Source organism: Anguilla rostrata, chromosome 7, assembly GCF_018555375.3.
Source record: "Anguilla rostrata isolate EN2019 chromosome 7, ASM1855537v3, whole genome shotgun sequence".
Lineage (NCBI taxonomy): Eukaryota > Metazoa > Chordata > Actinopteri > Anguilliformes > Anguillidae > Anguilla > Anguilla rostrata.
This window is the reverse complement of record NC_057939.1, coordinates 38256985-38401163: the sequence shown is the minus strand read 5'-3', so window position 1 is coordinate 38401163 and position 144179 is coordinate 38256985. Positions and strand designations below refer to the sequence as shown.

Below are 144179 nucleotides of genomic sequence, written 5' to 3'. Positions count from 1 at the left end.
TACCACAGAAAGGCCTGGCCTGCTCTTAATTGGATTTACATGACGTTAAATAGGGGGGGAAAAAGCATGACAGGCTAGGCTCCATGGCCACAGAGACGTACCCTCGTGAGTTTCATATTTCTCTCGGTTTATCTTGCGCTAAAGAAAAGCTAACAGAGGAACGTAGTGGGCAGGTGGGGGGCGGCGCTCTCTGAAAACGAGCTTCCTTTTCTCTGCTAATCCTCCTGCTTTCAAGAGACGGCGGCATCGGAGGCTTTCTCCTCGTTCTCTTTGCCAATTAAGATGGAGGAAGGAACCAGGCGCCTCCTCGGCCCGTTGCTTAATTGAGACACCACAGTCGGAAACTCTGGAGTGATTTACTCCAATTCTTTGTCTCTGACTCTGACGACTACAGGTGTGAAGGTTGACGGGGGTGGGGGGGGGGTGGGGGGTTTAGACTGATCGAGCTGTAGCAGGGCACGGAAGCTCTGATTCTTTCTGAGGAAAGCAAAGCTGTGAAAATCATTGCGTCTGTTCGTCTCTGGCAGTTTATTTTTACATTTTCACCTCCGTTCCCTGCACTTACTTTCAATCTGCCTGGCATCAGACTCTTACCCATGCACACTCACTGGGACAAAAATAAAGCTGCCTTGCCCTCATACTAAGTTTGGCCGTCAATATCAATATCTGACACCAGAAAAACACTAGCACTATATTTCATAGGTGGAGGCATGCAATGCTTTTGACAGTGTCATGCCTATTGACAACAGTGTCTCTTCAACTGTAATCAAACTCCTGTGAAACAACAGTCTGGTTATCAGCAGTGTTTACAAGCAGTCACATAACATTGTTGGTAACATACTGAAAGTACACTTAACCAGAAAAAAATGGCTACTCTGTTAGTGGGCCAAGAGAGGGCACCGTTCCTCTTGAAGAACATAAAGAAACCAGCTAGGATGCAGTGCTATAGGAGTTTTGTCATTTGGATGTGAAGAGAAGTGAAGTCTTGTCATTGGGTTTTAAAAAATTCCATTGTACTTTCTATTGTAGTGAATAGCTGGTTACTATGATGTCATATTTTTAGAGTCTTACATCTTAATCAGCACTGCAGTTGATTGGCTAATCCCACCAAAGCAGATAGTAGCTGGTTCTCTGCCATTGTGGCCACTCTTTATCAGGACTGGCTCCTGAGTTATAAATTAAACAGGGAAGACACAAACCCAGGACAAAATTCACTGCTTTTTGACGGGAACTTCTTTGTTTGCCTTTATTGCGCATTAGTCTCAAGTCCTATGTTATTTACAAATACAGGTTAATTTGCCTCCGCATGTTTAAAGACATAGCGATGATCAATATGATTTTTTCGTACGATACTTTCCTGGTGATGTGAAAAAAAACAGGACATCACCGTATGAGATGCAACAAAGAAAAGGGAAATAATAATGTTTATGGGCACAGAATATTCATATGACTGGCTCGCTTGTCAAGAGAGGAAAATGAAGACGCACTGGCTGAGAGGAACGGGCAGCTTAGATCATGAGCCAGGCCAGTGCAAACGAGACCCGAGTCTCAGGCTCACCTTTTCGGTTAGGTTTGCAAATCGCTAGGAACAATTACGGTGCCTCGGGTTCAGAAGCATCCGTTGTCGCTCCGAATTCCGAAGGCATTTCATCACAAGAGGCTAATTGTTGCCGAAGATTGAGCAACAGAGGCAATGCAGCGGCGTGATAAGTATTGAAGTGTGCACCGCCCGGGCGCACGTAATCTATTGTTTATGAAAGGCTTTTTATTAATCATGGTGCCGAGAGCGCAGCGCTCCGAATTTGCATGCGAACAGAGAGCGGGGGGGGGGAGGAGGTGTACTGGATCCGCTCCAGAATGCCTTGAAGGAAGAGAGGAGTGCTGGACTGGAACAAACCGGTCTATCACCAAGAGGGACTCTCTGCTCGCGCAGCGCGGAAAACACAAAGCAGTGCGCCAGGCTGAGGAGACCGCGCAATACCCCAGCATGCTGTTCATGTGTGACAGCTTTGGACAAAAGACCAAACTTTAATTGTAAAACGGAGCCCATTTCACAAAACACTACAGGGGACTACAAGGGACACGCAATAAAAAATAACATCATATTTTTGAAAATATTTTCACTGTAGCATGATTTTGTCATTCAAAATAATTCTACTATTTTTCTGCCGGGTCTCAGAACGACTTCAAGTATGTAATGATGTATAGTATGTACTGTCTGTAATTTAAAAATATTTTTTTACAGATGTAAAAAGCAAATGTGTTTTGAAAGGTGCAATATCAATCTTAAGATTACACGCCCTTTTGTTTCCCATTTTCTTTAATTATGAGTTTTCATCTCTTGTTGCAAAATTCAATTCAGGACAATTTGGTTTCAAGCATGCACTCTCTTCAGAAACACGTACTTCCCGATCCCTGCTTCCGTTCGCTTCACAGTCCGCCAACGGAGCTGTGCGGCTGCTGTGCTGGAGGAATGCAAAACCGATGCAGGCAGTCTGCAGCTTTAGCATGCAGATCACATGAAACCAAATTAAGCACTGAGGCAAAGGAAACCCTGCCAACTGTAACCTTCCCTCCCTGGGCAATGTGCTGGCTAATTATGTGTTGCCTGACAGAACCAATAGAGTGTATCATTGCAGTAAGAACAGATTCCTCATTTTGATGCATCACTTGTGAGGTCTTTACACCTCATTGTCGCTTAATGTGACTTGATTCACAAATTTACTGGTTGTGATAAAAGTGAAACTATGTCATTTGATGCATTGAAACTGTGTATTCACAAACTGTATTTGACAGTTTTTCAGGAAATGTTTACAGTAAACCAGAAAAATTGTGTTTGTGTGCCAAGAGGGGGCACCCTTTTCCTTGAAGAAAATGAAGAAAGTAGTGTCCCCTTTGGAGCAATAGGGACAGAGCTGTAGTTGTCTTAGATGTGATGTGAAGCCCTGACACAGTTTTTTTTTGTTTGTTTTGTTTTTGTTAAATCCCATGGTATATTCTAGTGTAGTTTATGGCAGGTTACTTGTCTTGCCCTGTAACCAGCCCTTCAGTTAACTGGCTAGTCCAACCATAGGTGTTAATGTCTAGTGGCCTGGCATAGCAGTCGCCCTCTTATACATTATTAGGAACTGTGTAAAATGATGAGTGTTCTGAATCCATCAGTCTGAAACATCTTCCATTGTCCTGACATGTCACATAGGCTTTTCAGAGAATCAGACCACTTTATAAAATATCCTAGCTAATATTGAGAACTAACATGTGGAGCAATACATGCAGTATAACTGTTTCTTTATATTTAATCCACATAATTTAGAAACTTTTTCCAGACCATATTTAGGGTCCAGTGGTGCGGTAGAGATATTCAGCATTTTGACAATTTGGAGTACTGATTGAGTATGGCTATCCAAGAAGAGGGCCTACTGACTGAATCAGTGTCTGCTATGTGCGTGTGTGGTTGTTGGGCAGTCAGAGATTAGGAGTAGGAGGGTTTGAGCTGGGTGAGGAAAAGTCATCAGGGTCCTTCGGTAACGGACGTTCTCTTAAATCACAGAGGCGACCAGCTCAGCTCATGCTTACTTTTCAAATTGTGTGAATCCACGCCTGCCTTTATCCCACCCACCACAGGAGCAGAGGGGGAGAGGGGGGGAGGGTCCAGTTTGAATCTATGAACTGCCACAGGTCATTAGAGACTGGGTTTTCCATACATACCAGACATGTGAGCCTCGAGAGATCGGGTCAAATCAGGGAGCAGGTTGGGGCTGTGGGGGTGGGGTTATACTAGTGCTGGTTGGGGGGCTGGGGTCACAGGTTCTTCGGGGGTAGTGTGATCATTACCCCCTTGTCCACACCCCCCCCCCCACCCAGGACTTCCTTCATCACAGGGAAGTCAGAAAGGAAACTCTCCTTGACCCCTGACCTCTGACCCTGTTGACTCTTGACCATGATGACTCAAGATACCACGATGGATCATGGGGCACAGAGAAAGACTTGCAGCCTGTACATTAACGATGCAGAGTGAGTACAAAACACTACCCACTTAGTCCACGGAGAATAGGTAAACAGGTAGTTGAACAGTTACCCATAAGTGGTCTGACCATTTTGTACATTTTGATTCTCCCAAAGGAGCAAGATTTCAGATTATGCTCTGTCATTAAAAAAATCAGAGGAGCAGTGGTACAAAGAGCATATTGCAGCTCTTCTGGTTTGGTCACCAAATGTTCACTCGTCTTAACTGTGTCTATAGCTACCGCCTATAATGCCCATGGGACCAAAGATGGAAAAGCTCCACAAATTCACGACAGGCATAGAAACAGTCACCCTGGACCCTCCAGAGGTCGAGGAAACTCTATCCTTCTTGAATTATACAGTTGGGCTCTCTTTTCTCACAACATTTTTCACACAGAGGGTGGCAGAGAAAAAAATCATGGAACATTTATGGAGCTAAAACAACATCCTGAAGCAGGAGGTAATGGGGTCCTCAGTCAGAGGGGGTAGGTGTCTAGGGAGTGCCTGTCAAAAGTCTATTATTAAGATCAGGCACATGAGGGATGGAATAAAATAGCCCTTCTGTAAGATTAATGGTGGGCCTTGATCTAGGGGTACCCTGAAATGCCAGCGTTCGGATTGTTAATCTCATATTGCGTTCTTATTTCAAAATAATGTATATTTAGATTTTAAGTCAAGTGAACTTTGACAGTCAGAACAGGACAAAGCATTTTAACATGAACTTGGAATGTTACAGATTCCATTTTCAGCAGTAGGATATAACTTATGTTTTCTCATATAAAGAATGATTTTGATGGATTTCAAATTTGGGACAAAATTGTATATATATTCTCCATGCCAAGGTGAGTGAGAATTATTAGTCTCAATTTTCCACTATCCACCAGGTGTTCTTTCTTTAATATGGCATCCACAAACACTGGCAAATTTCACACACACAAAAAAATGTAAAAATGAATTTAAAAAAGTAATTGCATCAATGCCTTCCAAACCACACCAATTCTGCTGTAGTAGACTTTTTATTTTGCTGTGATGGCCCAGCTTTCTGATTTATGCCCCCTCAGAGTACAGATTCAATCAGAGACCAAACAACAAAAATGCTCTAAAATGACTTGTGCCAGTCTGGTGTAAAAGGACAATGCTTAACTCGCAGCGATTACAAACAATAGGTCTCCAGTACACTTTGCTCTGGGACGTGCAAGATACTAAATTAATGTTTAATTGTGAAAAAAACTAAAATAAATACTTTTTTAATGAGGTGACTAAAAAACATTATGCTTTCTCAGTCAACCGTGACACGTACACTTATGAATACAGTACAGACTGGACAGTAATCCAAAGACACACTGGCTCACTTTCCCTTACCCATTTGTCATAGCTGGCAGGCATATATAACAGTATAGTCACATTTATTAATGACAGTTAGCTAGCAGTTGCTAATAAATAAGAAAAGGCTCATTACACCAGTAAGCGTGCACTGGTATGAACACCCCTGGCGAAAATGAATGATTCATTTGTTCTTTTTATGAAGTTAAGGTGTGACTGATGTTTTAATTGATTCCCTTGATTCTGTTGACCTACATAAAGGAACAATTTTGTCCCGTAATGAGAGGTGCTTTCCTGGCTTTGTAATCTGACATGCCTGGCAAACCGAAACCAGCGAAAGACGGTAGCTAGGCTAAAGGGTTTTCAGAACTCCTCCACAAACTTCACTCGGCTGAGTTACCGATCGGCGGCTTGAGCTTGGAAAGCGCGTCGCATAACGCCATCTGCTTCATAGCGGGAATTACGGCGCGCCGCGCGAGTACGAGCCGAGATCCCAAAGCTTACCGCCGTTATGGTCCACCTTTATTTTGACAGTCCTTTATGGTCCCATCTCTTCGCTCACAGGAGGAATCCTGCCCTTGTTCAGAGGGAGCCATAATCACTGATGTCTAATTAAGCAATATTTTGTCTCTTTCGAATGGTGGGCGGATCAACTCCACTTAGCCCACACGCAGAGCTGTTAGAAGGGGTTAATCTATACAAATGCTGCCACAGATATTGCTTACACAGGAAGTTAATAAGACTAACATACAGCATTATTAGCCCGGCTCTATTGCATTTCCCCATAATAATCTGCTGCCTGTCAATCACTGGCACAATTAAATTGTTTAATGAATAAATTTGCATTGTTAATGGCGGGGCCAGGGGAAACATCTGGCTGCAGCAGTTTTAATGGCATCCCTTGCATCAGACGCCCATATGGAACGCTAAAAGAAATGCTGTTTCGATGCTAACTAAATGAAAAGTATCACTCAAACTAATTTGGGCTGTTTGACAGAGAGGAAATCACTTAGTCAGAGGGAATCTGGCACATCACAAGCACTGCTCCTAATTGCGATTGGAGGAAACGATTCCCTCCCCCCCCCAGTCCTCGGCAAAGTGCCGCCTCCTCTCGAACAACTTGCTCATAACAGTTTTTTCGACGCTGCATTTCAATACTGCAAAGGCACAAGGAAATTTCTAGACAGCTCCAAATGAAATGCAAATTGGCCTGCCAGCAAGATCACATCTGTCGGAAGTGTATTTTGTACTCTTAACGCAACTGTTTCTACAATTAAAAATGAGCAATCACAACTAGCATCGCTTATTACTCCTGTATTGGTGTTTGCTTGCCAAAGTATACTTCTCTAGTCGGGACTCTGAAGGCACAGATATAATCATTTGTCAAATACAATGGGGAAAATTAGACAATAGTGCTGGCTTTAGACAGAAAAACACAAAACAAATGGCCTGCTGTAACAAAATCCATTTAGCCCTGTGTGAGGACTAAATGCTGAATATTTTAGAATTGGTTCACATACTACAGAGATGATCTAATAAACAAGCTGTGTGAGGACTAAATGCTGAATATTTTAGAATTGGTTCACATACTACAGAGATGATCTAATAAGCAAGCTGTTTAGTATGTATGTAAAAACATAAATAAATATAATAAGTAAATGTGCATGAACTCTGAAATGGACAAATTTCATCTACAGTGCCCGTCCCATAAGCTAGTTTGGGCCATGACTACTGAAAATAAGAGCATAAATATCTTCTCCTGCCACCGCACCATTCAACCTCTTCAGCAGCTGCACTTCAGCAGAGGTGAGATCCAGGGTCAAGGCTATGGGCTCGCTTCATCCCTGGGGTCCTGAGACAAGGAACAGGGCTGTCCCTTGAGGTGCCTAGAGGGGAAAATGCAGGGGGAAAAACAAACAGTGAATGAGGCTCTCATTACGAGGCAGCTTCATGCGAGTGATTAAGAGCAGTTCTTGGAAAAGACAGAACAGCGAGTCCAGTCCCAGAAGGCCTTCATATAGAACTGTGTGTGTGTGTGTGTGTGCGCATGCATATGTGTGTGTGTGTGTGTCTGTGTGTGTGTGTATGTAAGCTGGTGCCAGCTAATAGCATTTACCAACTCATTGTATGATGGCTTGGGAATATGTACATTGGTTAGAGCTCCAGACCTGAATGTTACTTGTTAACCACAGCAACTCTGCTAAAAAGCAAATAAATCTAACCATTTAAATGAGTGAGGAAATGTGTGTGATGTAAGACTGTTAGTGCTGTAACTCACCTCAGATGAGGGATATTTATAAAGCTAATGATAATAATAATAATAGTCATAATAATAATAATAATGTCACACAATGATGGAGATACGGAAATTCTGGGTGTGCATCATTGGTTGCCGCATGGAGAGAGAGAGCACACCCACACCAACACAAAATCAAATAAACAGACGCCCTCATGGGTTCCGAGCAAAAACAATAAAATAAAACAACAAACTAAAATAGCAAAGACAATAGAAAGCAAAACAGAGCAACAACTTTTCAGCTAGGTGCTAGTAGGTGGCCAACTTTTTTCAAGCTACATTGGTTTTCAACGGCCATTTCCTTTCTTGTCTTTCTGTGCTGACTAACAAAACTCAACAACGTGCTCTCTCGGTGTGTAGTCCCAGTCTCAGTGTAAGCTGAATTGGCCTTTGGTGTGAGTGTTCAGTCCGCCAGAGAAGCGTATTGGTCTCAGCAAGGCCGCCTGGTAGAGAGAGCATACGTACTTTGGTTGCGTTAATTAATGTGTGCTTGTTCCTCTCCACATTTCAGGGCCAAGACTGGGAGCTCACACCAAGAGAGCATTTATTCTGTCCTTTTTGTTTTGTTTGTCTGAAAGTAAACCACCACTAAAAACTGGAGGAGCTGTTCAGGTAAAAAGCCGGCCTGCTACAAGCGGCAAGCTAAAATTCTGTTTTCTTTCTTTTGTTTTTGTTATTTTAGTTTATAGTTTTTGTCCGGAACCTGTTAGCGGGATGTGTCCATTTATTACATTTTCGTGTTGGTGTGGGTGTGCTCTCTCTCGCTCTCTCCATGCGGCAACCGACGGTCCACTCCCGGAACTGCTGCATCTCCATCCCAGGGGTGGTATGCCGGCGAGTGACAAATAATAATATGGTGGAGACAGTGACTGGAGAACTGCAGAGGATGGAGTGGAGGTTGCCAGATGACACCCAGTGGGCCAGGAGCCTCATTTAAGATGTTATTATTGTGTGTAGTGTGTACTTGTTTGGAGAATCTGGTATGCTCTGTGTGGCCAATGGACCTCATTTCTGAGGACTTGTTTTATATCTGTACTCAAAGCCTCATTGTTCCCTCACACTGTTGGTGGGATGGGGTGTGGACGCAGGGCAGGGGCTGGAGGGCTGGTCCAGCAACGTGCTCTGTGCCTTTTGGGTTTTACGGTAGACACACCCGGCACGTCCGGAAACGAGTTCAGAGAGGACGCAGTCTCCTAGTCCCAGAGCTCTATGAATGGGAGTTACTCATCAAATGTGGAGCATTGTTACTGTTTCTAGCATCAGGATAGCTTTCAAATAAATTTCCGCACAATATCTGTTTGCTGTTGTGGGAAGTGCAGGGTTGGCAAATGTTCTTGTTATTACTGGTACAGTGTACAGAAATACACAGATTTATCTAACTGAATAGCCCTGTTCAGATAGCTCAAGATTCCCAATTTCCGTACAGCTATAACACATTTTTTTCCCTCATTTTCTCTTTCAGTTTGAATGCTCAACTGATCAAAAAAATCAATCAGTCAGTCATTGCTATTGCAAGGACAGTTAGCGGAAACCTTCCTGTCCAGGATCCAGCCTTCTTGGGCAACTTTGAGGCCAATTTGTCATTGTGGAAGATTCTGTTATGGTCAGGATCATGGAGATCACTGAGCTAAAGGCTAATTCTTTAGGCATTACACCAACCGTTTTTAAAGAAAGGGCTAAATTCACAATCTTTACTGTGTTCGGCCGAAATGCATTGCCGCTTTGTCCTAATCGTACCATGTACAGTACTAATGAACATCCAGCCCGCAAGTGCTAAGCAGTTTTAAAGGTAAGCCATATTTTCTTGCAGAACAGTGCTCCTATTTGAAAAAAAAAAACAGTTCTTTTCAAACCCCTTCAGATACAAAAAGCATGAAACAAGATACCAGGAGAATTTCTCCTCATTTTCAAAAGTAGCTTATAAAGCATAGTTGGTAAATTTTCTCTCTGAACGAGCTGGAATTTTTCCTGTGAGGAGTCTTACAATCACTCCGCACTTATTGCTTTGAACATATTGCTCTGTACCAATATATTTTGCATTATACCCATTGGCCACAGTGTACGGTTCATGCTTTGATGGATATAATGAACCTTTTTCGTAATTTTGTGCCTGCCATTAACACACCATGTTCAGAGTAAAGGTTAGTATAATCGATGATTAGTAATATTGCTTTATAAAGTCATATATAGCCAAATCAATATGTGATTATTTCAATTTAAGTCATTTTTGTGTCAGTGTTTTCCAGTCTATATTTCTGTTGCTCATTGTACTCATATGGATGCACTTATGTCCTCTTAGAAAGTAGGGGTGTGCAGAGACGTCATTATTTGTACCTGTATCTGTATAGAAGACCGGAAGTGGGCGTGGTTTATACAGGAAGTCACGTTAAATCGGGCAAACGTTGTATAATCTAACCTAATATTCATTGTCAATGCAGTTGTTGTGCCTTCAAAGCATCAAATTGATTCAATATTGGCATATAAATAATAATGAAATATATTTTCACATCCTCATACTGTACTTTTCATCACTCTCCTTTTAATTTTTTTTTTATTTTTAGCTAAACTAAGTTTTAGGAACTGTCTGAACGCCCCCCCCCCCCCCCCTTAACTGGGGAGACACTGAACAATCAGAAACTGAAAAAAAAAAAAATATATATATATATATAAATCGAAAGATTCTGTTTTGCATTGGACATAGAAACTATTTACAATAAAGATATATAGAAAAATGTCCTTCAGTTGAAGGGAATAATCTTAAATTCCAATGATGCTGCGTTCACGTTTCATGTGTTCACGTTACTGCAGTTTGCTAGGGAAACGTGAATTACTACTTTACAATAGTTATTACATAACAGTAATACATCAACTTTTTTTGCCTGTTTTATTTTATTTTATTTTTTCCCCCTACTGAACTAAGTTTGGATAGACTGCAAACCATCTGATGTCCTCATCTTTTCCCTTGGTGGCAACTGTTAGCCTACCATGAAAATCTTGACTGGATTTTAAATGGAGGAAATTAACACATACAGCTAAAACTACAGGTTCTAAACTTCATTTTGGTGTATAGGTTGCGGGGGTTTGAAAGAACTCCAGCTGGCACACCAGGCTTTTGTCTCGCTAGCTCCCGCACCTGACGTCTCCTCCCTGTGTGATAGCCGGGAATGGTCAGTTCTGTTATGTTTCTGTTTTTCTGTCATCTTTTAGTTAACTATCTGCTTTTCTCCTGCACGATCTTTGTTTCGGTTTTTGTGCAGGCGTGGTTTTTCCTGTAACTCTCTCTCCCCTCAGCTGATCACTCTCACCTGTTCTGGCCGCATTCTCACACAAGTTCTCAGCCCGCTGCCTGCTGTGCACTGCCTCGGTGGGGGGGCGACTACAGAATATAGCGATCACTTTTCAATAATGTGTAGTAAATGGGACGACTAGTTATGAAATCAAAGTCCTATGTTGCAAACAGAATTGGCATTTTTTATCTTGTGGCCATCCACAATGATACGAGTCGATTTGAAGAAACATAATGGCTGACACACAGAACTTATTTATTAAACGGTTTGCAGCGCAGTGGCTCAAAGTTTGTTGGTGTGAGTGCCGGAGTTCCACATACAGCTAGCAGCCGTGCGTAACCCCGTCCCCACTCTCTCTGTGTCTCTCTCTCTCTGCCCATGTAATGTTAGGTAGAGGCTATGAGAACTCGACATGGAGCTGACTTTTTTTTTTTCCCCGAATCCGAATAATAATGAGCAACTTCGGGTAGAAGAAATATCTGTTTCCATTGCAGTACTCGTGCTTTCCCGAATACAGTATTCAGATTCGGATACATCCCTATTAGAAAGTGGACCTGGTAGAGTACTTGCTAAATGAATACAGCGTGACAGCCTGAACCATCGGCCATTTGATAGAACGTTAAGATTTTCTTAACAGTTCATCATTTTAAAAGTTGTGTAAGTTGCTCTGGATAAGAGCGTCTGCTAAATGCCTGTAATGTAATGTCATTTCCGTTTTAACATCTCCATTTCGGAAAATACCATTTTGTGTACATGTGTAGCTGCTCGTGAGGACATGGACTGCTCAGAGGATGCGATTACCTTGGTTTCGGGCCTACATGACTTTTTCATGGGCGTCATGGTGATCTGACATTAATGGGCGTGACTATGTTCAGGCCTATTAAGACATAGCCTAACATACAGTATAACCAAGGGGAGAAAAGCTAGCTTTTCAAACAACAAGTTCTGCTCTTTCTGAAACAGATGTAGAGCGTGCGCCGACGCTGGGAGTGGCCGGAACGTCCTTGTTTTCTTAGCATCCTCTGGTGGGAATAAACAGATTCTGGCCGCCGGCCAGTCGGGCCCACGCATCCGTCCCTCCGAGCCAGGACATCACAGGCCCCGCATTGCGAAACAGGCCAGAGCAGAGGAGGCCCAGCCCCTCCGTGGATGCGTAGGTGTGGGGTGGGGCGCTCCAGCTTCATCCTAGGGTGGGAAGACCAGGGCGAAATAGGGGAAGCCAAAGGAAGTACGATGAAAAAAATAAAATCGCAATGGTCACAATCAGCATGTATCACTTTGTGTACATAATTGAACATTTTGTATTGTAAATTGGTAAGAAATGCCTAGTTTAAACATGGTTTACTATACATTACAACTTCCTGTACATTTTTACCTATTTTCTGCTTCTTCTAAAATTATTTTGATTATAAAGTTTTACTAGCAAATGCATCAGGAATAGATCATTTTGTTTTCAGGATATATTGCACCATGTGTGCACAGTAAGTATACACTCAGGCTTAAATGAGTGTGTGGGCGTGAGACTCACTGTAGGTAAGACTAGGTTCTAGGTTCTTAATTGTAAATTATATTGCTAGTACTATTTATCATGGTATCACAGGGATCTTTGTCTATGCTGCTTCTTTATGACAGTGCAATTGCATGATGAATCACAGCATTGTGAAACTGGCACACTTACACTTCAAGCCCAAGAGAGACATACTTAGTGAGTAGGAGTTTACTCTTGAACTGCTATTGACTAATCTTTATAGATACAAGATTCTTCCTTCAAAAGGCACTTATCCTAGATCAGCCTGCACAACTATCATCCTACTCAACCTCAGTCTTATCCACTAGACATCATGTGTACAGAACTGACTCTTAAAGAAACTACACATACTTATTATGTATAGAAAGTCATCCTTTTACCATCAATATCAAACATAACTTGCTGTGACACACTATCACCTGCTTGTCATTTAATTCATAATGAAAGTGTGTATTTGTGGTATCTGTTAGTATTTTTATATGCAGATCATTCTGTGTTTGTCTTCGGAGCATATTTGTGGTGATCTTTCACCACATGCCGGTGCACCATCAGGTAGAGCTAAAGTCCACTAAGAATATGTCTTTTGATCCATAAACCCAGAGTAAGGTTTTGGTTGGACACATTGACCACTGAAATAGCATCGTTGTGAGGGCTGTCCACAGTGCTTAATGCATGTCCATTGTCATTGATTTTCAGATACTTCTTTTTGCATACAGTGTACATTTTATGTTAAATTACATATGCAAATATTAAATCAAGATGTTAAAGTCTCAATTTGATTTGACTTCAGAGTTTAAGTTTGATTTTAAGCTTGATATGTCAGATATTAATGAAACTTTGTTTAGCTGCAGTACACTACCCAGTTATATGGTTATAAAAGCAGAAAACCATGCATACTACGAAGGCGGGAAAGAAAAGACAGCCATCCTCCATCATGCACTCTCTCTCTTTCTCTCTCTCTCTCTCTCTCTTTCTCTCTTTCTCCCACAATAAAACCGAGGAGGCCTAGTTCTCACTCCATTAATGCATTGCAGCGTGGTTCGCCGGGCTGGTAATCTGTTTGCACATTTGCGGCGCTAACAATGTGTTGACAACACGCTGACATCACACAGATGTCGGACACATCTGCCTCCTCCGCCCCATGAATATTAATCAGAGCCAAGCGGAGCTGCTCTTTTCGCTCCTGTCTATTTTTTTTTTTCTTTTTAATTCCTTTTTTTGCCATTAAAGTGCAATGGTGCGAGCTTAATAAATACTCCTGGCTTCCGTGCACCTCCTTGGTCACTTCATAAACAAATAATAATGCTTCATAAACAAATAATAATGATAATGTTCAATACAAATCCATTGAAAATTTCACTCATTTATCCATCCTTAAATAACGTGTATTCATCTTTCTTTCTCCCCAATTGGGAGTATAATTGTGAATGTTGGCCACACTGCAATGCACTCTATTCACTCTGGAGGGCCCACACTAGCAAGTGTGTTCTTTATGGGGCTGAAGACAGGTTCAGTCTGAAATTCACTATTTAAGTGCACAAGGACAGCACAAGTGTTTCAAGCAGATTGCAGGTGCCGGATTAGCAAAATGAGTTGCTAGTGAGCAATGGAGGAACGTCCTTGCCCACTGGGTGATGCTACAGCACGTAATACCCAACAATACTGGCCTCTTGGTGACAGAGAGGTTAAATCTCAATGAGATCTCTGTTTCAATTAAAGATTAGCAAACCAAAATCCAGCCATGGTGGGCACTGGCATGGGCCATAGATTACATTAATGCATTTATGGTTGGGGTTTTGCACTACCTATTTCTAATTCTATAAATGTGTACTTAAGTTTAACTATTGTACATATTTTTTGTCTCTATGTCCAGCCAGTTCCATAAAGCAGCATTTTGGATACTTGCATCGTCAGTTTCACAGCATCCAGCTGATTCAGATTTAACCACAATGATTTTACATCATGCTGTTACACGCATTACATTGCAACAACCCAAGCCATACAAAGTTGGCATTTTAAGAATGCATAAACAAGAATACAGCACAATTTTAGAAAAGGAAAACTTTAGGTCATGATTTATTTTAAGGACCTGTTAATGTTTGATTGAAATCTGTTGATTAAAAAATCTGTTGCTAGTCCTTAATGAATGATTTATTAAACAATTTAGAGAACAGAGCAGGTAACAAATGTATTATTAAATATAGTTTAGGTTTTGAAATTACATAGAAGTATTTTTAAATAATTGCTTTTTGCTCAGGTTTGTTGTTTTGTTTCAACATTGATAGTTACAGCTGGACACAGTCTAATAAAGTACCAGCAGCCAAAATGTTACTTTTTATTAAAAGATTTAATCAAATATTTTTGGGTGGAATAATTGGAATAATTGATTTCAAACATCAATGTTTCATGATTTTACATTTAAATTATTGTTATAGATCCATGCAAGTACTTTTTCAAACATGGTATATTTCAACAGACCAAGAAATTGATAACTGATTTAAGTTTATTTTGGATCTAATAATGCAATAATTGTCAAAATAATCCACTGCCCCTATGAACGTTTATTACCAGGGCTTCTTTTGCATTCACTGCTGTAAAGCACCATTTCAGTATCTGGGGGATATGTGATTCTAAAATTAAAATTCTTAGAATGACTGAATTAGTGTTGGAATGTTCATATGTCATCAAGTTGAATAAATTGTATGGAGTGATTGTATGGAGTGGCATTTATGTTTGTGTTTCTGAAGTTTTTTTTTCTTCTTCATTATTTCATATTCTTTTAGATGATTGTCTGTGACTGCACCAGCACCAACAGTGGGCAGAAGTCCTCTAGGCTGGTGTATATTTTGCCTCTGCATGGCTCACCTCATTGTGCAATAGAGCTTTCTTTGGGCGATGAGTCAAACGCAGCCAGCCTGTAGCAGTTCCAGATCACCTTGTGTCTGTCAGTGCAGTGGTCTGAGGACTCAGCGGCTAACTGCAGAGTGACAAACGCATCGGCGCGGTGAACGCACTCCGGGGGATGAGCGAGCTGCTCTGTGCCGTCTCACGTCGGCAGAGCGTACTGCGGTGATGCGACAACAGTGTAAACATAATTGTGCTTTCCCAAATTAAGGAGAAAAGAAATGCACTTTGGTTACAAAATGCTGTTGTAAAAAAAATTCTGTTAAAATAAGATCTGCTGCTGTTTTCTCCCTGAAACATAAGCTAAAACTTGGTGGTATGATTCTGAGGTAGCCGATTGTAACTACCGTTAGCATTCCCAATGTGGTCATCTGTGCTTTGGAGAAATCTGTTGGAACGTTCAAAGAATATGGATTTCTTCACGTTTGTTTTACCTGTGCTTTTCAGGCCTGCTTATATTTGTTTTTAATTTCAATTATTTATTTTGGTTTTCGAAACTGCAGCGTGAGATGCAACTAGATGCAATCTCAGCCTAAGGACAAGACCTGAAATGCTGAGGCTTCGTTACTGCATGATGAAAGATTCAGTGCTCAAATGTGGGAGCTGCTTTGAAACACTGTAATAACTGCGCTGAAAAATGTTTTTAAAGCTTCAACCCCATAAAATTTGTTTGACAAAACTGTCACCGAAAATGCGCCTTTCATTCACTGGTTCTGAATCATGTCAAAACAAATGTCTGTGTAGTTACGTGCTAGTATTTCAAATATAATGCCTACATAAAAACAATTTCTTTCTTGTAAATACTGAAGGCATTGCCTTCATATCTTAGAATAAGTTACACAAATTGTAATTCAGTCTTAAAACCGCAGCTAAATTTGTAAAAGTTTAGCCTTTGTTTTAGATTACTATTTGCAATGATAATGTATTGAGCATCTTTTATTATAACTATATCATGGTTTTTGTTTGAGCATCACATCTTGTGGACTATTACAACTTTCCTGTTTCTCATGACATCGCCCTTACCTCCCGCATAGCATGACATCACGGAGTATGATGGCATAGTTACATATCATAACAGTGCTAACAGTGCCCAGATGTTGCATCTCTCTCAGGTTGTGCTTTATTTTCACTGCGGTTCAGTAAGGGAATGAATCTCTCAAAGGCAGTGCAGCAATAATATCTGTCAGGGAAGAAGACATCGTAGCTTACTCCAGGTATTTTTGCCTAGTTCTTCTGTCTGTTATTTTTTCCATAATTAATGGTGTACTCATTTTCTATGTGCTGTATATAAGCAGTGACTGGTGCTTAAATGGTTGAGAGGTGGTTCATGAAATACTCCTGGTGTCTTTCAACTGGTTAATTATTCATGCCAAAAACAACCAATGCTTTGTGACCAACCTTGGGAGACCTGCTCTACGGAAATGGAATTTGCAGTTGAATGGTTTTATTTGGTAACCTCTTTGTTGATAACCTGATGGTTATATCTTTGTGTTATTAAATGAAGTCTGAATGCTGTCAAGACTGTTGCCACAGCTAATGTAATCAGAAAAAAATCAAAAGGGTTTCCATAACAATTGAATGATTACCCTCTTTGGAATTCTCAAACTGGAAAATATCCTCACTCTGACAACAAGAAATCTTTTATTTTATTGCCCTACGTGCATTTTCCGGGACTGAAAACGTTCCTCTTACTGAAAGGTTCCAGTTACGAATGAAAGAATTATTAAATGTATATGGAAGAAATGACAATGCGCTCCAGACAGACAAAAATATTGACATCATACATTCTAATTTCCTCCTAATACTCTTTTTTCCTTGGCATAAATATATTGATATATTGATGTAAGGGTTATTCTAATGACACCTCTCTTTAAAAGAAACAGACATGAAATATAAAAAAAAAAACACTTCACTCAACTTACTAGCTACTTGCAACAAGCTAGTTAGCCAATAGTTAAAAACAAGGTAATTATCTTGTACATATCTGCATGACTCTGAGCACTGAAAACGTGTACACCACTAATCCATCACAGAGATAAAGGGACGATTCTGACTGCATAGCTGTAATGGAAATGTAGGACCATTCTATTTTAATGTTCTGTGGTATTAAATGCTGACTTCCTTGTTCTTACATCTAATAAAGTAAAAATAACATATGAAGTCCCTGCCAGGCAGAAAAATTGGAAGTCTTGCAGCAACCTTGGATCACCCAGCAATTGACTGGATATAATTGCCTTAAGAAAGGTTAATGAGCTCATCTGAGTCGGCAACCACCGGGAGCGTTACCAAAGCTGTGTGGTTCTACGAGGTGGTGACATAACCTCATCTTGTTAGCAATTAGCCAATTTGATCAAGGCTGTGATAATATGGGGTTAAACATTCACTGCAATCGGCAGTGTGTCTGAGCGAAGAGGTGTCATCTCTTATTGAAGGTGGGGAAGGGGGGCAGTTGGGGGTGGGGGGGGGGGGCAGGGGTGCTGGACCAAGCGAGAAACACCTGAAACTTTCTCCCTGCTACACTGTCAGAACCAGCATCAGGTCCAACCTCATTGCTTGCCAAAGTCTTCTCTACTATGCCAGGAATCCAACCACTCTGAAGCCAATTGAAAAAACCAAGTGGCTTCAGAGTGGTTCTCTGACCAATCCAGAGAACCACTCTGCTTCTTGCATTTCCAGCATGGATGCATTTTTAAAAACAATTGAAAATATTATTATTATGAGGGTGAACTTTGCTTTCGGGAGCAAAAATGAATCTTTGAATTAATCACTTACTGTGGGAACAAGCAGGTATCAGTAGTAGCAGATCTTGTGTTACTAGGCATTTGTTATGGCTTAACAACCATACATTTTCGATTGTGGATATTGTTAAGGAGTATTGTTTATCTGTATAAAACAACAAATAGAACAAAGAGGAACAGTTTCCACTATCTGATATTGATAGAGATACACAGAGATAGATAGATAATGACACAGAGATATAGCTAGAGATACAGAAGTGAAACACACTTACTGGAAGAAATTTAGTCAGCTACAGAAATGAAGAGGGCGATACAAACAGAGAGGCACCCTGATAGATACAGCCAATGGTACAGACAGGGCTGCAGGCTGCTCGTGGTTCCTCGCACAGAGAAAACAGATGCTGGACTTGTTCCTGAGCCCCCCAGTGGACATTCGCTCTCATCACAAAACACACGCTTCTACCCAGCGTGCAAAAACTCACCGCTCTTTCGGGAAATGCCTCGTCAGATGGTAACACATCTCCCACACGTTTTGGTCTGTGGTGATTCCTTTTGTCTCCCGTGATACGGATTTGGAGCACCGGCCTTGCTGTTGAGTGAAGGGAAACAGAAGGTAGGATCTAAACGCAGAGCGGGAATGTAAACAACCTCGTGGATAAATCCACCCTATACAGCGTATCCTCCTCTCGCTCGATCAATCTGCCCTGATCATCCATGCCTGAGGGGCCCCAGTGTTTGAACTCCTTTTCCCATATACACACATTTCTGTCATAGAAAACACACACACACACACACACATACACGTACACACCTAGCATGCACGCACGTATGCGTACACACACATACGCCCACACACAGGCGTACACGCACGCACACGTACGCATACACACGTACACACACACCCATGCACACACGTATGCCCTCACAAACACACAAACAGACATTCACACACGCACAGGCATGCACACATACACACACACACATACACGTACACACCTAGCATGCACGCACGTATGCGTACACACGAATACGCCCACACACACGCGTACACGCACGCACACGTACGCATACACACGTACGCACACACCCATGCACACACGTATGCGCTCACAAACACACAAACAGACATTCACACACACACAGGCATGCACACATACACACACGTATGCACACTCACCCACACAAACGTGCACACAAACAAAGACATACACGTATAACCTACGTAGGCACACAGAAAAACATACACAGATTACACAAATATGCACTGACAAAAAAACACAGACAGGCATACAGAAAGGAACACATTCCCACATTTTAATATAATATAGCAAAGCATGGCATAACCCTCCAATGTATGTATGTATTGAGGGAAATCAGCCATTATCACATTAGCATCCTTTGAAGCATTTCACATTTTAATTAGAATTGCATCAGGATATCTGGGGAGGCCACATTAGTTTGACTTACTGGAGTCAATTCAGCCTAAGATATCCAGTGGAGTCTAGAGAGAAACTTCAGGAATCAATGCATTAACAATTTATAAACATTAAGACAAATGACATGTATGCTGATAAGTGTGTGAATTCCCTTAAACGAGAAACTGATGTGGACATGCACATGGGAAAGTGAGAGAGAGAGAGAGAGAGAGAAATGGACCACTATTGCAAACACAGCTTTGCTGTGGTAGAAATTCATTCATTCATGTATTTATTTCCCACTGCTTTTGTGTATGAAAACTATAGTGTGGCACACTTAGACTAAGGGATGACAGGACAAGAAGGAAGGAAGTTTTTTTTTTGTTTGTTTTTGTTCTTTGTTCCTTTTCACCAATCTGGAATTCATGATGCCAGTTTTATGCCCAATGAATCTGCTCTCTCAGTTAAGGGGGGTACAAAATAGCATGATGTACTACTAGCTGTTTTCACCTGTTTCTAGTCAGGCATGGCTGAAAACTCTAAGCAGCATGCTAACAGAATAGATACGCCATCTGATGGTGTAACGCACGGTAAGAAGAAAGTGCGTAGTGATAGAGGAGAATAGTGAAAATAAAACTTCTCTCTAAATTTGCAGTAGGTATACATATTAGAACTGCTGCTTCTTTTAACACCAGATAACATTCCTGGCCTCATCTAGGTCCCAAATATGTCTAGGTCCCAGAATTCTCCTGGCATAAACAAAATAATAAGAGAGAAATGGAGTTAATAAACCTGAAATGAACAAGGTGCAGGCGTGTAATCACTATACCCACAGCCCAATGTATCAGGCAGCCGAGCAATAAACTACAAGCAACACACAAGGAACTGTTTCCTAATATTTCTGACTATGTAAGTGTGATGTTAATACACAGGGGATGTGAAATGACATCGGTTTCAGTAGAAAGCTTGTGGAGGGGAACGTGGGCAGCTACACCAGCTGTTCAGAGCAATGCCACACTCCCTGCTGGCTCATTAGGTCACACACACTGCCCCACAAAACAAATCATAAAAATTTTATATATCTTAGTTTTCTTGGCGGGTCACAAAGGTTGCATAAGACAAGGTTGCACAAAGCGCAGCAAACAGGCCGGAAAATATTTGCCTAACTCAAAAATGAATCTGTAGTGAGCAAACAAGTTTGACGATGCAATTATTTGTGTTTTCAACTGAGTTTTGAATTATGCAAATTACTGCCATGAAAACTTAACGTAGATGAGAGACAAACCTGAGAACCATAAGGAGCACAATTTGTCTACCGCGTAGACATATTTGGAAATTCCATTCAACTAAATTCAATGAGTATTTTAAGGAGCCAGAAGTTCAAACTCAGCTTCAGATGGGCCTGTTTATATATGTGTATAAATTATATATACAAAATTACCACTACATTATGGTCAATTGTAAATTGTAACTGGTAATTTCACAGAATAGGTCATTTCACATAGCCTATGTATTACTGATACTAACATTTATGTATCTGTGATTAATTCAAATTTCTGGTAACTAGAGCTTCTTGAAAAAAATGAAATGACAAAATAAAAAGCGCCTGCACTTTTTTGAGATGTGCCTGAGACTGCAAATTAATGTGTGATGGCAAAGTTACATTAATAAATCATATGAAAGACACGCTTCGAGTAAATAAATCATACAAACACGTATAATGCATACATAACGTAAAAGTTGTTTTTCTTAACTTTTCTTTGTCCTTCCTTAACATCTGAAATGTTTGGACCTGAAGGCTCTTCAAATTAAAGAGGGTGTCTTCGGATCTAATAAACCGTGTTTGAGTGGATTTCTCTTTGTTATTAACATGAAATTACCCGTTTTGTCTCCGCTTGCCCTTGTGGGATTGATCTGAAGGAATAAAGGAAAGGAGAAAGGGAAGGGAAGAAAATGCTTGGGGAGGTTTGGGTCCCTAGAGCACGGGAATGAAAAGGAAAACAACAAAACTACGAGGTTTCTGAGCTGGAGTCAAGAGAAGCTGTCGTGCAGACAAAGCACGCAGCAAGCACAATTCCACACTTCCCCGCTTATAATAAAAGGGTATATCACAGAGCCTCAAAGAGGTGTTGGTCAGAAAGGGCCACTGACCTTTGTCCCCGATGGTATCATTGAATTGCATACTTTTGTAAATACTGACCACAAGTATGCTTCCTGTGAAAGTCGTGTTGCAGGACAGCCGGACTGTTTGGCTTTAACCAGGAGGGCTAAACCAACCGTTCATGTATAAGTAGCGGGGTGCTCAGATACTGTTGTCCAAAAATCTTGGAGACTTGACTATGTGTAAATGCTCTGTAATGAATATATAGTTGTTTCCCAAACTGCCTTCATGCAACGTGGATGAGCAGTGACACTCATTGTTGGGAGTACAACATTCTTTGCTCTACAAATCATTTACACGACAAGACTGGGATGCTAAGCCCTTGTCCTTGAGTCTTAAAAATATTTATGATTTTTGAATGTTTCCAACTCCAACACAGTAAAATGACCAGTGTTAATTCAACTCTTACTGTGTTAATTCAACTCTAACAGTGTTAATTTAACTCTGATAACATTTGGTCCCACTGGAATGTTGGACCAAATGTTATTTGTTTAGGGTTAGATTAACACTTGACATTTTACTGTGTAACTGCGCTCTTAACCGTTCAAGGACCAGGGTTGCTTTGTCCCAGTAATACGCCATTGTGTAAGTTTCCCTATCTTTGTACATCACTTTGCAGACCCCTATTTCTCAATTATGATACACATTAGGGTTGGGTTTTGTCTACCAAACGTTGACAGCAGAGATGTCTAATTTTCATATACATGTGTGATAAGAAGTTATCTTACAAGTGTGTGAATTGGTATGGTGAATTGAGATATAGACAAGAATCAAGCTCACTATGGTAAATGTAAACGCACTGTCTTTTTTGGAGCTCTTTCAAATCTCGCATCTCCTGTTGTCTCAGGTAAATGCAGGAATGTTACATTCTTGTGCAGAGCAAGACTTACATATTAAAATCTTATCGTCGTCTTTTGAAAGATATACTCAAGTTTACTCAACAGTATCCCATGATTTTGAATGAACTTTGCAGTTATATAAAGTCCTCCATTGTACATGTAATGGGGTTATTCTTATTGACCACACATTGGCAACTGGGTCAGGGAGAGGAATTATCTCCATTATTTAAGAGTTTCCATCAATTTGGGAGACCAGGTTCCGGTGAAAGGTTTGATCATCCAAAGCCTTCATAGATGACCGGATGCTACAGCCTTAAATTACACAGGTCCAAGGTAGATTTAATCAGATGTAATCTTGAATTTGTTCAAGGCAACAGCTTCCTGTCCTTGTTTCAATAATTGCATATCTCCATTCTGGATACAAAACAGACAAACAGGCTACTGTCTGTAGCCAACAGGCTGGGATTTGACAAGCGCGTAATGAAACCAATGTTTCTGTGGTGGGACTTCTGTTTGTAATTACTGTCGTTACCACTGGTGCCCTGGGGACGATTAACTGTTTGTTCAGAAGACAGGGAGTCAGAGCTGAGCACCTACTGGCTCTTTGTTTGCTTCCGGAGTGACAACTGACAGTTCAGCTTCAACTGTTCTCCCACCGAAGCAGACGTCAGTCTTAAAATACAGTAGAAGGGCTCACGAGTGAAGGAAGCTCTTTATATATAGGCCTTGCAGGTTTAGGCCTAGACTGTCAGGAGCCACCAGTGACCTGGGATCTGAATCACAAAGCTGGATTACTGAGTTGGCTGGATAACTGCACTGAGTAAAACTGGGACCCCTCCCAAATCCGGAACAAACAATGAGCTATTTTGAGTTTTACTCAAGTGCAGTTATCCACCCAATTCAGTAATCCTGCTTTGTGATACAGGCCCCAGGTGTGACGTGATACAGTTGGTCTAAGCTCAAGGTTACTGGCCCAGGATCCTTGGGGTACCAAGTCACCTTCACCTCCCTATAAATTTGTCAAAAGGCAGGTGCCAGTTGTCAGTGAGATACACCTCTGCAACAATCTGCTTTAGCCCTGCTGTTTCAAGGAGTATTAAAGTATAAAAACAAATAAAGGTCAATAGGCAAATTGAACATGTAAGCCTTGCCACCTTATGATGCAGACAGGGGATTACAGAAAATAGTCTACTTTCAGCTGTACCAGCATGCAGTGCCTTCCCTAATGTTTTGGACAAAGATATGTTTTTTCTTGTGGAATTTCTTTAAATTCCACAATTATAAATTTGTATTCAAACAATTAACATGTGGTTAAAGTGCAGCTTTTACTAAATGGTATTTAGTACTATTAATAATGTTTGGGATTATTAATGTTATGTAAATGAAAGTAGTCATGTTTAGTATTTTGTCACATATACTTTTCATCCAGTGACCACTTTGGCCCATAGGCATAACCAGGTGCTGAGCAACTTCTCTAGTGATGCTCTGCCAGGCCTGTACTGCAGCCATCTTCAGCTTTTTTCAGCTGGCTGTTTTAAGTTTTCTTTTCAGCATATGAAACTCATATTATATGTATATTATAGTTGACAAGCTACTAGTTTTGAAATTAAATGAGAAATACATTCAGATTCCCGGTTCTCTGTTACTTATTTCCATTCTGCCTCAGGCCTTCTTTCCCAAAGACAATGCCATTAGAAAAAAAATGTGGAGCAGACCACGTAAAAGCTCAACTGCACAAATAAATTGGTTTTCTAAACAGCCAGTTTCTGTACTGACTTTTTCAAGAACGACCTCGGCTCATGATTCGAGAGAGTGCAGACGAGCGCACGCTCTCTTCTGAAGCATGTGATGTCAAGCACCGGTTCTTATCGCACCACATCTTGCATGTCGGACTCGCGCAGAGATGTGGGGAAGAAAGACGCCTTGCGTGCAGCTTGCAGGCACCTGATCATCCCGTAGGGGTTGCAGGAGGATGACGAGAAGCGGATTTTTTTGTCGACCGAACCTTTGACAACGTCGGGTGCCGCTACTGCCGATCGCGTGTCGCCCTGCAGGTCTACCAGCCACATTCGGCACAGGGACTGTCAAGATTCGATCACCGGACCGAAGGGTTCATCCATGCACTGGAATGAGAATGGTGCCTCAACCAGATGAACCACACAGAACCAGCTAATCAGATTTTCGGAAGGAAAGAGAATACTTTTAATTGTGTGCCAAACTCGTGGGCAATTGGTGGCGGGCCTGTATGTTGCATTCTTGCGCGGTCTATTTATGTCCTCTAGGGAGAGCGAATCTTAAGATTGCAATTCCCAAGAGTTTTTTTAAGTGGGTCTACAGCTCAGACTCAACATCTCCAAATTTAATTACAAAATAAACTGAATATTGAAAAAACAAGGTCAACCAAAACCAAATAAAGATAATTGCTTTTATATTTTCATTTACTTGGAGGGACTTCTTAGAGACGGCACACCATACTGCGCAAAGAATTTCCCTTGAGTGGAAAATCCCCATGCGAAATCCGAAAAAATCCAGAAATATAAAAAGCTTCCCCGTTCACTCCCAGTCTGCCATCAAACAAGATGTGATGCTAAGTCATCTACGGCCAGTTCCCCTCCCCCTAAACTAATAATTTTCCATGACTCTAGTGACTCTATGTCAGAGCTTCACCCAACGTTAGCAAGGGCTCAGTCAGCAGGGATCCGAGTTGCATTGTTCTGCAGCGACCCCCCACTCGATCGTGTGCCTGCAAGTCCGCCTGTTACGCTGCGCACGACGTGTCTTTCTTCCCCGCGTCTCTGTGTGAGATGCACTGTGATGAGAACTGGTGATTGACATCACATGCTTCAGAGGAGAGCACATGCTTGTGCACACTGAATTGAGAACCGAGGTTCCACTTAGGAGCAGATATCCGATTGCCCGTTCCAAATTAGGAGAAAAAAAAGAAAACTAAGAAAAAAGATTGATTTGATTGATTTTTTTCCATGTGTCACACTGCCAATTTTGATGCACTGTTAAAATACAGTCTTCTCTATTTGCATATTTAAGCAAATCAAAATTCCAGGTGTGCACAAAAACTGTTTAATATGCACAGCATTAGATTGGAATTTGAGCTTGAAATATAAATGTTCTTGAAAATGTTAGCAGCAATTTATTAAACCAATTCATTTGTGCAGTTGAATTTTTATGTGGTCAGCATTTTATGTGGTCTTTTTTAGTGGTATTGTCTTTAGGAGAGAAGGCAGGATGGAAATAAGTAACAGGAATCTTAATTTATTTCTTGTTTAATTAGAAAACTGGTAGTTTGTCAATCAGCTTTTTGTGATGTTGAAGGTTTATTAAAATTGTTAAATGTCCAAATATATATATATAGAAATACATCCTAGATGACACTGAATTTATATATGAAATTAGCAATAATATACCAAGTATTACTATTTTGTAATACATAAAATATTTTTACGTATGTTCAGAATGCATTACTCATGATTTATTGTTTATTTCACATGTAGTGACATGAAATCCCTTTTCATCAGGTATCATTCACTTGTTGTTCAATGGTTTAATTACAAATAATAGTTTAAGGATTATCTTATGTACTTTTTTTCATGTTAGATGAAATGGCCAGATTAAATTTGTTTTTATTTCTTATTTGAGATAATGGGAAATCATTTTCTTCTTTAATTTGGAAACATGGTGTTTGTTTGCAGCCAACTGCATTAATGTTGCTATTGCTATGCTTGTAATGCATATAAAGATGTCTGTGTGTGTGCATGCGTGTGCATGTGTGTGTGTACAATACAGAATGTGCATGTACACATATGTACATGCACAGAAAACACATAAACCCTCACACATATTCATACTACAATCACTTAGCAGACACTTAATACACAAATACACAGGCACTTACGCATAAACACTCTGTCACACGCATAAAAACCCTTTAGTGCTGACTTCTCCTCAGGGATATTTTATCGGCCATGTATTATGGCTTGGGAGCCATAATGAAAAACTCAAAAAGATTCAGGTTCTCATTGTTGGAAGGAGCAATACAGAGAAGAGGTGTGAAGGGAAAAACAAGTCATCCAATGAGTCCCAGAGAGTGAAAAAAACACATCTCACAGGCCTTTCCGCAACAGGATTACACTGTCAGTCAAATATATATCTTATCTGATATTCAAATACCAACATCGCTATAGCCGCGCAAATATTCATGAGACAGAGGCTAAATTGTCAGTGTGAATTCAGCAGTGGATGAATCCTGAATACTTAAATACTTAAGAGTGTACATTTGGCATTCCATGATGCTATTAAAAACCGTGGCAGGTATTATTCTAAACACGTAGCCAAACTGCTCAATTCACATAAGTTTTTTTTTTTTTGTTTCATTTTCACTTCATGTATTTTTTTACCAGTACTAGTATTGCAACAAGTTTTGTATCGCAGATATTTTTCTGTGCATTACCTATTTGAATGGTTGTGCTTCATAGTGCATTCTAAAGGTCCCACTACTGGTACAATTATCACATCCCACATGTGACCATAGACAGACATGTGTGTGTCAGTAGTGTTGTGTGTTTAGCGCTGTGACGAAGACTTTTCACAGTTTAACCAGCATGCACTTGGACTGTGAGCTGGACTATCTCCTGACGCAGATGTCCACGGATGTCTTTGCATTCAAGGTGTCTTTGTCACCATTTTGAATGCATTTAAGGTTCTGCAAGTGACAATCAATAGTGCTTTTGGTCTGAAGTCTACAACTATTTCCAATGAAAATCAGGACTCGTCCCCAGCTTATTGTAAAGGTAGAAAATAGATTAACTAAATTATGCAAAATTTTGTAAACACATTTTTTCAAATGTGACTGAATGATTCATTTGGAATATTTTACACCCATATTTTACTATGTTAAAAGTGCAATTTGTTAAATAGCTTAATCACATCCTTTGAGAGCCACCCAAAACATTTTTGTTTTTGCATTAGCATCTTAAAATGTATATCCTCTGAGGTTTAAAGCTGAACAAATGTGGAACTGAACATTCAGTTCCATAATTTTGAAAAGCACCCATAATTAACAAAGAGTGTGCTGATTTTGAATATGTGCCAATGAGCCAGTTTTTAACCAGAAATATCAATAGCATGCCATACCAATGACTACTACTAATGCAGGAGCTCTCCTAACACCATAGCAAAGTGTTTGCAACTTTGAAGCTCTGACTGCAGTCCTGGATAGTTCTTTACTATTTGCATTTATGGTAATACAAAAAAATAAAATAAAATAAAACATTTTAAAAATGAATTAATGCATTAAAAATCTCAAGATGTCAACAAGAATAGTATATTAAATAACTGAAAAGAAATATAGTATTTAAATAATTTTATCTTATATTAACTTAATATTTTCAACTAAATTATTTTGAAAGAAAATGCAACTGGAAGCACATTTTCATGCATTTGTATGAAAAGCATTTGTTTCCATTTTGCTTGTTTACTCGCAAGCTTGTAACCAGAACTTTTTTATTGTGTGAACCACTACAGTTGTATCCTTAAGAAAGTTATTTTTTTTAAAGGCCAAAGATTTGTGAAGTGACAAAACCATTTTAAAATGTTGCAAAGATGAATAGCAGTAGTGTGAACTACCCTGGCTCAGAACGTCTGATGCTGGCACGTATCCCAAGAATCACATATATCCCTTTCATGAAAATGTCTTTCATTATAGGGACATTTTCCTTTCAAAGTCATTTTTATAAAATGTCAGACAACACACTTTCCCAAGTACAATTGAATGTTATCATAGCAAAGGGAATGTTTTAATGTATTTATAGTCAGGTATCCTGCACTGAAATACCTCCATAGAGATGTGCGAGCATACTGAGTGTAGGTCAAAGACCTGTAATCAGTAGTGTTTTTGTGTGAGAGAAATTCATGAAACCTGAGTGAGATATGTGGAGAAAAATACGAAAAAGAATAAACAAAAAAAAAATGGCGGACAAATTCGGGGGGTTTCTAGAAAATTCACCCGAGCCGCCGAGCAGCCTGTCGGAATGCGGAACCGGCGAGCGCCGAGCCCCCAAGAACCGCGAAAAGGGAAAAAAAAAAAAAAAAGAAAAAGTAAAAGTTCCGGCGATTGTATCAATTAATACCAATAAAGACCTTAAGTGACAACACGGAGAGGCATTAGCCGCGACAAAGCAGCGCGGCTTTGTTCCTGCGAGGCGCCAGCTGCCGGCCTGCGGGGCCCGGGGAGGAGAGGCGGGCAGCCGTCGGTTCTGCTCCAGCGCCGCACCAATCTGCGGCGGCCCGCCGGGCCGGAGGGGCGCGCCGGCCCCGCTCCCTCCGCGAGTGCAGTATTAATGAAGCGGCGGCCCGGCCCCCGCTTCCGTATTCATTAGACATCTGGGCCAGCAGATGTGAAGTGCCGCCTCAAGACGAATAAAAAATGACTTCCCATCTGGACTCCCTAAACTGGAAAGACAAGAGCGCCTCTTTTTTCCCCTCCCTCTCCTCTTTTAACGGTGAAGGTGTTTTTGGCTGAGAGGCAGTGCCATCCTGTTGGGGTTTTTTTTTTCTCCCACCCCCCCACCCCCTCCCTTTTTTCTTTTTTTTTCTTTTTTCCCAGGGAACCGTGGAAAGGAGATCTTGCTCGGCCTTTCTTCGGACGTGATCTTTAAAACTGCGCTTGCGACACTCTTTAGTTTTTTTTATTAGTGTCTGCTCCTTTTGGGAAAACGGTTTGTTAGTGAGATTTAGGCGTGCCTACTACTCTTATTTGAGCACAAGGAGGAACATTTACTGTATCTGTCTCATCATTGGAGATCAAAATTCATTTATAGATTCTCTTGGAAGTTTTATGTGAGTGTTTCATAACATTGAAACCCAGGATATGAGTTTGGTGTATGCATTTGTTCCCATTTGAACAAGGCTGGAACAAGGTTTAACATGTACAAATTCTACTGTATGAATTACATACATCTGGATATGAAATTATGACATTTATAATGTCTTACAAACATATAGTTAATTCCAACTCACATCTGCGTTTCTAAGGCAAATTAGCACAAGCCCCTGTAACTCAAGATGCAAAAAGTGCACATTATAAGCTCAGCCCCATGGCTTCATGAGATCAAATAAATGTACAATTTATTTTCTTCTGTTATAATTCAAGACACACGGCAAAAGTAAAATTTGGCCAAGTCTTAAAGTTTCAAATCTCCTCTTTCAAATTGAATTTTAAAGGGCTTAGGAAGAAGAATTTTTTTCTTCCATTTCATCTTGGGTTTAAAAAAAGAATTAGCTTCAATTAAAAGGCTAATTTCTCCTAATCTGCTTTTCCCCATGATTATGACTGCTGAGTCGAAAATGGAGCCACGCAAACGCTGTCCTCGGAACTTGGCACTTGTTCTTGTTGCAATGAAGGTCAGTCGCAAACCGATGTCCCTCTCCAGCTTTGCCCATTTCCGCTTCCAGACCCAATTTTGAGGACCATTACCTGACGACCATTAAAACCACAATCAAAGGACGAGCCCAACTGAAGCCCCACCCCCTCCCCCACTTTCCCTGAAGTCTCGCTCTGTACGTTTCAACAACTTGGGTCAAAGCCTTTTTTTTTCTTTTTTTTTTCATCCCTTGGCCCATTTAATGAAAAGGCAATGTGACTTCCCAATCATGCCATTGTTTAATTGTTTTGTGGTACTTTTGAAGAGGCCCAGAGGTTAGAGACACCTACAAGGACTGTACAATTCTAAGCTAAACTTTTATAGCTGTTGCGCCCTAGGGGCTTCCATTAAAAGCAATATCATAGCCTTTTTAAAAGCAGTTACATACGTCTCGCCATTATTAAACAGGGACGCGTTAAATCCCATTTATAAGGGGACTCATGGGGATGGTTGCCAGGCTCCCCAGAAGAGCTTTTTCTTTTGTCCAGACAAATGCTGTGCAATGTGTCCAATGAAATGGACCCTTTGTATTCTGCTCAGCTGAAGCTTCGCTCCAAGTGACCGAGGAAAGTCATAACTCACGCATTTCTGAGTATTAGGTGCTGCGCGATTTGCCCTCACACAAATCCTGAAAGTTCCTCCTAGAATTGCAGTGGAAGAGAAGATATATATTAGGACCAAGTTAAAATGTGAAGAATAAAATTGATGTCTTGTCTACCAGAGCAAACCTTTTTTTACGGCAGGGACCTATATCATTAAAGTTTGGAAAGCGGTTGGTTGGGGCTAGCAGGTATGAGGTGGTCCGACCGCACTGCCTCTGCAGCCAATTTGTCTCCTTGGGTTCATCTCCCTCCCGCCTCCACCCCTGCCCCAATCCCCCCAAACTCTCCCCCAGCCCCAAACAACCCCCTGCCCCAATCCCCCCAAACTCTCCCCCAGCCCAAACAACCCCCTCCCCCACCCCCCCCCCCCCCCCCCCACCCCCAAACCCGTGCTCCCCTGCTCCCTCTGGCTCCTGGGTGGTAGATGCGTTTCGCCTCCTGATTCCCGCTCGCATCGTCCTCTTTAGATGAAGAGTAATGGCTGTCGCAACTGTGCCTGGCCCTCCGGACACGGGGAGCCAAGATGGAAACATCAGGATTACCTTGCATTCTGGGATGCCGGCACGCCGGAGTACGCCACTAATGGCTTGTGAAAGCTGAGTCAGCGTTCACGGGTGCGTCGCACGGCTCGTGAAATGCTGGCCTCTTCACTTGGCCAATAATTACGGCTGGTTAACAGTTTACTAATGAAAATCACATTGGGTGCAGAAGTAAACATATCGGTATTTAAAGAAGATTTAATGAAAAATGTATATGTGAATTGGAGGTCATTGAATTTGAGTGAATGTGAGAGATCATTGTAAAGGTGACAATGCTATAATTGCAATATAGTACATATTACATAGAAAAATTATAAAAAAATATTCAATACAGATTAAAAATGGCTGCCTATTTGCTGAACTATGTAGGCTCTATATACTTACTACTCAGGTATGCTTACTTCTCAGGTTATCAGGACAGTTAACAAAAATTTTGACTTCATGGTAATGCTTAATTTATATGTGACATTTTCTCTTTGCTGACAAGACTTCACACACTGTTATTTTTCAAATCACCACCTGGTAACGTTCAAATTCTTAACAGTCAAATATTCTTTCATTATGCTTGATGGTTGACTGCTACTTAATGTACATTTGGATTGCGTTCAAAATATCCTTCAGAAAAGTCTAGTACTTTGGTAGGTTTATCCCTTCCACCAGATCTTTCTAGAGACAAAATTTCTCTAAGGTCCACAAACATAAGATAGGCTATACTTGAACTCAATTGAATTATTAATGCCATTTCTTGAATTTCAACAGTTGTGTTTACTCATGTGGGAATCATAGGCCTCAGCTACTGGAAATCTTGCGTTCAAAGGTATATGGAAGACGGAAAATTCCCTGGCTGCTACAGACCTAGTCCTCCAGAAAGTAGCCCAAAAGGGCTGGGTTGGTTCAAGGGGTAGAGGAGAAAGGGTCAAGATTTCCCACAACCTTCATACCAGATAATTGATGAAACTAGAAAAGAAAAATATCAGAATTCTTATAAGTTTTCTTATAACTTCTGAATGAATGTTCTGTTTGACACCGGCATTTCAATTTCTATAGAGGGCAATAAAACCAGTTTGCAACTTGCATGCAACCAATTTTCTTCAACAGGGATCTGTTTCGCTAATATTTTTTGTTTTGATTTCCAGAAAAAACTCAAATTATTTCCAATACTGTTCCTTTCCTGTTTGGTAAAAACGGTAAGATGAACGACAGGTGATTTTCAGAACTGCCTTAGGTGTCCTTCAAGCGAGGCGTCGTTTCGAAAAATAGTTCCCTCTGCCAGCAACATCTGGAAGTTTGGACCATGGCTCGATATAGAGACGAGCTGCGCTTTGAGCAAATGAAAGCTGTCACGCAGTTTTATACCACCGCGCTCTCGTTAAAGACAGAGTCGGCCACGCAGCGGTAATTGTTTTAATTTATTTGTTTATGGGGAAGACAGAGGGGACGGGCACATGGCACTCGGCTTTTTTATTGGGAACATATGGAACGCATTTATCACCATTTGCAGCGATCGGCCTAAATGATTTTATTAACTAATTTGTAACTTTACACTTTTTTAATCAAACACATGCTGTGCGCCGTAATGTTTTGATAATGCTCCCGGGCTTTCGCAAAGTGAACGCCGGCAACCAAAGGGAAATAAAAAAAAGAGAAGAAAGTGAAATAAAATGAAAATGTGGAGAGAGAGAGAGAGAGAGAGAGAGGGAATGAAGGCTGAACCTGAGAGGCATTAACATCAGCTTTTGTGATGTATGGCAGCGATGATGAAGATTAGCACGAAGCGTTACTGAGGGGAGTTAGGACTGGGCCCTGAGGTATTTAGGATGTCAAAGCATGGTATTGTTTACCTAAACTAACTGAAGCAGCAACGGCGTTCTGCAACAGCTAGACGTTTCTGTTACCCCCTAAGCAGCTCAGCTCTACTGGAAAGGACAGAATCCTGCTGAGAGTTAATACTGTAGCGGTAACTGCGTAAACAGCAGAGGTAGAAGTATTTTGGAGGATTCACAGAAGGCACGGCGAACACATTTGGGTGATGTGTGAGTGTTTGAGTGAGTTTTTTTATGAATTTACCCCAGCACTGAACTGGTGTTTGCATTGCTTTCGTTCATTGGATCAGCAAAGAGCTTCGCCTGAATCATTTTGAAAGTTGCTCCCAAATGCTTCGACAATCCAAAACTTTTAAATATTAAAGTGCCAGTGGCCCTGTTGGAGGAGATGGAGTTGATGACTGCGATGGCGAATGTAATGAAAGTTAATGGCAGCCTTAGGGAACACAACAGGTTTGAAAATTGTTATGGAAGGTCTGCCTCAACGTCACTGTGTAGCGTATGCCCGCTCATATGATGCTCATTCATCATATTTGTCACAATTAGCCATTTTAATAACTTTGTCTGTTCAAGTTGAGCAGAGTAATCATATCATTAACGGAGACATTATTAACACGAAGCCTAAACTGTATGTGAGGCACAGTAGGCAAGGACTGAACAGCGCCATCATCTCTTCGAACCTATGGCCTGTGTGTCTGGGTGTATGCGGGGACAATAAGACTTCCCAGGAATCAAACCCCCTTTTTGCTGACTTCTCAGAAGTTGTTTTGTTAACATTGATTGTTTGGTCCAGTCACCAAAGGTTTGTTATGCTTTTGTATTCTCAATGAGATCTTAAAAATGTGTTACTTTTCTTGCTATGCATATACAAAGTAAAAGCAAAAGTATAAATTATGGACAAATATTAACTTGGAAAATATGCAATTATGTCACTCATAACACTCCTCAAAATGCAATGGGTCATGGGATGCCCCCAGAATGAGCTGAAGGTGTTATAAAGATGTGATTGGGCTTTGACCAATCAGGGTGATGTTCACATTTACGTAAGTCTTTGCACCACGTATCAATATTTTCTTTTATGAAATGAAATGAAACAAAGCTTTCTGCACCTTATATTAAATCCCCACATTTTTCTGTTCTTCCTTAAAATTGTAACTTCCAGATGAAATTAGAGGATTTTTCATTGATGTTATATTTAGAATATGCCCTAAAGTCAAGTAGAACTTTATTTGTCCCCAGTGGGGCATTTGGTATGTTGTTATTGTTGTTATTCACAAAGTGAACATTTTTATGGTGAAAAGTCAGTGAAACGCCTTTTCAGGTGAAAACCTACATCTGGTTGAAAAATAGAAGTTTTCTAGTTGACTTGGACATAGCCAGGTTATATTCTGGGTTAATTTAGTCCATTTATGTTAAAACATCTCTCAGCCTAGATTTCCACCCCTCTAGATGCCTGGATTCCTGGATTTTCTCACTGGACAGTGGTCGATCTGTTAATTTAGTTATTTATGTTCAAAAAACTAATATTTGCGAATACAAACTACATTTGCTCAAACAAATTAGTGTGCATCATCAAATTAGCTGTGATTAGTTGTTTGATAATGCTTTGTCTTATGAGCTTTAAATTTAACCATGTGGCATTGGGACACCCCTTGTCCACCGTTCTCATTTTAGTCAATGATAACTTGTGCTCTTATGTGAGTTTGAGAGCAATTGATGCACACACTCCAGTCCATCCCAGACTGATTCAGCATCCCCACAGCCACACCCTGCATAAATTTCAAAACCCCTCCTCAATTTAGCAGCACTTCAATATGAGATTTTTGAGTAATGGTGATGCTATGGGGTGGAGGCTAGAAAACTGATGGAGAGGATGTAGCTGTAACATCCTTAGAAACCCGTCCTGGCGTGTTTCTTTCCCTAGTCAATTCATGGGAGAACAGTGAGATAAGGTATCAACCAGGTCCTGGATTGCAGATCAACAGCAGGGCAAAATTTGTGATTGTGAAATAAAACCTGTGAGAGCAGGGGGGTGATGCAATACGTTCAGCTGGGGCAGTTGGTGTGGAGAAAGTAGGCCATCGGCAAACTTCGTGTTGTTCTTTACTTCTTACCACAGAGTTATTCTGGCCATTTCAAGCCAATTCAGAGTTGCAGTCAGTCAGAGTCGGAAAATCAAGGACCAGAAAATAAAAGTCCTCCCCAGGATTTTGTTTCAATCACCTGGATTTGCTAATCAGCGCAATTCTTCAGCCAGGAGGTAGTGAATAAAATCAGCTGGTCGAGTTCATGGGTGGAAGAAACACATGGCAGGACTTTTACTTTATGACTCCTGGGCTTTCCACCTTAGCACTACTGACCAGCACTACTGACCACTACTGACCAGCCACTGTGTCCTAATCCACCGGTGTGCTTCCAGAGGGCTGTTGAGGACAAACCTCTGCTGTTCTTCATTTGGTGTGATGATTGTTAAATGTGAAAGGGAACATGGTGAATGTTTTTTTAAAATAAAAAGGGAGGGATTGTAATCAGTGATAAACTTAAAAGTCAGAAGGATATGTGCATCATCACTAGAAAAAATATCAGTTGGAAAAGGTTCACTTTCCTGTGTTCACCAACTAATATAATTATACTATTTAAATATATGAATATAATTATATTCAATTAGGTGGAGTACAACATAGTGAAGCAATGAAGTCTTGGCAGTGGGTTTGTAGCAGTGGGACTGTGGGAAATAACAGACCTTTCGCACGAAACAGCAAAACAGTCCTATTACATGCTGTAGCCAGCAACATTCCAAGAGTTCTGATCAAAGCCTTTCCCAGGATTAGAACCTATAACCATCCTCATTTAGATAATGTGCAAGCACCAACAACGTGTCATCCTCGTTGCTCCAACTTCACACTCACGAGAGATTAATTTCCATGTTTATTTTTAGTCTGTTTGATGGAAACAGGGCTGACACATCTATTAATGCAGAGTATAAACCATCAATCAATCACATCACAAAAAAAATTGTATATATATATATATATATATATACACATACTTAAATGCACGCATACATTCATAAAGTGCATAGATGTCTTACTGTAGAGTGACCTGGCATGGTGTAGTTCACCATATTGCTTCACTGTTTACCACAGTAAAGTTTTTCTCGGTCAAACTGCACGCAATGCGGTCCCCGCTGACCCCCAGCCGCCCCCCGTCAGGTCCCCCCCCCGCCCCTCGCCCCCCCCTCCCTCCGCGGCACCTGGACACCCAGTACCGATGAGGGAGCGCACGTGTTAATTAAGGCCCATCTGCAAGGGGACAGCGTCTTCACACCCCCGAGGTCGCTGGGGATGGCCGGCGCGTCAAGGAACAGCAGGATGGAAAAACACGTCCTTCCCTTCCGACGGCTCCTCCCGCATCACGCCCGCCGGCCGCGCTCGCCGAGTTCAAGCTTTTTTTTCGGATTTTTAAAAAAAGTCGATCACAGCCACGAAAGAAAGGACAAGGGCCTATTTCTGTTCTCATTGCCCTCGTTTGGTGTTGATGATTCACGCTGAAAGCCAAATCATTGTGGACTCGATGCCGAGATGAATGTTGAGGGAGTTCGATGAAACAGAAAATAATCATTTATCCAAAAATGTACCCAAAGTGTGGAAAGCAATGAAGACCTTTGTCTTTTTATCCAGTACATTAAGAACTCGGGGGAAAAAAAGACAAGAAAAAGGACTGAGTAGGCAGCGGTGACAAACCTTCTCTTGCATCTCATTGAATATCTTCCAGTCTAGTTTTAGTGAACTCTTTGAGAATATGAATTTCTTACTTGATGTGGAGGAGGCCAAAAATGAAACTCTAAAGAACTCTGCAGTGGTACTACATGCTTCAGTCTTTTTCTTTGACTTGCATCATTCTTTTTTTTTTGTTCCTGGAAAAAGCAGCTGCATCTTCTTATACATGGGAGTTGTATAGCTCTGGGCGCAAGAGGACTTGCGTGGTCCAGGTTGACTGTGTAGCCTCCAGATCCAGTTACATGAAATACTATTGGTCTAGAGCCAAGCTGAAGTCAAACAGTAGGTTTTAGTGGTTTCGTTTAAAAACCACGGGATATTAGAGCTGCTCTGTTAACTCATACAGCATGAATTGCGTTCATTCATGAAGCCACAGCTGTGGGGCATGGGAATAATTTAAGGGTTACATCTATGTTTTATTTTCAATGTCTCCCACACTTGAAAACAGTCAGCCTTTTTCTTTCTAGGGTAATTCAAGACTATTAATTCAATGATAAAGGTTCGTCAAATGCTGTCACTGTACAGTAATTACAGATCCCTTGGAAGTTTGGGAAAACATTTTGCTTAAGGCCAATAAAAACAAGCAAGTGGGACATTGCTTTCAGGAACACGTGATGACCTTTACTGGAAGGCAGCTCATTTTTCTGTTGTTCTCTGACATCTGTTTCATATACGTTTTCCACTGACCTCTTCCGAAAAAAATAGTGAATTAATCGCTTATCGGATGGTAAGACTCAGGAAATCCACAAAGTGGCGCGGTGGCTGCCAGGGCCACAGTCCTGATGGGAGGGGTCACGGGTCGGAGCCCGTGGCAGGTTGTTTCGGCCCAGATGGAATTTTAGAAGCACCTCCTTCTGTTCGTGCTCCACTCCTACACTGCTTAAACTGAAGGGACAGGTACGCCTGGGAATCGCATTACAGTATGAGTCTGTACGTTTACGATTTGTGTGTGTGTGTGTGTGTGTGCGTGTGTGTGTGTGTGTGTGTGTGTGCGTGTGTGCGTGTGTGTGTGTGTGTGTGCGTGTGTGTGTGCATGTGTGTGTGTGTGTGTTTACAGTACATATCTGAATGCATATAAGTTGCTGGTGTATAGTTTTAAGCTCCTAAGAGACAGGCAGTGGTTTTATCATCTGTCATTCATAGAAAATGAATAATCCACAGGATTTGGACATTTGACTGAAAGGTACGGTGTGATCCGATTCTGCAGTTCAGTCCCCAGTTCAGGGAAACAGGGGAAGCGCATTCCAATAGCAGATGGGTAAGAAATCTGTGAATCCTTTTCATTGTTGATCCGTTATTATGTGAGCAGTTAAAACAAGGCACTTTCGGAGATAAACACATTTCTGCGCTTGTTCTGCTAATTTAGATGTCTATCATTCTCGACAGGGAACATGTTTACTTCAATATGCAGATTACTTTTATATTATCTTCTTCTCTCTTGGGACACCGCACATTTCCACAGGGTAGCTGCTGCTTTGCAATAATTTGCTTTGCCGTACAGGAGCCACGAATATTTTTGACATCCTTCCATAAATTAGCATTTTCAATACAATGTTCATCTTTGTTAATACGGAAAACATACAACTTATTTGAATCATTGGGGGGATGACAATGATTCCAAATATGCAATATTATTATTGAAGTGAAAAAATAGACAATGGAAATTTTGACGAACAGTTTTCTGGCTGTAGAAATGAAGATTTTCAAGTATTGCCATACACTTGGTTATCTGTACTAAATCACACAATAGGATAAAAATATAAACCTTTAATATTACAATCTAAATATTACAAAATCAATTACAATGAATCAATCACAATAAAATTAATCAATTACAAAATTAATGATAATGTAATGATACATGTCTACAGAGATTAATGGAAGAATTTTGTAAATCGAATGGAACATGAAAACGGAAATGAATTGTCATGGCCTTGTCTCAGAAGAGGCTGTGGAAGACCATCCAAAGGAGAGTACAGTGGCCACGTGGGAACATCATAACCTGCAGTACCAGACGGGCCAGACTGGAGTTCCAAGCCTGATGCTTCCATGGGCCTGTGAGATTTGGCTTTTGGGACAGCACTGGGGTTAATGAGGGGATGTAACGCTGAGAGCATCATGCTGCCCCCTGGTGGTTTGTCCCAGGCCATGCATCAGGAGGCATTAGTCTAAAATCCAAATGACGCACCAGAGGGAGAGTGGCTGGCCTGATGGCTAGTCATTATTTCCACGGTTTTGTTTGTGGTAAAATGACTTTAAAGGGATATTTCACTTTGGTATAACAGTAATTTGGTGGAGCTTACTTCATTGAATTTGCATAGCGTGAATACTATCAAAATCAGCTGTCACTGTTGATGACATCATCGTTCCTCCCAGTTGACTGATTCCAAATTCGCTGCCGTTCATTCAGGACCTCAATGAAATTCGTAGTTTTAAAGGATAAACTAACTATGGAGGATAAAAGATCGATTAAAGAGAGTAATAACGTCAAACGGTTCCTGTTTTTAGAAAATGCTTGTCCTAACCCCAGACAGTTCAAAAGGAAAAAAAAGCTTGTGGGAATTGTTGGGATCCATCAAGGGACCAGGCAAGCCAATGGGATGAGGTACTTTTCCTCCCGCTGCAGTCTTCCCGCTTGTGTATTTTCAGGAGAAAAACACGTTCGTCCAAGTCTGCCCAGTTTTGGCCCAAAGGCCCTCCCCTCTTTCACATTCCGATCCAGCCTTTTCAAAAATGAAGGATATAGCTGTAGTGTAGAGCTGAGCGCTAGCACTGGGCCTCAGTTCACTCTTCCATGCCGCAAAGTTTGGCTCCCATTCTACCCCCCTCCTCCAAAGCTTCACCTCTCACTAACCTAAAAAAAAAGGCACTACAGAAAACAGGAGGTCGTTCATCTGAAGAGCAGCACCTGGTGTCGGGAGGGGTTACTGTGTTTTCCCGCTCAAACGCTAGCCTCCACCAAACGGAGCGCTTCTTTTCTTCGCCTGCTTTGCTGTTTAATATTTCAGAGGAGGCAACAGGGAATCGGGCTAATTACCTTTGAACGATTCCGGTAACGGGCTGACCTGTGCTTGTAGAAGGGGACATTTCCATGTACCGGTGCTATGCAAATGAGACGGGCTCTCTGCGTTTAGAGGCGTTATTAAAAAGTTATGACCCCCCGGCTAATTATTAGCGAGCAGGGTCCCTGCCGAGGGAGCAGCATGCCATTGTTTTTCCTGTGGTCTTTCCATTAAAGATGGATGTTGAAGTGAGAGGGCAAGGGGTACGAGCAGAGTACAGCTATGAGACAGGGCTCGCGTATTTACCCAGAGAAAATATCATCTCACATTTACATTTTTTTTTTACTGAAGCTGCTGCATTCCAATTCACAGAGAAAGATGGAGAGAGGGAAAGAACGGGAACTGGACTGAAAGAGAAAAAAAGTCTGACAGAGTTAAAGCAAGAGGCTTCAACATCATCAAGGGAAGCATGGAACTGTATCACAAAAGCGGTAACCCGTTGGTTATCATGTAGGCTACATTCAGGCCGTTGAAGTCCGCAGTCTGAACATAACTTTACTCAGTTATTGACACCATTTAGATAAAGATGTGTTGAAATACTATTCATAACATACCATGCATAATGAATCACATTGCCAACTGAATATATATGATGCGATTTTTTTTTGTTTTTGAAAACCATGTGGTATCGAAACACTAGCCAGAGACTGCTCATTGACAGTTACAGATTAAACAGACGGGCTACTAATTTGTGGGATGTGGGAAAACACTCAGTTCCAAATTCACAGGGCCGTTCGCCATTATCGCTATGGTGGTTCATTCAGAAAACACACATTATTTTAGAACAAAGAGCCCTATCCCAAACAATGTGTTGGCTTTCTGTGTAAACTGGAGCACCATCTGTTTGCGTATAATGTCCTTCACCTAAGTACTTTAATTACTGAGCTTCTTTAATTGGCACCCGCATGAAGTAAAGGTGTGACATACAGCCAATCAATGATGTCATTCACACCAAGCATGACAAAACACCACCATGTCACACAGAACTTTTAGAGGTTATATGCACAAGTACATTTTTTCAGCTGACATTAGGAATGATTCTGGCATACATTATAAATGCAAAGAAAAAATCTATCAACAGGCATAGAATTCACAAAACCAAAAAACAGAAATTCAAGAAGTGAATCTGGAAAAATGTAGTGAACATAATATAACTGTCATTTCACACTACTAAAAAGAAATGGAAACATTCTTCTAAAAACAAAAAAGGTATGATGTCCCAGAAGCAAACGGTAGGTTGGGTCATTCTCTGAAAAAACAATCCGCGTGATCTGTGCCTGAAAGAAAGGAACCTGTACTTGTGACGAAAAATAAATAAATATTAGCAGTAATATCAATAATATGAATCCCACTCCACACACCCACTCATGCACGTGCTCCCTCCAGAAGGTCAGGTGTCTCACTTCAACTGGGTTCGGAAGTGAAACATAATCAAAATAATTGAGTGGAAGACCTCGGGTTTGCATCCTTTGTGGAATGCATCGCAAAAATTATTAATACGCTCATTAATAATTAACAGGACATTACCACCATAAAATTCAAGCCCTGGAAATGAGAGAGTGTATTGAATTCACCCCCTCATTTGGAGCCATTTGGCTCATTATTCCTGTGTTGGGGTCTTGACTCACTTGAACTCAGTGTTAAGAAACAAGGGGTTTCTGAGTTGTAAGGAATTAAAATGATGTACGCAATTCTGTCTTCATGTACTCCTGTATTTTTTTTTCAATCCAGAAATGTCCTCTGACATCAGATCAGATCGTCAGCAACACCAACCTTAAATGACCGATAATACTGATTAAAGTTTTTCAAAAATGTCACTTTGAACGTGACTATAAAGAGTAGCTCAGAAATCATAAAGGGTACATACAATGCCCTCAAAAAGTAAGGTAATAGTACAGTGAAATGATTTTTTTCTATGTACTGTACCTAAGGCATTTGGATTTAAGATAAAATACTCAATGCTGTTTCTAAAAATGGTAAAAACACACACATGTAAATATCATGAAATAAAAGCTGATTGTCTGTACTTGTTTCTTATATTCATGTCCTCATATCCAAATTCCTTAAGTAAATAGCATGAATGACTAATTTCACTCTACCACTGCCATACATTTGGAGGGCTCTGTACAGTATTTATCTGTACATCATTCATTATCTGAGGCTTGAGTCCTAAATAGGGGAGGCTACAAACCACAATGTAGTCGTGGTGACATGCTGAAGTAAAGCATGGAGCATGTCACAAAGGCATGACTCTCAATAAGGCACTAGTGCTGCTAGAGTTCTCTGTGTTCCAAAAGAACACGCTTCCTCTTAGCGTCATTAAATGAGGGGAGCAGCCATGTCTGAATTCTCTGGGTTGCTCTTGTGCCTATTCATGTCTCACAAACTGTTTGTGTGGCAATATGCGTGCTACTGCAGTCGTTTTTCAACTGATTAAAGGAATTTTCACATTTCTCCATTGTATACAATAGGATTTCCTTACATATTTTCCCAAACAAAGCATATAGTTTGTATCTGACATGTATCTGTCTCCAGGGAAGGACTGAATCTTCTGGGGTCAGAGTTGTTTCAGACTGGGAATACAAAGGAAATGTAAAGAATTTGTGAGCCTTAATGTACATTGCCCTCATATGTACATTAGCCTTTTGTTGCATATATCAAAAGCATTTGCTCTTTTTTAAAAATGTGGCATCTCCAATTCCAGAATTTGGAATGTCTAATTCGCAAATTATGTACAAGTATTCTCGTATACAGTCCAACTGTACAGTTAACTTCCGTGTGACATGTTAACATTCCCTGCTACGTCTATTGACTTATACTGATGTTCTGTTGAAAGCAGTGGTTATGTGTCAATATATGCAGTGCCTCCAGAACTGGAGTTTCACATGCCTGCTCTACAGTAATGTGCGTGCGTTTGTGCGTAAATGGGTCTGTCCCATTCATGGAGAAGAATTTTCTTTGTTCTTCATGTTGTGTGAAAGTTAAATTATACACACACTGTACACTTTAGTCTGACACACCAGGCCTGCCAGCATTATTACCAATTTCTCAGAAACAGTGATATATGGATGTCAGTCACAGCCCAAAAATAAATACTGTAGCTCTACTTTTTTACATAGCGCTAATTTACTCCTTGATTTGACATCTATATATATATATCACTTTGCTAGCATTATTTAGAACATTACTGTTAATAATGCTGAATTCTACTAGAATGTTTTGGAAAAACTTTATTTAAAAGGTTTACAGGACAATGATGCCTTCTTTTCATGTTTTTCTATTTTTTTCTATTTTTATTTTATTATTTTTTTGCTTTATTCCAGCAGGTATAAAACAGAGAGGGAAAGAGAGGAGGGGCCACAGCTCAACCACGAAAGGGATAGAGCCACTGTTCACACGGGGTGGGGGTCATCCGTGGCTCAAAGAGAGCTTCCTTGCTTGGCCTTGTCGAGGTATGCTGATGAACAGCAATGCATCCCACATGCCGGGAAAGAGTAATGTCATCCTCAGATCAAGCTGTAAGGACACTGGGATTTCCAGCTTTGTTTTATGCCCAGTCTGTTGGCTGACTTCAGAGGTGGGGGAAGGGGGGGGGGGGTATATCTTGTTTGAACCGTCCATCCTGAAATGAATTCCTACCTATTCCACTGTAACTCCGCGTCCAGTCTAACATCTAATGTCTCCAGCTGGGCCACGTGTTGTATATTGTGCGCAGTCGTCTATGCACTGTGCTGTGAACCTGTAATTCTTCAACAACAGTTTCATAAGGTGCTTTAAGACTCACCATACATAATACAAGAAAGGGGATTTTTCCAGACAAAATGTATTTTCCAAAGCCAAAACCACAATAGTAGTTTAAGTACGGTGAAATCAGGGGTGTAGTGCACTCAAAACTTCTGAGGTGGCAAACTCAAACAAACGATGTGGATGGTTTATGTCCACAATTTTTTTTTCTTCAATCATTTGCCTCCCCTATTTCATTGCTAAGAGTGACAGTATTACACTTCCAACAGAAACAACACATAGCCTAAAACACAGTAAATATTTCAGCAACTGATGGTGCTGTAAATCTATCGTGGCAACTGTGATAATATTTGGACAATGAAAATATTTAGTTCACATTAATTAGCAAAGCCACTGGATGAGTAAATGGACCAGTACTATCCATATAATACACCGTGTGTGTGTGTGTGTGTGTGAGAGAGAGATCGAGAGAGATTTATGGTTTTAGGTAAGGGAAGGGTCTTAGGTGCCTACCTTAATATCTGTCTGCATGCCTCCAAAAGGGGTCTCTCATTCTATCTCGATTTACTGACTCAGTCCTCTCTGCCTCAATTGCAACAACCATACGGTCAGAAAAAATCAACAAAAAATACGGGGCTAAGTACAGCATCAGCACACTAGTCTCTCTTCCCTGTCCTGTGACGCTAGCTAACTGGCTACTTAAGATAACTAATATTAGCTGATTAGCAATAAAGCAAAATTGCTAATATCAACTGACAACTGAAGAAGACATAGCTTGAAAATCTTTCATACAACTTTTTGAGCGACTTTTACTTGGCCATTGAACATATCCCAAACCCAAAGTTCAAGCTCTGTTGTGTTGCGGTGTACTTTACTTTATTTTATTGGCATCAAATGATTTTTTTTTTAAGTTCTCATTTTCCATGTTTTCTCCATGACTGGAAAACTAGTCCGGGAATTTCCAGATTTTCCGGGACGTATCTTAACCCCAAGCTGGTAAACCGCCTGGCTGAATGGACGGTAAATGCCACCAGAAAGCTAATTTTACTGACTAGGAAACCAGCCATGGAGCGAACTAGGTACTTTGCGAAGGAAACTGAAACATGATTGAATGTGTTTTTTGTGATTTCTGAGCTCACCAGGGCTCTCTTTCTGATGTTCCAGACAGTTGGTTTTGGTTAGCCTAAGGTTTGGCCTATGTCTCAATATTTTATTCTTTTATTTCTCAGCTTCACAGTGGTTTCCTTGACTTTCTTTGGCACTACTCTGGTCTTCACATTGATAAATGCCAATAACAGACTCCAAAGGCAATAAAAAAGGCTAGAATCAAGACTAGATACTGAATGCTGTCTTATACCTGCACTAAGAACGCAATTAAATACGCCTGACTGATCAGAAACACCTGTGAAGCCATTTTTCCCAAATATTATGGTGCCCTGAAATGGGGGGCTATGTAAAAAAAGTGCTGTTATTTCTATCTGGTGAAAGCCAATTTTAGGGACAAGTGCTGTGTGTGGGTGCAAGTATTTGTTTATGGGGCTTTGTGGGTTTTTGTTATTACTTTGCCTGGGAAGTGTTTGGGTGCCAGATTGGCTTTTTTTCCTTGTTTGGTTGAGAATTATGTTGGTTTGTCATTTTTGGGCAGTAAAAAGGCAGAAAGCCAAACATTTTTGTTGTTTTTCCTGTCTGTTCACCACGTAATCAGTGGCCACCCCCAGCCTCGCATCAAAATAAATATTGTACATACATACATACATACATATATACACTAAAAAGCACCCTCACCCCAACCCTTCATTTATTGCCAGCTGCCTGGACATATTACATCTTCAGAAGTGTGTATAGAAACCTGGAAGGTTTAGGTATTTATATTAATAAACCTGATGTAGTCAGCATTCATTTTGTGCCTGGACCCCAGCTCGCTATCTGTGATGGTACATTATGGCTGGGTCTAGGATTGCGCGTAAAATCAAATAAATCAAATCTCACAGTCCAACTTGATAGGCCCCACAGTGGTAAAAGTGTGCTAATGTTGCCCTGCTGTCCAAATCCTGAGCCAGAATTATGTCATGTTCAGATTCAACGATAATTTCCAGCGTTGCTCTGTGTCCAGCCTGTGGGCCTGTTCACAAAGAACTTTAACAATGACTTCACTAGAACCAAGTGCTGCATATAGTGCATTTATTTTTTCATGCACTGCAAATCCATTGCCATCAGTCTTCCACTACAGCCTCCCACAATGTGTCAAGGCCAACTGTAAATACTGCAAAAAGAGGCACTGTTTCCAGACAAGTGGAGCAAATTAATTTTCTTAAACCAACGACTTCAAGGGTTTCATGGTGGAGGAGTCACCAGTTCATCCTCAGGGGCATTTATGGACGTCTTTGGCAAAAAAGTCAGACGAGACTGGGAGGCGTGCATATAGAGATGGCACAGCCCTCCTAGACTCCTTATCCAGGAGCCTACTTGTTTTCTTTTTGCCTGTTTGTCTTTGGGTTTTGCTACATATCTATATGTGGACGTGTTTTGTGCACACAAAAGAGACGTATTTAGCCCTTATGTACTCAAACAAATGACTGAAAATGGCATCATAAGCTACTTAATATGTCATATATTGCCATAAGTGCCATCATAGTATGTTATGCCATTATTAAGAAATCGACAATACATACTATTTTGCGCCCAATGATGCATATCAGTCACAATATTGATTTTTAGAGGTCACATGTATAGTTGGCCTAAACAGTAATTTGTTTCGTGCCATTCATGCATAATCATTGTGGTTCTTGGAACTATGCATCATAGCCCCTAGTCCATAGCTACTAGTGATGCGATTACTTCATTGAGCAAAAGAACTGGGTTTTGCACAAAGAGCTTATCAATCTATCTGCCACTGCCATTTTTTCTTGCTTTTCCTCCTTTTGCTCTCTGTTTGGAAAGCCCAGTTGTATTCACAGCTCATTGTTGCAGCCAAATTCAGTCCTCCAAAATACACAATCTGCAATCCATCCGTTCAGCTTCCACAAACATGAGTTGCAGGAAGACATTTCATATGCAGCTTCAAGTAAGCAGACTGTGGGTGCCCAGTTGACCAGTAGGGGTCACCGGTGAGTGATGAGACAACTGAATGCCTCCCGGTCAACTGAATGCCTCCCTCCCTTGCTGATCCTATGGCCAATTATTCATGAGCTTATACATTTGAGACCAGACAGTGGGACCCATCCTCACACTTGAGCTGGACTTTAACAGTGCCAAGCAGTCCTGCATCATTGCATATTAACCAGGATATTTCACAGTTTTATATTACGTATCATATGATTTTACAACTGATGGTTTTAGTGCCCTCTTGTGTGCATGGGTGGTATTACTACCATTAGAGTTTAAGATGTGGGACTTTTTGCACAGGGGAGTTCAGAAACTGCACAGCAGGGTATACAGAAAGTTGCCAGTTTGCAACACTTTTTTTAGTATCAGACAATGCCAGCTACAGGCAAAGGTCACAGGAAAGGTCAAGGTCCAACGCAGGGAGACCTGGGAATTCTCTCTCTCCAGGCGAGGCTTTCTCGTGCCAGCCGTGACTTGCGTGCCACGCGCCGCCCTTCCGCCGCAGGGACCGACGTCCCATGCCCCCAGGGCGACCGACAGGAAGCCGTCATGTCACGGCTCCGCGCGCGAGCGACACAGAGCTTTTAGCGCGACAAAGCGGCCGCTTGAAGACAAGCTCGTTGTGTGAAGCTTGTGATTTGCCCCCCCCCCCACCCCCCCCCCTCCCCCCCTGCATTTTCTCTTTAAGGAACATTTCCTCCTTCCTTTTGTTTTGATTCTGTTTTGTTCTGCTCCACTCTCAGGGGGGGGGGGTCCCGCGGAAAAAAACCAAACGAGAACTAAACTCCGCACGGAATCTTACACAACCGTCCGCCCCCGCCTATGCCCCACCACACCCCGCCCCACCATTCCCTACCTCCCTTCCCATAGATTCCTCTGCTTTCTCCATCCCTGTTCTTTCTACCCCCACCCCCCACCCCAAACAACATCCCCCAACCCCCCGACACACACACTCGGCATCTGCTGAGAGAATGAATAAATTAAGGCCTTGGCGGTTCTAGTCCCCTGACTGACAGAAGCCTGTCTTAATTGTAGCTGAAAGCCGGCTTTTCTCTTTGCTAATTAGCAGATTGTGCCATTAAATGATTTAAGAAGTCGGGGCTTATTCAGGGCCTGCCGATCATCTCTTATTTACAGGGAGAGCAGCACTTTGTTGAGAACACTGCGCCCGAGGTAAATTAATTTACTCCAATTAGCAGGCTCTGTCAGCGCACATCACCGTCTCACCCGAGACGGGCTTTTTAAAAAGTAATGGACTTAACTTTGTCCTCCAGTTTCGCGGCATCCCATGCGCACCGGCGGGCAATGGACCGAATGCACCGCCTATGGAAAACAGAATCCCCCCCCCCCCCCTCCCTTTGTCCTTCATGCATTTTCAACGTCCCACGGAAACATTTGGCAGACCCAAATAGTTTCCCCGGAAGCCCACGGCCAGGCATTAAATTCCTCCCCACGTGTCCCGGCACGTCTTTCCTCAGACGGTTCCGGAACAGGACGAGGGACTCGTCGTGAGGCGAGACTTTGATGGGCACCCGCGCCCAAACCCCCAGCGGCTGCTCCGCATGAATCCGTTCACACGCCATATAAGGAGTTCAGGGTCCGAGAGGGTAAAATATCCCCATATTGTTTAAATGTTTTTAATTTTATGCAAAGTATTGATGGAATGCTGATGGAATGACAGAAAAAAAGATGCGATTAAGACGTGCCTATAAAATATTTCTCCGCTAACATACTTAAATGTCATTCAAGAGAATTTAACAATTTACATTTTTCATCTTCCATATATTTGACTCCTTGCACGTGTCTTTTGTCTAGACATACAGTATGTGTACTCTTCAAAGTTTGAGATTCCACATCAGTATGTGATAGCAGAAAAAAATGGAAAGTGTACTTAAAACTCCACGGCAAGTCAGAGAAAGCATTTGGGTGCAGTGAAACACTACCCAGACACTTTCGACACCCTTTGTACTTTTGGCAGCTCGGTCTTTTCCATCGAGCTGACTCTTTCGGGGCTGACGTCTCTCTCTCTCTCTCTCTCTGTAGCCGGAAGGGAGCCTGCGGCATAAACTGCTCTCTCCTGGATTTTAGGTAAAAATTTGCAGCAGCGGCTCATTCCAATAAACAGCTTGCACAACAGCAATGGCAAGCAAGCCCCGCCCTCTTTTATTCCATCTCCATGCTTAAGTCTGCTTTCTTAACTGCGTCTCAGGAAAGAGGGTGGAATCGTCCAGTTACTGATTATGTTGTTAGGAAAGCCTTGAAAATTGTGACGCACTCATCAGAGGACAGAGCAAGAGCTAAGGAACCGTAAATTCTCATCTTGACTTGGACAGCCGTGCACGGTCTCACATCTCAAGATGTGTTGGCAGGAGGGCTATAGCACTTTTGGACACATTAATCTGCTTTTTATCACTTGTTTTTCAGCAGGAATTTTAAGAGGTTGTTGACTTTTCCTCAGTTTTACATCATCAACATCGACTTCCTGACATCCTGGATAGTTATTAGCTCTCTAGCTGAAACAAGCCAGTCCAATGTGAGAGAACAGGTCTAGCATGTGCACCTGACAGAACTACTTTAAATATTGGCAAGGTATTACATGGTTCAGATTTTAATAGTTTAAATAGGGGGCGAGGTGGGGTCTTTCACTGAATGACATTTTTGCATTATAGACTAGGACAAAGGGAACATTACATTACAAGCATTTAGCAAACGCTCTTATCCAGAGCAACTTACATAATTTTTCACATAGCATTTACATTGCATCCATTTATACAGCTGGATATATTCTGAAGCAATGCAGGTTAAGCACCTTGCTCAAGGGTACAGCTGCAGTGTCCTACTCGGGAATCAAACCTGGGACCTTTTAGGTTACAAGACCAGTTCCTTACCCATTATACTACACTGTCACCCCTGCCAGTGTAGTGTATATGGAACAAATCATAGACAGTCAGGTGAGGGAGACAGAGAGATACCTAATGATACCCTGGTCTAAGTGTTTAGCAGTAGTGAAATAGGACAGCTAATGACAGTGGGCGGAGATCATGTGCCTTTTAGATGATGTCAACAAACATGCACAGTTCTGTACTGCAGGTTGTGTTGTTTTTCATGATTCCAGTGCTGTGAATATTTTTTTTTTACGAACACACATCACACACATTATGCATCCTCATGATGCCTGGATAGTGTCTCTGCTTTGCTCTACTCTTGAGAATGGTTTTTGTTGAATAAAAAAAAAATCTGGACATGCTTTTACAGAACATACCAGCTGTACACAGACATAGGTCTTGGCTTCTCATGGTCTTAAACCAATAATAGGAAAGAAAGGGATGGATGTGTACCGAATTTGCATCTGATGACAGGAAATAAATCCTGTTTTTGATTTATCGTGGGCTTTGGCAGTGGAGAATATTGGCAAAGACTGACAAGTTTTTTTTTCCTCGCTAAAGAAAAGAGGCAACAGTGTCTCGGTTTTTCCCTCTGCAAATGCCTGTTGATACATGTGTACGCTATTTGAATAAAACTGAATATTTCAGTTTATGGTGATTACTATTGCTGCTGATTTCAAAGGCGGTGTCGCTCTCTGTACTAGTGTTGCGTGCGCTCTCCAAGGTGCTGAAAGCACATGACCCCTTTACCTGTACTGAAGTGCCATCCAGATGGTCCACCATGGTTCAAGTAGTAAGAATCAAACCAATCTCTTTCGCTGGCAGAATTTTAATTCCTCGCATTAGTAGCTTAATCAGATGGTAATTAACACAATATGTGCAAGTCTGAATCTGCTACCAGGTTCCACAAGATAAATTACATATGAATCAGACCAATGGCTATTTCCTCAAAATGCACTGTTTTCAGTTATCTGTATACAACCCTAGCCAGCTTCCCTAACCTGATTGATTTGTAAAATCTTGACAATTCCAGTGGAGTTACACAAAGAGTAATTCCATGCCATGCCTGTTATGTACGATACCTAGGGTATATCCACACAATGAGTGTATTTAAATATTTTTGAGATGACAAAACATAATACCGTATTTGGTGAAGGGAAACCTTATGGTGAAATGTTTAATGGAGCTGACTGGGGTATTTTAATCACAACTTGACAAAAAGAATCTCAAAATCAAGAGGATCATTTATGTTTCCACTGTTTTATTCTATAATCCTAACAATACAGACTAATGCTGCTAAACATCTGGTTCCCAAAGGTAATTAGATTACCATGTGAAGAAAAACTATATACTAGATGTCACCTGTTGTTTAGTTAGTTGTTTGGATCCATGCATGAATTTTCTAGTTACATCATATCAAATTAGTTATGTGAGAGCAAATAGCTTTGAAATAAACACAAATAATAGTATTGCTCAGTCTTCAAAATGTTTTTTTTCTTCATCAGATAGTGAGTACAATCGCCGTCAACGGTACCAAATTCACTTACTATTTATGCTGGTTATCAACAAGCCAGTTCTAATTTGAGCATTTCCTCTAATAAGGAAGCATGTTTGCTGCACAATCCTAAAAAAGAAAAAAAGAAAAAAAAAAAACAATTATGACTGCATGCTTTCTACATGTGGGAATGTGGCAATACCGTTTATATCAGAATGTCTGGATCAGCAAATCGTGATGTGAACTTGCAGATGGGGGGGAAAACCAAAAACTGTTTCAGAAATAAAGACGGGGCCTGAGAAAATCAATCTTGTGACTGGATTGCGGGCCAAGGTTAATCGGAGGAAATGACACAAGCACAACTTTCCAGCCAGGCTTTCCAGCAGCCCCTCTACATATGGAAATGATATCGCTTTCAGTAACCACATCTTTCTGATAGATATAATGAACTTCAACTGGTAGCAGTACTGTTCAACACTGGCATGCACTGTCCCAACCCCAATGGATCTGAGCCTTCGACAAATCCATCAACTTGTTTGAGAAGAGTGGAGCATCATAATCATCATCATCAAAATCCTAATTTTATTTATTGTTTTATTTATTTTTTCTGTCATTTGAAACACATTAAAATAGTTTAGTTTAGTCTCCCATAGTCTTGGCCCAAGAAATCATGATCCTATTTGTGATGTTATTTGTCTCTCTAGTAACAGACGACAGATGCATTCTTTTTATTTATTTTTTTATTTAACAAATTTCCCTAGAAAAACAACAAACAAACAACAACAAACATTTTGCATATTAAAGACAACAAACATAAACTAGTGCAGAGAAAGTAGCAAAAAGGCCAAGGGGCTCTTGAAATGACTTTCCCTAAAAAATGAACTTATGAAATAAGCAAAACAAATATAGAGAACAGCAAACTAACACAAATAATGAAAAAAATAGAAAATAAATAGGAGTGATATTAAAAAGATATGTAAATGAGGGAGTTGAAAAAGTTGATTGAAGTAAGCGGTTGGAAGGTTATTGTAACAGGAAATGGATTTTGACCAAATAGTCTTGATGGCAACAAGACTATTTTCAGTTTTTTAGGCAATGGGGCAAACAGCACCATTTGTTGAATTTTAAATGGCCATTCATTTTCCTAAAAGGTGAACAATATTACTTTCCATCACAATCAATGTTACACAACGCCAGGTATTCTGAATATCAAAGTAAAGCTAAATCACCCACATCCAGGCAAGGCCACTGTCTTCTCCCCAAATACAAATCCGCTCCGCCAACATAGTTAGATACATTAACACATTTATGAATCAACCAAATTTTGCTTTGCGCATTTCGATTTTTAAAATTTTTGCCATTCCTCAATGAACATTTCCTCCAACTCTGCTAGGTCAGATGGAGAGCATTGGTGGACATCCATTTTCAGGTCATGACACAAATTTTCAGTGAAATTTAAATGTGGACTTTGGCCGGGCCGTTCCAGAATTCTGACCTTGTTTTTAAGCCATTGCTTTGTGGCCTTTGCCATGTGCTTTGAGCCATTGTCCTTTTGCCAAATGCATTTTCACCCTAAATGCAGAGCTCCAGGATTTGCCTGTATTTGGCTCCATCCGTCGGCTTTAATGCAAAAAAGCTTGTCAGCCCCTCCTGCTGAAAAGCAAATCCATAGCGTGATGCTGCCACTACCGTGCTCGACAGTACGGATGGTGTTGCCCAAGTGAAGGGTTGTGTTTGGATTGTGCCAAGCCTAGCGCTTTGCTTTCAGGCCAGAAAGCTCAACATTAGTTTCATCAGACCACAAAATGTTTCTCCACATGGCTTTATGTTGGCTTTTCTTGGAAGGGGATTCTATCTATCCATGCAGAGGCCAAATCTGCAAAGGGCTAAAGAGATTGCTGATCTCTGGACAGTTTCTCCCAATTCAGCCAAAAAAAACTCTGCAAATCTGACAGTGTTGCAACTCAGACTCTTTCAGTCACTTCTTTGACATTTGCCCTTCTCATTGCTCAGCTTGGTAGGATGGCCTGATCTTGGTAGTGTCTGGGTTGTGCTATTGTTTTACATTTTGATAACTAGTGGTGCTCTGAGGAAAGTTCAAAGCTTTGCCATTTTACCTCCTATCAATTTAATCAAGTTCCATGGGCAGTTCCTTGGTCTACATGACATGGTGACCAATATGATCTACTGCTTCAGTTGTGAGACCACACACCATATTTATTCTGCAATCATGCAATTGTATGCAGGTCTATTCAGAATCAACACAAGTGGATCTATATGTTAAGGTGTTATTTTTTTCTGATCCGATTACACCTGACCCAATTTTAGTTGTTAATATAAGGAGTGCGAATACTTATGAACTCTGTCATTTTCAGGATGTCATTTTTGTCATAATTCTGAAGACGTTAAAATACAATTTTGATATTACAGGTGGCTGCTTGAAAATAAGTTGAAAAAAATCTTATTTAAATATATTTTAGTTTGACGTTGCAAAACAGAAAAACAATAATCAAATGGGAATAAAAATTTACGTATACCACATTCTTGGCCACAATGTAAGGACACACTGAGGATGATGCAAGGATTTTTTGAATATAGCACATGGCACACAAGGTTAAAACCTGAATGCAGGTGGTTTTGCATTTATGAACTCTGGCTAAAAATGGTTCTCATTTTAAACTTTCGAAAGAGAAAACTTAATCTTCATATTGCTATTGGAATGATGGCTAGTGCGATTTTATGGCACATGCCCACATGGTAGACAGTGAGTAATGCCACACTTTGATTATGAAATTATGGCCAGATTTGTGGTGCAATACATACGAGTGCAAGCCAAAACAGAATGAAAGATGTGCCATCAATGCCATTTGATTTGTGAAACAGTCTCCTGTTTTTAAGAGCGCATGTTAAATGTGTTGATCTTATTGTGTCAAGTGCATTATAAACTCTTCGAAGGGTCAGTGAGTCACATGGGTGAAAGAGATTTTGCTTAACAACTAAAGGAAGAAATGCTTTTCCATTGACCTTGCACTTATATCTACAGCCAGAATAACTTTCCAAATGCAAGGCTGTGGAAAAATCGTGCTGGAAAGAAAGGGATTATCGAGCCTTATAAAAAATCACTTCCATCTGGACAAAGGAAGATGGGGTGAAGGCCGGGGGTGAGGTGAAGGGGGTGGGGGAAATTCTGCAACAAAAAAAAGAGAAAAAAAACATCTGGAGAAGCAATCTGTTGTAAATAAACAGACAGTGACTCACTGATCACCCAATAAATAACAAAATAGTGAATGAATTGTTTCACTGATTGTGTGCGTGCACACGTGTGTGAGACTGTATGTGAGTGTATACATGACAGAGTGTGAATACTAAAAAACCTGTTTCAGACTGTATTGGTTATGTGTTTGAGAGTGTGTGTGTGTTTTTTGTGTCTGTATGGGTAGATTGTGTGTGTGTGCGTGCGTGCGTGCGTGTGTGTGGGCTGTTATCTTCACTTTTCTCTACCTGGTCAAATTCTTGTAATGCTTCACCATTTTTGATTAATGTCTTTAATCTATTTGAATGTTTTGATCACTGTTCTGATAAAAAAGAATATACATTTTCAGCCATAATATTTCCTACGCAAAGACACGCCTGCAGACTGAGCAATCAGAGTACACAAGCTGTGGGTGGGTCTTCACGGCTAAGCTGTTTGCGTGTGCCTGCATTGTCACTCAAAGGCCTGTAGGAGGGTGCCTGTAGATCACAGCATTAAAAACGATGCGCTTTGTGGTCATAATAGTGCACCACAATCATAAGACTCTTTGTACAGGGTGAGCAAGGTTGGGGGATGGGAGGGAGGAAGGGGAAGGGGGGAGGTTAAAACTATGGGAAATAAAAGCGAATGGGGATGCAGTGTGCACAGGGGGAGGGTGGGAGGAGGAGGGGGGGGGGGGGGTGTTTAGGGATAGTGTCTCACACCTGCCCCCAACCCAGCTGTATCCCCCGCATAGCCTCTATCCCTGTGGCTGGGCCCTGCTTGTGCCAGGGAGCTATAGCAGATGGCGCCTCGGAACTCTCCCAGGGGCTCGCCGGTACACTCCAGCGCCACCCGCTGTAAACATCCCTGCAGGGTTTTGGGGGAGGGTCACCGTATGCACACTTAGCCTACCAACCTCGTCTGCTCGTCTGTCAGGACAGAGCGTTAATGAGAGGGAGGGGCCAAGGCGGAGAGGGACTGAAGGAAAGCAAGCAGTTCCTGGCACATTCTATTACCGGTGATGATAAAACGATGGGTTCAAAAAGAAAGAGAGGGACAACAGAGAGTGTGAGAGAGAGAGAGCGAGAGAGAGAGAGAGAGAGAGAGAGAGAGAGAGAGACTCAAAATGGCTCCAAATATGGCATTCCAGATGCATTGGAATCTAGCTGTTGAAAAGGGAAAAGGGATTCTGGGAAATAAAAGGAGAACCAGGTGCTGCAGAAACCAACCAGGAGCCACGTAAACCAACTGGATGCAAAGTGCCCCAATCTTAAAGGCCTCAATCCCCATGTTCCCTATATTCAGACAGGAGCACGGACCCAAGGCTCACTCACATACCCACGCGTCACCATCTTTAAGGATGGCCCCTCCTCCTTCTGCCTCGGTGCGACTTGCAACCAGGCACAACGTCAGAAATGAAGAAGGGAATCCCAGGGCAGCGACTCGGAGGGAGAGAGTGAATGAATGAGAGGGAAAGGGTGAATGGGCAGAGAAAGAAAGAGTAGGGGAGCATGAGAAAGACAGGAGACGGAGGCAGAGAGGTGGACCGGACTCATGAATTGTGGATGAAACGTGAGAGGGGCCAAGCTGAGGTCGCCAGAAGACGCCGTGCACTGTCAATATTGTATCAGCCCTTTGCATGGCACATACATAGGAACGAGAATCGGGTTCATGGGTCCTTTCTATACAGGTTTTTTATACAAAAGGCATACTTTTTTTTCACCTATTTAGGTTTGTCTATTATTATTATTATTATTATTATTATTATTATTATAAATAATAATAATAATAATAATAATAATAATAAAAAGAAGAAGAAGAAACAGCCCAATGTTCATTTTAGTGGACTGAGCATTGCTAAATTTCAGTTTAGTTCAATTTAATTAATTCCATATATTGCATTAAACCACTGCAACGGAGATACCTTTATATGTTTTAATTGTAAAAGTTATACAATTACTAATAAACCATTCGTCTTTGAAGGAATCCAGTCATTAACCGGTTAGCAAGATCCCATAAATAGTTCATTACATTAAACAAACTCCCTACCGCAGTGTTCTGCCCACCGTAGAAAGACAGAGAGAGAGAGAGAGAGAGAGAGAGAGATTGTGCGCGCGCGCGTGCGTGCGTGCGTGCGCGTGTGTGAGTTCGGGCCAGGTTTATTGCCTGGGGTCCATCTCACAGATTTACCCCCTAGTTAGGCTTCGGATGTTCCAGCAGATTATCCGCTCCGGTTCATACGTCATTCGACAACATAACCGCTGAGCAGGCCTATTCGCCACTGCGTCCGCACCTACGTCTTTAAATCGATAAATAATGCACAGGGTATCAAATATGTAAGGTCGGTTATGGAGATCTAGTCTGTTTGACGACGGAGCTGGGATCAATTTATCAAATAAAACTTGCGTAGTTTCTGTTTTTATCGCGATTTCGAAATTACTTTCTTGTCCAAGCATGCAGGTAAATTTCACTCCATTTTTCGCACCAAGTGTAAAACTCCATAGCCTACCTCAGATAAGGAGTAGGCTATTCTGCGAAAAAGCGCATTTAATAGATTAAATTTCATGTAGACTTTTTTTTCATGTAGACTAGATATTTTAGACAGTTCATTTAATGTTGGTTGCTGATCGGCCTATATTAAAAAAGGAGTAGCCAATGTACAATATCTAATTTGGTTTAATGCACACGGTCACACATACAATTTGTGTGTGCGTTATTTTCAAAGTAGGCCTATATAATTTGCAATATTTCTGTTACACTGGTTGCTGTTGGCTGTTATGTTTCACTTTAATTTGTCTCGCTGCATAGTTTCCCCCTAATCACTGTAATCCCCTGCAGGCAACAGAAAAATGATTCAAATCAATTCAACAAATGAAATCCTTCTGTAACTATACACGCTTTATCTGATTCATATCAAAGTATGATTCACCCCCCGCCCCTAAATAAATAAATAAATAAATAAATAAATAAATAATAGCTAAAATAATTAAATTAAATGACCCTATTTGATTAAGTGCAAATTATCCAGATCCCGCTGTTGAATATATATATATATATATATACATATATATATATATATGATGTTATGAGCGAAACAGAATCTAATGAAGTGTTTGATACAGATCAAGTGCACGGTCTGAGCCAGCAGGTACGGCTGCTGAAATAATAACTGTCTTTCATATCTGTGTCCTTGGATTTGTTTAGCCTATTTATTTATTTATTTTTTCACTAACCGTCAGACAAGCAATTTTTGCAATGGCTTATTAATATTTTGGTTTTTTTACACGCTAATAGCCTAAATTATAGTTCTAGAGGAAGTATGCATTCACTTTTCAGCGGGGAGAAGGGGAGGAGGGAGCAATAATTATGCTGCAGACGTCACTTAACAGTATGGAATCAAATATATTAATGGACATTGCTAATTGTAAGGCACTTCCCGGAGAATTATCAGTGAATATATTAACGTTTGATATCTTTTCGTAATCGTTTTATCCTAACAATATTTACTATACCACAAATGCAGGTTTGCTGAGTGGTATATAAGTGATGACGACGGGCGAACATTCATATTCTCTGCAAGTTTTACTAATTGTCTTTGACCTAGTCTGTACATGTGCTAAATAATAAAACTATTGCAGTTGGTCCATGAGAAATCTCAGAAATATTAGATTTCAAAGCACATCGTCAACTGAACAGAAGGAAAGTTCAAAAGCTGACGGAAGGTGATAGTCTTTTCCAGAATTCTGACTGAAAAAATACAGTTATGCGTCGGTCACAAGCTGCGCAGTATCTCTGTGATCAACAGAAGCACAGTGCGCCAGGGATTTATGAACTGCCCATTTTGCCGGAGCGATCATTAACAGAATGCTTACAACTTTGCCCTTGTTTCGTTATGGTTGAGTGAGCTGTAAAAATGGGCCTCTGTTTGACCATAGGCTATCATAAAGAAGCTATCTCAAGTGAAGCTTAACGTCCGTAATAACCCAGTCGGCAATTTGCCTTTGCGACAGTTTGTTTCTTAAACCTCTGATGAAATTCAGTTTTTTTTTATTTTATTTGATAACATATCAACATTTTGTTTGTGTCACGGTGATACTTAAACATTTATGATCAGGATGCAGTTTCTCCCAAATAATGCTTAAGTGGGCCAAAAAAAAAATCATAACGCTATTAATCACATTTTACTTGGGACCACGCGAATTCTAACTGTTTTCTTTAAGTTGCATGAACTTGCTCATAGTCCGTCAAACGCGCTGCAGTATAGGCTACAGAACATGATGACGACAGATCAACAGATATATTCTCCCGTAGCCTAAGGCTGGATTAAAAATAGAGGGCCACATTCTAACGACAGAAAACACTGAGTTAAGAATGACAAACAGCTTGCCTGCATAATTGCAGAAATTTACAACTGCAAACTTTTATGGCGCGAAATAAAAAAGAGGTTATGTTTTATTTATTTGCGTGATCCTATTATAATTAGCAATTTAAATGATGGCGTTATATTCAAGAGAACTATTATGTTAAATGCGCCCACTGGGACCCATAATACGGGATACTTTTTCCTTCTTGCCTACACAGATGTATAAAACCTGACTCCACGGACCAAGTGCTAAGGGCTTCACAATTTGAAGTGCGGAGGTTTACCATCGCGCGAGCTCCGCGAGCACGGTGTTGTGCTTAGTTCAACTTGAGATACACAAAAAACATCGTTTATTTTTTTGGCGAATGACGACTGCTTGGAGTCACGCGCGTGTTCTTGTGGACCCTTAAGTTTGTGTGTATCAAATAAGAGTGTGCATGCAGAATTTATTATTTATTGCCAATACGACCAGTCAATAAAGGTACAGTGGAGGTGCTTTTTTGTTCTTAAGGTAACGCGTGTGCCAAATGTACCCAGGAATTCCAATAATGTTCTATTTGGTTACTAATAAGTACATTTTACAAGCAAAAAAAAAAAAAAAAAGGCTAGGCGGATAAGTTTTTGTAGCCTACCTATAGGGTACCACCCCAGTGACAAGCGTTTGCACATTTTTATAGGCGCTTTTGCATACCTTTTTGAGAGAATGTAGGCCTACGGGTTTAATCACTGGCTTGAACTTAAGCGAGGTATTTTAAAAAACGCATACTAACAAAACATTACTCGTGTCTATTCATATTCTAAATAATTTCTATACTTTGTGATGTCACTCACGCCATGTAGACGTTGTAGCCCATTATGAAGGCGTAATACTGTGAATATGGATTAGAACCATTAATGCAATAGTCTGTAGCCTATTAGGCTACTAAGACCTAATGGCTCAACTCAATTATTTTTTAATTAAATTGTGACTGCTTCACCCACTTTGGAAACCGGAATTGTGAGATTGTTCGGTTGTATTCATTCATTTGTTGCCTTTATATTTCGGCTTAAAGAAAAAGTGATTAAATTTGTAAGTTCGAATATTAAATCACAGCCTATATGAAACAGGCAGCCTTGGAATAACGTTTTGCATTCAAAAATTAAAGGCATTTTTGCTGCCAAATGCCAAAAAAGACTTTGCACAAGAACTATCCCTGAAAAGCATTAACTGTGTAGTTCTAACAGACGTCTATTCCTCTAAACTGACTTTCAGTTACTCCGGATTACAACAAAGACTGCTGAAAGAACTTCACAATGACTTCTCTATCTGATTTCGGACCCCATGGGAATTAAGAACAGTGTTTTGGGATTAAGATGCGGTCGTACGGCACCACCTAGCGTTTGTGAAAAGCCGAAGCACTTTACAGGAAAATACTAATTGACAGCAACATCAATAGTAGTCTTGACTAAATCTCAGCGGTGCTGAAAATAATGAAATTTAAAAAATTACAAAATGCATTCGGACCAGCACAATTCTATTCAAGGCCAATAGTCCACACTGTCACATAATAACTAGTAGCGTTAAAGTAGTTTATCCACATGTTCCCCTTGTCCAATGAACAAAATATGGCTGGCTGAAACTTTTAGTCAACAAAACTTTTTTATTTTTTTTATTTTTTTACTGATTTAAGATGTCTGAATCTCTGGGGTCTTAAATATGAAATTATTCAGTTAAAATAGTTGTGTGATGAAACCATAAAACGTAGGCAATGATCTACAAATTGACATGTCCGGTCATTTATATATATTGTGTTTTTATTCATCTAAGCATTTATCCTTAACGTGAACGTTTAAGACCACTCTCTTGGTTTAATCCATTAAGCAGGTGTTAGTCAGTAAAAAGTAATGTCCGTTTTAACGGAGTAGCCTACACAACTTCGGTATTTACACTAGATGGAGACATCGCTTCATTTTCAGGCATGTTTCGTTAAGCGGGTAGCCTACTACTTCCAGTCTGTTTCTGGCATTGTGTTAATGATAAATTCCTTCAGTAGGTGCATGAAAACATAATCTCTTAGTAATATGAAGATAATGAACCATCTGGAAACAGCGGGAAGTGTCTAAATGCTAGAATAGTTTTCACAAACTGAATATTTGATTCTATTTTGATTCTGCTGGCAATAATAATAATAATAATAATAATAATAATTTCCGTTGTGTTTTTGATTATCTCTTATTAGAAGTGTCTACGACGTCTAATTGTGCACCTAATTGTGCATGTCGACACCAGGTGGTGTCCTAAGGGATTCGTCCATTACAAGATGTGGAATGCTATGTTAAAGTGTATTAATTATAATTTGAATGCTTTACTTATTTTAAAAATGTAAAATATTATTGGGAAGAGGTCGTCTTAGGTCCTGCGACATGAGTTTGTAGGCCTATTGTATTTAACCAGAAGCTCTAATCCTGGGTGATTTACATACAAGACTAGAACAACGTAAGACTCCTAAATTCGATTATAAGGCGCAGACAACTTAAGGCTATAAGGCAACTGCATTTGTAGAGGCGGCACATTACCCTTTTTCCTTTCATTGAACTAGTAGCCTAGTTCATTCACATCCAAGATAGTGGTACGCACTACAGGTAGGCCGACACTACCAACAATTGTGACCTGCTAATGGTTACCTACTATTAGAAGTACTGTGGTAAAAATATATGCGTGGCATTTGTTGGCATGCAGGACTCGCGCTTATTTTTGCTGTATTACGGGGATATCCAAGGGGCTATCCCGTGTGGGGGAAAAAACTTATTCGCTATTTTAATGAAGATGCCCGGAAGCAACGCAATGATATTTGTCGGGGTGTCATTTAGTATGTTTTTAATTCTCATGACAAGAACGTCGAACTGCGTTGCGTCAGGAAACAGTAAAATTATCAGGAGTCTGAATGTCAGTCAAACCACTAATAAAAATCAAACTATCATCTTAACACGGACGGGTTCTGACAACCGCAAAAATACACATTCCAGCGATCACGCATCTACATCATTAGTAAATAAATCTACTACTGCAAAGACCACGGTTCAATCTACCCGTGCACCGAAAACTACTACAACAGCAAGTTTCCACACTGAAGATTTGAATGAGAGTATCGATAAGCATGTTGAGAGAAGAGTTTGGGATAAACGAGTTCAAAATGAACCCCTGGAACTAGGTGAGGTTTCGGCGGTCTTTTTCAATTGTCAGTACTTTATTTAAACGTGTACTTATCGCTGTGCTATTATATTTTGTTGAAGCCGATTTTGGCTGTTACATGAAATCAACTGTGTTAAGTAATGACGATGGAACCCATCATCAGAGGGATCCATGCAATCCCATGTCAACATACAGTGCACGCTTTCACATATAGCCTTGCACCATATATTGTTAAGCAGTAGTGATGAGCACGGTTCATCCTGGCGAATGTACCCAACGAGCCCCAGACTGCATCATGCATTCATTTATACTAAAGTGGGGTATGGAGCAATATCTACAGTTCCACTATGTGTACAACTATTATTGTTATTGTGCATGTTTCAATTTAACTAAGCAATTGCCTTGGCGACCGCTGCAGGCTTGGGCACATTCCTTGTTTGAACACGGAAAGCATAGTAGATCACCCCTTTGTTTGCACAAAATGTGTTTCTTCTGACAATGCCTACTGCAGTTTTATACATCAAAACTTACTTTAACGTGGATTCAGTGGTCCTACTCGTTCTCATTATCCTAAGTTTTTTTATTAGACTGGTCTGCAGTGTCGCGTTTGATGACTTGATTTGATTCCGTTTCCAAATGGTGGAAAATTACATTTTAATAACCGCGCGGTTTCATAATATCAACCAGGTAGGGTCATCACTTTTTTGAGCAAAGCCCATTGAAAGATCTCCGCTGCGTACTTTTGGCAAACTCTTAAGGGAAAACGTATACACACAAGAGAGGCCATAGGCTATTGGCTATTTATCAAACGGTTGAAAGCGATCTCCATTATCCATGTGTAAACATAATCGAGTCTTCCTTCCTTCATACATACCTCGATGCTACATAATTAATTCCACTTTATGTTTCTCACTAGGTTATGATAACTGTTAAGTCAGTTCCAGGTTTATGGGTAGGCCTACAACAATGGTCAGACGTGCGTTGTCAAACTAAATGACACATTTGGTTTAGTACAGGTTTCTCTCTGTCTGCACCGTTTGTGCCATCGTGTCGTGGTACTGCCATTAGTAATCAGAAGCTGTCTTGAAGATGGGTACCGGCTGGTGGCCAATGGAAAGAAGTGACAGAATTATTTTGGTGGTAAAAAAAAAAAAACTGTAGTGAGTAGCTACTGTTGCCAGCTGAAATATTGATTCAATTAACGGTATATTTCTTTGGGCGGAGTAACATCTGCAAATGTGAGCATGAGTACAAATTTACCTTGTCTGTTATTTATTTTAAAAATCCTAATTGGTGTAAAATAAATCTTTAAACCAGGCTCAGCTAAGAATAAGATTTAGCAGCCATACTTCCTGGTGATTTTCTGCTGGCTGAAGCTTAGTGGCATTAGGTTTGTTTTGTAATTTTAATGGTAATTGGACACCAACTTGCTCCTGATACTGGCTGATGCAGTTCTGCCTGTAGATCTACTCCATTGCCACAGTGCAGTGATGGAATAGGAATCAGTCTTCCCGGTTTGGTGTGAAATAGAGGTTACAGGGCTTCCGGGTGGTTAATCCTATTAAAAATATTTTCCAGTCTGGATGCACCTTTGATCTTTTATAAAATTATGAAATCCTGGACATGCCAAGAATGGTCAGCAACCATGCAGGGTGTGCATAATTGCTCGCAACATTCCCCAATGAGGAAGGGATTCATTTTGTAGGATTTTCCTTGCCTCATAACACACACAGCACACTAGGGGGTACACTCGTTGGTTTATCAACTCAATTTTATTTGTTCAGTGCTTTTTACAGAGACACTGTCACAAAGACACCTTACAGCATAAATACAAAAGAAAATTTGGCAAACAAAACCTGGTCTGAATCCCAAAAAGTGAGCGACTGAGGTAGAAAGCTCCCCAGTGGGAAGAAAAATGCTGGTGGGGATAAAAAAAAACTCTTGGGAGGAACCTGGCCATAGAGGGGGAGCACATCCTCTGCTGTCCGGCCCGGTGTAATATTTAAGATGGAATGAATGGTAACAGAAATAAAACGAGGGATCTTGCAGAGCAAACAATAAAATAGGTTGGGCATATTACAGTCAGAGTTAAACTAAACTACATGTAGCTGGTAAAATAGGCACTCCAAGCAGAGAAGCGTGTAGCAATATGCAATTCAGAGGGGCGTAGCAATGCATCTAGGTCTCCTGGTTGCGTCATAGTGTGGGCTTGAACTAGGAGAGGGACGATTCAGGTGTCTGCAGTCTCCCTAATCTAATTGTATATGAAGCGTGCTTCTCTGGCATAATGATTCCACGGCTGATCTGATCGACTGTGAAGCGGAAATCAGCAGCAGCTGGCCACACATGCTTTAGAGGAGAGCAAGTGAATCAGGAGGTACAGAAATGACACAGGGCGACCAACTGGCCCTTCTATACTGGGGAAAATAAATCAAACTGATTGCAGTTATCAAAGAAAGGGAGCCAGTTCAGCCAAAATGTGTGCTGAAGAGGTGGGTAATCAGTTTGCATCAGAAAGTGGGCAGTGATTCTGCTGACCTGACCTTCATAGGAAGATCCTTCCACCACTGTGTGGGTGTGGCCAGACAGGCATCCTAATAGGTGATAGCAACCACTCCGGGAGGGGATAGCCTGGCTTCCCGAGGTTGCGGATTGGATAGGTCTGGCAGCTAGATAAAGTTTAAAGATGGGTTGAAGGCATTGTGGAGCTGCTCCAGGCACTGTCCTCTAGGCTAATACCAAGGTTTTAATCTTGATGTGAACTGTAACAGGTAGCCTGTGAAGTGAGGTGTGGAGGGAAGTGCTGTGAGCACCCTTGGGAAGGTAGTAGCAGTGGTGGAAAGTCCAGGGGGTCAGACAGTAGAAGTCCTGCCATGTGTTTCTTCCTCCCGTGAACTAAGCCAGTTGGTTTCGCTAATTAGTTCAACCTCCTAGCTGAAAAATGATGCTATTTAGCAAATCCAGGTGATTGGAACAAAATACTCGGGAGAGCTTTTACATTCTGAACCTGGATTTTCCACTTTTGAGTAGTAGACAAGTCATATGGCAGTTTTCTAGCACATGCAGGGAGACCAGTGAGGAGGGATTTGCAGTCATTCAGTCATGACAGAACAGGGTCAGGAGGTCATGAGGAGATGGATTCTACAGATGCTGTAAAGTAAGAATCTGCTGGACAGACTCACTGTGTGGAAGGGAAATAGGACTTGTTTTTCTAATATGACCCCCAGGCCTTTTTTAAATATAAGTCCTCTGTGTGAGCCCTCCTGTAGCACCCATATTGAATGAGGGGTCTTGCAGTAGAGAGGGCCTGGAGGGAATGTAGAGCACCTCATCCTTATCCAGGTGAAGCTTCAGGTGACAGATTTCCGTATTGGAGGTCCGATGTGAGATCAGCGTGTCAGACAGAGCAATGGAGAGAAAAGGCGGAGTATATCAGCGTTGCAATGGTAGGAACACCTGTTTGAAGACTATGCGGACGCACCACTTTCCAGGATAGCGGCATCCACAGATGGAGGATTCAAAGCACATAAAAGCTGTGCCCAAGATCGCCCATGAGGTCAGGGTGGAGAAGAAGAGTATGTGGTCAACTGTGTCAAAAGCTGCAGAGAGGTCCAGAAGGATTAGGATATTTCAACTGTTGATGATATAATTTACCATTAAAATGGGAAAAAAAGAAAACCAAAGCATGAAAATGAAGCTGTAATTTATTCTTACTGGCCAATCAGAAGCAATCCATCACTCCACAGAAGCAAAGGTTTGGATTCACTTGATATTTTCTGTTAATCTCACAATATTTAAGTCGCAATATTTTTTGTTCTTTCTTGAAAAATAATTTGGCAACTTCAGTGATTGTCAAAACTGCCAAACCAACTGTTGACTTTAACTCTTAGGAGTTCATTTTAGTGATTGTTAAGCACATCTTTGTGAAGAAAAAAAATCTTGCTTTTAGTTTTTAGCAAAAGTTAAGGACAAATGTTCATTGTATCCCAGCCCATGTGAATAGCTTGACATGCAGTAAGTCTGGGTATTTACCTTTTTTTTGTTACAGTTGAGGCCAAAAGTTTACATTCACATAGGCTAAAGATATTCAAACTCAGTTTTTCACAACTCCACGCATTTCATGTTACCATACATTTTTTTTGGCTAGTCAATTAGGGCACCAATGACATAAACAGATTTTCTTAAATTTGATATTTTACATGGCTACAGCAAGGTGTTTGAGCTCTCCACATTACATTACACCTTCAGTAATACCTGCTATAGAGTTGAAGGCTCAAAATTAAATTTTTTGATTTTTTTATTAGACTTTGTATCACTTTAACTAATCGTATTCGATGTGACAAGGCACCACAAAGTCTGGTTTTTTGTTATTAGTTTTTTTTTGGGACTAAATTGTGATGGTAAATTGTGAGCCAATAACAGGAAATATCTGTCGTATACCCAGGAAAGTTATGAATTTCTGTGAAGATTTACTGTGGCTTCCTGTTGTAATCCTTGAGTTTTAGGTTTGTTTTAACAGTCATGACCCTGCTTGGAAGTACCACCTCAAAGGGTTCCTTTCAGGATAGAGTTAGCAAGCACAGCGCATACAGTATTCCACTGCAAGACCTACACTGCAATGAATCATTTTCTTGCTTAAGAATTGAATTGAATTATTCCCCTTGTTGGGGGTAAAATGGAGCAATGCCAAAAGTTTTAGTGCCTCTGTGAACGATTGGCTCCATAATATATTCTCATGAATAATACACAAGATGGAGAACTGTTGTAACAGTATTTTTGCCTGGTTTTTCCATTGCCTGCAAAGCTCCAGAGATACATTGTAATCTTAGTGTAGCCTCGGTGTAGAGAGGTCAGCGTTCTCCCTCTCTCGTTTTTTCACTGAAGGGTGCAGAATTTGAAGAGAGAAGGCTTGTGAGAAGATCAGCATGGGGGCTGGAAGAGGGCGGGCCGCTATGGGCCAGATGTGCTCGCTCGGTGTACCTGGAGGGAGGGACGAAAACACAGCAGAGCAGGGGTAGCGAAGGCAGGCAGACGGTTCTAAATGGCCTTAATGTTGCGTTTGAATTTTCACCAGGCTAAATTCTCGTATGCTCGAGTTTATTCGGCTTTAACCAGCGTGATGTCTCTAGAGCGTCTCCGTCATGACTCCCCTATGACTCTTTTTCCAACTGTTTTTTCTCGTTTGTTCTTTACATCTTGCTATCAAATTCATTGCAATTATAACTCTTGCAATACACATTGTGATACGTGTAAACAAACACATCGTAAACAAAGAAGGTGTTCACAAGCAGTACTTACAAAAGTTCTACTAATTTCTTCAACATACTGTTATGCATAGTTAATTGACCAGCAGGTACACCTGCTGCATTTTGACTTCTGGTTTCGGTAATGAACGGAAAATGAAGTTAGTGGTTTGAACCTCTTTGAACCTCTCCCTCACTACCCATCTTCTGCTGTGGTCTGAAGACGCATCTCTTCAGACTATACCTGGACTAACTGCCATCACTCTGTGTATCATTTCACTTTAAATCCCCCCCTTTCATGACACTCATGTTACATGTACCCCCATTCCATTTTGTAATTTGTATTCATCCTAATATTGTAGCTTGTTCTTCTCCCTAGTTTGGCTTGGCATAAGTTAGGTCAGAATAATGTTCACTGCATGAACTGAACTATGTTCTTGGCTATAAATCGCTGTATGAAATTAGTATTGTACCTTATTGAACCTGTGTTTTGTAGTTGTCCAATGACCATGACTTATACTTTTTGTACATTGCTTTGGATAAAAGCGTCTGCTAAATAAATGTAATGTCATGGAATGTGTTGTTTGTAATTAGCAGTGACATATGTAGCCCATTTAATCAGGCTGTACATTAATTTGAGCTTCATGTGAATGCATCTTTTTTGTGGTGAATGTTTACAAAAGTAATTTTGTTTTAAAACAACATGACTACTGAACACTTGAAGCATCAGGTTTATGTCAGTTATTTTGTGATTTGCCCTATTTTTCCTGAAAATAAACAACAAAGAGCCTAACTCTGTGTACATTTTTCATGATTAAAATACCTGCTTTGAGAACATGGATAGTTCTCCTCCACAACCATAAAACACGACCTTTGAACTCACAATAATATATGCTAGTACGTATAAATTGTACAGTCCTTTTCCCACACTTAATTCACAGAAGAGGACATTAAGACAGGAAGCAAGCTGAGCTGTGATAACACACTCAGTAAGCAGCAATTGTTCAACACTGGAAGATAAAGTACAATCAAATAGGGTTAAAGTTGCAGATGTAATAATGCTGAAAGTAATAACTATGAATTAATATGAATTACTTTGAACTGTGAGTTAACTGGGAAAACGATATATAATGTACAGGTTACAAAGTGCATAATTTGACAACGCCAGAAAGGACAAATGACCACTATTCATATATAAAAAGAATCCAGAGTGGCTATATTTTCATGGAAAATGTCCAATATGACCACGTTGTGTTTAACCCACTGCTACTTAAGCTGGGAACATTTCCAGAATATTCCCTGTACAGCAGGTCTCTGGTTTTCCCTGAATACTTGTTGTAAATCTGAGCGTCTCCATTGGTGAAGCGAAACACTGCTGAGCCCATTAAAAAGACTTGGTTTCAGTAGAGATGTAAAAACCACCAAATGTGCCCACTAATCATAATCCTGTAGAAATGGTAGATGTTCTGTTCCAAACAGTGGTCAGTTTTGTTGTATGTGCCTAGAATTTATAAATTAGCTGTATAAATGACATTTACTTGTAATCTGCTTTGCATGTATCTGAGTAAAAAATGTTTCTTGACTACACTTTTCAAATATTGATAGACATTTTCTAGAAAGCCTTAAATCGAAAACTTTACACATACAGCCCATGAAAAATAATATTGGATAATTATTGTAATATTATATTCGATGATATCATAGCTGTGAGATTAAGCAGTGATAGTTTCAGAGAACAGGTCTGGGAACCCTTTATAAGAGGGTACAAAAATGCCATTCATGTACTCTGACAGCAGTGTGTCCCTGTGTTTCTCAGAGCAGAGTTCAAACAGAGGTTATTGAAACATCTCTCCCTCTCTCTTTGTTTCCTCTCTCCCTCGCTCTCTTGCTTCCCTTTACCCTTTCCTGTTTCATTCTAATTCAAATGTAAGTATGCTTTATTGAAAATGAATTTCAGTAATGCTGCCATTTACTTAATGGCTGCAATGATAGTAACAACAGCTGTAATCAGAATAATAACAAAAGCTTGGTGACTAATAATGCTGTATTAATTATTTTTAATTTGACTTTCTTCACACAGCACTATGTGTGTGTGTGTGTGTGTGTGTGGTTGTGTGATACCTTTATACTTGTTATAGAAGCACTGATTTGGCTTCAGAAGTCTTATATTGGCTAAAATGTATGGTCAATCTTTCTTTCCAAATCACATTGGACACCCCTTGGTCTGGGGCTGTTTTATTGTTTGGGTTAGGTCCCTTAGTTCCAGTAAAAGCAAATCTTAATGTTACAGCATACGATCACATTCTAGATGATTCTGTGCTTCCCCAACAGTTTGGGGAAGGCCCTTTTCTGTTTCAGCACAACAATGCCCCTGGGCACACAGCATAGAAATAGTTTTGTCGAGATTGGTGTGGAAGAACCTGACTGGCCTGCACAGAGCCCTGACCTTGAGCCCATCCAACACCTTTGGGGTCAATTGGAAAGCCAACTGCGAGTCAGGCTTAGTCAACCAATCCGTGCCTAACCTCTCTAATGCTCTTCTGGCTGAATGGAAGAAAATCCCTGCAGCTAATATAAAGCCTTACCAGAAGAGTGAAGGCCATTTTAGCAGTAAAGGGATGACCAACGCCTTATTAATGCTCATTATTTAGGATTAGATGTTGGATGAGCAGGGGTCCACATACATTTGGCCATGTAGTCTAATCTAAGTTCTTGAATAAATTGGGTAGATACTTTTTATAAAAATTACCTGAATCTCATAGGGCCCTATAAAGTATACTTGTATACTTGTGTCATTGCAGATAGGAGTGCATGGACCAGGCAGCATCTATAATATGTCTGATGTGATGTTCACTCTGAAGTGCAATCTGTGTGACAGTCTCCCTCTCTGCAGCCTGTTACCCAAATCCCTCTGATAATCTTTCAGTGTGAAGGCAGGGTTTTAAATCGAAATTGTCTCGTTTTACCAGTGTTAATTAAGTCATTTTTATGCAAATTTAAGTTTTTAAAACTACAAACTTTCATTAAAAGGTTCTTTCTTAATTTCTTTCACAAGAAGTTCTGTATGAGTCATACCCGTGTGCTCTCTCTCTCTCTCGCTCTCTTCATTTCTCACTTTCTCTCCAGTTCAATTCAATTTCTGTTCAATTTTATTTGTATAGTGCTTTTTACAGAGAACTTTCACAAAGACTCTTTACAGAGCTGCAAAAAGTCATGCTCTCTCTCTCTCTCTCTCTCTCTCTCAGAGTGTCCTCCTCTGGGTCTGGAGTCCCTGCGGGTTAAGGATAGGGACCTGCGGGCCTCGTCTTACCAGAGGCGAGGACTTGGTCCCCACAGGGGCCGCCTCAACATTCAGGTGGGGGCCCGGAATAGGTCCTCTGTAGCATGTAGTCTTTCTCCATCATTAGGGCTCATAAAAAGCCAGAGGGGGAGTATTGACTAACTATACAATGCAGCTGAATTCCTGTCCTAAAATGAAGTAATTTTCCCTATGCAATGTAGACCCTGTATTCTGTTGTTCTGTCGTTACACTGTAGTCTGGCATTGAGGACGGTGACATCTATGATGGGGCGTGGTGTGCCCGGTTTAAGGACCAGAAGCAATGGCTGGAGCTGGACGCCCGCCGCCCCACCCTCTTCACCGGCGTCATCCTACAGGGTCGCAACTCCATCTGGAGGTGAGTGAGGCGGAACCAGGCCTCTACCCACTGAGTGCACTATTCTCACACATACTGTTTCATTTAACTGCCTATTTCAGTCCACGTAATAAAACCAGTGAGGAGGGTAAGGTGTAGGGGGTGCACATATTGTAACCAGCTATTGAGCAAAGTAATTTATAGTCCGCACAATATTCTTTACCTCACTCAATCCGTAAATGAAATCTGCATCCAGAAGTGTAAATATGACTGGGGAAATGTCTTTGGTGATGCTTGTAATTGACAGTTTTTCCAGAAACCTAGAGGCATGGTCATGTGTTTTAGAGCCTCAAATCTGAATGAGTCAGCGAGAGTGTGCGTTTGCGGTTAGCTTAGAAGAGCTGTTAGCATAGCGTATAAGATCTATTAGTTTGGACATAGACGCAGCATGATTATGTTAATCAGTAGTGCTGCTACTCATTAATGAAAAAAAGTGACTAGCGCCACTATATGGTGATTTAACATGCTCTCTTTATGGGGCAGCAATGTTGAAAAGATGTTGACTGAATGTTATTTCCATGTTATCCCACAGCTGGGACTGGGTGGAAACCTACAAGGTACAGCTGAGTAATGACTCATTGGCGTGGAAGCCCATCATGAATGGGACAGTCGAGGCGGTGAGTCCCCTTGATTGGGTGGAACAGTGTGAGGCCAGATGGGATGGTAGTTCCCTCTTCGTAGGGTGCTTTTATTCTATAATTATCATATTAGAGTACCGCATGTAAGGATCACATACAATATCTGCTATATGATATCATCAATGCCCAGTGGTGAGCAGAAAGGTGTGGCCTCCATTGTGCCTCTGAACAGTCAAGCTATATGATTGGGTACTATGTACAAATATAAATCACTGTAGCTACAGGCATCTACTACGCAGATAATTAATTTAAAATCAACTGCTCAATAAGATAAATTGCAGAAAGCTGAATAGTTTGAAACAATGATTATGAAACATATTATCCGTGGCCATTTTGGATAGATCTGTTTATATTACTAATTTATTTAAGTCTGGAGTAGTATAGACTGCAATGGATTTAATTGGTCAGGCTAGGAACCCAGGAGAACGAGGGCTGACCTTGGACAGAATCCTTCACAGGAAACATCACCCACACCAAATGTCTGTCATGACGGGTCCAACAGTGCTTTGGGAACCATCGCCGAACCCCGTGTAATTGGCTTCTCTTCCAGGTCTCGTGCTGAGGCCCCATACCCCTCCGCATCAGCCCCAAACTGGAATAGAAGCGGGAGTGTTACTGCAAGATGTAGTACTTTGGTTGGCCGGAATCCCAGGTAATAGCTCTTTCAATTTCCGAAACACGAGTGTTCAAACGCCCCACCGCAGCTGTGTTGGGGAACCTGGCCTGGCCCGTGCCTCTTCCAAGCATGTCTGATAATAATTGCAGTAGAATGGAACTTTGTCTACAACATATAGTGTACATTCAGAACATGTGCTACACCACACCCAACATGAACGTGTCCTCGCCACTCGCAGCATGTTATAATGTCGAATGTTGCTACAACAATAGTGTAGCATCAGATCTGCGATCAACTAAGGAACACTCTTATTGTTATAAGAATGTCTGAACTAAATTTGAAATTTCTGTACTTGCATTATAATCATGTGTTACACATGAGGGCATATAATCATGTGTCATAGAGCACCATTACTCATGCCAACACTTGCTGTATTTCAAATATAGCAGCAAATCAACTAGCTACTTATAATGCAACACAATGGAACTTTGCCCACTGGCCACTAGTGAGGTTTTCACAAACCGCTAATGGCTCACAGATCATAGATAGAGAACCTCAGTTATAGGCAATAATAATAACAGTACCATAGCCTCTCATACAGTTGCGGTGTCTCTGGCCTAGCGCACTTTTTGCATTGGCTTTAGTGATGCCTTGTTGCTCCCTTCCCCCACCCCCCCTTCCCTTCTTTAGAACCGAAAAATGTTTACACCTGGGAAGCAGAGAAAGGGTCAAAGGACGATCTGGACTTTAGGCATCACAACTACAAAGAGATGAGAAAGGTAAGAGACGTTTTAATTTTCTTCTCTAATTCTCAGTGTCTCCATTTATTGAGTTGTTTTCAATGAGATTTGACTTGACTTGATTTGACTATTTGCTGCTGCTGCTTGTTTTAAATTGTGTTTTGTTTGGGTTTTCATTGGTACATGTCTTCTAAGCATAATGCTTTGTGATAGGAATTAAGAGATCGAAAGCCCCAACCCACCATTTCACCCCACCTACCCTTTCATGTATGACAGTTTATTTTTACAGACCTCAGGCCAGGGCATGTGGTTTGAGAATGTTAATATTAATGTTATGCTAGTTTTCTCACCTCCACTGAGTTGGCACACTGCCTCAACCAGCCCAGTGCCCAGTCTGTGGTAAACCTGACCATTATTACATAACTGTGACAGCACTGGGCTCCCTCAGATGAAGGAGTACTTTGTACAGTTCTCAGAGTAGTGGTTGAGGAGTGAATGGAGCTCCTGTCCATCACGTTGTTCTCTCATTTTTTTCTCCCAATTTTTAGAAGCTCCAAATGTGTCCCTCATGTCATTGCGGTTTCAACCACACTCCATGAAAGCAGCACAACAGCTGAAGCGTGTTACTCTGATGTACTCATTACAAACTAAAGACCACACGCTACACAGTTCTACAGGAGATACAGTGGAAACGTATTACCTCCTTCCTGATTTCCTCTATTGCTACCAGTTTTTCAGTTTAACAGAGCATTTATTTTTCACATGGGTGGTATGGGTGTTTGATAACTTTTTTCATTAAATAAATGAAATAATAATTTAACAAAAATGTGTTTTTTGTTTACTCAAGTTTCCTTTGTCTACTATTACATTTTGTCTAAAATCTGAAACCATTCAGTATGACAAATATGCAATAATAGAGGAAATCAAGGGGGAAAATACTTTTTCATGGAACTGTATGTTGGACAGAATGTCTACTGTAGGGCGAGCACGAATACCAGCTGAAGCAGTAGGGAGCCATAGGCTAACACACAATAGCTCTGCACCCATTGGGCAACCCGTTTTCTGTGCACCCTGGTCATGAGCGGCAGTGGCCCCGCCCTCTCTCTCTGCTTCCCAGCTCATGAAGGCTGTGAATGAGGAGTGTCCTGACATCACGCGGATCTACAGCATCGGGAAAAGCCACATGGGCCTCAAGCTGTACGTCATGGAGATCTCTGACAACCCGGGCAAACACGAACTGGGTGAGTGAAGAGCGTGTGTGTGTGTGTGGGAGTGTGTGGATGTGCGTTCGTGTGTATTTGTCAATATATGGTGGTTTACCACGTTGGCATGGTGTCTACTGGGGCAGTTGTATTCTGGCCAGGAATCACATTAAAGAAGCCCTTCGGTTTCAAGAGGAAGCCAATACACTGCATTTTCATTTCTCTGGGGAATTAACACAGGGCAATTCCAATTCACAAAGACCATCACAAATTACCAGTGGCAATAAGCATTTGTTTAGGTAATATGGTAAGTAATGCAGTCTGTTTTAAAGCCATGCAATGTGTAAAATAGGGCAATGACCATAACCACAGCTATAATAATCATGTTACATTCTTTCATGTTACAAATGATAATTAAACCCAAAGAGGCACAACCTAGAACATATCATGTACAATTTACAGTTTAGTCATGAAGCCTTTAGCTAAAGCAATGTACACGTGCACATCACATGGTAACACCATAAGTAAAGGCCAGTTCAGATCAATGATTCGCAATGAGACGAAACGGTTTTAGAATGTTGCAGAGAAAATTGCAGCGGTGTGAACTGGTTAGTTACAGTGCGTCTGACGCCGTTGCCTGTGGTCTCTAAAGACCCACCTTGTCAAATTGCCAGGTGCAGTTTTAGAACGTTTACAATCAGACGTCTTGGAATTTTGCAAGTTGCATCCAGTCTCGTTGCGAATCATTGATCTGAACTGGCCTTAAGAGATAGGTCCACTTCATGTATATCAAGTGTCACCCTCAAGTGTCACCAACAAGATGCTTGCCTTAAGAGTTTTTCTTTTCAGATTGAAACTGAGATAAGTAGATATTTGATGTGTAAGTTCTGAGACATTTGTGAAAGATAGCGAGCTGGCAGGAGAATGCTGACTGGAGAGGTCTGGTTGTAGTGTATGGTGTGATCATTACCTGAAGATACAAAGGGGCAGTTCTATGTCAAGCTTGCTAAGCCTGTGCGCAGGATTTGAACTGAGTGCAGGTACCCACCAGAAGCCACAGAAGGATGTTGAAGAGCGCTGTGGAACATGTGAATTTTGGCAGGCTGAAGACCAGGCAGCAGCAGCGCTCCTAACCAGTTGCAGTGATATGAAGGCAGAGGCCATTAAGCAAGCCAGCAAGGCATTACAGTAGTCCATATGAGGAATTCCATGGAATTGTATATACTGTAGGTAGCTGTGTAGCCTTTTGGTTGAGTAATGGGTGAGTTCTCGTGATGTTGCATACGCAGAATCTATAGCCGCGTTTCCACCGCAGGAACTATACCCCGGAACTAGGAACCTTTTGAGGAACTCAGAGCGTTTCCACCGCAGGAACTAGGGTCTAAATTTAGTTCTGGGGGCTTTGTTTTACCCCCCAAAACGTTCCTGCTCAGGGGAGAAATTGAGTACAGGAACCTTTTGGGTGGAGTGCAGCTGAACATTTCTGATTGGTCGAGTACTGCAGCATTTGTGTTGTATTTATTTTCCGCCATTACCCGCCATGTTTGAAAATATGAAGCGGCAAACCAATTTATTTAATAATAATTAAATCAAACTTGTACGTTATGCGGCGCATTTAGCCTAGTTTTCGTATAGCCTGCCAACGTCTTGGAATTATAACGTGTGCTCTTCTGTTCTTTTCTTGCTTTAGTATTCGTTTTATAAAATACTAAGCATTCGTGCTGGACAGCATATTACGTAGGCTACCAAAACATTCAAACAGATTAATTCGGTTGCTGAATATTTTCTTCCGGATTTTCTTTGTTAGCCCGTTGTAATTGACATCAAAACGTTGATACATTTATGTGAGGTATGCGGTAGTTCTGCATAATTAACATTGGTGATACAGTACAAGCAAACTGGAAATCACCATCCGCACTTTTTATCCGGGTAAAATAACAGGTTAATTCTAGTAATCTTCCCTTTAGCTTTTTCAGACTGCCGTAATTTTACTCAATTAGTACAGTGTGGTTGCCACAATGTGTTCAGACAACCTAAGCTGGTCATCTGATGTCACACTAAGTTTCTCACCAAGCTGAGCAGGAGGGAGACACTGCGGAGCCGTCAACAGTCATTGAAGCAACAATCCATGGGTAACCCTCTGCTGGGAGGAGCAGGAGTTCTGTCTTTCCCAGTTTGAGCTTCAGGTGGGGGATGGGTATCCAGGCTGTCAGGTGGGCATGCAGAGATACATGCTGAACTCAGGTTTCGGTGGGAAAGAATGTAAAACAGCATTACTGTAAGTGCCATCAGCATAATGATATGACATTCTATGACTCAAGATAACTGGACCAAGAGATTTTTTGTAAAGACAGTAGAGGAGAAGACCATCTCTAGGTTCTACGTTGCCTGGTAGGATCAATCGATCAACAAGATATGAATTAAACACTGCTAGGGCTAGCCTGAAATGCCCATCTCTGTTATGGATGATAGAAGGATCCGGTGGTTGGCAGTATCGAATGCAGCATACACATCAAAGAGAATGAGGACATAGCTGAGTGAAGAGTATCTGTGACTGTGATGAGAGCTGTCTCAGGGGAGTGGCCAGATTTGAAACCCAACTGGTTGGGGTCAAAGAGGTCATTCTGCTGGAGATGGAGGAACAGTTGGTTGCAGACTGTGTGCTCGCAAGTTTAACATGGAAATAAGTGGACTGAAACAGGTTGGTGGTTGTGTGCATTGCTGCGTTCAGAAGAGAAGTGTTCAGTGAAAAGTTATGATTGCTTGGCACTGCAAACCAACCACTTTTTCTCACAGAGCATTCCGAGGTGTCAGTTAAAAAAGCATTGTCATCAGAATCTGCTATCATTGTCTTTTAGAGGTTTATGAAGCCTCCTCAGGTTCTGATCACCCTCTCATGTTTCATTCATTGATTTTACTGTGGTTTTACGGTGTTATTTTAGTGTAGGGTTACTCTTGCTGTATGTTCATCATTTTATCAATTCTGTTTTATTACCGTTGTGATTATGATTATAATATTATTACAGTGTCTACAGTGTCTTACAGTTTAGCTGTGATGTTGACACTGCTTTTAGATTGCATTGTAGATAGTTTAGCACGTGGGTATTTTTGTGTCAGACACTCTGAATGTGCATGTATGTCATATACTGCATCAGCAAGTGGTGGCCTTCACACTTTATAGTGTTGGCTGGCTTACCCTGCATGCAACAGAAGGTCAAACATATTGATGGACATCAAAGAACCCAGTGCAAAGCCCCAGTTTCATCAGTGCCGTAATAAGTGTATTATATGTGCAAGCTCAAAATTGGTATACAAAGTACTGTAGTTCATGGCTGAGATATCAGCCAAAGTGACGTCCAACAGTACAGTAGCATTCACACACTAACCTGATCCAGATTGACTCAGTATTAAAGCCTGAATGGATCCTGTGTCCATGAGCCTTGAACGGAGAGGGGGAAGGATGGAAGGGGGTGGGGTTTGGGGTAGTTGTGCTGGGAGGTTGAAAAACAACCCTACGCCTGTGGTAACATGGCCTCAAACCTTCAGCGATCTCCTCGCTCTCTGAACAGACCTGTCTTGTCTGCTCTTTTCCGCCATGATGGAAGCTGGTTTCCCACCAAGTGGGTGTAAACATCTAAGACTGTGCCTGCTGTCAACTCAAAATCATGGCCTTTTAATCATAACCTAGAGTCAGATATGTTTTAAGTCTGAGTAGTTATGAAAACCCAGGATGTGTAAGATTAAGCTGGCTTGTGAAATAGGTTTGTTCAGTAATAATAATTTTGTCATTTTAGCAATACAAAAGGACCCTCTTTGGGTTCTCTGTTTTGTTTTTACATCATTGAGCTCATTGAAAGTCAGCAGTCCAGTAGTAGGAATAGTTCGAATAGCCAAGACAACCTATTGACCTCACCGCCTGGCTTGTTCCAAGATAGTTGTCCTAATGCTTGTAGCTGCCAAAAACCTTTGTGTAATTTTCTGGCAAATACAAACCAGTTTCAGAGTTGAATGCAGGGCCGTATCTTGTCTAAGGTTAAAAGAAAATGAACCAGTCATGTTACCAAGTGCTTCACATCTTCTTTAAATGCAGAGTTCAGAGTTTTTATCCAGATTTGGCAGATGCCTTGCAGATAGCTGCCTATCCATACATATACTAAAAGGCAAAGAAAGAGACCCATACACTGTAACAAATATGGATATGTACGTACTCATGTGTTATTGCAATCTGTGTTGGCTGTGCTGTATTTACTTTAATTAATTGTACCCACCCATTCACTGAGTGATTAGGGTAAAATGTCACACCTGCTGACTAATGGCAGCCAGATGCTAATGATGGTCTGTCTGTGACCAAAATATTTGTTGTGTTTAGCACTTTTTTACACTTTCACTTTAATATGTAGTCTAATAATCTGGGTAATACATTTTGAACAAGCCTCTGATTCAAATGTTTTAAAAGTCTTTTGTAACTGTGTGGATCTCTTTCTTTGTCTTACAGTTTACATTTTGACTGATGTGCCTGTTTCATCATCTGTTCACATACCTGTTTCACAAAAGCACAAACCTTTCCTGTAGTAGCATATACAGAATACATTTAAACAACTTTAGCCCTGGGTTTCTATAAATCTCATATACTGACAGAAGCAAATAAAGATCCTTTTGTTAGAATTTACTCCTGGGTGTTAAAGCCCTCTAGTGTGTGCTTGTTTTCTTGTGGTCTGGAACTCAATATGAGCAACTGCACCACATTTAAGGTCAGCTGAAAAAATTTAATATTGTCTTAGATGTAGCCATGTAAAATAAATGGGCAATCCTTTTTCCCAGGTCACAAAAACCCCATCAGTAATGTTGGGGAACATTCCAGTTCAATTCTTTTCTAGCTGTGTGATAACCTAACAATGAGGATTTTCCCACAATCAGTCTTAGAATGTAAAGTAATTGCTTCTACAAACAAGCTCCATCAATTTAAATTATGGGCATGTCACTGACAAACTTAATGGTAACATCACTGTCTATCATTTGTCATTTAGTTTGTGGAAAAAAACAGATTTGTTTTGGTGCCATTTTAATAATTTAAAAAATGAATGACCATATGAATAACCAATGTCCTTTAACATTTAGTGTGATTAATGGAAAAAATAGCCCCTACCTTTCTGGGAATATTCTGGGGACCAGGAATTGATAGCTGGGTTTGTACTGCCTTGTCTATTTCTTATGCTGAACAATCATAAATTAAGCTCAGGACAGTTATCAGTTTAAAGGCAGGGTGTGTCCTCTGTTGGAACCTCAGCTAAGTTGGCAGGCCCCACAGATACCATAGTTAATTTTTTGTGATGAATTTGGCACCCAATATGGGGCTGAGAAGATTCAATTCCCAACCCAATTTGGAATGAGAAATCGTTTGCAACCATAGCTGTATGTATGCTGCAAACCACAATGCTGATTCAGGAGAGTATTGACATCTACAGTTTTCCTCTGAAACACGTAGTGTCGCCAGCCGACTTCTTTTCACATCACACGCTACAGCTAAGGAGTCAGAGGAAGGCCTTTCATATGTTTCTGATGTATTTATTTGTATTCGTCTTTTATGTCATGTTACCACAGTCATGCGTTGTATTAAAAGCTTAGAATTCTTTACTTTAATTCAGTGGTGTTTTGTGGGAAATGCAGCATAGTTCAAGCTAAGCTGTATGCTTTAGCTCTTCACAAAGCATAGTTCAAGCTAAGCTGTATGCTCTAGCTCTTCACAAAGCAGCTGCAGTTATCGGGTAGGTGCTTTATTTCAGACCTCTCTGTAAATGTGTACGACCAGGAGTTCCTGTCTAAAAGAGGCATGATGTTTCCTCCCTAAAAACCCTTCTACATTGCTAACTCTGGCAGACATGTAAGAATGCTGGGCTCTGCTGTGGGAGAGAGGAAGACACGTGTGCTGGAATGCTTTGTTTATTCATTTCTCGCAAGGGGTCAGAAGAGCACCTTAAATTGGTGTTAATTTTACTGTGAATGTCTGGCAAATGAATTGAATGAAGGGTAAATGAGATTAAATCATACACCACCAGAACTGAACTGCCTTCTGACAATTTATGGAACACTGTGTAGGTGCTATGTTAATTTTCAAAAATGTTGCCACTAATTTACCTTTAGCATGTTCACAGAATATTATATAAATCGCGACACAGCTTTCATACACAGTCCATGGCATTGAATTAAGTCTTTATCAAGCAAGTACTAAGCACAGGCAAGAAACTAGCCACTCCAGAAAGTCAAAAACATGGTATCCCTCCACCAAAAAACTTTCAACAAGACAATGATAGCAAGCATATTTCAAAATAAACCAGAAAATGGTTTAAAAGCATAGGTCAAAAGATCTGGAGAATGTAGAAAAATTGTGTTTGGGGGAGTGGTCAAAGATCCCTCTCAATATGATCATCAATCAATAAGTACCAAAAACAGGGGTGTAAATAACTGTGATACCTACATTTTGAAAAACAAAAAAACTTTGCAGTATATGACATCCATTTTATATTAGTCTAAAGGAATTTTTTTGTTTTTTTGTAATTTTTGAGCATACAAAATAGTTTATTACCTGTATTGTTCATTTTAAACAGCCTTCCTTGGTGCTTCTTATTTAAATGAGTTCATAATTTTGGATGGCAATGTATATTAGTTCATGAGTATTCATGCAGAAGAGTGCCTAAGAACAGACGTCCATTGCTATTTGTCCTGCCCATTCTTGAATACTTGTAAGATGCATTCATTTAAAATGTTTCAGGTATCATTGCAGAGAGACAGAAATTAGGTTGCCCATCCGGTTAATCTGTATAATCATTGGATGAATGTCAGCCAATGATTATGGCTGAGTGTTCCAGCCTTCTCTGCGCCCCCTGCAGGTGAACCGGAGTTCCGCTATGTGGCGGGGATGCACGGCAACGAGGTCCTCGGTCGGGAGCTGGTCCTGAACCTGATGCAGTACCTCTGTAGCGAATACAAGAGGGGCGACCAGCGCATCGTCCAGCTGGTGAAAGAGACCCGCATCCACCTGCTACCCTCCATGAACCCTGATGGCTACGAGATGGCCTACAAGAAGGTGAAATGGGAATCACAGGATGGGCTGGGAAAGAGGGGGAGTGTGAAGGTTTATGTGTCCAGTGGCAGGGTCCTATTCTCAGAGTGCTTTTCTTCCCAGTACATTGTTAGTTGTTTAAACACACAGCTAAATGCTCTGTTATTGTTTTATCCTAGGGATATCAGTAGCTCTTCCTCTTGCCATTATTTAGCATATTCAGTGTTTGAAGTAATAGGGATCAGAGGTGATCTCTAAAATCCTTTGAGAAAGTATTTTTTTCCTTAGAGTATCTTGTCCTGTATGTACTATTACAGCAGTAACCTATGTTCCACAGTTGCCATATAAAGTTAATTCAGCCCAACTCCCAGCCCAACTTGGCTGTTGCACTTTATGACTGATAATCGGGGGGTAAAACATCTTCTTATACTCGAATTCCAAGCACAATAATGGAACTTACACACTGAGAAGTTATATAACAGAGAACTGTATTTCTTAGGAAAGTGCTCTAGTGATGTTTTTCTGTCTGTAAACATGGTTGAAACTCGAATTGGGAAACAACAACAAATATAATGCCAGGCTGTTTTAAAATATGAGTTTTAGTTTTCATAAAATACACAACCATACTCCTTGTTAAGATATATTAGATTTCATAAATCTTGGTGCTCTTTAACAGGGCTAGTAATTCTTTCAGCTTCAGATTCCAGCCTCAGCAGGAATGTACGCTGTAGCTACAGCCTATTTAAAGCCTTTTAGTGGTCATAGAGTTATTGAAATGATCAGACTGGAGCCTGGTCTAACCTCAACCATTGCCCTAAATGCCCAGGGCTCAGAGTTATCCGGCTGGGCGTTGGGTCGTTACAGCTACGAAGGGATTGACATGAACCACAATTTTGCGGACCTGAACTCAGTCATGTGGGATGCCATGGAACGGGAGACGGACAAGTCCAAGCTGATCAACCACTACTTCCCCATCCCAGAGTTCTACCTGTCTGAGGAGGCTTTCGTAAGTGCCAGCGATGCCGCAGAAATTCACATCCTTACCGTCTTCCATCTTCCTCTGTCTACTTCACAGTTCCTTTAGACCAGGGATCAGCAACTCACGGTCCTCGAGGGCCGAGAACTGCTGGTTTTCCACCCTCCCTTTGCCTGGGAGTCAGGTGTGAAGACAGTCTGGCCAATCAGTAGCACTAATTACCCGGGAGAAAAGAAAACCAGGGCTGGATTTGAATTCGAGGGCCAGAGTTGATGATCCCTGCTTTAGACTAAAGCAGAAACTTTAGATTCATATAGAATGGGTTAATAACAAGGGCTGATCCAATTCAGGATTTTGTTCCCGTTCAGGATTTAAAAAAAACTTCTTCTCTTAATTAATTAGCTGAATTATATGTTGGCCTTATATTTGTGTAAGTACCAGCTACAGCCAGACTGCAAGTGTATCCTAAAGTTTTTACTGTGGTCAATTGCAGGAGTGAACCAGTGTAGTTTATGGAGCTGTCAGAAAACTAAAACTAAGGTAATTGATTGGATTGGAAAAACCAGGACGCAGTTGTGTTCCCCTGATATAGAATCTTTCAGTCCATTCAAAGATGTCAGAGTGCCTTTTGGCTCATCTCAACTACTACCATGTGTACCCCCCACCACTCCATCACACTGCTGCCATATTTGGGCCAAAACACTCACCTTTAGCTGAGATGGTGTGGAAGGGAGATGTTTACTTGTTTTACTGGGGTTTTACATTAACCTCTTATTCATCAGTTTTATACAGGCTTTTGAATTAATGATGTGTCATATGCGCTTTATTTGACAAATTAAACTCTTTCCCGTAGATTAGTCTTCTGAAACCATCTGAGTTATTCAGTCTCCAAACAGAGATACTGTACTGTACTGGGCAGCTGATAGTGGCAAGGTGGCAAACAATTTGTCTTCATTCTTTTAGGTAACATTTCACGCTGCCATTTAAGTACCCCACCTGGCTTCTGTGGGCTGTGCTGAAATTTATAGGAGAACTTATACAGTTAAATGCAAATGTATTTGCACAGTGATACATTTTTTGTAGTTTTGGCTCTGTATTCGAGCACATTGAATTTATGTGAGAATATTTGCATCTATATTGGGTGATCCATGTCAGAATTACAGTTAATTAAATAAGAAAACAGCTACAGTACCACAGGAACTAGCCTATATTTTACCACCATAGACACTATGCTAAAACATGGCAGCAGAGGAGATGCAGGTACTATGAAGCACCCGTTCGTTGTTTTTTACTTTACTAACACTCTCGGAACTGAGGAGGGAGGCTTAATTGTTGCTATTAAGACTGGTTATGACTACCTAACCTGATAAAAAGGGTGTTCTTGCTGCACTGCTGTGGCCATAATGTTTCAGTGGTCTTCAGTGTAAGCCATGGAAGGGTACATCCTTCTCTCAATATCCCTGTTGTAGAAACTACTTTTGGCCCCTTCTCAGGTTGCCTCAGAAACCCGTGCCGTCATCAACTGGATGAAGAGCATCCCTTTCGTGCTGAGCGCAAACTTGCACGGGGGGGAGCTAGTGGTCACCTATCCCTTCGACATGACCCGCGATTGGGCCCCGCACGAGCACACGCCTACCCCAGATGACAGCTTCTTCCGCTGGCTGGCCACGGTCTATGCCAGCACCAACCAAGTCATGTCCAACCCCGACCGCAGGACCTGTCACCATGACGACTTCCTGCGCCACAACAACATCATCAACGGCGCAAACTGGCACACCGTCCCAGGCAGTGGGTAGCAGACTGCCATATCCTTTTACACCACATGTTCTGATCCTGAGACCACTGCATAATAATAATAATAATAATAATAATAATAATATGGCTGGAGAATGGGGCTTATGACCAAAAGATTGCCAGATCACTTTGCAGGTAGGACACTTAGAAAGTTGAGCAACAATCAGTCACATTGGCCTAACAATAATACATTAATTTTTTAACCCACATTCCAGAGTGGGGCCAAATGTATCTGTTAGGAGTTTGATTAACTCTGTTAGAGCTGAATTAACACTGGACATTTTACTGTGTATCCTCGACCTAGATACATAACCTCAATTGCTTTTCTGTAAATCCAGCAGTATAAATGTACACTATATCAAAAGTTGTGTAATAAGCTTTGCATATGAGTGACTGCAAAATGTCTGTAATGTAGTGTAATCGTAATTTGACACATTTAATAACAACACATACAAATAACAAATGAACATATTATTGTTAGGCCAAGGTGACTGAATGCTGCTCAACTTTCTCAGTATTGTACGCAGTCTATTCTCTCTCTTGAGAAATGTACAGGATTTGGTGCCACTATCATTATGGTATCAACCAATGAATCAAACTCATCGCAGCTATTGGCCTGGCTGTTTTACTCTTTGTAATGTACATGTATCTCAGCTTCATTGGCCAATCATCATAGATTTTTGAAACCCCACATCTTCATTATCATAGTCATAGATGTTTTGATTTTAAAGCAAGAATGCAGCTCAATAATTAGGTAATCACAGCCTCACTGTAAAACTACTGTACCACCATGGCTTTGCATTGTGCCATTGCAATATGGGACAGAGACTCATTTTGTTGTAAAAAGAGGGAAAACCCCACATACTACTTTTCAGTGCTCCCATTTATTGGGATGGTAGGTATACATACTCCAAGTTTCCATGTTCTTTTTAGATGGTAAGATGAAAAAGAGAGGGCCAAGTTACATGAAGTTATTTAGGAAGCTTTGGGTAGCATTTTTTATTTTTTATTTAACCCCCACTGAGATCAAAAACTCTTTTACAAGGGGTACCTGATATAAAACACAAAGTTAAACGAGACAGTTGACTAACGAGTTACAAACATCAAATGGGGCAGTGTAACAGTAATTAAAAAGCATAGCAGAGGTTAAAAGCACAAGCATACTTCAGTCACTGAGTTATGAATTACATATGTAAATTCAGCAATTGAAATTAATTTGTCAAGTTTAGTATTGTTTTGCACATTGCTCCAACTGTAAGGTGCAATATATCTGAAACACAACTTTCCATTGCATTGCTTTGGAATAGAGCTTGTTTAATTTGTGTGAGGTAAGATAATCATGTTTGTTGCAACTTGGCCTCATTTTGACATCAATACTTTTAATGGCAGGCCTAGATTTTGCTAGTCTTAATGACTTATAGACCGTGCTTCGTGTGGATGAGTGTCTTGGCATTTTTGCTTGTTGGAATGTTTTTTTGTGAGATTGAACTATATACACACAATGTATACCTGATGAAGACCTGTGGGTTGAATCATGTGTATATAGTTCAATAAATGGGAGCATTAAAGACTAGTATGCGGTGTCTTCCTCCTTTTTACATCTGAATTCCCCTATAACTCCAGCACCTATGAAAGACAGGTGTGCATGTGTTTTTAAACTTTGGTACATTTTATCATTCCATTGAGGAGGCAGAGCCATAAACATTTATGCTCTGCATGCATCTTACCTGCAGGCATGAATGACTTCAGCTACCTGCACACCAACTGCTTTGAGGTAACGGTGGAGCTCTCCTGTGACAAGTTCCCCCATGCCAGCGAGCTTCCCGTCGAGTGGGAGAACAACAAGGAGTCCCTCCTGGTCTACATGGAGCAGGTCAGCACCTCCTTCTTACTGTTTGTGCTCATATTCTGGGCTGGTGTTTACTGTCAGTTTGATGGTCCCTCCCACAGAATTTGCTTTTTTTTTTACATGCACCATCTTTTCGATGGCCTGAACGGCCATCGAAAAGATGGTGGAAAAGATAAAATCCAGTCCATCATTTCTCTTTCTGTAGGCTTCAAACAAAGTGTATTGGATTTTATTCAGATGACAAAGTTATTTAAATACAGTGTAAAATTACTCTTGAGCGTTCCTGTGTGTGTACCAAAAAGCCACTGCAAAAGCTTACATCCACATCCCCAAGCCTTGGGGCAGGACAAACACATGATTGCATGCCTTGATAAGAACACTGGTTCTTTAGGTCAGAACAAATGTCACCAAACACAGCTTGTGTTGTGCTGTGCGGTAGGCGAGGCCTCCAGCCGCTCTACTGCTACTCCAACGGAACTTTTTATCCACTCTTCCTCTAGGTTCACCGCGGGATAAAAGGCTTAGTGATGGACAAGGACTCCAAGGCCGGCATAGCTAATGCTATCATCAAAGTAGATGATATTGACCACCACATCAGATCAGGTAAGTCCTTTCCAGCATTCGGTGGTATGACGCTTACGGGCAGTTCCACTGAGAAAGAATACCTAGCTCAAGCAACGTTGCTCATGCACATCAGCTGTGAACACTATCCACGCCATATTACCAACTCATTCACAAAAGTACTGATTCAAATAAAGTAACCATGCCCAAAAGCACAAGAACAAGACACATGGAAACAAGTCTAAATGCCATTATTACTACACTACCTGATTTTACGAATTATTTTTCCTCCTTGGTTTGCAAAATTCAGTGGTGGAGTGCGTGCTTAGAGCAAATAACTTCAAACACTGAGTTGAGTAGCGCTGATGTAATATAACATGCTGAAGTTAGTATAATTAAATCATACCATGTTACACACATTGTTGTTTGGTTTTGTATGTTGTATGCAGTTGATAAATATGTTGTATGTATTTTAGGCCCAATTACCTCCTTTATGGTGGTATGGATTACATAAGAATTAATCTGATTTAGCACCTTGGAGTATTCCATTGCCACAGAATTTAAGTCAGCATTCAGGGGAGCTGGGTAATGCTCTGAATCCAACTGCTGTCCATATTCTACTTCTGTTTTGGCTGCAGCCCGTTATTATAACTGACCATTTATAACAAATGTGTCTTCACTTATTGATTACATTTTTAATGACTTTCAGATCAGCCTTTATAAGATATTTAAGTGAGGGTCACACCAAAATGTCCCACGTTTCAGTTATCTAAGTTCAGTTCTTTAAAACCGATTACCCATTTTATGTTGTTGCACACATAATGGTGCACAGATAACAATGACTAAAAAATGAAACCATATAACCACAAACAAAATGATTATTGAATAACCATTGAATAACAATTGACTGTTCTTCACTATTTTGGAACAATTTCTCTAATTCATAGAAGTGGACCATTTTGAATGAATGGTCTTTATTAAAGTCACATCATTGAAGAGCAAATGGGAGTATAAATAGTTGTTCCCTTACAGTGAATAGTAGAAAGCACTCTATTATGCCATCGAACAATCCTAGTAGCTGTTGAATAACACAGCCTGCAACAACAAATTATTTCTGTCTCTTTTAACCCAAGGAGGGATACTCTTGTTGTATCGAATATCTGCTCTCTTTTGTGTTAGTATTATCCTTGTCTTGCAATAATGATAGCTGTCCTGGTCATTAGCATGTTCACACATTAAATGGTTTTCAAATAGATTTAAATTAACTCCTAATTATAGTTTCAGGTCATCTTAAAAAATCCATACTATTTGTGAGTGGTAATTTGACATCATCTTTGTGAAATGGACACACCCTCTATTGGGCCTCATGTGCAAAAATGTCATTTTTCTGGTGGAAATTTATACAGATAGCATCATTTAAACAGGTATTACCCAGGCAGCTGGCTCACTGTGCCACTATTCCCTGGAAGTGCAGTTTTTGGGCTTTCCACCCACTGAAGGTGCTTTGTGAATCATGAATTTGGTGGCCGTGTAGCTGGACTCCTTACCCATTATACTACAGGACTAACCTAAAGGAAACGGGACTCCAGGTAGACCACTGCTGTTGTACCCTTCAGCAAGGTACTTAACCCTGCATTGCTTCAGTAAATATCCAGCTGTATAAATGGTTGCAATGTAAATGCTATGTAAAAGTTGTGTAAGTCGCTCTGGATAATGTAATGTAATGTATGTAATTTTATTGTGGTACAATGTTTAACAGGTGCAGAAGAATCCCACTCCTTTCCTTGATTTCCCCTCAGTGGTCAGTAAGATTCAGTGTCCAGTTTTGGTTACTCAGATCACCCTTTCCCTTCCCTATAGCGGCTGGTGGAGACTACTGGCGGCTGCTCAACCCAGGAGAATACGAGGTCACGGCTAGCGCCGAGGGCTACTACCCCGTCACCCGGTCGTGCCGCGTGGAGTACCATCACTACCCCACCCTCTGCGACTTTCACCTCGCCAAGACGCTCAAGCAGAGGCTGCTGGACATCCTGGCCAAGGGCGGCAAGCTCCCGAAGAGCGTGAAACAGCGGCTGCACCAGCTGCGCCTGCGCAGGTTGCGCTCTAGCACCCAGGCCATCAACCGCCGCCGCGCCCAGGAGCGCAGGGCCAGGGCCTTCCGTCGCTAAGCGAGAGCCAATGGGAACCCTCATCTAGGTCTGCCATTTTCTATCTCCTGCCAACAGCACTGCTGCATAGTGCCTCTGAAAGCAGCGATTCTCAGAACGTTTTGTCCTGAGACGTGTACTGCGGTGGTGAAAACTAACATTATGGACACTTCGGTGTTTGGCAAATACCAAAGAAGATGATCAGAAACAGTATATAACATAACTGATATTAGGCCTGTAACCACCCTACTTAATTGCTCCATTACCTCTTATACTGTAGCTGTGACACCATAATCTAAATTTATACTACAGTTGAATTTTTATTCGGAGCCTGGAGCACAAACTGTAAGGAATGCTTTTGTTACCCCTCATTACATTTAAATATGTTGACACAATACAAGTGACAATGTGATTAAAATTTTGGCATCTATATGTTATAATCGTCTTTATATACTAGCAAGTGCCTTGGAGTGCTTCGGTTAACAGGCTGAAAACAACTGTGGGGAAATAGGTGAAGTTTTTAACGCTGAAAACTATTTAGTAACATTTGTCATTGATCACCTTCTAAACACATGCAGCGATTCTGAGCTTGAGATTAAATGATCAGTGTAGTCAATATAATACAGGACTCATTTCAAAATGGGCATTGATTTATTCACTTTCACATTTAACCTGAATATTTTACTTAGAAATTCACAGAGAACATGACTGGATTAAACTTGTCAGGTTGTTAGTGTTTTAATATTTCTTTGATGAAGCAAGAATAGACCCTTTCTGTCATAGACCAAAGAACTGGACATTTGAGGATGGATTGCTGTAAAATACAGCAAGAGATTGGACAATTTATGCATTGACATCAAGAGCTATGTTTTAAAAACAGTCCTGCATAGCATCTCTAAGGTCAGCTTGATATTGAGCAGCTAGCTAACATGGCAGTTGCAATTGAAAAGCTGTTTTTTATTGGTTTAGAATGATGTACCCATATCAGAGCATATTGGTTATATGCAGACTTGTAATGTGTATTAATGTTTTCTCAAACATGTGAATAAAAATGCTGGCATTCAAAGGTCCTTGCAAGCCAAGTGACAACTGTATACAGTACATAGGGCTTCACAGCGGTGCGGATATTTTCCAGCTTTGTCTCGTTCTGCTGGAGTGGTTCGACTTTCAGCTTCATTTAAAAACATTTTGCATGTGTCAAAAGCAATCGTTTCATGAATCTTGAGCTGACAAATTTCTGCCTTTTCCCAAATATTAATATTTTTGTCATGGTCCTGTGTTCCTGTCTGTGTTTCCCTTGTTGGGCCGCCAGATGGCGGCACTTCTGTTTTGTGTCCTGCTCCCCTCCTGTTAATTGTATGATTGTTTCAATTGTCTCGTTATCCCATCATTGTTCCCACCTGTGTCTTATCCCCTCCTTCTGGTTTGATTGTTTTTTGAGTTCACCTGTGTCTTGTTACCCCTGTCTATTTAAGTTCTCTGTTCCCTTGACTCGGGTGCTGGTTCCTTGTGTTTGTTCCCAAATTCTGTCTGTTGCAAACCGTACGTACCTGCCTGTACCTTGTTCCTGACTTGTGTTTTGTTTGACCTTCCCTTGTGCTTTGTACCTGCCTGCGTTTTTTACCTGTTTGTGTTTGTTCCTGAGAAGTGTTTGTTTGTAATGCCCTTGTGCTCTGCCTGCCTGTGTTCTGCCCTGACCGTGTTCCGCCCTACCCATGTTTGTGAGTTCCTCTTGTTTTCTGTTTCATTTGATATGTTTTGAGTTTGTTGTTTTGCCCTTTGTGGCCTTGCCTGTTCCCTGTTTGTGTTTGCCTTTTTTGTGTTAGTAAAATCTTTGTTAATTTTCCCTTTTTGAGTTTCGTGTTTTTTTTTTTTTTTTTTTTTTTTTCCCCCCACTCTGCGCCTGGGTCCCAGCACCCGTATTGTCACAATTTTATTCATATTTTTAAGTTACCACCAATTGTGACCAATCTCTAAACTAAATGCTTTGTATAAGACAGGAATATTCAAGAAAGCAGGACATTGTGTTAGCTCAAGCTGTTTTGATTCGTACGCAAGTCATTTAACCCCTACTGTCTTGTTGTGTCATTTGTAAAGTATGTATTGGTTTTGGTCTGATTGTTTTCTTGTTTGCAGCGTCGTCTTGTACTTTTTGTTGTGTGTTGTCCCATGTCCATGTAAATGATGGTGCTTATCTGTAGGATATTGTCTGTTTTTACTATTCTGACTGATTACGTATAAATATTTCCTCACTGAGGACAATAAAGGTCTATTCTGTTCTATTCAATTCAAATATGTTCTACACGACTTGTCTATTCTTTGTAAGAGTCGCAACAAAAAAGATAATTCAGTTTTATAAAGGCCATACTGTTACAAATCATGTAAGTTTGTCACATATACAGCTCATTTACTTTCCACACAACACGAAAACACTGTTCAAAGCTCTCTGCAAATCAGTCATTGATATCAAAATAATGGCATGTTACCAAACTTAAATGAAACTAAATGTTCACTAATGTTTCACTAAAAAAGTGCTATTCCAAAGCGATGCTAAACATATTGTCCATGGATCCAATACTGAGATAAATATACAGAATTATACAACATAGGATTTGATACTAAATTAAGATCTATTGTCTTTTTTTCCTGACAGCACTACACATATTTACACTAATAATTCGAATACTATGTGGAGCTATTTGATCTGCTGTTGTATTTTTATTTATTTATTTTTTTTTTTTGTCATAGCCATACTATGCATGAACTTAGCGTAGACTTACATTTATGGTATGAAATATGGACTGATTTCTCTGTTCATATATAAACATGCTGCGTAAATATAGGTGTTTATGCTATGCGAGAATAAATTGTCTAGGGATGGTTAACTGGTTTGCAGTCTAAAGCCAGAAAATTAAAATTTATTAATTAAAACCTGATTATTCTTCAGAATTCTTCAGAAATATTTCCAATGGCACATGAAACCTGAGACCACTGAGTTCAAGGAAAAAGTACTGGCACAATATAAAACTTATGTTTATAATTGTGAATAAACACTATGAATCATCATACTATATGTGCAGCCTCTGGAAGCATAGAATTATTCTACAAACTGTCTCTGATTTACCCTTAGTATATTTTCTTGATTTTAGAAGTTCAAATGGTCATATATAAGCAGGTTGTCATTAACATCTGGAGATAGCTAAAAAAAAATGGGTGCACAACTGCCGTTCTGGAGAGGTGCATTGTATACAATTTATTTTATTTACAATATTTATTTTCAATCAGCAGGCAATTTAGGCCTTGAAAACCAGGTGTGTACCCAATGACTTAAAATCAAATTGATTACATAAATTAAGTATTTAAGTGGTGAAAAACACCAAAACAAGCATACACAGCTGCTCTCCTGGTCTGGAGTTGTGCACCCCTAATCTAAATTTGCACTAAACTACCATGGCCAGTTGAAATCTGGAATAATACTAAAAAGAAAAACAGAACAAGTTTTAAAGGTATTTTAATAAGTTAGAACCACGTCTGTAAGTTATTTTATGGCAAAGTAGACCACTGCATTAGACCACTGCATTACAAATACTTTCTGCTAAGACTTGCGAACAATCAGACTGATGACAGTGTGACTGTTTCAAAACTGCGTCTTGAATCTGTCACCCTCTGCCAGTGTCTTCCACTGTTCTTCTGCCTTTTTTATTATTATTAACAGAGAACACTACAATACACATACATTCACAAGGAGGAACATGCAGCTTAAAATAATAATAATAATAATAATAATAATAATAATACACAAACAAACAAATACATACTTTTTTAAAAGTAAATAGTAATTGCAAGCTTTTTTGACACCATCGGGGGTGATACATTCAAAGAAACATACAGAAGAGTTGAAATACTTATAGAATTAGCTTTTCTCTTGTTCGCGTCAGCTGGCCCAGTGTCAGCAAAACATATCGCACCATAGACATATTTTTTTTTTCCAACGAAAGGAAGTGCGTTTAAACACTTCCGGAAGTCCGAAAATACAATGGATCACAGGAAATGTCGTTTTATTATGCAGTAGCTCGCTTAGCTAAATAAATACATAACAACCAAATAACCTGGTAGAACAAAATAAGTTGACATTTCTTGCTTGAAAGTTATACTCATCAAGTTAATACAACTGCGTCCGTCTAGCGCGAGTTTGGTTTGTGATATCTTTTGATGAATTAGACTCGGTTGGTGATGATTATCAACATTTTATTGCTTACCCATGGTTATAATTTCAGAAAACCGTAATCACCGTATTGTTAGTTGCTAATAACGTAGCTACAGCAGTTATACGTTTATTTCTAACCAGCTGTAGCTAGCTCTTGCAAATGTTACAGCCGAGCCTAAACTTCGGCTACCTAATCAGTAGCCTATACTCTAAGAACGGAGCCACATGTTCGATAAATCCTCATGGGCATTCTAGCCCTTAACTGCGTTTGCGATTATATAGTATAATATAATATATATATTATATATTATTCTGAACAGGAAACCTACTACAGCTGTGGCTAGGAAACGGCTCAGCTATTTGGATCTACTCGTCAGTGTGCGTTTACCCAAGGTAATGGTCACACGAGCAAAAGTAGGATTGTGCATGGATATGATTGTGGATATAGGAGATTATCTGCCGCTGTGGCACTGTGCACGTAACTATCGGTAGTTATACGAGCATATAAATATGCGCATCCTTTTGCTTTTGCTGTCCGAATTACATAAAACGCACTGGTGTTCTGAATAAACAGTGTTTTGAACGGCATCACATCCCTTGTCGGTTGCAACAGTCCAGAGCACACAGTATGTTGCCAGAGCTCTGCTCAGGTATCTTGGTTTGTGGTCAGAGGTTCAAAATGGTTTCAGTCATAATGACCAGCTGATAACCTTACATCTTCCTGCCTCCATCCATGGCTCTGCATTACCAATATGACAAAAGTGAAGCCATCTTGTTAACTTGTGCCTCCAGTATGTTTGTTTGTCAGTACAGGGATGTATTTTTACATGTGGGAATTTACTTACGGCTCTGTAAATGAACACACGGAGGTATATGTTAAAATTTCTGCTTAGAAGGAGTGCTAGAAAATGTTCTCCCTCTTGTTCTCTGCATTTAAGGAGCAGCCATGGCTGACTTTCAGATTCGGAGGTACCGGGACGAGGACCAGGAGGCGGTTAAGGAGACTTTCATGCTTGCCATGAGCGAGCACATTCCCTCCACCTTCATGCACATGCTCAGACAGCCCCTCACCCAGGCCACCCTCGCCTGCATCTTCTGTGCCCTGCTGGCCACCTCGGGGTCCGTGCTCCTGCCCGTGCTGGCCGTCACCCTCCTTCTGGCCGGGGCTCGGCAGCTGGTGGACTACTCCTTCGCTCGCTACATAGAATCGTGCCACAGGGGAGGCCTGGACCGCGTGCGCGAGGCCTACATGGAGGGGAAGGACTCCTGCTTCTGGGTGGCGGAGAGCGAGGGCCGGGTGGTGGGCACTGTGGCCTGCCTGCCCTCCAGGAAGCACCAGGGCGAGGAGTGCCTGGAGCTGAAGAGGATGGCCGTCCGGAGGACCCACAGGGGGCTGGGCATTGGCAAGGCCCTCTGCCAGGTGGTGGCAGAGTTCGCTAGGGAGAAGAACTACAGCCAAGTGCTCCTCTACTCCTCGGTGGTCCAGACAGATGCCCAGAAGCTGTATGAACGTGTGGGATACAGGAGGGTGGGAGAGTCTGTTGTCCCACAGCTTCTGGCTAAGCTGCTGAACTTCACCCTCATTGAGTACAGGTACAAGCTGGTCGAGGGCGATGGATGAGGAATCCATCATCATGAACATGACGATGATGAAAGTAATGAACGTGAAGATCTTGATGGTTTTATACATTTGGTTGAGTGCTATTGCTTTGCATTTGTCATGTCTGGGAGACTGGGATTCCCCCTTGGGTAAAAATGTCCTCTGGATTCAGGAATTACATTTTATAAAGGAATTTTTTTCAAGTCGCTAAAATGCCCTGTGAAGCTAGGCACGTTTAACAGCAAATACAGCCTGTCAAAACAACAGACTCCAGAAGCAGAAGTACTGATAAATTCCCCAAGATGCAATCAAATGCATATAGCCAGTCAATTCCATAAATCAAAATTTTTATTTTTTTTTGGAATATGAAATAAAAAGAAAGTACACGCTCTTTCAGTTCTATGGTTTTCTGTGTTAGGTCAAAACATACCCTCATCTATTCCTCACCAAGTCCAAATCTAACCTCATGGGAATGTAAACACTAAAAAGTGCACCCTTACTGCTTTTGTATCAATTCAGATGGTCATTAGGTAATTACAACCAATCAAGTGCACAAGATTAGTTGATTGACAGGAAGTCCTACCACCTCTATATAAAAGCAGACAATTTGGTCTGGAGCGTTCAGGTTTGTGTTAACGAGGACAAAAGGTATCTGTGATGTATTTCAATTGTTATACTTCAGGGGTCCCCGTAGGCGCTCCCAATGGCATGGGCTAATTGTACAATTGAGTTTGTATTTGAGACATTTATATTTTTAAAAAAATGTATCTAATATGGGGAGAGTCAGAAATGAAAGTAAACATGGATGGAAGTTTAAATGCTACAAAAAGCATGTTCTGGTCCTCACTCCTGGTCATGGAGAGCAGCAGGGTCTGCTGTCTTTTGTTACTCAGCACTTGTTAGTAGCACAGCAGTCGATCAATTAAAGCCATTTATTACATGGTTAACTCAGGGCACCTGGTTTCTTGGGTCTGAGTCGTTCATTGGTCTTAAAGAAAAAACAAAAACCAGCTGATTGTGGCTCTCCAGGACCAGGATTGAGTATAATCGCAATAAAAAGAAAAATACATCCTTATAAAGCAGGGGTGTCCAATCTTATCTGAAAAGGGCTGGTGTGGGTGCAGGTTTTTGTTTTATCCCAGCACTAAGACTCCTGATACTACTGAAAGACTTGATTTAATACCATGATTAATAAATTATTTGAATCATGAATTCATTTTATTGGACTTTTTTGCGCAAGTTAAATGTTATATCTGCTTAATTTTTTAAATGTGGCCACTGCTTCTAACAAAACCTATCATGCCCCTGTGCAACATTAATCAATCCATTGATCCTCTTTCGTCATTGCCTCCACCCTGCCCACATCTGTCGCCACCTGCTGCTCCCCATCACCGCCACCCGGCCCCACCCATCATTTGAGCCGCATCATACACTCTATAAAACTGACTGACATGTTGGTCACCAGTCGGCACCCTGAGCCGTCCAGAGGAGGATGGGTTTCCCCCTGGAGCCTGGTTCCTTCCGAGGTTTCTTCCCATCTGCCACAGGGAGTTTTTCCCTTGCCACTGTTATCTTAGGCTTGCTCCTGTGGGGGTTTAGGCCAGGGTTGTCTGTAAAGCGTATTGTTCTAACTGCTGTAAAATACGCTATACAAATAAAATTTGATTTTGATTGTTTATACTTGCTTATCCAGCATGTTGGCTTATTTTTGGTTAAATAATGACACTTATCTTAAGTTAAAGTAAAATTGGTTGTGTTATTTTTCACACAAATCTACATTTATATACTGTACTGGACTTGGTGAGGACTTGAAGAGGGTTAGCTGTGTTCTAATATGTAGCCTAAAATATTAGGTTACATATTAGGAAAGGATGTACTTTCTTTTTCACATCCCTGTCTGCCTTAAGCAGTCAAAGTGCATTTGATTGAATCCAGCCCATTTTCATTGAAATCATATAATTTTCATAATCATCATTTAATTAAAGCTTTTGAAACAAGATGTTGCTGGTTCCTTGTTTTTTATGAATCAATTGGCTATGTTGTTTTTTTTAACCTCTCAGATTATTCAAGTTTGTAGGTTTCTCTGAAAATTAAGAATCACTGCAGTAATTAATTCCTAGTGTTATTATTAGGCTACATTAATGCATGTGTGAATATATTATTTTTTAACCAATATTAATCCTGGGTAAACTACCTGGTGGACAAGTGTACCTCTGTTGTCATTAATTGGTAGTGCTAACTGATATACGTATATAGGTGCCGAACACACTAGTGCTTTGTAGCAGCTGAAGTAGCAGGTGCTGTGCTCTGGTCATGCTCGCCCCAATACATACACTCTTGCTAGTAGCATATGAGGTGTTCCCAAGGTTGTATAAAGCAGCAATGCTGCCCTTGAACAGCCAAATTTACTCTATGCAAATTTTGAGCTAAGAATCTCATGTTTCTGTGTATCCTGTTGGCTCATATTCAGTGCTACTGTAAAATGTCATATGTTGCTCATGCTCAGCATGAATTAGTCTGTGGCCCCAGTGTGTTGTCTGAAAATCTCCACTTGGCCTCTTCGATGTTTTCTCTGTCAAAATTTGATCGACACTGGGTGACGACAGGAAGCCTGCATGTAGAGCAGTGCAGTGGTCATGTTGGGGAAACAGCATAATGGAATGGTGGCCATCTTATCCACGATGGAAGAGTGAGCTGTGTGTGGAAACTGGAGAAGACCCCTATGAATCCCTTGGGGTATCAGACAGGAAGCACTGACACACAGACATTTTTTTTCTGTCAGGTGCATCTCATGCTGCACAATGGTGGGAGTTGAGGTAAGTCTCCTCCCTCACCGTATGGCCCTCCAGTTATTCAATTTATTATTGCCATATGTAGATGAAAAATTTTACATTTGGTAAAAACATTTATTTTTATTTATTATGGATGAACACTGCTTAAATTTAATTGCTCTCAGTTTTCTGTCAGCTAAAGATATTTTAAGCAGTGACCATTTTCAACTTGACCTTTCATTTGTAGAGATCTCTGAAATGGGGAGTGCTCATATGAACATATTGTCATATTTTCCACCCTAAGCATTTGTTTACAATTGTACCCAGCATATAACAGCTGCGAAGGCCTAGTGTTCTTATGAACAGCCCTGCATAAAAACACACTTAGTAGATCTCAAGAGGATGCTTTTTGGGTCTTTGCCACAAATATTGGTTGGTTTGTAATTCTGCGATGTGTTCCCTGGAGGTTGTGAATTTCACAGAGCAGGAAGTGGCCAGCTGGAACTGTGAAGAAAACTATAGTATCAGTGCAGTTTGCTGTTTGGTTTGGATTAATCACAAGTTTTGCAGATGTTTGATAATTCTCTCATGGCACTGTCTATTGACCTAGTAGAGACCCCACAATTAATAATGTATCAACAAATGACTAAAATAACTTGCTCAGGCAATTTTCTGCAATGCAGAGTGAATGTAATGGTTAGATAGCATGAAAGCAAATGTACAACATTGTGACAGCAGAAGAAAAGACCTGGGTGCACAGCTAGCACTTTTAATAAATGAATTCAATTACATTCAAATGGAGAAATGTGATACATTTAGGGCCAGTTCTGTAGACACAGATTAAGCCTAGTCCTAGACTAAATTCTATTTTGAATGGAGATTCTCCATACATAACCAGTCCTTAATTTGTGGAAGGGAATTCTATGGTCAACAACTTTGTTGACATTTTGGGATTTTCGGTTTCATGAAGTGAGTTCACAATGACTTGTTACCGGGGCAACAGAGTCTAAATCCCAAACCTGTGAAACCGCAGGTGCATGCTTACATTAGCTGGTGATATCACACACACACAGCATTTGGAATTGAACGTGTTTTTAAAGACCGACATGATCCTTTAAGGCGGTTGTATGATTTTTTTTTTTTTTTTTTTTTGAGCACTAGTGATTTAGTCACGAGGGAATACTTACCTCCAGCAATTACTATTTGTGCACATTTTCAACTCGGAGCGAAGCGAGCCCTGACCAGTGACACCAATGACTGCATTGAACGCTGCTTCCTCGAACTGGTGAATTGTATATGCTGTTTATTATGCAGAAAATATAGGCCTAATAATAAACTTTATTTGTTCATTTGTTTCATACATAAAATGCAATGCAGTGCTTCGCATTTGAAGACAAGAATAAAAGCAAAATAAAACCAACAGACACAATGGATGCAAGGATGCAAACTTACACAATAAATACAGTTGTAAAATGAAGAAATTAGAATTTTTTTTACAAATGAAATGAGAAATCAGCTGCCGTTAAAGCCAAATAAAAATATACGTGAACCAACTGTAACCCATGCTGCAGCTGGGACTACTAGTTTTTGATTTCACACATTGATCTTCGATTTCACTTTAAAATCAGAGCTGTTATAGCCTATCCTTACCACCCCACCCCACGCCCCACAAAAAGAAAATTGAGGTTTGTTGTCTATCTATTTTAATAGGTTCTGACTGCCCACAGATCACGTCTAGGTTTTGCATATGTGTGTGTGTATGTGTGTGGGGGGGGGGTTTATGGTAGGATTGGCTTATTTGCCTGACAGGTGACACCACATGGAAATTAGCGTCGCATACTTGTGGAAAATGTGATGCCCGTGTAGCCTACATTCAGTAAAAGATGGGGTTAATGTTCAGTTCGTCAGAAGCTGATCAATTTATCCAGGGATACAGGAGGTGGAGCTTGTATTAAGAACAGGTGAGGGGCTGCGTCAGTTAACTCACTTCAGGGTAGCTTGGCAAATCGGATGCTTATTACTAGGTCCTACGGACGTGAATTATGCAGACAGAACGCAGAAAGGTGCCAGATACCGTCTGCACTGTTCTCATAAAAGCTGGAAGGTGGCTAACGTGAGTGTTTATCCTCAATTTGGCGGTTAATCAGCCATACATCATTTTGTCTAGCACGCTAAACCAGCACAAACTTATGCAATCAATAGCTAGCTACACTAAAACAGCAGCAACAATGGCTAGGAACATGATTTCACAGAAATGACTACATAATGTTATAGGGTAAATGTATACCGCCTTTCATTTGGTAACAATTTTTAGTTTTGGCGATCTGGTAAACAATGAGCCAGTACTGAACTGACAATGTACAGCAATGCACGGCCGGGCTACACTAAAACACCAGCAACAATTGCTAGGAACGTGATTTCAAATAAATATTGCATAATCTTGAAGATATCCCTTATATTGGACTACAGAAACCAAAACCACAATGGGATAGTACAACGTGCACTATAGGAAGTAGTAACTGAACAAATATCAATAATGCTTATGACAAGAGACTTTACAAGTTCACGAAGATCTTAAATGCAAACATATTGCACTTTGCACTTCAGTGCATAAACTCGTCTATAGTAGGTGTATCCTTGTATGAATAGGTGTCCTATTCTGAAGTCTTTTCAATTTGTAGATTGAGTGACCTGTGTAGTCACTAGGTGTCGCTGTTTTCTTATGAAACCACGCTGTTCCCTCACTCAGCAATTTGTAATCCTTATGTGGTCTTGAATACATGCTGAACATTTTTGTATGAAACATCATCAGAGTATACATTTTTGGAAAAGGAGGTCACTGTGGTTAGGTTATTCCTTTTGAAGTCCTTGGCGGTCCTTTAATAGCATGTCACCTAATCCTTTGCTCACTCTCTTAGGTGGTGTAAATTAAAGAATATGAGTGCCTACAACTCTTAAACATGCATTTAAATGTATTTCAACATTATTTAATTATTCCTGTGGTTGATATGGCTTGTGATAAGATTTCTCACTCCTGTTTGAGCGGTCTGTTGTCAGCATTCTTTCTTGTATTGCAAAGCTTTATCCTTGTAATTTCTGGGAACATTAAAGATTGTGATAATTTGTCTTTGTAAGCAGTTTAAATCTCCAGTTGCCGTAAACTGGAAATATTTCTGTAGCTATCCTGGAATTCTGTGAGTCTCTCCTTAGAAATGGCAAAAAAAAAACACTTCACTTCTTGGAGGCTGGATCGGTATGATGATGGATAGCATCACAGGCAGTGTCTTTATCCAGACTCCTCTCCTCCACTTTTGCTGTGTCCCATCCCTTTCCCCTCCTCCTCCTTTTAAAGGAGAGGGGGAGAGAGGGTTGCCATTGTAAGGAGTACTGGCAAGATTACAGCAAGGAGCAACATGTCTATGACGAGGAGGCATTCGTATACACCGCGGGTGCGTATTGTCCGCGTTGGTGATTTAAATGCTAATCCAAATCTTAGAATCCCAAAACTTAGGAGGGACAGAGCTGTCATGGTTACTTGGTGGACTTTTTGGCCGAAGGAGTTGTTATAGAATACTCTGCACAGAGACGAAAAAGTGACATCAATTATTTTCTTGTGAATATGTGCGTGGGAGTCAGGCAATGAAGGTGGTTTGCAAGGATGTTCTGTTAAAGATGAGCCTGCTGCCAAAAGCCAAATCAGTACATTTGATATCTGCAGGAATACTTTAACTCTACTTTGGGGAAACTGAGGTGACTTCTGCAGTTTGTTGAGGAGCATGGAGATGTCAAGCCTATTTTATGATGTCTCAGTAATTGTCCCCTGAAAGCGATGAGATGAAGGTTACCGGATCTGTGCAGCACCCCTGACTTAACTCCTGTGAATAAACTGATAATGTTATCGCAGAGTGCAGAATGTCACAGTATTCTCTGCGTCAGTTGTCAAGACAAGATGGTGCTTCATCAATTCGTTTTATCATGGTTGTTCTTGCAGTCAGTTAAAATAGCATTAAGTCTCTAAAGATTCAGAACAGCTTCTCCAACAGAATTTTTCTTTCCTTCTTTGATCATAATGAGCTTTTGTTCATATATCATGTGACTGAAGCATGTAGTTAGCCTAAGGCTAACTGTCTTTGGGTTGGCCTCAGCTTTCTTGTTTACCCTTGATAGGAGTCCACATTGCAAAAACAACTTCCTGCCTTGTTTACACTTGATGGACCCAAGTTTTGCAGAGCCTCTCTAAGTTGACACTGTGAGGGGTTTGTTGCTTTGGACTAAGATGGGTCACACAACCTTGGACCAGGTGGCAGGAAGTGAGCTTTCATGAGCCTGTCCAGCAGTCACTTCATTTGTTTGGTTTGTTTTGGTTGGGTGGCTATGAAAGGTTCTCATCCAATTCAAGTTTTTTTGTACGGTATGTTGCCTGCTGCTTGATAACATACCACCTGCAATGATTTAATATCTATCATGGGACATATTTGGTAAACAATGATTACAAAGTTTGTATCATACTGTACAGTTGTCTTGGGAAGCACACAGGTTGAAATGCCTGCAGATAATGTAAACAAATTTATTTGGAGCAAAATCTTACATTCGCCTAGTCCTCCAGGATTTGAGTTTTGAAAGAAAATCCACTCCCCCATGTTTGCGATGTCTGAATCTTGTTTCCACGCAGTCATACACGTGGGTTTTTTTGCCGTCTGAATGAGTTTGCTCGATTACTGTTCAAGGCAAATGTTTCCAAAACGTCAGAGAGTTGACGGCATGGTAATTGAAACCCTTTGAAAATCAATACGTGGCTTTATTGTTTTTCCTGTTTTCATCGGTTGGCGTGTCTCTTATCGGGAACTGTGTCCGTTTCATTTTAAAAGTAGAAATGAAAATGGAAAGCCTTGGAGCATGTTAATGGCATAGATTAACCGTCCGCTCTTCTCCTCGTTGTCTCTCTAGCAGGGAGACGGAGATTACAGGGGCGGGTGACTGTCATTTAATCAAAATGTGCACACATCGCTATAGTCTATAGAACTTAGGCTGTACCAATCATTGTAAGGCAGACCCTGCGGGGAAAGAACAGCGCTGCTGTTTTGTCTCTGTCCACATGTCTGTCAGCGATCGCTCAGCTCCCCCCGCCGAATGCACTGCCAGACCCCGAATACGAGCGAGATTCAGCTTTTCTATCACGGCAGTCACTATAATCATGTACATAATTTGGCAGCGCAAAATTTGTCACGCAAAGATTTTTTCCTGAGGTGTTCAAAGCAATAAAACCCACTAACCCAGTTGCTCATACCTTCCCCTGACTAATGGGGACGTTAACATTGTCCTCATAATGCCTTCGAGGTGTGTGCTGTGGAAATTGCCAGCCAAATTGTGTAGCTCAGAATAGTGCATTTCTGAGGTGCTTTGACAACATGAACCACATTGTTCAATGGAATGGCTCACAGTGCATTGCCTGATGAGGAACAGAGTATTTTTCAAGATAGAATTTGCATTCATGATGGAACAGCTGACACACTTTTTTAGGGCAATTTGGTGTTTACTGTTTTAACCATCCTTGTCCGTAAGTTGTGCAGACTGTGTGCACTTCTGCAAACTTGTCTCACCAGTAGGCTGTTTGTGCCTGTGTGCACTTGTACGTCTGACTGCGTGTGTGTGTGTCTGTGTCTGTGAGAGAGAAGAAGAGAGACAGTGTGAGAGAGTAGGCATGGTAGTCTCTGATTGTAGTCGCACAGACTTAAACATTGTGTTTTTATTATTCGTTTTCCCCTCAACTTTACCACGTGTGTCATACAAAAAGTTTACAGGTATTGTGTGGTAGTACAGGATGTGAAATGTTACCGTATTTGTGTAGTTGTATAGGATGCCAAAAGGTACAGGCCGTGTGTGGTCATACCAGATGTAGGCAGACATTGATTGGCTGTTTGTGGTTTTCCAGGAAGTGAACTGACATTTATCGCCTCTTACCATTTTCCGTGCCATTTCCCCGCTCTAGCCCACCGGCATGGCCGTCCGCAGGATGAGTCTGGACGTTGCCCCCAAGTCCATCAAGGTGGGCTCCCAAGTGGAGGTCATCGGTAAAGGTCACCGCGGTACTGTGGCCTACATCGGCGCCACGCTCTTCTCCACCGGCAAGTGGGTGGGCGTCATCCTGGACGAGCCCCACGGCAAGAATGACGGCAACGTACAGGGCAAGCGCTACTTCACCTGCGAGGAGAACCACGGGATCTTTGTGCGGCAGTCCCAGGTTACGCAAACTGCTTTCTATCCATCCAAGTTTTCACATGAATTGAAGAATGATAGTAAAAACAGGAGGCAATAATACAACGACTTCTAAGATAAAATATTCTAGTATGACATGAGATGTTCAACTATAGTCCTGTAAGCAAAGATTTCCTAAGGCGTGTTTACAGGTGTGTAGGAATGCAGTCAGGCCATACTGCCCGTGCCGTCCACTTCCAAAATCTAGTCTTCCAAAGCTGAGTTTCCCAAAAAAATATATAAAAAAGAAGATACCCAGCATGCTTCAAGCCAATGAAATAAGAGGACTAAATAGGTGCTCAACAGCCAGGACAGCCAAACTATAACAGACTCCTTACCTGGACAACTTCATGGGAACGAGCCCAAAACAAGGAACGCTGGAGCACACAGCTAAAGACAGTGTTTGATGAACAGGGGCGACTGACGTTTCGATGTCTATGATGTCTACCTCAGTTCAAAAAAAGCCTTTTCAGTCTCCCCTGTTCATTAAACAGTGTCTTTTGCTGTGTTTTCTCCAGTGTTCCTCATTCCAGGCTAGTTCCCGTGTGTTGGCCTGGGTAAGTCCTTCACTATAGATCGAATTTATAAACATTCAAGAAACCTCAAAGAAATAATGTCATGTACATGTATGATTTTCAGATGTCATTTTTAACGATGAATGACCAAACTCCTTAAATTTTATTGTCCATTCCCACATAAGTTTTTGTTTTACATTAAAACCTCAGTATGTCTGGTAGGCTAGGCCCGATTTATTTTATGTTATGGTATTTCTCTGATTGTGGATGCTATGTTTTTTTCTGTTCAGATCCAGCTCACTGAAGATGGAGCAGAGTCCACTTCATCCGACACCCCGGAACTGGCCTCCAGGTTCTCCCAACAAGGTAAATGAGTACTGGCTCAGACAAGTCATTGTATTGTCCTCCCATTGGTGGGCTGGGTACCGCATGGATTGGGACTGGCCAATGAACTGCAACAATAATTATTTAATATTTGAGCACAATAGTCACGGTGGCATATCAGTTCCCCTCCACAATTTCACTTTTTTCTGTAATCATACCTGGTGTAACAATGAACCTCAAAATATCAGAGGCACATTAAATGATTCCACGAAGGGGGGGGAAATAATACCGTCACTGTGATTGGCTGTCATATTAACACAATAGATGCAAGGTTTTTTTTCTCCAGAAGCATTTAACATGGCCTCTGAAGTTTGGAGGTTCACTTCGACATCAGGTATGGGTGAATGTGGGGAAAGAAATGCAGAAAAGAAAGCTTATATGCTGCATGGCGGTTATAACTAAATATTAGATTGGTGAAATGTAAGTTCACTAGCGTAAATATACTTCTTTACTGTTCAAATTATTATCGGGCTAATCTCCTCTGCTGCAGATTTGTAATATGTACGTGGTCAACAGCCTTCTTATGACCTTCTTAATAAAATTGCTTTGTTTCCCCACAGTTCCTCTTAGCATTTTTGTTTGTCTTTATTTCTGTGTCTGTAGCAGTAGCTACAGCATCAGTAGCAACAGCATTTTTCTAGGGCAAGGCCCTTCTGTCTGTTTTATTGGTGGGTGATCAACCAAAGCCGGTTTCACATGCACAAGCAAGTCCACGGTCATGTGTTCAGAATTATTTCTGTCTGAAGGCATCCACTGTTTAAGGGAAACTTGCCGCTCGTTTGTTTATTTTCTTATCCCGTGCTTTTCACTCGGGGGGGCATTCCGAAGCTTAAGCGGCGTTTGTCCTATTCATCCCCGCCATCAGCTGATATTTGTGTTTTCACTGCTCGACCTACTCAAGCAGACTGGCGCGTCGCTCCCGGTGCCACAGCGGCCCAGTCTCTATGTCAAAGCCGTCCAAACTTTTCTGTTTCTCAGCCGAACAAAGTTTGAAATGTTTGAAATTGATAAAGATCTCATTATCCGGAGTCCATTATCTCATTGCTCCAGTCTGCCTCCCTTCTGCAGAAGTGCCTTTGTACCGCTAGGCTCCCGAATTGATTTAGACAGATTAATAATTTACCTGGCAGTCCCTATGAACCCACACCCTGAGCCAGACTGTGGAGGACTGGCTTCCCCTGCTGAGTTTAGTTCCTCCCAAGGTTTCTTCCTCTATGCCACCAAGGGAGTTTTCCCTTGCCATTGTCATTCTTGGCTTACTTTTCTGGGGGTTTAGGCCAGGGTATACTTTGATGCATCTTTGTCACAAATGATTTGTAAATTCAGCTCTGTGAAAACATTTTCATTCCATTTGATTCAAAGGATTAGGGGATTTTTTGCTCCTCTTCAACAAAGCTAAAATAATAATAGTGTTTTAGTGCTTATGCTCTGTGTTTTTGTGTGCTCTCTGTTGCTTTCAGAGAATCTGGAGTCCCCAAAATCAAACAAGACGGTGAGTATGGGAGAAGTAAATGTCATACTGTAATTCAGCTGCACGCCCAAGTATTGTCCAGAGAGTGAACCCGTGTATACTTGCATGTGCGTCGGAAGTTCTGCACAAATCACACCATATCTCAGTAATGCTTTCGGTGGCTGCAGCAGTTCCCCAGACCCTTCACAGGGGCTGGGGGAGGGAGGTAGGAGAGGGGGACAGGTGGGCCAGACGGTGGGAGGGACAGTGGAAAAGGGAGGACGGTCGCAATGTCATCCACCAGCAGTTTCTCATTATTCAGTGACCGACTCCAGGTTTACACCCGGCCAGACCTGTTTCTCTTTCAATGTCTTTTTTTTTTTTCCTCTCCATCCAACTGTGAATCGACTGTGACCGTTAGTCCTCCATTTTCCCCCACCTATGTGTGTGTTTACATGCTGCCTCCCCCTTCACACAAACAAATATGCTGTGACAGATGCCAGCTCTCAAGAAGGTAGAGAAATAATTCGGCGTCTGTTCCCTGGGATGTTTGTCGCATTTATTGGCCACAGTTAGTTGGGCTTTGTCGTTAAATGTCGCCTTCTGTCAATCCAAACAGTTTCGATACATTTCATCTCTCTCACCTTGAGGTGGAATTTGGGTTTAATGCCACAGCTTGCCATCGGTGATATGCTGTATTCCTCTTTTGGGATTTCACCATTGATATGTATCACTTGTGTCTGCCTGTCCTCCAAAGCTGCATACTTTGCTTGCTGCTTCTATGCTACCCTGTTCCCTAAATAAGCCGCCCTTCCGTTTATTTCAATTGCCTTTTCAAGATTCAACTGAATTCACAACTTCAAAGGGGATTAAAGCACTGCTTGTGTTTGCCTCTGATTTGTGTTCAAAACAGCATTTGAACAACATGTTTAGCCTAAGTGCACTTAGCATTGCAGCTTGTGGTTTATTTTATATCTACTTTTTGCTCAAGCTTATATCTGCTGAAGTGCTGGGTTATAATCCAAGGATGTGCACAGGCTGTAAGAAGCTTTGTGTGCTAAGACGTCTTTGCTTGTTCCCTAGAAAACACAATAACACAACCCAGGGAAAAGGTTTGGGTGAATGTACCATGCATTTGCAAATCTGTCTTGAAAGGGCCTTTGAGTTCGTGTGCTTGGCATTTCTTTGAATCGTACAGAAAAAAGGAAATGTTTCTCTAACCTTTAAAGTACTTTCTGCCATGCACGCTAGTTGTCGATTAATGGAAAACCAGGACAGTTTATGACTCAAGCATTTTTTACTCCTTTGGAAGTCTGGAGATATGGTGCAATCTTTAGCTGTTCACTGATGATGGTCCTGTTTGCCTGGTGCCTGCTCAACATGCCATCACTCGGTTGGAGGCAAGCCTGTTGGGATTGGTTAACCTCGTATCTGCTCCTGCAAATGTCTGCTTTTCCGTGTCCGCCTGTCTGTCCGTCTGTGTCTCGTTTCTTTTCCCGTGCGTTTGGCTGAAATCGACCTCTCTCCTCCAGAGCACACCGCGACATGCCAAGGTGAGCTCACAGCAGGGAGTGGGGAAGTTTGCAGTCCACTTTATCCCCCCCGACATTGTTTCTGCTCACTATTTGCATCATTTAAATTTTCACCGTAACGTATGAAAAATTGGAAGCAGTGAATCTTTACGATATGCTGATAATAGTCCTGTAGTTGGCGGGTGGTGCTGTAGAATAAAGTCTGGGATTCACGAGACTGTAGTCGCCGTATTAAAAAGGCAAATTTACGGGCTTTTGCGGAATATATCAGTAGAGAGCACTGAACACTGGTATGAAATAAGGTGGACATTTAGTAAATGGTCTTTGAGGTATAATTCTAGAGAATATACGGTATAGAGGTTGTGGGGGGTTGTGATAATGAGAATCTTTATCCCATCACACGTGACAGTGGAACAGCCCTGGTCGTCTTACCCCTTCCAGCTCTCTGCCATCCTTAATTATGGTATGTCTGTGTAGCACTGTATAGCAGTGTCCTGCATGAGGGCCTTAGGGCACTGGGTGTGGCCTATTTTGAGCTGGTGGGAACCACACGTCACGGTTGGAGTTCAGCTGCTTGGGTGTGGCTTTGTGGGGTGGAGTAAGGAGTTGGAGTCTCATTGCCATGGACTTAGGAGTTTGCCTCATAGCTATTTTGCATGGAAGTCTCATCGCCTTTTTTTCAGTGAGATTTAAGTTGTCATTGGTTTTCTTTGAATGCCTGACACTTGAAATGGCATTGAAAAAGGCCACATTTTTCCAACAGTTTGTCTGAGAATTATTTAAACTATAGTCTTTATGACCTTCTCCAGAAAAGCCAGTTTAGTTGTTTTCTTCCAAGTAATTCCCTTCAAACACAGGACAGAAGGGAAGAAAACATGGTTAACTGTTTATAATCTTGCCATTTCACTCCTGGGCCTCATGATGGTACTGTTGAAGAAAACTAACTACAGGGTATTAGCTTTTTTATCTCTCCCGTGTTCACATCAGCAATCTCTTCTGTCTCCTTTACTCCCTCTTCTCTTCCCTCTCTCCCCCCCCCCCCACAGCCCCCCCGAGTCACTGGCTCCGCTGCCTCCCAGGCGGGCAGCTCGCGGTCCCACTCCGGAGGAGGGGCGAGCGAGCCGGGCGCGCCCGCACAGGCCCTGCTGGCAGCGCCCGCCGTCCCCTCTCCCGGCAGGACGCCGGCCTCGCCCGCGGCTCCTTCCCTCGCCACGGCCAGTAAGGTCAGACGTGCTCACGTTTCGCTGCGAACCAGTTGCTGATCTGTTCTTTCCCCCCCCCCCTCTAATAGTATGTAATGAGTCGCAGAAATCACATTTTGCTCATATTTAGATTAAGAGTGCTTTGCGCTTTAGACTGTACTTTAATTATGGAATAGATTACAGCAGAATAACTTTATTTTTCCCAGGGGGGAAGTAGCTAGCATACAGTCAAATTGAAATAAATTCATTAATGAAATGACAGAAATTGCACTTGGGGATTCCTAAATTACTTTTCTATTATTACAAATTAGAAATTAAGAATTCTATTAAAGAAATTCTGGTAAGAACTTCCATACCTAAATTACATGGAACTAAAATCATAAACACTAGAATATATTTTGTACTGTACTAAATCAGAAAATGAAATTACAAATGGAAATTAGAATAATGCATATGAATAAGCATGTGTAGTACTCACGTTTTATTGGGTAAGGTCTGTTCCTTTGTCATCACTGGCCTTGTTGAACCAGTTGGGATGAATTGGCGCAAATGTGGATTCACAATTCTCTTCAAGTTGGTAGATATTAGTACTGGCACCATTGCCTCATTGCAGGACACAATGCTATTTTGACTGCCAGGCAGCCGGTAGCTCTCTGGGTCCCTTCTGACTGATTGAGTGTGGATTCCCCTTCTCCCTGTTCTGCAGGCGGAGGAGAGCCTGCGGGCCCAGGTGCAGGATCTGCAGGAGAAACTGGAGACCCTGCGGATGAAGCGGGAGGAGGACAAGGCTCAGCTGAAGGATCTGGAGAAACAGCGCCTCCTGCTGGAGCAGCTGCAGGAGTGGAAGAGCAAGATGCAGGAGCAGCAGGCGGACCTGCAGAGACAGCTGAAGGAGGCCAAGAAGGTACCACTTCCGCTGATCTTGGATCAGCTTAACCCAGCCCCAACCCCAGAAAATGTATTATACGTGTTGAAATTGATCTGGGGTAAATTGTAATTAACCCTAATACAATCCCCCAGCCAGGATGTGTCAAAAGCTAAAACTGATCTAGATTAGATTGTGTTAAGCCATAATCAAAATCCTGTTCAGTTTGTGCCTAAAAGTTGTTTGAGTGCTGGTAACCTGGCACCCAGGGGCATTTATTTATTGTTTCAGACTGATCACAAGGCTGTTCCTCTAGCTTTCAAGGTTTATAATGTAGTCCGGTAGAACCGTGTAAGAGTACAGTTAGTGTCAAAATGTAATCACTAAAACTAATGCGGATGTTTCACCTTTTGTTATTTGCTACTAATGTTAGTCATCTGCAAAGTTGCTCACCTCATTAGGTCTTGACACCAGTTAACTGGCAAAAATGTAACAGTTCTTGGTATCATCATGAAAACCAATGTTTCTTATCAGAAAAAAATATTCCAGCCATACTTTAGTACTATTAACACATGCCTAACAAAATTCCCCTGTTGTGGAGAATGTGATGAATTAATTGTGTTGTCTATTGACATTTCTTGAACATATAATCTCCAAAACCTCCCCAGGAGACCAAGGAGGCCCTGGAGGGCAAGGCACGGTACATGGAGGAGATGTCGGACACAGTGGATGCTGTGGAGATGGCCACGCTGGACAAGGAGATGGCGGAGGAGAGAGCGGAGTCGCTGCAGCACGAGGTGGATTCGCTCAAGGAGAGGGTGGAGGAGCTGACCTTGGACTTGGAGATCCTCAAGCACGAAATCGAGGAGAAAGGTAAAAGACACGCCCCTCATTCTAGACATCCAGTTTATATTTTAATGACACACACAACACAACATGACCACAATCCAGGGTTATTACTACATTTGAGGTTGTGGTTGCTAAAAAGGAAGCAATATGTATGTACATGCATACATTAGAAACAAAGTAATTATTTGAAAGTGTAATAATATACAAATGAAAAAAGCTTATCTACCTAATTAGATAGCATAATAATGTTAACGGAGGAAAATGGCGATAACATCAACCATTTATAGAGTGCATAAAATTAATTATGTAAGTGACGGTCTTCTGTGATATTGGTCTGCACAGCTGAACCCAATCATTTGCTTTTGCTGTGCTATAACTGCGCCAATGTGCAGTAGCCACTTGGAAGCTAGCAGTATAGTATAATGGGTGAGGAGCTGGTCTTGTAACCTAAAGGTCACTGGTTCAATTACCAGGTAAGACACTGCCATTGTACCTTTGAGCAAGGTACTTAACCTGCATTGATTCTGTATATATCCGGCTGTATAAATAGATGCAATGTAAAAAAAAAAAAAAAAAAGTTGTGTAAGTTGCTCTGGATAAGAGCATCTGCTAAATGCCTGTAATGTTATGTTAATTAGTGCTGTTAAATCAGGTTTGTACTGCCAGCACTAATGGATTTAACAACCCGTGATTTAATAACATTTGCTTGCCGATGCTCATATGTTTATAAACATGGAAAGTAGCGGTAAATACGCATACATTAGCCAGTTCACATGTAGACCGTTACAAGGATAAAAGGAACTTCAATTATTAAACATATTGGGATGGCTGGTATGCCATCCCGCCAAGTTACAGCTTGGTGGGGTGGCATGCCCCATACCTATACGGCACTAAGATTTTTGCACTTTTCCGGGTTCCCTACAGAAAAACACACAATGACCACAGACTCTCAGCCCTTAAAAACATTCATTTCTGTACCTTCTGACCCCATTTCAACTGACAGAATTCACCAACATCTTCACACGTCCACACAATAAAGCCCCAAATTTAGGGGATTTAGCGTTTTTTCATTCCTCTTTTTCTTGCCTGATTACATCATCACAAATGCTCCAGGCCCACAACGAATGCATCTTCCCATTGGAAATTTAAGTACATCAGCCAATAAAATCATTGGATACAGAAACAAAATACAAGGCCAAGTTACTTTAAACAATATAGGAAACATTGGGTAGCATTGCTTTGGAATACAGCTTGTTTAATTTCTGTGAGGTAGCCAATATTGTTTCTTGTAACTTGGCATGATTTTGATATCAATACTTTTAATGGCAGGCCTAGATTTCTCCAGTTTGAATTAATGACTTATAGACAGTGCTTTGTATGGTTGAGTAATTTGGCATTATTGTACATTGAAAACATGTTTTTCATCAGATTAACTTCATACATTCGACTGTATTCCCATGTAGACAATAACATGCATATGACATTTTTTTGTACTTGCATTGGTATTGATGCACACCACATGTATTAAAAACCTTGGTGGAACTGTCCTGCGGTTTCAGGAGCTTGTTTGTTCTGGCCTGGCTTCTGGTCTCTTCTGGTGGGAGACTGATAGATTGGGAGAGCTACAGTTAACTTTATACGGTACCTGTGTCCTTAACCTCATTGGCCTTAAGGTCACTGGACAGCAGGGATGGACAAGTCAGAGGGCAAATCATGACTAGTAGTCTAATTATATGGGTTTGGTCTTACTGATTTAAGACAAGCATGGTAAGTCAATTGGGGGATGTGGCTGGGGAGGTAAAACCAGAAAAAGCTATATACCAAACAATGGTTATGTTGTGTCATTCCAGGAGTTGGATGAACCAGAAATCTATACTTGAACACACATGCAAAAAGGAGAACAATAGTCCTGCAAAGAACGTATGACCAATATCAACCGCAGGCCATCCCAGTTTCTGTGAGATCACAGGTGCTGGGACCCACAGTTTCCTTTTGTTAGAGCTGTATCGAGAAACCCATGGTTAGTGTTCCGTTGGCCGTACTGCACAGGGTTTTTATCCTTTCCCCAGGGTCAGATGGTGCGGCGTCCAGCTACCACGTCCGACATGTGGAAGAGCAGAACTGCAGGCTCAAAGAGGCCCTAGTCAGGCAAGCGCACGTCTTTACGTTCACCAATCCCCATCCCGGCGGCTAGCCTCAAGCCCTTTTATAGTAGCGGCTCTCAGATTTGGTCCCGGAGGATCCGTGTCTATGCTGGTTTTTATGTTCCAACTCCAACTGCAATCCCAGAATTTTAACAAACTGTAAATTATTCTCAATTACACTTATCATGTTTTGAGGGATTATTATTTTCCCTCTTAAGCTAAATTATGTCAGAAACAGCATTGAATGCCATGAAGAATAGAAGTCCCATATTCACATTGTGCTAAATTGCAAACAATTACATAAAGTGGGGTACAAAAATTTTTAACTGATCAATTTAAAGACTCCGGTGAATCAACAGACTCACTAACTGGTGAAAGTGTGGACACACGGCTACTAATGTTAACCATTCGGTAGATGATGAAGAAAGACAATGCAAGTTAACGAGTTTATATCACATTTTGAAAGGAGTTAAACATGCGTGCTCCACAACCTTCACTGAGCGAGAGATTAGAACGAACACCCACAAAACCCGTGGTTTGTAGGACGAGGTGTTGCAGTGAGGAGTCACGTGATTTGCGTTTGAGCGCTCGTGAGCTCCGGTCCCTTCGCAGGATGAGGGACCTCTCGGCGTCCGAGAAGCAGGAGCACGCCAAGCTGCGGAAGGCCATGGAGAAGCAGAGCTCCGAGCTGGAGACGCTGCGCCTGCAGAAGGAGAGGCTGGAGGAGGAGGGCAAGGAGGCGGAGACGACCATCGACGAGCTCAAGGAACAGGTTCCATCCGCACTTCCATACATCCCCAATGGCACAGGGACAGAGGGGCTATGCAGAATACCTGTACAGGGGCCTTCTCCATCTCATGCCCAGCACAGAATCTCCATATAGAAGACTCTGTTTTACATCAATCTCCATTACCATTCTGCCTTACGTTTTATAATCCCCATACTGAGAAATTTTATCGCGTCATATAATTTTTGTCCTTGAATTCTCAGGTTTTTCTAAATTGGGAGTTTTCTCCTGGCCAATTTTCAATCTGTATTAATTTACTATTAATGCAAATATATTGTAATAGTTTGAAGGTCAATGAGGGAATTAGAAGGCTGTAAACCCATGCAGTTTCATTACCCCGCATGAAAACTGCTTAAATGTGACATGATTTGCTGCGGCTTGTTAGCGATGACATTCTGAAAGCTGGAATCCTGGGTAATGTGTGGCTCCTGAACTTTGAGAGCCTCCATGGGGTTTGCCTCATCGCCACTATGTTTTTCTCACCTATGTTCTGGCACAAATGTTCCACTGATCCAGGCTACCATACAGGCTCGGTCATACTTGTCGTTGTTCTCGCATGTGATGTGGCAAAGCGCAGGGTGCTTGAGTTAACCGGATTCTAAGTCCATTTGAAAGTTTATGCATCTCCGTTTACTGCTAATCACTGATTAAACTGAAAGAGTGTGTGCGGTTGTACAGTAAGTTAAGGTACACTACTAGATTGTTAATGGATACAGTGATTGTTTTATCCTGTAACATCACCAACTCCCTCACGCACAGTTGTAACACACATTAATTTACTGGAGGGGGTATTTTGATGAAGAAAGCCACATAATTGCCCATAGCTGTATGCTTGTATATATGCTTGTATGATTTCATTGTCATCTATAACCTGGCTGTATTCATAGGGGGCTGCTGGGTGGCTCATTCGGTTAAAACGCCACACATAGGTGAGCCTCAAAACGCCGGATCGAATCAGGTCGCCCTGGGTGCGGGAGGGTTCAGTCGGATAGGGACCCGCGTTTCATCGCTCCTGAGCGACCCCCACTGGCTGATAAAGGGTGCTTTGTAAGACTGAATGTCATAGCCGCATATGAAAAAAAGAATTCCTCCGGTACTCCCTTGTGCGAGCTTAGCTGCAGTCTGTGACGTGAAAAGAAGCAGCTGTTGGAACCAGCTTGTTTCAGAGGGGAACCGTGGGCGGTTCCAAAATGTTCTGAGTAGGTCACGCGCGGAACACGGCTGGGGTTGCAGACGGTTGAACATTCCAGATTTGGGAGGGAATTGCAGCCCCGGGTTGAGCGCCAAATTGAACAAGACCAGGTTGAAACCTAGCATATGGCTGGACCTAACACACGTGATCTGGCCGACCAATGGTGTGACTTCATAACTCGGCCGACCAACGGTGTAACTTCATCACTCAGTCAGTCAGTCACTCACAGACATTCGCGTTTGTAGGGCTGGCCCCGCCAGCGGTTGCGGTCCAGCCAAAAAAATACGAATGGATAAAAAACGTAATATATTTTCTGCATTTATTCTTTGGATATAACAGAAACCGGTAATTACATGCCCTCAACCAGCAAGCGGTCTCTGTCTCAGGTGGACGCAGCTCTGGGGGCCGATGAGATGGTGGAGACTCTGACGGAGAGGAACCTGGACCTGGAAGAGAAACTGCGTGAGCTGAGGGAGACGGCCAAGGACCTGGTGAGCGATTGGCTCAGGAGGAGGGGGGGTGCGGGGGTGGGGGCGGGGGCGGGGCAGTCCGATCCGGATCAGCGCCTCTGAGGGCGGTTGTCAGACCCCAGTTAACGATCCTTGAAGGAGCCTGTAGGGGATGCGGGGATTGACCAATCAGGGGTGGCGGCCGGCGTCGGGTCAGGATACAGGGAGATTTAAGCCGCAGATAAAACCGATCAGACGTGTTCAATATGGTTCCCGAAGATTGGGACGGCAGCTGACCTGAAACCGTCCCTCTGGCCCCCTTCCCCCGCCCTGCCCCCCCCCCCCCCCCCCCAGGAAGCCATCAACGAGATGAACGACGAGCTGCAGGAGAACGCCCGGGAGACAGAGCTGGAGCTGCGGGAGCAGCTGGACCTGGGTCGGGCCCGGGTTCGAGAGGCCGAGAGGAAGGTCGAGGCGGCGCAGGAGACGGTGGCTGACTGCCAGCAGACCATCGACAAGTACCGCGAGCTGACCGCTCACCTGCAGGTGATGTCACCGTCCATCTTGTGCCATCTTCTTCCCTAACAAACGGTACTTCTGACCTCTGTCGATTCACAAATGTACACCATTTCATTTTTCAGAGATGGTGTCACATGATGTCTTGCCATTTATTTTCTGTCGAGTACAGATGCTTTACTTCACAGTATGTCTCGGATATAAGGAAATCAAGAGAGGAATTGCATACTAATTGACCAAACAATAGGCTACAATGAAGGAAAGGGCAAAAGATAACCAGCGTATATTCACTAGCAAAGGAGGTTAGTTATTTGTTTGCTGAGAGTATTACTGGGCTCTATTTTAACGATCTAAGCGCACGGTTTAAAGCGCATGGCGCAAGTGCATTTAGGGCGTGTCCAAATCCACTTTTGCTAGTTTAACAGCGGATAATCTGAGCGCAAAGTAAGGCGCATGGTTCAAAGGGGTTGTACCTAGTCTCTTAATTAATCATAGGCGTGTTTTGGGCATAACATAAAATAAACCAATCAGAGTGTCATCTCCTATTCCCTTTAAAAGCCGGGTGCGCTTTCACCTTGGTGGATTGCTATTATAGTGGCGGATTTGCCAAGTAGTAGGTAGTATATATATATATATATATACTACCTACTGTATATATGTGTATATATATATACACATATACTATACTATAGTATATACTATATATATACTATGTATATATAATATTAATATTACCAATATTATGACCATTATGACATGTATTTTTAAAAAATATTGTGCGTTGTGCATCCGCCTATGTAGGCGCATATTACTATCTTAATAATGCGCCCTTAAAATAACAGTAAAATACTGCGCCATTGACTTAAGACCAGGTTTTTGTTGGTCAATCGCGAAATCGCTTTTCTGCTGCCTCAAGATAGCAATGTGCCCACAACGCGCCTGACCACGCCTCATTTTAAGACCAACACACCCATGGGCGCTCAGATGGGTGCATTTGCTATTTAAACAACGTGGGCGCCGGACAGGCAGATGACAACTGCGTCGGTCTGAAACTAGCAAAGACACTTGCGTTGCGCTTGGCGCCGCTTTGCGCCGGTTTGAAAATAGAACCCTTTGACTTAAGCGCGTTGTTGCAGTTGGCTCTGCCTTCAAGCTTCATTCCTGATTTGTTTAATTGCATTGTTGATTGATTTTGTCTTTTTAAGCAAGTTTAATTTTAATTAACTTATTCCTGAAGGCTGGCTTATGTTTTGTGGCATTAGAGGATAAATGACCTCATTGCCCCCTACAGCCTTGCACCTCCCCCAAGCAATCGTGTAGCAACTCCAACCCACATTTAATTAATTGTTTTTTTTAAACCGTTCTTCTTTACTGGTTCTGATTTATAAAGCGTGCTGATCTAAGATCAGTTTTCCCCCGTCCATAACCTATCCATGCCCTTTACGCAGAAAAAGGCTTAACTGATTTCTGGCAAGTGCATTCTCATACTTCACGATGCTTTATGAATTATGATCCCTGGTCACTGTAATGGACAGGGAATGCAGCTGACCTTTGGAGGTGTTTTTCGCTACCACGTGCCGCGGTTCGCTTGTTAACACGAAGGGGGTCCACACACAGGAAGTGAACAGAGACCTGAGCAGCCAGCAGGACGCCACGGCGGAGCGGAGAGAGCAGCCCGCGGCCGAGCTCTTCCAGTTTAAGATCAAGTTCGCCGAGACCAAGGCCTACGCCAAGGTGGGTGCCACGCTGCGGAGGCCATGTTCAAGGGTGCCTCTCTAAGGGCGGGGCCCCAGCGGGGGAAGCATCAATCGACAGTACCTAGCAATAGCTAAGTTCCTGAGCAGTGGTTCATCACCCTTATACTGATGGGCAGATGGTTTTTGTTGTTACTGAGGCTGATGCTCTTATTCAGTTAAAGCATCTTCCTGGGTCTTCATTTGCTCATTTTTAACACTAGCCTGCCGAGGTCAGGGTGGAGAACCAGTGGTCCAGAGGATGTATGTGCATATAATATCACTACAAATTCTTTTCTTGGATTTAGCTCGAAAACACTTGTATTGTACTGTATTTATATTTGAAGACTCTGCGCTACGATATTGTCTTTTATGTATCCTGAGTGTACAGTTGGTTGTCCAATAGTCTAAATTCTTTATTATCTCTGTGTGTGCGCATGTCTGTGTCTGCGTGTGTGTGCATGTGTGTGTCTGTGTGTGTGTGCATGTCTGTGTCTGCATGCTTGTGTGTGTATGTCTGTGTCTGCGTGTGTGTGCATGTCTGTGTCTGTGTGCGTGTACGTGCATGCTTGTCTGTGTCTGCGTGTGTGTGCATGTTTCTGTCTGTGTGTGTGTGCATGTCTGTGTCTGCATGTGCATGCGTGTGTGTGCGTGTCTGTCTGCATGTGCATGCGTGTGTGTGCGTGTCTGTGTCTGCGTGTGCGTGCGTGTGTGTGCGTGTCTGTGTCTGCATATGTGTTTGTGCGTGTGCAGGCCATTGCGATGGAGCTGAGGCAGATGGAGGTGTCCCAGTCCAGCAGGCACGTGGCTCTTCTCTCCTCCTTCATGCCCGACTCCTTTCTGTGGCACGGTGGAGACCACGACTGCATCCTACTGCTGCTGCTCGTCCCACGGCTCATCTTCAAGGTGTGTGTGTGTGTGTGTGTGCGTGCACGTGTGCACATGCACGTTTATTTTATAACAATATTAAATCATGGATGACTGCCATATATCACTTTACATGTTAGTCAGATGTTAGTCAATGTGTTGTTTTCAGTTGTTATTATTCTGAAGGCATCATAAATATTTCTAAAAATGGCAAATTTACTGCTCAGGGTTTTAAAACTTTTTGTTTTAGTTCATGAAAATTTATTCTACATTTATTAAAGTACATGTGTTTATACCTAGAACATTGTGTGAGCATGTATGCGTATGCGTTTTTATACTGCAGTGTGTTTTCATGTGCATGCCTGCGCGTATATGTTCATGTGAAATGCGTGTGTTCACACGGACACTGTATGTGTTTGGGGCGCTCACGTATGCTTAGGCATGCGTTTTTATACTGAGACTGTGTGCGTGTGTGCGTGTGTGTGTGTGTGCGCACGCACGTGCAGGTGGAGCTGATCAGCAGACAGACGCAGGAGAAGTTTGAGCTGCGCGAGGGCTGCTGGGAGCAAGCTGGCCTGCAGGGGGCGGTAGGGGAGCGGCTCAGCTTCGCCTCGAACCTCGTCTACTCCCTCAGCACGCTGCAGGCCACGCTGCACAAATACAGGCAGTGAGTACCCCTGCCCTTCCCTGCCCTTTACCCATCCTTTGTCTATGTGTGCTGCTCTTTCCCCTCAGTCTTCTGCAGAACGCACTGCAGGGTTATTAGCAGTACTGGCAACCCCCATGCAAATGAAGGGCTCTTTAGGGTGTCACGTTATTTGTGGATTGTGAATCCTGGCCAAGGAGTTCAGTTCAGCGTGTGATTGTAATGAATGTTAAATAATGGGTGTCCACAGTCATTACGTTAATGGTCCGTGGATCTGTGCTCTAAGCCGCTATGCTGTAGCAGTCAGGGTTTGCTATAACGGTATCAATTCACCCCTTATTGGTGGAGCTAGGCACAGTGCCACTCCCTTTCCCGTTCGGGAACAGTGAGTCATATTTTTTTGGTGACCGGTTATTATTTAAGTCTCGCCTCTCCTCTATGTTTTAACCACACCCTCACCGCCAGCAAACCTCATGCAGATGTGTTTCAACACCACGCCCTGACCCTGTATCAGTCTTTACACCCCTCCTCCCCCCCATCATGCTGTTGTAGGGTTAAGTTCAGGGGCAGGTGAGGACACCCTGGGTTGGTTCCTGCAGTGGCAGAATTTGCCATAATCCCTCAGGTCATCATTGTCTTTAGATGGGCAGTCACCCTTATAAACAGCCTGTGCCCTCAAACCAGTGTATATTGATGTTTTCCCCCTGTTTAAAAGCTTCCCTTAATAGTGACCACTAGATGGCAGTGCAGAATTACGCTAGCCACATTGTTATTGTTAACACACTTTTTAAGACGGTCATTTCTAAGAACTTGACATCTGCACTGGGCATACGACCAGGGTTTATTCAGCTAGCTTTATGCTCTACCCTGAGAAGTTGTCCAGATGTTACATAATTCCCCTGCCCCCATACATTATTCCAAAAAACCTGGAGTTTTTCCAGAACTCTCTATCTTGCGTTTTGGCTCGGCTTGTGTTTAATATTAATGTAGTTGTGAGTGAAAAGTACCTTGATTGTGACTTTGATATGACCATGAGCACCGCTTAATCTTGGCGGGGGGGTGAGGGCATTTTTCTTGCTTGAAGTTTCATTTTTTTTTCTACACCACTACCACCTGAGGAGCTATACATCGTACCTATCACTAATGCTGCCTGGAAATTGTCCTCCATTAAATTGGATAGCATTTTTTTATTTAATATTTGGTTCTAATTGAAACTGAAGTTTTTATTGAAAAATGTAACCTTCGTGACATCAATTTTAAAAAAAGGTAAAAAGAAATGATCTGCTTGCATGTTTCGCAATAAGCATACTGTAGGTGAAGAATTCGTATTGGTGAAGCGTACTGCAGTATGAATTTCCATGGCTTTTCCATTAGCAGAGCTCCACCAGAGCTCTACATTGCAGCTCCGCCAGAGCCCTCTCAGGTACTGCAGCTGTCCAACGTGTGTGTGTGTGTGTGTGTGTGTGTGTGTGCCTCAGAGCTCTGAGCCAGTGCAGCGTGGAGGTGTTTAAAAAGCTCGGCACACTGTACGCGGAGGTGAGCGCGCACGAACGCTCCCTGGACTTCCTGATCGACCTGCTGTGCAAGGACCAGCTGGATGAGACCGCGAACACGGAGCCGCTCGCTAAGGCCATTAAGTACTACCAGGTACCGAACACTCCCTGAATGCACCGAGGCAGCACTGAACGCACATAAAATACCAGATCTCTTAAATACCCAGAACTCACAGCACCAAGGATCTTCGTGTATTAACACTTGCTGCACGGTACTGAACACATACTGAACGCCACTGGAACACTTGGCAGTTTGCAAAGGCGGATTGAACAGGGTACATACAGAACACTGACGACATCGCATTCTGAATGCTCATCACAGTAAACGGAATATACTGAACACTGGCCAAAGCATGGGTGCTGAGTACTGGGGGACGTTGCAAAGGTTATTGAGCGTTACTGTGTACTTGCATACATCAAACATGAACCAAACCCATACTGAGCAGGATCACGTGTGTGTATGCCTGTGGTAGAACATCGGAATGTGAACCTCAGTTTACACACTTGCCGTTCAAACGTACAGGGTATGAGATTGGATGCGGCACACACAACCTTGTGAGCATCCAGCTCTTTTAGCCAACACGAGTCTCTCTTTCCCGCGATTTAACAAGAAAGGTCTCAAACTCCATTTCATTGCGCTATTGCTAATTAATGTAATGTATCGTTTCAAATATAAAATTTGAAGAATACAAAATGTAGCGGTTGGTATAAAGGATGGCCAGGAGAAAAGGAAAGGGTTAGAAAATGAGGCCAAACAGAGAGAAGTGTCTTGATTGTTTTAATAAGATGCCGATTTTTGTTGGTTTCACTTGGATAGTTCATAGTTTTACTGCTATAAAATGAAAGTAGCCTATTTAAAAAAAGGCTACGGTTCATTTTCAATTCTAATTATTCAAATTCTGAAAATTGGTGTAAATCACTTTCAAAATTATGAACATAACTGTTCCTAACAACTGCAATTTCTAGCGTGTTCATACTGTACTTCTGAGGTTCTACTGTGTATTTACAAACATGCATATTTAAATGTACATGTATATAGCCCTGCACATACAATTACACCAAACTGCTCATAAGCTTCCCTAAAAAGATAAAATACCCTCTGGCCACCAGAGGCAGGTTCCATCTAAGCAGGAGCTAATTGTCGACATGGCACCGACGATACATTTCAACCCAAAGCTGAATTTTTTTTTCCTTCCCGTACGTGTTCTGCACCTTTGTGTATTATAATGTCTTTTTGTAGCCGTTTTAGTACCTCGGACCAAAGAGAACTTCCTTGACTGCCTGAGCCATCTGGCGCTTGTGACACAATGTCCGCCGTGCGAGCATTAAATGGCCGAGATTCACCTGGCCCTGTTCAGACTAAACAGTCGCGGGCTCCGAAGTGCCAGCAAACGACGACTGAAGACTCGCCTCTTCAGGCTGCGCCTCTCCCCATCCCTCCCTACCCCCCTGTAAATGACCGTAAGCTTAGGGTTGTAACTAGGCAGCTGTTTTGTAGGTGACTTAGGTGCATTAACTGTCTTAACTACTGCTTGTATTTTTTCCATAGATTGCGTTGTTGCCGTTCTCGTTGTGTTAGTGTTAATCAGTTTAACCTTCAGGGTCCAAGTTGAACTATGCGGTTGTTCCCTGCACTTGGACCGGTACTTCTCTCTAGGGGTTTCGCCATACTTGTTCCTGGTTATGGTTATACACTTTGTTGTACGTCGCTCTGGATAAGAGCGTCTGCCAAATGCCTGTAATGTAATGTAATGTAATGTAAACGGTGTCGAAGGGAGCCCTCAGCCAGCGGGGTTAGCGGCGGCCTCATCTCGCCACCGGAAGCTCTGAGGCGCAAAAAATGTGGCAGGGAGGTAGAGGAGAACTCCTTAGCCGGCACGACTTAACGGGGACAGGCCCAAAAATAAGGAAACGCTGGAGCGCACGCAGCTCAGAGCAAAAAGACACTGTTTAATGAACAGGGGGAGGCTGGACCTGACGTTCAGGGAGGCTTCTTTTCACGAGGCGTAGCAATGGGTTAAAGGTGCCGACGGCACACTCCACTCTCCCCGACGACGCCGCTGCACGCCATGGTCCTTTACGCAAAGTCGCCATTCGGCAAATATGCTTGGGCCCAGATGCTGCCCCATTTTCTTGCCTCCCTAAGAAACTGTCAGGGGGCATATGAGCGTGTATGTTAGTCTCAGAACGCATGAACCATATTACAGTTCATTTCCTAGTCTTTTTTTTCCCCCCTTCTGTTGCCACTGGAACAACACTTCTCCAATCCCTCCTGCTGGCTGCCTGTTCTCCATTTCGTAATATGCACTGTAATATTTTGTCAGCTGAGTTCACAACGTGTCACTGCAAAGGCGTTTTTCAAATTTGTGCCTGAAAGCTAGTTCCCTCTTCTTTCAACATATTTTTACCTTGACACCAAAATGCAGCCTTGAAGCATGAAATATTTCTACAGAAATGTGAACTTTGCCACAATCCAGTTTAGACGTGAAAAATTCCACTTTAGGAATTTAATGGGAAATTGCGCTCTTTGTCGACGGATGCATTCTAGTTAGGGGCCTGAACTCGTCAGCTATGGCAGGAATGCTTTCATTTGCATTAAAACGCTTTGGTTTTCTGTCTAAGAACAGAAGCCCATTGAATGTGGTTAGGGTTCTCCAGTTATCTGTGAAGAAGCATAGTTACGGGTATTTAAAAGCATGAGAAGTGAAAAGTACAAGAGGTGCTATTTAATGTTAGTGCTGGAATTCCTTCAAACACTCAACATTTGACAACATTTGGTATTTTTATTCAGTATAAGCATTCTTATACTTGGAAAAGCCTTTTCCATTTGGTTGAGTGGCTGCTTGTGTACTGCCCGTCCTCTCTGTAAGTGCAGTAAGTCGATGTGCAAAACTCAGCTCAGTTGGCTGACTTCTTCAGCTCTTATGCAGCATTGTAAATAGAGCGCAGACATATCAATTCGCAACGGTGCTTGTTAGGGATGAGCTACAGGGGCAGAGGTCGTCGGGTGTCCCCGCGCTGGCTCCCAGCAGCACCCTGGGGGGAAATGGCGCATCATTTCGCCTCGTTAGACTCACCCGGGGATCAAACAAAACGGGCTTGGCCACGCGGACTCGGTTCCAGGGATCCGTCGCGCATCCTTTACGCGTCTTTGGATCAACCGAGGTCATTGAAAATGCGAACGCCGCCGCGGTTTCGCCCACAGGCTAATTTTAACTGAATCCCAGGTTTAGCTCGTCGCTGTTTGCACTGCCCCCTCCCGCCGTCCTGGGGCGGCTGCTCGTTCCAGAAGCCAGGTGTCCTCGCCGTCGACACAAAGCACCCCCTGTGTGACCGTCGCTGGCTCCCGTTCAATTAGCGCAGCAAAGGGGGGGCACTGTTCTGAGAGACCGGCCTCACACGTTTATCAGCAATGCTGGCCTGATTTACGAGCGGCACTTTGAATAAACATGTCCACACACATACGCAATGTGGCCTTCGAGGGCAGTAAATGGCGCAAATTGGCTCGAGATCAATTATCAATCTCTTCGCACAACGATGGGTTTCCTGTTTACAAACAGAGGAGAGTGCGAGTACCACTTCTGAATAATTTTATCATCAATAAGATGCACAGTAAAAGCTTTGGTGAAATAAAAGATTTGTATAGAGCCAGTTGTGTTCTTCTTGAAGGGAGAGAATATAAATGGTATGACAGCAATTGCAGTTATGACAATGAATGCCGCTTTGTAGCATTTTTTTGATGAAATGGCTATATTAACATAAATAAAAGGATCATTTTAGGAAAATTTGCAGTCTGATGTAAGCTAAAGCACTCTAAATATTGTCATTGAAGTTACACAGACTGCATGAGCTTTTCCCCCGTGACATTGACATTGCAAGAGAACCAATCTATGGGGAATTGCATTTTCAATCCTACGGAAAACTAGAAAAATGTCGCCAATTCAGAGGACTAGTTTTGAACCGATCTGGATCGACTCATTGGGTCTGATTTGCTGTGGGCTGCGCAGTGGGGCCGTTCATTGACTGATTTGTCGCCTTGCTCCACAGCACCTGTACAGCATCCACCTGGCAGAGCAGCCAGAGGACTGCGCTCTCCAACTGGCAGACCACATACGGGTACAAGCTACTCTCTAACACAGCTGAAACCTCACAGGAACATCAGCTGAAACTTCTCAGCACTTCCGATTTGTTCAATTTCTGTGGGATTTTACTACAGCCAAATACTATTATTATGTATATTATGATATGATATTATGTAACTTTTTCTAGGATATATTTCAAGTATAGGTCTTAGATGGCTGAGTTCAGTTTAATTTGACTTTAATATGGCCCACAACCTGGGGCACTTTTCCCTGATAGTTTACCCAGAGTGCCGTGGACTGCATAAGGGTGGAGGCGGGCCGTGTGGAGGCGTTCCTACAGGAAGAAACGGACCTCGCCCTCCTCCTTAAGGAGGTGGGCACTTCCTGCTCCGACATCCGACAGTTTTGCAAGAAGATCCGTCACAGGTTGCCTGGAACTGACACACCTGGCGTCCCAGCAGCCCTGCAGTTTGGCCCGCCGGTATGTGTGCACGCATGCGTCAGAGGTTATAAAAGGTATTGTTTTATTCTTATGTCATTTAAGTGATATTCATATCCAGAGTTTTGACATTATGTGTGTATAATACTCTTGAACCCATCCACCTAGCAGTTGCTTCAGGTAGATATTGAAAGTTGGTATTCATCACAAACGCACACAGATAAGTGTTTCACTCGAGCATGACGGGTCCTGAGGGGATCGGGTTGACCAGGTTGTATGTAGGTGTGGTGGTGGGTGTGGCTATGTGGGGAGGCGGGGCTGAGAACAGCGTGACTGACGCGCCGATGGCCGGTGGCAGGTGTCGGAGTCTCTGGAGGAGAGCAGGAGGCACCTGAGCAGGGTGGTGGAGCTGCTGAAGCAGGTGGCGACTGCTGGCTCTCAGATGGTCGCGCCTCTCGCCGAGCAGGGGGGTCTCTCCGCCCAGAAACTGGAGGACCTGGCCTTCAAAGCAGCTCAGCAGGTGTGTGTGTGTGTGTGTGTTTGAATGAAAGAGAGAGTGTGAGCAGTTTTCTGTGTGTGTGAATGTGTAAGGTTTGTCTGTTTTAGGCATGCATGCTACATGTGTGTATGACATCAAACACACCAAGGATTTGGCAGTTTTATAGGTCAGGTCACATTTTATGCCAGAATAGTGGTGCACAGGACAGTGGCAAGGATGTGTAGACCTACATTGGTGAATTAAAGCGTAAAAATGGACATGATTGCTTATGCTACCACTAGTTTTCATACCCATTCAGTTGACTAGTCAGTCCACTTGGTTTGGTCTTTACTTTGCTCCATTGTTTTGCCAAGACATGATAAAGTAATCTATCTGTGAAATATAAAACTTTTTTATGCTCTGTGTGATCAGCCTTCCCATGATCAGTTTTTCTATACACGCCAGTGTTGTACAAATCCAGATCAATTCACAAGGTTCAATAACATGCCTTTGAGGCAGCAGCAGCAGAAAGAGCACCTTCCAATATACAGTAGTCGGCTGGGTTGGTTGAAGTGCCTTCCATATTTGAGCGATGTCTTAGGATACATGGCAATGCAGTGAATTGCCCATCTTAATGGATAAAACGTAAGAAAATCCTTTGTAGGGTAGGTCATGCCTTCCTACCTGTGCGTTTGTGACTTCCTCCTTTAACATCCCTCCACGCCCCCTCCAGGTCTACAGTTCTGCAGACGTCAGCCCCCTGGAGTGTCTGCGGCAGTCCTGCCGCACGGTCACCGCCACCATGAGCAAGATGGCCGCCGCAATGCAGGAGGGCGAGTACGACGCAGAGAGAACCATGAGCGCGGTGAGGCTTGTGTGTCAGAGGGCCACTGGTCTATAATCAACCGGCAGAGTGCTGTGCATTTCCTCATTATTGCTAAAGTGACGGTTCACGTTCTGTCTTTCTTTTGATGTTTTATATTTTTTTTAGTTCCCTTAAAGTACCCCTCCAGATGTATTTTAAAACCCTAAAAAATGGGAGTGAGGATTAAGTAAAATCTGTTTACTTTTCTGAATCCAGCAGTTTTAACCGCCAAAACCCTCATTTGACGTCAGGCACTCTGAATCGTGGACACACGTGCACCAACAGTTAAAACCACTCACTTACCCAACATGTAAAATATGTCAATAGTCAATTTAATTGAATTATTATCAAAGATTTCAATTATGAATTAAATTGCCAAATTTGTTGGTAGGCAGAGCAGAGAAACCTGTCAGGGCAACCTTTATCAAAATGTACAGCTCACTAACAGATTAAAATTACCTAAACCTAATGACTAGATATGACAATCGAATGATAATTTGTTTAATATGGTTCTCCACCAAAAAATGTTCAATAAACTACTGAAAATGGCTTAGTAGCATCTCTACACCTTTACCATCATTGAGAATGCCATAATCTAAGAATATGTAAATTGGCAACTGCAATCACAAGTAAAAGATGGCCTGGGTCAGTCACAAACACACAAACAGAGATGTATAAAAAAACAAGGAAGAAACACCTTTACAAATTCCTTATGACTGACGCTTCGTAAAGAAAGGAGTGCCATTTATAAATTAGAAAGACATGGCAAATCTATTGATAGACATAAAATGGAATGACAGCTTTTGGCTTTAAGCATTTTTAAAAAAACATTGGAAGCATTGCCATGTGGTTTTAATAGATTATAGACCCACTGCTAATCAGAATAGAAAAGAGGGGAACACTCAGGTTTCAGACTTAAATCCAAATTGCTTTATCTCCCCAGGTTTGTAGATACAAAGGCAGAACCTTTTCCAATGTTCTAATCTTTAAGGGGGGACCTTGTTCTTGCTTCTAATACATTACATAACATTACAGGCATTTTCAGCAGACGCTCTTATCCAGAGCGACTTACACAACTTTTAATAGGCATTAATTCAAATGAATTTACTTTTCCATCAGCTTTTTAACTTGTGCCTCCCCTCCGCTCTCCATATGGCAAGAGTGCCTTGGGGTTTTTTAAATTTAGTTTGACTATAATATGATAATTATTCTGATTTGGGAAGGGGGGTAATTCTCAGCACCGTGTCAGCAGTGCTGGGTCGCCTCCGGCTGAGTCGTGTCTCTCCCTCTGCCCCCACACAGAACCCCCCTCCCGTGGAGCTGAGGGCGGCGGCCGTGCGGGCAGAGATCACGGATGCGGCGGGCCTGGGGCTGAAGCTGGAGGACCGGGAGACGGACATCAGAGAGCTGAAGAAGTCCCTCAAGATGAAGGTGTGCGCTGGAGACATGGCTCTCAGGCAGTATCCTGATCTCCAGCCTCTCCTTGCAGTCCAGGGCTGGAGTCTGGATACCATTTCGACTGCTAGCGTTAGCTGCTCTTACTTGTGGAGATTGGGGGTGCTCTTCCCCTAGTCACCCCCAGGTTACAGTGAATGGCAGCTGCCCCACCACTCCAGCAGTCTCATTCTCGGACACCAAGCTGTTTGCTGTCCGATTAAATTGCAAAAAAGGCGATGAGTTTTCATTTCAGTTTTGTTTTATGGAATAAGGATCTGGTGTGAAAAAGGATGTGCCTATGCTTTATGATGTCCATTTTTTAAGCACACTTATACTTGTGGATTTGTGTCTTTGAAGTAGCCCTGTGTTTTGGTTTCTTAAAATGTTGTCATCTCAAAGGAAACAGGAAAACGGGTAGGGAGCATTCCCTTGGAATACCGTTTTTTTTTGTTGTCAGTGAATCACGGGTGAAAGTTTCATTCTAAATTGGTACTGAAATAAATAAAAGCCCAGCTTACAAGGCTACAGCTCCAGCAGCATTTGCAGAACCGTTGTGGTGTTATCAGCCCATTTTGCAGTGAAGCTATGAAGTCTGTAGTCCGTTAGAAGAATGATACTTACATTGTACAATATTTTCACTTGTTAAAAAAAACGCGCATGTACACGCACACCCTTATGCTTTATCTCACACAGGTCATGGCTTTAGGAGAGGCGAATGTTCGCCTCAGCCTGCTGGAGAAGAAACTAGACACTGCGTCCAAGGACGCTGACGAGCGGGTGGAGAGGATCCAGACCAAACTAGACGAGTCGCAGAGCCTTCTCAAGAAAAAGGAGAAGTAAGAGTAGAAGGGCAAGGAGGGGGTATGTTGGAAGGGGGGGGGGTGTGTGAAGATGAATCTGATAAAAGACAAGAAGGATGATGGGAAACATGCCAAATAATGTTTCAGCCATGTGATTTGCTTAAATTCTAGCTCACAAGGTCTATGTCAAAACCACAACCCCGCAAACAAATCGAGAACAGTCAAAACTGCAACTTACACATCTAACTTGTTCACACAAATGACTGCCACTCTTACAACTAGTGTGATTAAGAAAGGTTTCCTTAAACTGAGCCTCTTGCCTGAGTTTATGGCTGTTTATGTTTGGCTTTCCTGCAAAATATTTGCATCAGTCTGTTGAGTCAAAATTTACTAGTGTTTGTTTGTCACTGTATACCTCTGTCCGTGTTTATGTTTAATGGTGTGTGTGTGTGTGTGTGTGTGTAATCCTGTTTTAATCACAGGGAGCTGGAGGAAACCATGGACGCCCTGCAGGCTGACATTGACCAGCTGGAGTCCGAGAAGGAAGAACTGAAGCAGCGTCTCAGCAACCAGACCAAGTTGACCATTGAGGGTCTGCGAGCAACACCACCGACCAGCTTTGCGTCTGTCTCCATGACCGCAGCTGGAGGTGCGTTCCGTCTCCTTTGCCCCGCCCCCACACACGAATGCAAAAATTCCAGTCTCCTCTCTAGCACACTCATTAAGAAGCAAACCCCCCCTGTATGCAGGTTGTATAGCGTCTTAAGCTGATTAGATACAGGATTTTTAGGATGTATATTCCAGGTTGCACACTGAACGTCCTCAACAGAATTCTTGAAGTGTGTAACTCCTTCACCGTTTAACACAAGTTACTATAATTGTGCAATACTTCCATCTACAGTACAAATACAGCCAAATGAATACACCGTGGTATACAATCAACAATTCTGGAAATATTGTTCAACGTGTGGATTTTCCCATCAATGTCCTTAGGCTCTATGAAAAGAAGAGAGTGTTGCTAGTATTTGATTTGATAACCTCCATATTCCAGTGGCATGTAACCATGCCTCTCTGCTAATCATGAGCAGAAATTGTATTTGTGAAATATGGTGAAGTAGCCAAACAGCAGTCTCGTAATGTTCATGAGCCAATCTCAGTTTGACTTGCTGGAAAAAAAAAAAAAATTGTCCTGCAAGCTGATAGATAATGTTTTCTCAGGGAGCAGCTTGCAGTCTTTCTTTTTTTTTTTCCTGCAAGAACTGTGTTTGGTCAGCATGAACTGTGTTTGGTTAGCATAAACTGTGTTTGGTTAGCATGAGAATGAGATTCAGAGCCTGAAAGTGTGTGTCTCGTGCCAAAAGCCTGAGAGTTGGCAACCCTGGTCAAACAGGCCTCCAGATGATCAGGCTGCAGCTCCTAGATTCTGGTTCTGCGATTGACGTGGAAAATCTCCAGCCGTTATCTCTCAAGGTCGTTCTTAGATGAGTTGTCTGCTGGCTTTGTTTTGTTAAGTCTGTTTGTTGGTGAACTCGGTTGCATCTCACATCTGCTGTGTCTTTCTTTCCATTCTATTGTATGACATTCCCCATTCTGGGCCAACTTGAATGTATAACCAGCCCTCTAGCCTGGCGGATCCATATGTGGTGTCTGCTTTCACAGTAGAGCCAGTGTTATCTGGTTGAAGCCCCTGCTGTCCAGTGAGCATATATTAAAATCTCAAAGTGATGTAAACATGAAACATTTTTCTTCATGCATATGTGGCATCCTATTTAATTCTTAGAATTAAAATCCTTTAATTTTTCCAAATTATACACCAATATATATTTTATTTTCCTCCAGTTTTTCTCTAGTACGCAGTCATAAGTGATGTCCCATTACATCAGTGAAAAGATGCCTTTCTGTATGAGAGATGACAGGTAGTCATGGGCCTTCACATTGCAGCTGCTTAGCCATTGGGTCAGAATTAGTTCAGATTGCAGGTTCCTGATCAACCAGAGGTGGCGATCTTGCACAGTGAGATGGTTACAAGCAGTACAGATCATTGGGTGCAGTGCCACGGGGCTAATAGCCATGGTAGGCTCTGGCACAGTTAAGATCAGCCTTCATATTATGGGACTACTAAATCACTGCTCTGTGAGCTAGTTTCTTTGGCAGAATGCACCACTTGTCAGTCCCATAAATCTCCTTCAAGGCTGCTTATTTCATCATAGATCCTGATTGATTTTGAATAACTACTACTCCCAAGTTTTTTTTTTCAAATTGAACCCCTTCTAATTTTGTTCCATAAAACACCCCTGCCTTATTTTCATTTCACACATGCAGAACTAAATTAAACTGTACTGAATGTCATACACAAGGTCTCTTACCACTTCCGGGTTCAAGTCTTCTTGGATTAATGTAGTAGATTTCAAAACGGTTCACTAAACTCTGGGGCTTTCTGTCATTGTTTTACCATTAAGGGGTCTGCAGTTGTCAAAATTTGGTCTTGAGATCACAATGATGCAAGACGGATTTGAGAAGGATCATTGTTACGACCCCAGGGATGTCTTGGGGTAAAATGGGGTGAACGTAAAATGAAAGAAACTGGTGGAATTGGCTGAAAGGATTGAAAGGGTAGGAATAAACAACACACAATGGTATGAAGTGAATGAGGTGCGCTTTTAATACTGTGCAAGTGGTGTGCAGTGCATTTGCGATTTTTGTACAGAATGTGAAACGAGGGTAAAGTGAATGGAGGCAGGTGAGTGGAGAAAGTGGACTTCCAATGCGGAACTCTCTCTTCAAGTTGCCTCTCAGGAGTCAGAAAGGCCCGCGCATGAGTATATCAGGGAGATGCATTATCTGTGAGTATGATGGGAAGAGTGGCTTAGTCTCTTACTCTAGTGAAAGCGAGCTACCCCTTTTTCCCCTTTGTGCAGCAGTGTTAGCGCAGTGGGTAAGGAACTAGGCATGTAACCGAAAGGTCATAGGTTCGATTCCTGGATAGGACACTGCCGTTGTACCGAGCGAGGTACTTAACCTGAATTGCTTCAGTATGTATCCAGCTGTATAAATGGATGCAATGTAAAATGCTATGCTAAAAAAGTTGTGTAAGTCGCTCTGGATACAAGAATCTGCTAAATGCCTGTAATGTAATGTTTCCGGTATCAGATTTCTACATTTCACCACTTTTTACAGAACGTAATGGGTTGTTTTTTGGATGCTAATGAATAGTGGATATTGCTCTAATTCTGCTTTGCACCTGCTTTTTCATGTTTTCCTCTGTACATCTATGGGCATTTATCCAATTGAGCAAAATACTGCTTTTGTAAGCGGGCTCCACACTTCACTGCCACGTAGCGCAATTGGCCAATTTGAATATTTTGAGACAAGTCCAAATTAGTTTATCTATTTGAATCGGCCTCTTAATGCCAGAGAACATGGATACTCAAATCTGGTCCTCAAATCTAAATCCGGCCTTGGTTTTCTTTTCCCTCCAGTAATTAACTGAACAATTAGTGCTACTGATTGGCCAGACTGTGTGCACACCTGACTCTCAGTAAAAGGGAGGGTGGAAAACCAGCAGTTCTTGGATCCTAGGGCCATTTGTGTTTTGAGTAACAGGGCCATAGAATGTCCCACGTTCTTTCTCAAGCTAATTATCTGTGTGTATGGATTTCTCTCTTCTGTTACCTCCTCCAGGTGGCGATGCTGAGCCCAACACGGGTGGTGGCTCTGGGCCCCCACAGGTCATCGACTCTCCTCTCCTGTTGCAGCAGATCAGTACCCAGCGTCTTGCCCTCAAACAGCTGAAGAATGAGATCTACCGTCTAAAGGTGCGCGTGCGTGTATATGCATGCATACAGGCATACGCAAATTTCTATGTAGCTGTAAGCGTACAAATGTATACCAGCACATGCATGCGTTTATGCCAGAGGTGGGCAACGAGGGCCGTGTCTGTTTCTAGTTTTCATGCCAACTCCTAGGCTCATTTTCTTAATTAGCTCTAACGTTTACGTGCGCCACCTGACATTTTAGCTACATTTCTACCTCACAATCACATGACTGGCAGCTGAAGACTGTCCTGTGTGTCTGTTTCAAACGTTTTACTGTGATCTCATTTACGAGTGAACCAGTGTTGGTGTATTCAGCCAGGGTAATGGGTGGAAACAAAAACCTGCATACAGACCGGCCCTCCAGGACTGGAATTGCCCACCCCTGAATTATGCAAACAAAGAGTATACGGCTAGCATAATGTCACAGGGTTCCAATTTGTCATTTAGCAGCAAGAAAGAGAAGTATCGGTATACACTTCCCCTCCTTTTACAGGAATCAGCCAGAGAACACGTTGAAAGAGATTAATTTAGTGGGAGCACGGAAAGGGTCGAGGTGTCCAAAAATAACCAGAAGGAATAAAAAGGAATAAAAACCCCAAGAGGCAGAACGTCGGAGGGAAATCAGTTTCGAAGGGAGGCAAAGAGGCTTGGATGCAGTGAATAGCCGGAGGAGGTTGTGCATGCTATGCCGCAATCCCACTCTTTTCAGGCAGGCTGTAGCTGTGACGGTACATGACTCCATTACAAAAACAGCTGGCCAGTGTAAATTTGGAGACATTGTAAGCGATAGCGGATGAAAAGTTTAAAGACTTTGAACAGTAACGTGGGCCTCCAGCAAGAATAATATATGCTAGTTAGGAAAGATCTTTTTTGAGCATCGCGGCCACTGCGTTCTGGCTTTGGCACAATTACTCCCACCGAAAGAGGAACTCCAGATACCTCCACCCTCACATTCCTCCGCAGAGTGAGGTCACCAGGGGAGTGTGTCTGTCTGTCAGAACAGCCCTGGATAATTATGACCTAATTGCCTTGCTCCGGGAGGTTCCCGGCCACAGGATTGGCAAGGTTTACTGGGCCCTTAAGTTTCGCCCCTGAAGAGATCTACAATCAAGGGCTCCATTTGGTCTATTAAATCACAGCTGGAGGATCGGCCTTGGCTTTTTTGTTTGTTTTTTTTTTTTTCTTTCTTTCTTTCTTTTTCCCCGCTTTTGACAATCGGCAGATATGCTCAGCTAGCATTGCCGGCAGCCAGCATTCAGCTGAAGTAAAAACCGGTCTTCCGTGAGATCAGAGAACAGTCACACTCTCAGAGATCAATCTTTCCACTTTCTCAGTGCGCAGCTAGGCTGCATTTCTGGGGCATCACTTTTGATCATGAACAAAATATTTTTAAAGAAACATAAAGGGGGATAACCCATAACGAAGCAAATTAGCTCTAGTAATGATGCGCATTATCGGCAGTTGTATAACAATTGTGCAAACCTTAAGTAAATCGATTTACTGGTACTGATAGAGGGTCTTGCTTAACTAGTTTCCTCAGTAAATATGAAGATGGGCTGTACATATGGACAGTAGCCAGGCAGGTAATGTAGTGCACTCTGGATAAAGCTCTGCTAAGCCTGTAAGTAGTGTTATGAAATATGTGGTGCTGTGCCCCTTCCACCCTCCCAGGCTGAGAAGATGAATGCCCAGTTGGCATCCCTGCCCCCGCTGCACGTGACCAAGCTGCCTGTCGTGGGCGGCCCCAGGTCGGAGGTGCCCTCCAGCGCCCTCTACCACAAAACCAACCAAATGCTGAAAACCCTGCTGGGGATGAGTGCCAAGATGAAGGTGGTGGACATCACCCAGAGATCACCAGGTCGGTGCTGAGGACATACCTGCTGCACACACCACCGTATGGCCGCACCCACCACCTTGTTGCTATGCCCACCATCTCTTGGATGTCTCTTCTCATCAGTTGGTTCAGGATGTTATATATACAGCATTATCCTGGTGTGTCCGACTAGTGACTTTACATTCTTCTGTCTTACAGTGAGCCCTAAAACGCAACTCCTGAAGCAAACTGCCTACCTGCATTCCCTTAGCGTCATGCTGGACAGACTAAAGGTAACCGTCTTTCTGTTTCTACACATCTTTTTTCCCCTTTTTCCTTTGTTCCAGTTTTCATCTCTGCAACATCCTTCATAAACCTGGGAGAAAACAGACCAGTTCTTCTGCCTGTCACCATTTCTCTTCCATCCGCAGCCAATAAAACTGTGCTCCGCAGTCATAATTTCATCTGAGCACGTGCAGGTAGACTGCAGGTGTCTCACTTTTCATCAGGTGCTCCTGCACAGTGGAGCCAACCCCAGCGATGGAAGCCATATCTTCCTGGGAAACGCTACAGCTAATTACACTTTGCCCTGTGTGGCTGCTAGCTGCAGTCAACACGGGCACAGTCAGGACTCGAACCAGACTAGGGTCTGTCACAGCACTGAGAGCTAGTCCCCTAGCAGGACACACCAATCAAGAGCCTCATTCCATATGAATTCGTTTTTTTGGCAGACCTCCTTTATTTGTAGATTGCCATAGTAGTTTTTGCTCCTCAGCAGTGCAGAATCAATTTTCATGTTCACAAAAATGGGGAGTTTAAGGTTCATGGAATGCCTACACAATCAAATTGCCAACATGCCAATGTTCTGCTCGGCATTGGAATTTTCCCATTCACTGTTGAACAATGAAATTCCAACTGACTACCCTTTATTTATTTGTTTGTGCTTAAAAAACATACAGGCATGTGGCCTATACTCAAAAAAGTGATATTTCACATTCCTATTAAGATACCATGCCTTTGTAGGCTAACACATATTACAAAAGGACTGTTTCCTTTAAAAATGATCTTAAGCGGCAAACCTCATTAATGTTAGGGCTTAGTTGTGATAGTGAGCTAAAGATCGCAAATTTAAATTCTTGCTCTTTTTTTTTCCTGAAATCATGTCTGGCATGTAGCTCACTGTACAAGAGGACATGCATGTATGCACACACACATCTATGACACTACCACAAAGAAATCTGAGCCCTACGATTCCAAACTCTCTCTCACAAAGGCTTAACATTCCAGTGCAAGGATGTTAGTATCTCCAAATCAACTGAACTAGATTTAGTTCCACACTTTGGGCCTGGTGGTACAGGCGTTTGGAGACAAGTTATTCCTTCTTTTAGTTATTTATGTGCTTCTCTTCAGCAATCTTAGATCAGTTCCCTTCTCAGCCTTTAATCATGACTTTTGAGTCATGTAGCTCCCCCCTCCCCGGCCAGAGCAGTGGCACTATAAAGCATTTTCATTGGAATTCAGTGACTAACCATTAGTGGTACAGTCTTTTTAATACATTTTTCTTTTAAAACAACACGCTTTAAAACTGTAAAAATGAAAGTCTTTCCACGTGACTGTTTCACTGCTGGATGGTTATTACCCTCTGGCGTGGCATGTGAATGCCAAATACGTGTTTGATTGCCACCAAGGTAAGCGTTTTGAAAGCAACTGTGTGGTGGCTGGCTAACTAAAGACGTTGGCCTTGGCAACAGGTTTAGTCCCTCTATTTGACTGAGCCCTTTTCTTTGCCTTGTTCATATCAGCTGGCCCTGAGTGACATGTAACAAGTAACAATGATGAATTGCACTGCTGTTACAAGTAAACCACAGTATTTGAATGAAAGAATGACTCAGTTCGCCTCAATGGAAATGAAGTTCAATTTGTCAGCCATAACCAGCTTCCTTCTAAGCTGTAAATGAATTGCATTTGACTGTGCTCATGGCTGTCTATACTATGTTCTGACGCTGATTTGGATGTGGAAATCTGGCTTGGTCGTGATGTTAGGTATTATCTGACTTGGCTCTTCTGAGTGGTCTACCTCAGAGGTGAACTAATAAATTGGATAACAATAATTTAGGAGGAAACTCCCAATACCTTTAAGTTTGGTTTGTTTTAATCAGTAGAATTCATTATAATTATTAGTATAAGACAAAACATTTATTTACTTCCCAGGGTTTTCAGAAGAATATTAGGCTTGATCACAATGCTTGTCTCATACTTCCAACCTTGATTTGTAGTTTTTAAAATCAGTCTGACACTGAAGAAAATCCCCATTTTTAATTTAACCTTTATTTTGGTTAAATAAGTCCCTTGAGATAGGGGGAAAAAAAGACTTTCAAGTGAGCCCTGCCACAGACGGCTGCCATAATAATTAAAAGGCGGTACGCAAGGAATTGCACAATTCACAGACCTGGTAAAATCAATTACAATCTTAATTTAACGGATTAAGCATATCGAATTTTGAAGAGCTTTGGATGTTATTCCAAGTCCAAGAAACTCACCTGAATACAGAGGCAGTCTGCTGTTCACCTTTCCTGGGCTTCTCTCCAGCAAAGGCGTTCTGGTTTACGTTTCTCCTAGACTTATTTACTGGACAGTCTCTCTTATGGACAAGGGCAAGGTCCTAGGATGAGCAGGAAGTGGCCTGCCATTCGTCATTTTTGGTCAGCTCTGGCGTCGCAGAAGTCCGAAATCAGTGAATTTCTTTCACAGAAATCAGTGAGGGGGCTTCACGTAAGTCAAGTTAGGTTGGGGGGTTTTGTTCACCATCTTTCCCACAATTGAGGCGATGTTATCTGATGTCACATTCTCAAAGGTTAAATAGACTATCTTCGGTTCCTGTCTACCGATGGCATAAGGTTATTTTAGAATATTCCACAGATCGCTCAACGGCTAATGCACACTGTGATTTTCAATACAGAATTGTTTGCTTGGCACTAATAAATAAAAAGCATACAATCTTTAAGTCTCTGTGAACATATGGCACATAAACAAATTAGGACCATACACTGGGGTGGAACGTAATTGTGTAATTATTTTGGATGGGGGCGAAACTGCAAATTAATTAGACAAATGGACCAAAAATCTTTTTATTTATTTTTTCGATTGTTTGGTTTGTTTATTTTTTAATTAGCGCAAACACATTTCCAATGAACGGAAGTCCCTAAGGGCTCTGAACAAAGACAAACTCTCCAACCCAAATAATTAGTGTTCAATCAACAATGCAATTGAACTTAATTAACCGGGAGCTCAATTGATAAGAAGCGTGCACACACAGGGGTGCACCAAGGCAGGGGAAATGTTGCCGACTGCTCTCAACAGCCCACGTTTCCATTAGAATGTCACGGCGAATTTATTTCAGCGCATTACAAATGGCAACCTTTACTTTCGCATCCACAAAGGCCGATGTTTCTTTTACACCCACCGAGACCGCGGTTTCCTAAGTGCAATTTTTCAGGAAAAAGAGAGAGCAAAAGGCTGTGAAATTTGGCTCACTCCAAAGGGTGTTTTCAGTGGGGCGTGCGGTTCAAACGCAGGCGATATAGCTCTCACGCAACGGTGTGTTGACAAAGGGGCAGCACAGGAAAAGGGGATGTCGGCACAGCGGGAACTGGTATTTATTCAAAAACCTTTTTTCCCATGTTCCATTTGTGTGAAAGACACTCAGCCTCAGCTTTCTATCACCTCTGCTTTGTATTCCGTGCGGGGGTGGAGGGAGTGGGCTCACAGTGCAGTGGGCTCACAGTATATGGCCAGGGTGTCAAACATCAGTCCTGCAGGGCTGCAGTGTCTGTTGGTTTTCGGTACCATCACTGAAATCACAAGTGATTAAAAGTCAATGATTGGCTACAGAGTCCAAACTCTTTGTTCTCAAGGGCTTGATTGGCTGCTGATTGAAAGGAAACCACACATCCCTGCAGACACTGCGGCCCTCCAGGTCTGGAGTTTGACACTCCTGGTGTAGGGTTTCGGGGGCTGTGGTGTGTAATGTATATGATCCAGGGAGATGTTTATAGAGCAGTGGGTTTATTGTGAGAGGGGGAGTAGTGGCTCCAGCTGAGCTGAGGGTGTATGGGGAGACTGCAGGAGAGTGTGAGCCTCAAATTGAAAACTATAAATGAGCTCTTCTCACTCACTTTTCTCTATATTTCTGGCCCTATAAATCCCCCTTCAGTATATTTAAACCTCTACCTCTGCTCTCCCACCAATCAATTCCCCCTTAAATTTTCTGTCCTTTCCTTTTTTTCCCCTCCCTTTTTCATTATCGTTACCCCCGTCTCCCCCCACCCCCCATCCCCATCCCCCCAGGATAAAGTGGCAGAGCACGTCCTGACCCAGCGCCCTGGAGCACGCACCTCCTCGGAGTTTGGCATGTTCCCCTCCCCCTCTTTTATTAAGGTAAGACACAGGACAGGTGTGCGCCAAGGTCACTCGCCTTCCCGTTTTCCTTTTGTCAAATGCGCAAGTCAAGCCTTGGGATTTTGTTAGAGAGAACAGTCCACTGGCCTGTGTAGAAACTGGAATCCATGGGGTTTTAGATCAGGAAGCTGCAAGTACAGTTCCAAGGTAAGAGACAGCCATTGTACTGTACTTTAAAAAATAATAATTGTAACCTGGACTGAAATGTACAGTATACTATGTAAGAGATATGTGACTCGGCATGGACAAGTATGTAATATTATTATTATTAGCATTACTATTATTACCAGTAGTGGACATACTACTACCAGGGCCGGCCCGTGGCATAAACGGTCTATGCGGTTGTTTAGGGCCACAACCGCTGGGGGGGGGCCACACGATCCATTGTTTAACTAAGGTAAATAATGTTCTTTTCGCAATTACGTTATTCATCCCCTATCGCGGAACTAGCGGTACTAATTTTAAACGGAATGGCAACCGAACATTTCATGACAATGTAATGTACGAAGGATTTTACCAAGCGAAACCCCCCCCCCTCCCCTGACTATTACAATGATGAATCTTGCCAAAAAACATGTATATATTTAAACAAATTGCCTACAATGGAACAGATCAACCAGTTAAAATAAGTGCAACTCTTTGTGGCTGTTAAAATGTGATCCTACCAGAGTAAGAAGAAATTGTTTACTGAGAACCACTGGGTTTAGCTTTGTGCTAATAATGATAATATATATCATCCTATCCAGTCAACTCAACCCAACAAAACATGTAAGTGAACATATATAAATGGCCTTTGGCTGATTAGGTTATGCACATGATTTTCAAAGTGCAGCTGTAGAAAACATACGGTCACTGGTCCCACTGACCCCAATCTGTTTTTAGATTTAAGTAGTCTTTACTCAGGAATTGATTTTGAGGTTCAACACAATTTTGGCCGCAGCATATCATGTAGGTAGAATTATGCTATTAGGTAATGCCATCACACATTTGGACTGCACTGTCTGGTCATTACATGATTCAAGTAGACCACTGTAGGCCATTCCACGATTCAGGTAGACTGCTGTAGCTGATTGCATGATTCAGGTAGACATCTGTATGTGATTCCATGATTCAGGTAGACCACTGTAGGCGATTCCATGATTCAGGTAGACTGCTGCAGCTGATTGCATGATTCAGGTAGACTGCTGTAGATGATTCTATTATTCAGGTAGACTGCCGTCGCTGATTGATTGATTCAGGTAGACTGCTGTATGAGATTCCATGATTCAGGTAGACCACTGTAGGCGATTCCATGATTCAGGTAGACTGCTGCAGCTGATTGCATGATTCAGGTAGACTGCTGTAGATGATTCTATTATTCAGGTAGACTGCCGTCGCTGATTGATTGATTCAGGTAGACTGCTGTAAGTGATTCCATGATTCAGGTAGACTGCTGTAAGTGATTCCAAGATTCAGGTAGACCATTGTAGGTGATTCCATGATTCAGGTAGTCCGTTGTAGGTGATGCTATTATTCAGGTAGACTGCTGTAGGTGATTCTATTATTCACATAGACTACTGTAGGTGATTCCATGATTTGGGTACACCGCTGAGGCCTAACATAGGATTTAGGATTTGTTCACAATGCAGGTAGACTATGCTGCTGGGCTCTTGAATGCTGTAGAGCAGGGCTGCCCGACCCTGTTCCTGGAGAACTACCATCATGTAGGTTTTAATTTGAGCTGTTGAAGTTGAAGCGTTGTCAAGGTGTGTTTTGTTACAGTTGGAGTGAAAACGTACAGGATGATAGATCTCCAAGAACAGGGTTGGGCAGCCCTGCTGTAGAGTCTGTCTTGAGACTGGAGGTACTTTTAAAGCTCTGGCAATTCGGAGATCCTCTTTCCTTGTCTCATCCCAGGCCAGAGAGGAGCACAAAGAGGAGGCGGTGCTGGTGGGGAAGGTCTTGATCCCCTGCGCCCCCGGGCAGGAGCACGTCCACCGCCTGGTCTTATCGCGGGAGAACCTCCACAGGGTGCACCGCCTTATGATGCCCTAAGTCCTGTCTCTCCCTCCTAAAAGCACAATCACAGCAATAGCTTCCTACGCCTCCATCTTTACCTGAATCCCACATACCAACGAGGAAGTCTTCAGGATGCAGCTCTCGCTTCATTTGGCTGAAGACGACGAGAACGGTTATCGCCCCGGTATCTCGGACACATTGCCAGGGGAAGCCGGTTTATGAAAATTTCCCACATGAAGGCAGGCCTAAAACATCTGTGTTGGTTTGTAACATAACTGAACTGTTGGTGATTTAAATGGTGTTCACAAGGTTCGGACAGTCCAAAGGGTGGCTTTGAATGGTGTGGAAAAAATAATGAAATACAATCAATTAAAATGTATACAAATGACACATGTTGGTAACAGTTTACACTATGTTGTTCAGTAGGATTGAGTGAGGATTCTTGCTCAGTAAGATTACCCCCCCCCCCGAAGTTTCTTGTGTATGGGCCACCACTATTAAATCCTCTCTTCCCCTCTACTAAGGTTTCTTCCTGTATGGTATGTTAATCTTTTTAATGTTTCCCATATGAGTTACCATTGTTAGACACATTTTTCAACAGTGTATGATGGGTCATATGTAATCTTGCAGACTTTAGGGACTACCACACAAAAATGTTGCTCAGAAAAATACATCAAGTGTTTAGCAACCGCAATGCACAAACACAGAACAACAGTAAGTATGCATCTAATACCTTAAATGAGTGCGTGCCATTCCCTCCTAAGTGAATTCATGCATTAGCCTAAATATGTCCATGTTGTGAGTGAGGTACCAAGGGAATGCAATGCAAAGTTTTTTTAGTCTCGTTGCCTGATTTCCTGTCGTGTTTTTGTATCCTGGCATCTTTAAAAGTGCCGATGTCATCCCTTATAGATTTAAACCAGGAGACTGGTTTCTCCCATAATTTCTCTTTCCTCATAAACAAATCCACAGCAATTCATTGGTAGGTTATATGCTACCGGTAGATACACGTCTGTGACTATGAAGCCGGTCCTTTGCTGGGAACTCATTGTGGATGGGGATGCTGCTGGGGGCAGGGTAATCCATTTGCCAATGTTATCCATTTACCAACATCTATTCAAACCAGTTCAGAGTGTGTATTCTAACCTTGAAAGCAATTGTACACGTTTCTGTCCTTTTCTATGATCACACTGTATTATGTAAGGTAATATCAGGCCAAACGTATTGTACATGAATGTGATTTCCCTAAGCAAAGAGATCAATAAGACATTTCAGATAATAGAACAGTCTAACAACAAAATAGCCTTTCACTGCAGGCAAACTACCACATACATCTTTTGGATTATAGTAGGCATGTTAACACCAATTCATTGTATTCCCCTCTCCTTTCATCAACTGGTATACTAGAGCGGTTGTCAGGATTTTACCAAAGCTGGTAGGTAACTATATTTACATATTACATGTAAATGACAGCTGTGTTTTGGCCTGGTTGAGGTATAGAAGCTACCATAGTAAGTGTGCGTTGCCATTGCCTGCTTCAGGATTCATAGTCTGTGCTTCTGTGCCTTTAAGCATCCTGTACTTTTCTTGAAGCTCATTTTTGAGTGGGCTGCCATCTGAAGACATTTTTGCACAGTGGTGGCAACCAATGAACTCGCACTGCGTAGGCTACATTTCGGCAATCTATACCATGCAAATGACTGGTAACAATACTTTTAATTCTATAATTGCTCCACATGAAAACTTCTCTAGATTTTGATAACGCTGAATGTTTCCATGCAAACTAATGGTGAAACCTTTGCAGAGTTTCTGACTTGCTCAAACGTGAACAGCGATTCTGGAACACGCAAAGTTGTAGTGAATCCGACACTGGCAACGTGGCAACCAGGCAGTCTTGGATCTGTTTAATGTGAAACTGAATAATAGTCGGAAGAGTTTGCCTTAAAGATGATACCAAAGCGTCTGGGTTAAGGGGGTGTGGAGTGAGTTGCAGCCCCTGTGTTGAAGCCCCTGCTGTGAATGGTATGTTCCACTGCTCAGAGCTGAGTTTGCAAACAGTTCTAGCTGATTCAACGTGTCGCAGTTATCCACATTGCTAGCTGGCCTGCAGACTCTGCTTCCAGGCAGAAAGCCGGGGGTCAGGGTTTGCAGGGTGAGACGATGGCTTGCACTGAAAAGGTCGCTCTCTCCACAGTGCACTGCTGCCGGATACTTGTAACCCAGAGCACACGGCTTGGAATTAAGTTTTCCAAGCGACCACAGGTGTTCTTTGATTTATGGTGCCAATAAAAAGTCATTATCTTGTGCCGCAGAGGTGTCAAGACGACTGTTGCCGAATGCCTTTGCCGTCTATATCTTTAAAAAAAAAAAAAATTCCATTGAATTTGCTCATCTCCAGTTGATCTTGCAAGATGTTACTATTTCATAAGTAAACCTTAAACCTCTTTACAGTTGGCCACATCTGTGAGTTACTGTTCTTTTCCTCAGTTCTGATGTTATTAAAGAAACTATGAGCAGATTTCTCCTCCTGCTCTTGTTCAGTTCTATTCAAATTGTGAATTCCTAGCTGGTGACAAAAGCCGCAGTCCCATGCAAAGGATATCCTCTGAAATCACCTGACTCGGCAGCACACGCGATCCAGGTCAGTCATGCATAGACTACGCTCCCCTAAAATGTGGAGGCATATGTAAAAAAAAAAAGGGCTGCGATTCCTACATGGATCACCCCATATGGATGTACAGACCTTCACATTAAAGTGCAGACTGTCAGCTTTAACCTCATATTCATTGTTGCATTTCAAATTCAATGTGCTGGACTACAGAGCCAAAACAACAAAATTGTGTCACTGTCCAAATACTCATGGATTGCACTACATAAAAAAATTTCTCCCCAGTATGCTGCAATTGATTAGATTACAACACATAGCAAGCTGGATTTTTCTACAGTATGTGGAAAGCTTCAATAATACATTAAGTCCTGGATATATACTATTTTGAGGAAGGGTTCCTGTATGAGCCACTACTATAAGAATTATTTTTCCCACAGATTCTTATCCATACAGCCTACCATTCTTGGATGTATTTTTCAACCACATATGATATATATAACCTCACAGAATTTGGGAGCTGATGCACAAGTATTCACTCAGACTGCCAAACAAATCATGGTGAATTTACAGAACAACATCAGATGAAATAATATCTAGCAGCTAGTCTGCACGAAGAGCAAGTTAGTGTTACTAACTCTTCACAGTAAATTCATGAATTAACAGATATGTTCACTTACTGGGAGAACTTCTGGTCACACTAAACAGTGATTCTTATAAAGGCTTTATATAGCATGTATAATGCTATATAAAAAATGGCATACCTTCTTATGTAATATGTTGTGCCAAATGTGATATAATCAACAATATCGCCTGGCTAATGAATATACATAATAAAAGGTGACATAAAACATGCTTATGTAGGGTGCTAGGCTAACTGCGACATAACTCATGATGCCACTTGATGTCATGGAACAATCAAAATCAACCCAAGTGAAGTTAGTCCCCTTAATTCCTGTTAGGTCACATTTGGTATAACTTTGCATAAGAAGCTGTTACATCACCCTTTATGAAAGGACATTTAGTTGTGCATGATTTCTGAAGCCATTATGTCATGTTTATGAAGCCATTATATGTGCTATACAAAGCCTTTATGAGAAATACTTAATTCAATGTATGAACAAATTGCCTATGCATTAATGAATAAATGAATTAATACAGCCTTAGCTGAATTCATTTCTAGCTTGACAACAACTGAACATTGCATTCCTTGGGACCAGAAACTCAACCAGCTTACCCCCTCACATCCTGACTACAAAGAAGTGCACTGTAGGCAGACTGACTCCTCATTTCAGAAGCCCCCTCACTGCTTTAATGGGAAGAGTGCTAGTCGATAAACCCACAGGCTTTGAAATACCAGACACAGCATGTTTCCTTGTTGGGGGAAACGGGAATACCAATCACAAGATGGAGGTATGTAATATACAGTACCATCCAAGCATAAAACTGGAGGAGTGAAGGAGAAAGGGAGAGAGAGAGCAATAGAAAAGAAACTCCATGAGGTGGATGCCTCTGTGCAGACATGAGTTCATCGAAGGAGAGGGCAACGTCAATTTTGATAATTCAAGCTTCTGGCTGGATAGCATTTTTAATCTCTCATGACTGCGTTATTGTTA

The 144179-nt window shown here is 41.8% G+C and overlaps 3 protein-coding genes across 12 annotated transcripts; all 3 read left to right on the top strand.

Annotated features, from left to right (window-relative positions):
* The first annotated feature begins 61305 nt into the window (after positions 1-61305).
* LOC135258636 (probable carboxypeptidase X1) lies at positions 61306-90102 on the top strand. The gene is made up of 13 exons (XM_064342079.1): positions 61306-61755; positions 70225-70334; positions 70516-70655; positions 71206-71396; positions 71862-71963; positions 72618-72706; positions 73785-73908; positions 80757-80953; positions 81756-81935; positions 83399-83693; positions 85433-85572; positions 86049-86151; positions 87970-90102. The coding sequence occupies exons 1-13, from the start codon at positions 61365-61367 to the stop codon at positions 88275-88277; spliced, it is 2370 nt and encodes a 789-aa protein (XP_064198149.1). The 5' UTR covers positions 61306-61364; the 3' UTR covers positions 88278-90102.
* Positions 90103-92285: 2183 nt separating this feature from the next.
* LOC135259643 (N-acetyltransferase 8-like) lies at positions 92286-95275 on the top strand. Of its 2 annotated transcripts, none has more exons than XM_064344233.1 (3): positions 92286-92451; positions 92784-92856; positions 93402-95275. In XM_064344233.1, the coding sequence occupies exon 3, from the start codon at positions 93410-93412 to the stop codon at positions 94082-94084; it is 675 nt and encodes a 224-aa protein (XP_064200303.1). In that variant the 5' UTR covers positions 92286-92451; positions 92784-92856; positions 93402-93409; the 3' UTR covers positions 94085-95275. The 2 variants fall into 2 exon arrangements, with proteins under 2 accessions (XP_064200303.1, XP_064200302.1); XM_064344232.1 differs by having other exon boundaries at positions 92286-92482.
* A 3414-nt stretch (positions 95276-98689) lies between these two features.
* On the top strand, positions 98690-140346 carry LOC135259642 (dynactin subunit 1-like). Of its 9 annotated transcripts, none has more exons than XM_064344225.1 (30): positions 98690-98795; positions 102824-103075; positions 103895-103970; positions 105449-105480; positions 105935-105952; positions 106971-106991; positions 107380-107433; positions 108017-108193; positions 108879-109076; positions 109706-109910; positions 111956-112034; positions 112643-112802; positions 114396-114500; positions 114813-115004; positions 116592-116708; positions 117461-117613; positions 118081-118241; positions 119699-119867; positions 123821-123889; positions 124133-124336; positions 124653-124814; positions 125506-125637; positions 126940-127068; positions 127768-127910; positions 128357-128523; positions 131556-131689; positions 133361-133547; positions 133722-133795; positions 137850-137939; positions 139857-140346. In XM_064344225.1, exons 2-30 carry the CDS (start codon positions 102833-102835, stop codon positions 139992-139994), a joined length of 3789 nt encoding a protein of 1262 aa, XP_064200295.1. In that variant the 5' UTR covers positions 98690-98795; positions 102824-102832; the 3' UTR covers positions 139995-140346. The 9 variants fall into 9 exon arrangements, with proteins under 9 accessions (XP_064200295.1, XP_064200294.1, XP_064200292.1 ...); XM_064344224.1 differs by lacking the exon at positions 98690-98795 and adding an exon at positions 98802-98947; XM_064344222.1 differs by lacking the exon at positions 98690-98795 and adding an exon at positions 100207-100283.
* Positions 140347-144179: the final 3833 nt, after the last annotated feature.

What these genes read in the sequence shown, in the direction of transcription:
- LOC135258636 (XM_064342079.1), top strand. Translation starts at nt 61,365, where the DNA reads ATGAAGATGCCCGGAAGCAACGCAATGATATTTGTCGGGGTGTCATTT. An exon ending in CCCGGGCAAACACGAACTGG is followed by an intron (nt 73,909 to 80,756) that starts GTGAGTGAAGAG and finishes CGCCCCCTGCAG; the next exon opens with GTGAACCGGAGTTCCGCTAT. An exon ending in TCCTGGTCTACATGGAGCAG is followed by an intron (nt 85,573 to 86,048) that starts GTCAGCACCTCC and finishes CTCTTCCTCTAG; the next exon opens with GTTCACCGCGGGATAAAAGG.
- LOC135259643 (XM_064344233.1), top strand. Translation starts at nt 93,410, where the DNA reads ATGGCTGACTTTCAGATTCGGAGGTACCGGGACGAGGACCAGGAGGCG.
- LOC135259642 (XM_064344222.1), top strand. Translation starts at nt 100,248, where the DNA reads ATGTCTATGACGAGGAGGCATTCGTATACACCGCGG. An exon ending in CAGAGAGAACCATGAGCGCG is followed by an intron (nt 125,638 to 126,939) that starts GTGAGGCTTGTG and finishes GCCCCCACACAG; the next exon opens with AACCCCCCTCCCGTGGAGCT. An exon ending in ATGAGATCTACCGTCTAAAG is followed by an intron (nt 131,690 to 133,360) that starts GTGCGCGTGCGT and finishes CCACCCTCCCAG; the next exon opens with GCTGAGAAGATGAATGCCCA.